The sequence below is a fragment of the Aulonocara sp. 'chitande type north' Nkhata Bay genome, linkage group LG4, assembly GCF_057382095.1.
Source record: "Aulonocara sp. 'chitande type north' Nkhata Bay isolate Kocher_YH1m ecotype deep benthic linkage group LG4, A_spYH_male_GT1.1, whole genome shotgun sequence".
NCBI lineage: Eukaryota > Metazoa > Chordata > Actinopteri > Cichliformes > Cichlidae > Aulonocara > Aulonocara sp. 'chitande type north' Nkhata Bay.
Window position 1 is genome coordinate 28,953,892 of NC_141347.1, and position 144,179 is coordinate 29,098,070.

Here is a 144,179-nt window from a genome sequence, read left to right on the forward strand (position 1 = left end):
ATAATTCAAATACACAGTTATACAGTTTACCTACACCCTTGCTGTTCTTATATATATATTCCCTATAAATATCATACGTGGTACAATCTAATTAAATATTTTTCATTACTCAGGTATTCGTGAAGCTGTCGGCATCAAAGACAAGAAGTGCTCACTGCCTGAATATTTGCTTGTCAAATCATCACGACATTGAGGTTAAATCAATCTGTCAAAGAACTTCAAATTTCAAGTCATTGTACTTACTGACATTGGAGAAATTGAGCCTGCGAGGAGTAGCAGGCCCCTGAATCATGCATGTACTACAATTCATGTACTACAGAGCAAACCGATCCACGGAAGACGCTGTAGCCACAGCACTCCATGCTGCATTAACTCACCTGGAAGAGCATGGTAGCTATGTGCGGATGCTCTTCGTGGATTACTGCTCAGCTTTTAACACCATCCTTCCACACAAACTGGTGGCCAAGCTACAAGACCTGGGGCTTCCATACAGCACCTGCATGTGGATCAATAGCTTCCTCTCGGGCCGTAGACAGAGAGTCAGAGTTGGCCATCACACATCCTCAGCCCTGAGTCTCAGCACTGGCTCACCCCAGGGCTGTGTGCTCAGTCCACTGCTCTACTCTCTCTACACACACGACTGCACTCCTCGCCACCACAGCAACATCTTTGTGAAATTTGCAGATGACACCACAGTGGTGGGGCTCATTTCCAAGGGAGACGAGTCTACGTACAGAGACGAGGTGGAGCAGCTGACGTCATGGTGTAAGGCCAATAACCTCCTCCTCAACACTTCAAAAACCAAAGAACTCATAATAGACTTCAGAAGGAGAAAGGCAGAGATCCAACCACTATTCATAAATGGGGACTGTGTAGAAAGGGTGGCAAGCTTCCGCTTCCTGGGAGTCAATATAGAGGAGAACCTTTCCTGGAGTGTGAACACCTCCGAGCTGCTGAAAAAGGCCCAACAGAGACTGTACTTCCTGAGAATTCTCAGGAGGAATAACATCACACAGAGACTGCTGGTGTCCTTCTACAGAGCCACCATTGAGAGTGTTCTAACTTACTGCATATGCATCTGGTACACTAGCTGCACAGGGGCTCAGAGGAAAGCACTCCAAGGGATCATTAACACCGCCCAAAAGATCACTGGCTGCCCTCTCCCCACACTGGAAGTTCTACACAACGCCCACTGTTTTAAAAAGGCCCAAAACATCATAAAAGACACCTCACATCCTGGCCACTCCCTGTTCGAACTGTTGCCCTCAGGCAGACGGTACAGGGCAATCAGAGCAAGGACTAATAGACTCAAACACAGCTGTTATCCAACTGCAATAACACATCTGAATACTACAAAAAAATGTCCATAACGCCACTCTTGTGTTAATCTATGCACGGTCTGAAGCATGTGTGTGGGAATGTATGTGAATGTTTTACTGTTATATCTTATTAGTATTTTAAGTATTCTATCTATTTTATTTATTGAATTTTATTGTTTTATTTATATTTTGATATTGCTAGGGATGATGCAATGATCGGGGACCATTCTTAATTTCGTTGTTCTCATGACAATGACAATAAAGTTTCTGATTCTGATTCTGATTCTCTAAGGTGTGATGTGTGAAATATAGGTATGGTCCTATTTCACTTTTTGCCTCTAAGCTAATGGATGGAGGAGTAGTTGGCTAAAGAAAAAAAAGAAATAAGACCAGAGTAGGCACACAGGCACTTTGCCATTTTTAATTATATATGGTTTGCATTCCTGTCAAAATAACCCCACTGTGCTTTCCTTGTAAGAGTATATACGCTGGTCACTATTTACGGATCTGGAGCTCCATTTCATTTAGTTGGAGGCTGGGCAGCCAATCCTAGACCTAAACCGAAGTAGCTGAGCTCTGAGAGCTGAAAGTACCCCCATCAGGTATTTTCAGCCTTTCTTCCATCTAAACCATAAATAAAACCTTGTTCATTTCAGAGTCACAGGGTGCAGGCTGCATGTCACAGCTGTCGGAATAGCCGTGTCTCTTTTGTAAGGCTTTTAGTGTAGGTGTAGTGTTTATCCCACCGGTCACGCTGAGGCAGCCACCATGGGGCCTCAGCCCTCCTCTCTGAGTGTTGGCTGAGTTTGCCCACGCTCTGCTCTCCACTGTGTGTTGTCTGCCTCACCAAGTACCCAAGTTGTCAACTATCTTCACAGGAAACATACAAGAGGAGGGGTGCCAAGAGGAGCCGTAATTCTCTCTAAATTACAGACCAAGCATGACCCTCACTCATTTATTTTTTTCTAGCTCTTCTGGAAATTAGGAGGTAGGATTGTCACCTGGCTGCTGGATGATGAGTGCAGACACAGGCAAAGCAGAAAGACAATAAACATCCTTAAGGGTAATAACTTGGTTTAAGTAAAATTTCACTATCCCTTGAGAGCTGCCAATAAAAAGATAAGATCTCAAATTGGTCTCCTTGTCTTAGTTGAGAGGTGATTGATATTCTGTCAGAACAGAAGACATCTCTAATAAGCTAAACCTAAACCTGTGGATCTGAATGAAGTGAAAATAAATCCTTTGCTCAGTGATTCCATTTTCAAATCTGCAATGTAGAGCACATTGTAGAGTACAGTCAGTTGTTTGAGATGAGCTATTTCAATTTGTCTGCACTAACTAAATTAAAAAGAAAATGCAAATGGGACTCCCACATTAGCTCAGGGCTTTGGTTCTGTGTCCTAACCTGGTCCCACTCAGTGCTCCACCTAGTGATTATGCAAATGATTCTTCAGCATTAGTTTGCTTTTTGCAGTTCTTTGGGATACATTCCTATCCCCTCTTCCTAGTCTGATTTGACCTAGCCTTGCAATTTAATTTGCCCCCACACGATTGTGGCAGCCACTACTTTAATATTCTGTGACACTTTGACATCATTGTAAAATAGTATCAATGGAAAAAACTAAAATTTTTAAAGCTAAAACTCCAGGCAAGTTTATTTATGGTGTTATGACATTAAAGAAGACAAATTCATTCAGACCGCTGGTCAGACATAACAGGACATGAGAAGGCATCAACTAGACCTTAACTCAGGGTCAGGGTCGAGTGGGGTGTGCGTGTGTGTCTGCTTGTGTGTGTGTTTGTGTGTGTGTGTGTTTGGGGGTTGTTATTCCCTGCTATCACAGGGCATGAGAGGTGGAATACATTCTATCACAGGGCTAACACAGAGAGACAACCATTCTCACCTGTGTGCAATTTAGAATCGCCTATTAACTTAGCATGCATGTCTTTGGACTATGAGAGGATACCTGGAGAGGCATGTTCTCAACTCCATCTTGAATCTGGAATTCAAGTGATTTCTTCAGTCTTAAAGGTCAATGTTAGGTATTTGACCATGATCAGCTAACTTACTTCAGACACTTTATTTGTAATGTTTGATCATTTTCTCTCTTTGTCTTTTCTTTCTGTATTTTTGGCCGTAAACCGTGGTGATAACAGAGAACAGACATATTAATGCCGTGCCACATTCATCCACTTCGTTTCGATGCCTATCAAAGATTCAGCACTCCATCTGTTTGCATGTTGCTTGGTGGACAGTAAAGGTTATGCAAGTAGAGCTTTTAAAAGGGAGCAAACATCTCTGAGTGCACCTTCCTATACCTCCCATATAACCTTATCATTGGTGAAGTAGCTGTAGATGTCATACCCACTGCTTAGCCAGTAAGATAGATCTCCCGCACTTCACTGACAGCAGATATTCCATTATATCAACCAGCAGTCACCGTCTCTTCCTCTGAATTATTACCAGCCCTGTCACTTGCCTCAGCACCAAATTGGCTTAGCCAGTAAATGAAGGATTTGAATAATACAGTTCACCTTTTTTTTCTCCACTCTCACTGCCTGGACTTCATTTACTGACAATATAATCTTTTCATTTTCAGCATTTTGTTTTTAGATAAACAAATCATTTCCTGTCCAGTCAAATGCAAAACAAGTCCAACTGCCTGATAGTGAAAGTGCCATTGATTTAATTTAATATAAATTATGCTTTTTAACTTTAACAAATGTTTCATCTCAAGCACAGTAGAGTTGAAAACAGTAACAAGAATGATATCACTGTATTTCCTCAAATGTTAAAATTTCAGGGGCAGTTGTATTTTTGAAAGATCCAGTAGTAGGTTTACATTGTTGCATATTATTAAATACTATTATTTCATATGAATATCATTGCTTTTTAAATACTTTAGATTTTACATATTAAAATTGAAAACTGTATATGCTGAAGTCAAAAATGTACTTGTTGGTGCATACACTCACTAGCCACTTGATTAGGTACACCTTAGAAATAGCTAGAAGGACCCTTTTCCCTTCAGAACTACCTTATTTGTACATTTTTTGTGCCATAGATATAATTATATGTAATCATGTAATGTCATTTATTTCCCACACCACCATGACCACTAGCCTGGGTGGATGCATACTTTCATATCGTTCAAATTCTGACCCTGCCACCTGTCACATCAGAAATTGAGACTCTTCACACCAGGCAACATTTTTTCCAGTTTTGGTAAACTGTAGCCTCTGTTTCCTCTTCGGAACTGCCAGAAGAGGCACTCCATATGCTCTTCTGCTGCTGTTGCCCATCTGCCTCAAAATTTGACGTGTTGTGTGTTTAAACATGCTTTTCTGCATACCTTGGTTGTAACAAGTGGTTATATAAATTACTGATGTGTTCTAGCAGCTCAAAGCAGTCTGGCCATTCTCCTCTGATGCCAACAAGGCATTTTCACCCAGAGACCTGCCTCTCACTTGGTATTTTCTGTTTTTTTGAATTATTCTTTGTAAACCCTAGAGATTTACAGGAAAGTCCGAGGAAATCAGCATTTTCAAGTACTCGCGTCAACAACGTCACAATCATGCAGCATTCAAATTCACTGAAATCACCTACCTCCTCCATTATGATGTTCAGTTTGAACTTAAGCATGTCGTCTCGACTGTGTTTACATGCCTGGATGACTTGAGGTGCTGCTGTTGTTTGGGCCGATTAGATATTCCAATTAACAAGTAGCATAACAGGCATACCCAATGATTTGATCAAAGAATGTGTATTGCAATATTCAGTTTAATTAACTGGACAGTGATAGAACAGAAGCAGAATAAGTGCCAGTAGTAAAATAATGTAATAAAATGTAGGATATATAGACTGTTATACAGAGCATAATTCATTGTTGTGCTTCCTTGTTTTGAAAAACCAGTCAACCTGAATATACAGTAATGTGCATTATCAGCCTAAAAACCTGTGAACCTGAAAATGCAGTCAAGTCATAAGTATTACAACAAAAAGAGCTCAATATTTTCAATAAACCTATTGCCAGTTTTGATTATATCTAAAGTCTGTTGCACGCAGTATGCATTTCTACTGAAACATATAAGAAAGGGAGACACTCAAACTCTGGCAGCCTTTATGTCAATAAATTCAATGCTGGTCTGACATGTTGCCATTTGGCTTTGAAATGAGAAACAGACTACCTAATACATACTTACAATCCATTGTAAATGATTAATGTGTGATGAACAAAGACAGATTCGTCCACTGGGAATCAAAGCTTATACAAGGTTGACATGAAAGCATTCATGCCCTCTAGGTAAATTCAACTGGGAAGGTTATGACATCCCATCAAGCCCACACTATTTGCTGCACTTGAGTCTTCATGTTGTCGCTGAAATAAACACAACAAAGAGAAAACATAAAGACTTCATATAAAAACCACTGACTGAGGCATTTCTGATGTACCCTAAGAATTTCTTTGCACGTAAGGCTTCAGAATTGAAGCAGAAACATTAGCATTTGGCAGCGTTCACTTTACCTCCTCAAAAGAAGAATAAGACTTTTGGCTTCATCCTGCTCTTCTTTATTCTGCCAGCTGCTGTTCCTGATATCTTTAAACCTTTATTTTTCAATTTAGCGTGGTGCGCAGTGGCAGCACAGGCTCAAAGGCTACAGCGTCTATATGGGGTCACATATCAAGCGCTCCTCAGGGTTGTGAAGATATTAGGGAGCATGATACAGTGTGTCTGTCATTCTCAGAGCTGCAGCTGCAGTGCTCTGACTTCCTGGGCCAGGCTGTCCATCTCCACATTTCACAGCTCCAACGTGACTGCTGCAATGAGACAAGGAATTGCAGCGTCTGTGCCAAGTCCTAACACAACCACTTGCTCCTTCTCAGAGAAGAGCATCTGCATCCTGGCTGCCACTTCCCGACTTGCTCGGGTCATCCCCCAGACTACGTCATTACAGAGGACATCAGGCTGCACTCTCCATAAATTAAATCTGGGACTGCATTTACACAGGGAGAGACAATCTGGGTTTAACCCTTGATGTACAGATGATGTTTTTCCGTAGCTTTTCTAAGCAGGAAAATGTTACGCTTTCAGCTCTTTCTGCAGTTATTTCTTGTGAATGCCATCCTGTATCATATTGTGTGGACACATATCCATATGGTTTGGATTGTGTTGTGAAGGTTTTTATATTCAATAATCTATCAATGATATGTATTGATTTACTATCACAGGAGCTGAGGCCTGACTTCTTCACTGAAGTATGGGGTACTTCAATAGATTTCTTAGCTCCTCCTTCTGCTGCCTTCTTATTATTAAAACTCTGAAATTCACAGACCTTCTACCAATCTCAGTGGGGTATTTTTCACTACTCTAAGGGAGCTCCTTAATGGTTTTCATTTGGATTAGTGTGCCTGACTATTGACACGGGCCACGCCTGTAATCCCATGAATTTCAGAGGACATAGAGACCGAAAACACAACAGGCAAAGGTGGATATTATTTGTTGTTACCAGGGGGAGTGTATTATACCTACCCAATAGCCTCACCCATAGCCGTATTCCCCGGATGCAAATTTTTAAAAGTATATTCACCAAGTATTATTAAATAGTCATGCTAATAACTTCCTTTGATTATTAAACTCCCACGCCTGCTGTTTGGAGCAGTGGACCTTTATGTGAGGAAGAAAATGGTCTCCCTTCAAGCAGTACCAAATTAAACATACCCCTAACCAGACTGTGAAATTGAGCAATTCAAAATCATTTCCAGCGCGTTGGTGCAGCCCATACTCAGAGGAAAAAAGTTTTCTCATAGGACTGCCCAAGCTCTAAAGCCCAGGTGACGTAACTGACACTTTCCCCCCCGACTGTCTTCATTAAGTCGAACCGATTCAGTTTTTACTTCACTTCAGTTTCCACTTCAGCCGCAGGAGTTGCCGTAAAACCCTCCAGGCATCCGTGTTGAACCGGCCACCATTTATAGCCTCGCGGTGACAGGCAATCTTATTATGAGATTTAAACTTTACCTCGGCTAGATTGGAGGATCAACACGCGCTCCTGTCGCAGTTATTCTCCGCCGTTTCCCAACTGATAACACACCTACTCTGCCTACCTACACGGCTCCTTTTATTGTGGTTAAACGCTGGTGTCAGCTCTCGGTGTAATAGAGAGAGAAAAAAGAGAGAGGGGGAAAAAAGCCAAGCCAGGCTCCGGGTCTCTTCAGCATACATAAAGGCGAGCAATGAGAGGAGCTCAGCCTTGAATTAAATCACTCTCCGCTAAATGGATCTTTGAGACTCACCCTTGGCGCAGGCAGCTGCTGCTTTGCGCGTCTTTAAACCGAAACAGAAATCTGGATTTTTCTTTTGTTATTTTCATTTTTGTACTATCTGCCAGAAACATCTCCCGTCTCTTTGAATATGTCTTGTGTTCGCGGTGAGATACAGTAAGCAGACAGCTTTGTATCGGGAAGAGGCTCTTGCTCTGCGATCGTTAAGCAGGTAAGCTGTTACACTGTTACACTGTTGCCCGATTTTGCACTTTAATTTCGCAGACTTTACAGAGCTCGCATTGCACTTGACACTTGTGTTTTCTATTAAGGAGCAGTGGTTTTAGTATTTGAGTTTTGTTCAGCTGTTGTGCACATGCCATGCAGATAACATAACTCATATTACTAAGTGAATACAGAGCTTTCGAAATGCACCGTTTAACTTGGAAAACAGCACGCTACCGCCGCAGCATTTTGCATTTGCTTCTTTAAGATCTTAGCACATTGACGGGCACTGAAACGGGACATGGGGGCACTTTTTGGTCTGGGCTGCGATTCGTGTTACGAATTACGGCAGCTGCATTAAGTTCCTTGTTTTCCTTCCTCTTCTTCTTCTCCTCTTTTGTAAGTTATTTTCTTCATTAACTAAAAAAAAAACGCAACCCACGCGCGCATTTGCTCTGCAAGCATTCAGTCTGCTACAGCTCCAGTCAAAGTGAAGTGGATACTTTGCAACTGTAAACCACCAGTAATACTGTCCGCTGGAGATGTCGCTTCAGCACCACGGACAGTTCCTCCACGACTCTACATAACCACTTTATTTTACACAAAGATACTGCTGTTACTTGACTTTGCACCCTGCTGTAGAGAGGGCTAGCTGTTGCTTTGTCAAATGAACACATTAAGCAAACACATACAGTGCGCATAGAAAACACACACACACACACACACACACACACACACACGCACGCACGCACGCACGCACGCACGCACGCACACACACACACATACACACATGTGCTCTCGACTGCACCTCTTCTGCTTCCTACATCTCCAGGCCAACACACCCTACACAAAAGTGACAAAATGACATCTAGTCTCAGTAATGTACACGTACAATTCACAAGCCACTATTAAGGGAGGTCATGACATGGTTAAGGCAACTTAAAAGCCCAATCTTAAATGATTAGTGCATTGCATGACCTGAACATACAGTACTATGTTGTTATTACACAGTCTGTTCCTTAGTGTAGCCCTGTTCAGTCTCACACAGATTAGCTGAGGATTTTGCTGCGTCTCTGCCATCTGTCTGGGAAATGCAATCTATATACTGCATTCTAGACGTGTTTATTTATTTGAATTGCCCAAGGCTTCATAGGGATTGATTTCTCTCTTTTTTAATTCAGCAAAGACCTAATTTTCAAATAAATTCAGCCAGCTCTGAAGTGGTTTGCACAAATAAGCATCTGTAGTCTGCGGAATAGTGGTTTGAAAATGCAGAAACAATGCCAGGTTTAATATAAACTACGCCTGCGGTCACACAACGACCAAAGAAATTAGAAGCTATAGATATGATTCTGTGGTTTTCCACTGTGCACGTAGGTGTAGGAATGCTGTATCATTCCTCTGCTGGTTAAATAAGGTGCTACAGTCCTAGTGGTATTTAGAGCCTGGGAAGCATTTAAGATATTAAGCTTAAACAATCTGTCCAATTCCACCAAAACTGCGGGCAATGTATTGATTGTCAATGCTCGCTCTCATTCCAATAATTTCATTAAGATGATCAGACCCAGCTTAACCCTTATCATCAGTGTGAACAAGTGTCTTACTTCTTGAAGATTTTTTTATGGCAGGAGTTAGGAGTGTTTCAAAACATCTTAGTTTTGCTGCTGTTGCTAAAGCTATCTCTCGCATTAGCCTTCATATCTCTCTTTTCCTGTCCCCGTCTCCCTTATCTTGATTATGCAGCTGTATGATTGAGTCAGCTATTTTGTATGCAAGTTGCCTTAGCTTGGTTCTTTTTGGAGGAGAGAGAAAGAGAGAGATCGTGCTGAGGATACTGAGAGAGAATTACAGCTTCTCATGGCGATGAGGAGTAGAAAAGACGAGGCTGCCCTGTTCGATAAATTGCTGTTTGAGAGAAAGACAGATATCCTAGGGGGACAGTGGTTTTGGAAATGTGACCAACCTTTCTAAATGGAAATGGCAGTGCGCATTAGTTTTCCACAGCTCTGTACTGTAGACAGCATGAACTAGGCATCCAAAAGTCTTGGTTACCAAGTTATCCTGATACAAAACAATTTCATTCATCTGAGAAAGACTGTGAAACCAGCAAGCACTGTACCCTGAATGCACACATAGGGATAGGAGACAAATCTATGGAAAACTCTGAACCCTTGACCTCTGCAGTAAAAGGATCCAGTGCCTTTATTATAACGTCGGGGGCATGCTGCTGGCATGGTAAGATGAAACATTTCTTTCATAGCCCTATTCACAAAGTTCAAGGGGTTACTGAGTGGTTTAATGAGTATAAATAATGAATCATGTATTATTGTCGACACATTCACGAATTTAGTTCCCATCTATACACCCACAGAAGATTTTGGATGGACACGTCAGACGGTGCTCCCATTAACATTATTAAAAGACCAAATGAGGGGATGCTTTTTGAAAGAATGGTGTTTGCTTCCACTAGTAGAGTTGTAGTGAGTCAGAGAGTCAGTGCCAAGGTGCACCGGAGCCCTTTTTGCTTTACATGGTGACACAACACCCTACTAAAACAGTGTATTCTTTCCTATAATTTGTTCCCTTCTGTAAATACAGTAGTAGTAGCGTCATAGACAATTGTACAATAAGAAGCGTTTTTAAAAAGTCATTTTTTTCTGCTATAATCTCAGAAAATTCTTAGCAATTTGAAACTTTTACAGTATATCATTGGCAGTTATGGCTTCTTGCATGTTCTGATACTTTCTATGGCAATTTAGGGGCTAAAAGGACATAAAATGTTCTTTTCCCCCTTCCTTTATTGCTGATCCTACTTATCAGAATCAGAATCAGAATCAGAATACTTTATTCATCCCGAGGGAAATTACTTTAATACTTATGGTATTAAACTGGCAATATGTCTGTCCCCTGTCTATATGTCTCAGCTTTAAAGCCAAATAGTGCAATTTCCAAAGAGAAAGAAAAACGTTTCATGTGCTGTGCATTTTTTTTTTCTTTTCACACTGACGTCATGTTCTGAAAAAGTTACCCAGGCTTTGCCAACTGTATGTTCAGGCAGCGATGCTCTGGTTGTATGGTTAACAATGTGTAAAGTGTAATCAAAGGGGCCAGGCAGGGTTTGTAGACAAAGCTGTGAAACATATGGTTCAACAGCATGGCACATTTCAGTTCCACGGCTCTCCACAACCGTTAGGCTCAAACTGAAACTTCCTGTGCTGTGAATAGTGTTTGCCATTTTTACAAGAGCTGTTGTACCACCTCAATCTGCAGTATCCCATGTGACACTCAGGTGGGCTTGTTTTCCTCTGTGGTGAAGAATGGCAGGATCATGAAATTAGTCACAGAGGGAAGACAAACGAAAGGAAGACAAAAACTGTGTTCAAAGTAATGAACAGGTAAAACCCCACATGCACAGTACAGTCATACTGGATCTAAAAAACAATTTCTGCTTTTTTACCTCTGATACTGTTATATTACAGAATTATTTTTCAGTGTTATTAGCCATTTATATGATAGATAGATAGATAGATAGATAGATAGATAGATAGATATTTTTTCCAGTGGCAAAACTTTTGAAAGGTTGTTGACGGTGAAGGACAAGACCATAAATGACACTGTCAGAGCTATGCCTTAGGACAACAGACATTGGGAAAGGTTGGCAATTGGTTGAGGATTTCTCAATGTCTAACGAAGGCTGTAACAAGCAGATAAGGTTGAAAATACAGAAAAAAACAACCCCTGAACAAGCAAACAAACAAACAAAAAAAAACTGCTGTACCTTCAAATGCAGCTGCCCTTGGGCACCTTTTATTTAGCCAATGCAAAATAAGGGTGCACCTTTGTGGAGACAGTATCTTCTAGAAGACAAAACCATTAGCAAACTTCACCTTGAATCAAAGCACCTCATGAGTCATTAACTGCACATTCACAGAGCCGTGGCCCAGTCTCATCTCCGGAAAGAATGTATTTGAGTTTACTCAGGGGACGCTACTGAAAGTGGCAGCAATGGCCCTTTGGATTCCAGGCATGTTTCAAGGGAAAAAAAATATGGCAGGTTTAACCATTATCTCTCCTATCTCTTCAACCTTTTATTTTCTTATATGCTGATTACAGTTTAGCAGGAAATGAGATGACTGCCATTTATGGGGATTTTTACATATTCCCTGAAAAACTGATCAGCCCACGGCGCTACGGATATGTAAATGAAAAGACAGCTGCATACAAGCAAGTAGGAATCAGTTACTGTACCACTGATAGATTGTGGGGATCAACCCAAAGATGTAGGGATTCACTTGAGGGTGTGAATGAGTTATAATTAATTTAGGCGTGCACTAAAATTAATCCATCAGAGAATGCCAGAAACATTTCTGTGTAGTTTCCTCAACCACCTGCTGGCTGCCTTATGATAGACAAAACCTTTAGTAAACAAGGATCCTGAAATGGCAGAGTGAGGCAAATTGAACATTGCTGTTCACTTTCTGTCTTCTATGCAAAAGAATTAGATCCTAGAATGCAAAACAACGCATATCTGCAGGCAACTCCACTGCTTGAATATCCTGCACATGAGAGCCCATTAAAAGCGGCATGTCTGTTTCATTTCTAAATTGCAGGATTTCGTATTTCAGAGGACTGATCACTGTCAATTAATGCTTTTTCTAACACCTTGTGACCTTTTACGTTGTAGATAAAGTGCAGGGAGACAGGTTGAGAAATGTTCCACTAAAGTAGAATTTGTAGACACATTGTACACAGACATAGAGGTATCTATATATATGATTGGCTGCTGTATCTCAGTGAGGTATGCTACATATTTCCTCTGTGCATTGTGTGCAACACAGCACAAACAAAGAGATTATACATGGCATAAAAATAACTTTATTAATGAAACAGTATGTTTTTCTTACTTTTAGACAAAAGGCACATGACAGCACAATAATATATACTTTATAGATTTGCTTAGCTATATTTATTTTAAAAAAGAGTGGTAAAGGTAGCTTTGTTTCTCCATTTCTTGATAATTCAATTTGTCCTAATGCCAGGAAAGATTGAAAACAAAATATGATCTTGTTACTTTGCAAAAAGGCTTTTGTTTTTTTAATATAGTCTGGCAAAGAGTTGATAAATAAATAGGTGAATCTGACAGCTAGACAGTTTAGTGCATATCAAAAACAAGACAAGGATGATATATTGCAGCTTAATGATGGAAAGGATGAATCATAGCGCTGTTATTTGTACAAACCAGCTGCAGATGCACTTGTTTAAACATGTGCTGCTCTTACCTGCTCAGTCAAAGCAAGCTAATATGAATAAAATACCAAAGTTCATCAGACTGGGTGTAAATGTACCACCAGGTGTGAATTAACAATGGTGACATAATGACATATTTTCCTTTATGGAAGCTGAACACCTTCAGTTGAAATGCTGTTGCAAAGTACAAGATGAATTAGAGTTTAAAAACATCTTAAGAATCATTAAAATGACCGATACTCCATTCACTGGCCATTATTTTAATGACAGACCAAAAAAGGTCCTTGTACGCTACTCCATTACATAGAAAGAGGCATATATGTACAAAGCACACAAACATAATCTCTGTCACTGGGAAGTCAGGACACCAGTCACATTAATTGCTTCCTTGGGGAAATATAAAAAGCAAGGAGCTGCTCTGTAAAATCTAAGACTTTCTAAGACCACCAAATAAGAAAATATATTTAAGGTTGTGTGCAGTCAGTCAATTGAAGCCATTTATACTGCAGACTTGATTTCCTGTGATCTGCTTCAAGCCATACAACTTCTGTTTAGATAATTAAGTTCGATTTCTGTGCAGTTGCAAATAGTGCTCAAAGACGCCTCTGATTAGATCAGTGATTGGTAATGCAGCATGATTAGGCAGTTTGCAGTTTCCTATCAATTATGAAATTTAAACCAACACGCCTTTAAAGACGACAGATGCTCAGTGAATAAAGCCACTCCCACATGCTAACATGAAAGCAAATGCTGTTTATCAAAAAGTGAGGGAATTCTTAAAAGTTTAATGGGTGCCAAAAGTCACATCATGATAATCAAAACATGGCCCTCCTCTCGATGAATGTTAAGCAACTCTGGTCTGAGCTTGTAAACAGCTTAAGTAGTACACTAATGATGCACTTGAGGTAATTAACCTGTTCAATGGCTTCTACGAGCATGAAACGCTAAATGTGTTGTCTCTTTTTTATTTACTTTTTTTTTATTGTGGACAGCATTTAAATGTGCGGGCCTGGCTTATAAGTATGTTTTTTTTATTTTTTTTATTTCAACACTTTTTATTAAAACATTTAAGTTACCAGTTTATTCCAGCGTATACTGGTATATAATGTTTATATTTTTCATTTTTTAAATTCTTTGATGATTGAATTACCATATTTTTTCCAACCCAAGCAATGCAGTTAATTCCTAAGAACATTTCTATGTAAATACATAACAGTAAGGACCTCCTCATGCAGAATATGATAGCAAGGAAATTAAGGTGGGAACAGTCATTTATAAGTGCTTCATTTTATCATAATAAAATAAAAACAAAACTCTTCTAAAATGAGCCTTTTAGTTGTAGGCAGGTCAAAGAGAAAACTGTGCCTCCTTTACAGTTTCTGCAAACTATTTCAAACCTTCAGAAAAGTAATGTAAAACGAGAACAGAGTTAAAAATAACACACGCAATTATGCTCCAACTGTCCTTCACATTTCAAAAACAAACTGTGAAGGACCTGCGCTGCTCATAATGTTGTATAGTGTCTCCACTCAAGTTGTTTTCCCTCTGTACCCCCAATTGGCCCTGGCCAGCTGAACAAACATTTCTGTAAGTGAACAATTATCTGAAGTGAAGCCTAGAAGACAAGGAGCAATCAGGTGATCAGACTCATCTACACTTTGATGTTGTGTGAAGGTCATTCCTTATTCTTTCTCCAGCACTACAGCCAAACACACTGGCTGTAGTAGAAATGTCTGATGGATGATTTGAGCAAGTCAATTGCTTCCCATTGAGCCAACCCAGTAAAAGCCATGCTGGGGACATATTGCAATTCTTGTGAGTGCTTGATGAGTGATGGGCAACCCCCACAAACATCCAGCTGGCCCAGATAACAAGGTTATCTTGGTCACGATCAAACAGTGTTATAGGAATTCAAGGACTGTGACTGAACTTCTGACCTGCTAAAATTATTTCTAGTTATTTGGATAACTATTCTTACCACTTCCCTTAAAAGGTCACCTGAAGGTGAAATGTTAATATAAACAAAACAGGAAGCACATCATTTGAGTCACCTATCGCAACCGGCATTCCTTAAAGGTTTACTGCAAACTAACAAGCACAATTCTCTGTCGTTTAAGAGCGTAGGGCAGATGGACCTCAAACTGATATTATATACACTTTAGAGAAAAATGTATCTTTTCCTTGTCAGCCTCTCTCTACAAGACAAATCTAAAAGACATTTGTTTTCTTCTTTCATTTTAGAACAAATAAGCTTTTATTGCACTTGCAGTAATAGAAATACTGAGTTAACTCAAGTAATATTATGGTCACTTCAGTGTAGTTTCCTCTGCTCAGCCAAGCAAGCAGTGAAACAGGCACTTGTACACACTGATGGAAGAAACAGAGCAACCACATGTAAGAGCAAAGATGAATAATAATTATGATTAGATAAATAAAATTAGGGAATCAGGTAATTAAATGAAGAACCCCTAGAATGGAGATTTAATTGGAGGGGGTCTAACTAACAGTGCAGTCGCTTTAAGGTATTGCATTTGCTTAATCGAAGCGAATCATCAGATAAACAACTATGAAATACACATATATATAAAAACATTAATGTTCTTTATGTTTTCTTAAAGTTACGATTTTCAACACCACTGCATTTACGTAACAATTGTGGTTACTTTATTTTGCATGGACAATTTACAGTGAATTTAAATACACCCGTATGTAGCTCTACCTTATTGAGCTACTAGATGCCATAAAAGCGTCATTAAAAATTAATGTATCAGTAGTTCTCATTTAGCTGGGTGCTGCTAATTTACTTAAGTAAAGGATCTGAACATTCACCTCTCGAGTGTTTTCCTGCAGATATACTATGAGAGATACACTGTGGCTTCCAAATTTAATTCTCATTCATAATGAAGAATAATTTCACAAAGTGATTGCAAGTGACAATTTCCACTTCCTGCCATAACAGGCTCTTGACTCAGTGTGCAGCTGTTGTAACAGAAGGCTTTTTATCTCAAAACAATCCCAGCATCTGTTTTTCTATTAAAATTCTGTATTCTTGCCTTTTCAAAGGTGGTAGAAAAAGAAAACTTGAACTTCTTTCTTTTTATTTTCAGGACATTTAACAGACACTTAACAAAGTACTATCTAAAAAAAAAAAAAACATTGTTTAAGAGAAGCTGAGGTATTCACAAACCATCAGTCCCTAACTTTAGTTCCAAGGGACCAGTTAGTTTTCAGTATCACAAAGGATCTACAAAGATTAACTGCACCAAATGATAAGATGGCTGCTTTAAAGACCAGCTGGGAAGAGCAGGTTTTAAATAAAAGGGCCACTGACTCATCAATAATTTCATCAACCATATGTCTAGCTTTTGCAATCTGTGAGTGACCTTGTTGGCTGTAATGTAGAGATCAAAGGTCAGTTCATGAGAAAAATAATTAAGAAAAATGTCTTTGATAGCTACTGATATGCAAAGTGTGCAATATCCCAGATTTCCTCAGATACAGCTACACCTATCTGTACTTAAACACCTTTAAGCACTTTTGTCTTGTGCATACCATTCATGCTGCAGGCTTGGAAATAGTTTTGCTCACCTGAGCATGCCCTGTCATGATTCAAGAGTGTGATATGTTCCAAACAAGCTGTGCAATGTCACGGATCGCTTGGCTCCCTATTAGATCATACAGTAATTCTTGACAGTCTTGAATAGAGTTAGTTCATTTTTAAACTGTAATCCTGTATAAATCTACAGATTGTCACAGAGAAAGTGAAGATAGGACACCGTTACCATAGAAACTGATTCCAAACTTGGAGCAAACATACTAGCATCTACTTATAAAAATGTGCCAGTATTCACACCATTAGCAGGCCACAGTGTACCATAACACTCATACTGGAGAGCATCGCCGCATACTTGACTTACTGTTCATTGACACTATCATAAGGCTTTAATGTAATGCAAATTATTCAAAGAGCCTGATTTCTACACAGTCATCTCAGTGAAGTCTTGAATAGGCCTTGGTGTAAGTGCTCTAAACAATGACTTCCATAAAGGACCTCAAAACATCTAACATTTTAAATTAATTAAGGCTCATACAGTAAAGAATTCCATTTAATCACTTATGTTGTTATCTTTATGGCTAATCAAACAATGCAGTTGCTATGCTTTACAGAGTAGGTTGATTGCAAAGCAACAAATAAAGGCAGAACAGTGGGCTAACTGAACCAAGCCACATCAACGGACCAAAAAAAAAAAAAAAGAAAAAGAATCTCTATATTCAGTGTGCCCAGAGCAATGAAGTCAGTGTTGTACTGTGCCAAGATTTTAGAGTGCTGTTACCAAATACTACAGATCATGATTCAGATAGGATGCAAGATCTTTCTTGGCAGCTTCCTTGCTGCTTACAGCAGCAAATCAGAAACATATCAATATTTACCTGGATAACTGCCATGCTCAGAACTTAATTCTCTGAACAACAGCCAGATGAACAACATCTTGTGAATATAAGTTATTTCTCTCAACAGCTATGAAATCACAGACAAATACCTTGGTAGCATGAACATTTTTGCAAACATACTTTTTTAATGATTATTATCTAGGTCGACAGCTGGCAAGAAAAGTGGTCCATCCCCAGCTGCAGAGCATCAATCTGACGCTCCACCTGTTGTCTTCTCACTCACGCCCTCCATTGCTCATTAAACAGTGCTGCCTTTCAGGCCGAATCAGCTCAGACTGGTGATCACCCACTGTGAGACTAGAACACAGAGAGAGAAAGGATCTGGGTGCCAGATTGTCAGACCTGTGAGGTGTTATTCCTCAAATAAATATGGAGATTATGTGTAAAGCCTGTGTGCCAATTATGCTTTCCAACTTCTTTAGCAAGATCATTTGGAATCTGTGTAAAGTTATGCACAATGATTAAAATGCACAGTTAGGGTCTATAGAGCATGACTGCAGGACATGGTGTTAAAATGAGCCTTTAGTCAACAGCAGGTGACATTAACAGACTGTGTTTCTGTACAGCTTCTGTTGGTGTCTCAACAAGCCAATTCACTGGGGCAGTGAGTGTTTTGTATGACTGTCCTTTGTAGTAGGCTTGCATAATGTGAGCAGGGCTTCACCATTAAGGTGCTTCTCCATATGCAAACTTTAAAAAGATCCGGATTGAGCCCAAGCTCTGGGTTTAGGTCAGTCTGTCGACGTGGATCACGTGAAGGAGCTGGGCAGTCAACTTAACTGACCCTGCAAAATCTTTTCCTGTGTGGTAGGACACTGAACAATCAAGGGATTTTACCACATATTTGGGCATTGCTTATTCAAAAGTGTGTCATGTTTTTCTACCATTGCAGCCCTGAGACATGGTTAGTGGCGTGCCTAGGGTTAGCTTTCCAAAAATGTATAACTGACATATTTACCAAAGTCACAAAAATTGTATTTAAGTTTAAGTTCTGTTCTCCATGTTCATATGTGGACTCAAAAACCCGATTAAATATGAATGAAGAACTGTTATCATATATGTGATTTTTAAAAATTAAATAGCACTAACAATTTCAACCAACTGGACTTTCAATCGGTATCTTTTGATTGTTCTCATTTTAAAAAGTGACTTTATTGAATGTTTAGACTAGCCATTAACAAACAATCTTTTAACTTGTGCTAAGTTGGCTGGAGATAAAAATAGACCAGATTCTGTTCTGAAAAATACAGCTAATGCAGATGTGCTTTAACACTGCATTCTTCCCTGTGGCCAGCAGGGGGAGACTGTAGTTGTAAAAAGAAATATAAATACTATGGAAAAATTACCTTTTGGTCACTTGACTTAAAACCTTAGTATACCTTCCTGATGAATTTGTAACCTCAATTGTTAGTTCAATGCCTTAACCAACAGAATATGATGTTACTTTTTTAAAAAGACCTAATTTGGTGTAAATTGCAATCAGTCAGGTTTTTCAGTCAGTTTAACGCTCAGTTGTGACATCTAGCTTCAAGAAAAAGAGGAATAAGAGTGCAATGGGCAAAATGCTGAAGTCAAGGCTTCGAGCAGGACTTCAACATGACTGATATGCCACCCATGACATACCAGTGGTGACTTCAAGATTGCTGTCTATTTCTTACAGTCTATAGTTAAGTGACACTTTAAATAAGAAATCCACTTATCAGCCCAGAGCTTAGACAACATGAGTAGTGGATTCAGATCCACAGTCAAGTCTTTGCACACATCTGCCAAATGCATTTATAGCTGGTAAAATTCAGCAATGCTGATCAAAAAACTCAAGCACGCACTGTTGAATACAAATTATTATCATCAGCCATCTTTTTGCTCGGTAATTTGCAGCAGATAAATAATAACAGTGGCGTTTGGTGGGTAGCAATTTCAGTAAAGTGATTTCTGCCTTTCCCTAAGATGTTTTCTATTTAAGAATGTTTTCAGCTGACAGACTGAACAAAAAGACCATTTGTGTGTTGTAGAAGCACAGCAGAGAGTGTCGAGACAGTTTAAAGCTTCAACACAACATTTCTACAATTTTGTTTTCAATTTAAAATTAAACTTCACTGCTGCATTGATATGGCGATAACATAGAATGAGCATAAAAAAATGGTGATTTAAATAATTCAAGTTTTTTTGTTGTATTAGACCGAGAGAAAACAGGTATGCTGGGGGGAGAAAGCACTGGGAAGAAACTCCCAAAAATACATCAAATTTGACAACTTTATTAAAACTTGTTAATACTACACATATTAATACATAGATAAGATATGTTCTTCCACACTTTGGGATTTTATTTTGGTAATACTTGCTGGATAAAACTATGACCTCCTTTTGTTCTTCTTTAAAAACTCCGTCAGTGTGCTTAGGATTGTTATTATGTTGGACTATTCCTCTACTGCAGAGCTTGTGGGGCCTCATCTTGTCATTCAGTAGTTTGGTATATCCACAAGCCTTCATGCCATCTACAGTATAAATATAATCTCCTCAGCGCCTTTTGTTCCTTTGCAGTTCATAATCATCCCACTCCCTCCTCTGTCTGCTTCACTGTCCTGGCTAGGTTCATGTCAGCAACTCCAGACTCTATTTAAGCAGAACAAATTGATCCAGATCTTATCTGAACAACGAGTATACCCAATATTCAACTGGCTTTATTATTTAATTATTTTTTGGATTTTGTCCACAAAGGCAAACTTTATACAATGTCAGTTCACCAATTGTCCATTCATTGAGCAAGAGGAGCATTGTCCATTGCTTTAATTTAGGAGGCAGTCATTGTCTCTGGGATTAGAGGTATGACTCATTCCATACCTCTTGATTACTGGTGAAACTTGCAGATCTTTCAATTCCTTCTCCACTTCTTTTTCCACGTGTAGCCTTAATATAGAAAGACACAGCCTATAAGCCCAAAAGTGAAAAACCTACCTTATGTGGACAAAACTTTCTGAAGAGAGCGTAAATATTAGATAGAAACATAGAAAAAAAGTGCTTGTCTGAATCTGTGTATGAATGGGTGAATGAGACATGTTGTGTAAAGCGCTTTACAAAATTTGAGCGTGATACTGTAATAGGATGCCGCTGAAATTTCTTCCCTTCCAAAAGGAATTGGAAGCAATATGATTAAGATTTGGCAATATTTAGGAAAGACACCAACTCAGTTCAGTACAATTCAGTTCCATTTATATAACATCACAGCAACAGTCCCCTCCAGGCACTTTATACTATGAGGTAAAGACCCTACAAATAATTAAACTCACCGTGTAAAGAGTGGGGGTCACTGAGCGCTGGATGCACTGTATATGAAAGGCAGCAATGGTCTACTGACTCAACAACGAGTTCCAAACCTCCTCCGGCATTAACAGCACAGAAACTGTGTGCTGGAGGCTTCATGGCAGAGCATGCCCTGTAGTTGTAATGTGTAGTGGCCCAGTACTTTTTGTCACTATAGTATACATAGTGTTCACAGGTCATTTCATAATTGTACATTACATTTGGTTCAGTGATCACAGGTTTTCTAATCTGCATGTTAGTGGTTGGGGTTAAGAGTGAGGGGTGAGGGAGTGTGCTGGAGGGCAGTTTTCATTTGAAAATGTTTTTATTACCAAGAGGAAATATTGTGCATGTCAACTTTACAAAGGTAATGCAATTCTGAATTATGTGAAATTTAAGCGATATTGTACCAGGGCGTGCACTTCTGTTGTATAATGATTCCCAGATAGCCAATTGAGCTTTAGCTGAATTTTAAAACATGACAATATAGTCCAAAAGTATACAATTCAATTATATCAAATATATATCTCCCTGCTCCATGAAGTCACCACTCTTCAATATCCCCAGAGTGCTGGATGAACTTCAAAAATCAGTCTGAGAACAAAATCTTTCTAGAGTATTCTGTGTGTTTTATTCGAGGACAGGGCTTCCCTTGAGGGTCAGAGTGCCTATTAGCCCTGGGGGTGTGCCTGAACAGACTTCAATCCTATCTGCTGTGGGCACAGTCCCTCTGTCAACTCGTCAGTGTTGTACCTCGAGTGTCTCCTCCAGGGAAGTTTTCAAAGAGGTACATCTGTTATGTCACAGTAATGTCAGTGATAACATGATGATCAGCTTGTAAGTGTTTCTTTTCTTTTTTTATCTTTGCAAATTATCAAAAGGATTTTGTCAGTTCATTTAGATCTACTACATCAAACAGGCCAACTATAATAACCAGTGTAACTGCAACAATGATCAGAGGTCTTAATTTAAATCAATAACAAAATCAACTTTTCAAAATTGTTCACGCATATTTGTAATAACACCATTCATTCTGTGATAAATATACTCCTGGAAGTGTGTGTGAGACAACCCCCAAATTAGCATGTAATGCAAAAATTAGGTTTATTATAATTACATTAATCAGAGCATAAAAGAGGCTGAAATTTTAATTAATTTTAGCCTCGTTTGATAGTCTGTTAAGATATGAGCCAGATTTTAAAAAAAAAAGTAATCCATTTTGACCAGCGTATAAACTCACATCAGAGGAAGCAGATATGTCCATGAGGAAAAAGTACACACTGTAGTGAGCTCTGTACCTTCTTATTAAGGTTCAGGCTGACGAACTATATCTTTTTCGGTCTAATCTGATTTACACAGCTAAATGCTTATGTCTACAGTAGTGTCACTGTACTTTTAATTAAAAATGCCACATCTTTTATTTTCTATAATTCTTGCTGTTGAAGGATTTTCTGTATTCCCTGTTCGCCATGACCTGATTACAAAGATACACGCTGCATCTGATTCTGACTGGAGACACTGAGCATAGCAACCTAGATAACAGGTGAAGCAATCACTTCACACTGGCTTGTAATTATCAGAAAAATGTAAATAATCACTTTAATTTACACAGTTATTGCCTAATTAAGATTCTAATACCTTCTTAAGATATTACATAAGCAACAGTGCAATAATGAGAGCTATATACAATGTGTGCACCCCATAGCGAATAGGCCTACGTTGCAGAACAAAGTTCAAAGCATACTCATCTCTTTCCACATTAATTACCGCTCTGCATGTGAAATTAGCTTGAGGGAGTCGTGATGCATAGATCTTTTATGTGGACAATGTTCAAAGCAGGGACGATGCAGCTTCTATACAAAGATCGTAGCATGTACTCATAGTTTAAAAATTAAATAAAATTTGCCTGCATGTACGTCAAAGCTTTTACAGTTTTTGTGGCTGAATGCATCGGTGACTGGAGGCCAAGAAACAGGAGCTGGGTTCTGCAGGCGATCTTGGCTGACGTCCCTGCAGCTCGGACTGCAGCCAGCGTTTCAACTCAGGCAGAACCACAAAAGGATGAAGGAACCCCTCATAAAAGAGCCCCATTTTGAACTTTCTGTTTTATTGATCGAGTGTGTTTTCTAAGTTTCCTGTGAAAATGAACTCCCTGACACTAAGTGACTTTGACCTTTTTGTCCCATCTTTCATTAGAAGCTTTTATTTGTTTGTTTTGGTGTTTCTTTTCTTTTCCTAAGGTGCACAAAAGTTTTATCAGAAGTCTATTATAAATTATAACGGATGACAGAGAGTCTAAAAACACAGCAAGCTTAGTTATCTATTGTTTTTATTATCTCTATCAGATATATCAGATATATATACATACATATCTCAGAAGAATTTTTAGTTCTCTTTTGTTGCTTTCTATTTTTCTATATAAAGCCTGCTGTCTGGTTCTGCTGTAACCTGAACTGCCCTGTCATGATTCATTTGCATTTATATGCATCTTACTGTATCCAGTAATTACTCTGTGTCAGGATGTAGATTTACATTTTGTAACTGCCACAGTACATATGAATGAGCTTGACTGCTTATATTAAGATAGACAGCCAGCAATGGATGATATACAGTATTCAGGATGCAGAAAAAACTGTAAAATATGTTCATAAGATAGATTTAACACCTGGATTTTTGCTTTTTCTGCTTTAAAATGAAAAGAGGGATTGCACTATCTGACTGTAAATTATATGCTTTGTTTTTGTGAATAAGTACACATTGTAGTCTGTCGTAATGTTTATTTTTTCATGAGACTTGGAATTTATGCTCATAGTAAAATACAGTATATGCAGCATATTTTATGCTTGGCTCGCACTGTCAGCTCGGTGTTTTGAGTGAATGTCACTGTGCTTGTGTGTGACCCACATTCAAAACAAGACATTGTAGTTTCAGGATTATTCGGTGCCTCAAAGGAAACATTAAAGACTTTGCGAGTACACATTCACAAATATCGTAAAGTCTGCACATTTTCTTTCATCTTCTTTTGCTACTTTAGTGGCCGGGCTTTTGATGACCGCCAGCCGTGTTGGTTTTAGCAATAGACAAGGATGAGAAAACAGGCTCTTGTGCAATTACATAACAAGTCCTCTCGCAAAACTGGAGAGATGCCAATGGCAGCTTTGAGGGACCAGTTAGACATGAGTTCTCTTCTCTTTTTAATGTGCTCTGGATACAAAGCCATGTGTTATCACACTTCCCCTGCTAGCCTACATACACCCTCCTCCGTTTTTTGGCCTCTGGATTTGGTCTTTATATCCTGCAGTATCTGAGATTTTTCAAAACAACAACATTAGTTTAAATGGGTAAGTGGGAGGATTGCTCACCTTTGTATGCTGTTTTTATTGACTCAGACAGTTGAAAAGCACAGAGTGAGAAACTTGGGAGAGGAAGCAAGTGTCACATTATGTATTAGGCAGTTTATGTTGGGAGACTCATTAATACTATGGCAGCATAATATTGTATTGCACTGCTAAATTGGGCAAGATGATAATGCAGAAAGCACCAGATCAGACCAGAACAACGTTTATCAAAGCCAATTAGAAAAGCACAGCAGCTTTCAGATATTCATGTGAATGAATCGGAAAACAATTATATTATCCATCCGTTTTCTTCTGCTTATTCAATTCAGGGTTGAGGGGGCTAATTGAGAATCTCAGTTAACTTAAAATGCATGTCTCTGAAGTGTGGAAGGAAGCTGTGGTATCCAGAGGAAACCCATGAAGCATCCAATCTCCACACACATGAACCCATGACCTTCTTGCTGTGAGGGGACAGTGAGGTGAAAGTGTTGACCACTCCACCTTGCTACCCACAAAAATGATATCAATGTTACCTTAGTAACCTTACATGGTTGGCTGTGATCTTTGTGGAATTTTGCATGTTCTTCTTGTGCCCACTTGCTTTTCCTTCTGCTTGTCTTCCACCGACAGTCCAAAGCAACGCATGTCAGGCTGACTAAAATGCATGTCCCTACCCTGACCGCCCACAACACTGAATTGGATAAGCAGTTAAGAAAATGGAAAGATGAATGAATCAGTCAAGATGCCTTAATTATGATAATTCATTTTCTTTCTTTTTTTTTTCTTGCATGACATACACTTGTGATGAATGAGGCTTTTCTGATACAAATTAAATAAGAATTAATCAGATTATGCAAACTCCAAAAAACCAATTTACTTACATGGGGGTAAATGCTGACTCATAGTAGTCTATATATTTAAAAAGAAAAACAACCAAGTATTAACAGAAAACACTTTAATTTGCCAATTTGTCAAAATGTAACATAAACCAATCAATCAATCAATCAATCAAAATAAATATATACACAATATTGCACAAAAGACTTGAGTTTGAAAGAAAATATGCTGCCCATCTTAATTGTTCAGCACCACCTGGACTCTCTTCAGTAATAGTCCTCCAGGCTTCTTGAAGATGCGTTGATGGTGTTTTTTAGTCCAGATCTTGTCTGATTAGGCATACCTCAGCTTTTCTTCCTGTTTCCCATTCTTAAGAATGGCTTCTTGCCAGTGACCCTGAGAAACTGTGTTATCTGCGGTAGTTTTAATAGATTCAACTAAAGAAGGAGAAACAAATTTTTCAGAGTAACAAAGGGCCTAAAGTTAGAATTTAAAATTGGCTCTTTCTTTGCTGGTTAAGTGTAGACATAACACTAGTTCATTCCTTGAGAAAAGATGCCTTTGGCAAGAAAAAGGGTAACTGGACTGAAAATGGACAATGACCAGAGAAAAACTTTTAAATGCTATTAGCCTGAGGAACTATTGTTCAAGATCACTTTAAAAATTACAAGATGGCCTGACTCCTGGGAAACAAAATACAAAGAAATGAGGGATAGCTCAAGACTTTATTTGCCAATTGGCCAATACTGATTCATCCATCACATTCATTCATCCATTCATCTTTGCTGTTGTACGCTCAGCCACCTCCTCCAGTTCTTCTGGGGAGAACACAAAGGTGTTGACAGTCCTTAAGGAGACATAATGTCTTCAGTATGTCCTGGATCTGCCTCGGGGCCTCCTCCTGGCAAGACACCTCACCTGGGAGGTGTCCGGGAGCTACCTAGGCAGATTCTCCAACAATCTCAACTGGTTCCTTCAGTGTGGGGGAGTAGGGGCTCTTCTTTGAGGGCTCCCCAATGACCCCTTTCAGAAAACACATTTCAGAAGAAGGTAATTTCTGCTGCTTAAAACTTGATCTCTGATTTTAAATTCCAAAAGACTTCATTGTGTATTCACCTCCCAAAATCTTAGCATTTCAGTACATTTTATTGTGAAAAAAATATATATATATTGCATAGTTTATGACATATCTGGACAGGAATTGTTGGTGACACTTCAGAGAAGAGAGGAACCGGACACCTGTGCTTGGCAAAAATCCAGAATCCAAAACTTTAATATCAATTTGGAGGTCTTAAAATTGGGGGCATTCAGCAAGGTAAACAAAATAAAGAAGGAACAGCAAAAATGCAAAGTCCAAAAACAGTTTGAAAAGCCAAAAGTATAGGTAGAACCTTACTTCATTAAACAGGATCACACAAGAGCAAAAGATCCAGGAAATGGCCACAAAGGTCATACAAAAAGAAAACAAACCTAGAAATGGCTGTAAAGCTCGACTGCAGCAACTAACAAGACAATCCAGCTCCTGAATGAGGAGCAGCAGGGGGTTATATAGAGAGAGGAGACTGACTGAGTGATTGAATTCAGGTAGCGCACAAAAATGGAGAAAAAATAAGCAAAGCCAGGAATTAAAATGAACCAGGATGCATTACAGTGGTTATTTTAAACATACAGTGGTTATTTTAAACATAAAGCAAACACATAAAGTAACACATAAGTGAATAACAAAACCACGACAAGGAACACCACTAAAAGTCTATATGAAAAAAGAACGACTATCATGATACCACAATAATATGCAGATCTACTAAAAGTTTCTTCTTTTTTTCATCAGTAATTTGATTTGAGACCAATCCTGTTGTCACTAATAGATGGACAAATAACTACCGTGAATTTGACGTTTTGCTTTTTGGTCACATTCATCATCATTAGGTGCCCTGCTAAATTAGGTTTTAACTCTTCTAAAATATCTGTTTATCTGGACATGTATTAGAACTGCCAAGCACTTTGATTGCTTATAGTGTTACAACCAAGGCCACACAAATGCCCTGCCAGTCGTGGAAGCTGTGAGCTCTCCCATGCACTGCTCTGAATTACCTGTCAGCATCGATTACAGAGAGTCTGTGTGGATGGGATCTTGGATTTTCTCTCCCTCAGAATTAAGATAAGCTCCTGCCTGCCTGTTTGAGATGCCCCTTGTTGACCCACCTGTTGAGTGTGATGTGAGATGTGTGTTCCGCCACCGTGGCCATATTATCCTCCAGCCCCACACACATGCACTCACACCAGGCTGGCAGCACTCCCTGTCCTCATCTGTTCATTTCTCCCTATCGCCTATGTTGCTTGTCTCTCCTCTAACCTTTGTTTTCAGTCCTTGTTTTTGTTCTCTCTTCTCTAACCTCTCTTGCTAAGCTATCTGTCTGCTTTTATTCAACCTCATCTCTCTCGCCACACCTCGTTGACAGCAAATTCCAAAGAGAATGCCTCATTTCTGCTGTTATCCAAGCAGAAAAGTGGCATTCTGTTCATTTGCTTTGGGAAATAGGAAATACATAAATTTAAATAGGCCATTTCCCAATAGTTAGAGTGCACAATACCATCTACTATGTATTAAGAATGCAAGAAATGCCTTGATGTTTAAAGTCATACTCTAGGTTTGCCTTTAATGCATAAAATTATCTTTTGCTGACATTAAGTGCAAGGTTAGAATAATAGACTGTACACAAAAGATGGCACTGTGAATGAGAACAGTGCCTTAAATCTGCACCAGATGGGGGCAACACCCTTGATTTTAAATAGAGATCAAAATAGAACTTAATAGGAAAATAACACTTCTAATATAAAACCTCAGTAAACATTTTGTGATGAGTTTATGGTCCCAGTCATTAGTCTTGGTCTTATTGAATACATCAAGATGTGAATTTTTTAAATTATGGTCACATATAGAGAAAAAAAAAGACGAAGAAGGGCATGTTTAAGTCTATATAATAAACATGCTCAAAATCAGAGAAGTTGAAATATGATAAAGTACAACACAGAGGCCTTTGAAAACAGTAGTAGGGCAAATGTGTGCATTTATTACAAAAGCATAACCTTCCTGGCATATGTTCACCACAGTTTCACCTGCAGTAGAACTTGGAATCAAAACCACAAATTGGAATAGCAACAGATGCATGCCCGAAATCAAATTTTGTTTGCCAATTTTTTGAAAATATTTGAGAAAGTCCCCATCACATTACTTCCTCTTTTGCTCCTTACAGAGAAGATAATTGCTTTGGCACTGTTAGGCCTTACCAGAGGTAAATAACAATGCTAACAGTGGTTGCAACAAGTCTGCACTAAACTTTGTTAAAACATTTTAAACAATAATAAATAAAATTTAAAAAATGAATAAAAAATGAAAATAATTTTTGTACTGCAAATGTGTTTTCAATTAATACATGCATAATATAGTTCTTATTCAGTAAGATTTCAGCTTAGAGCTGGCAAATATTTTTAGAGGACTTTGATCTGCTGATGTTTTGTTTCATTATCAGGAGAAAAAGAGAAAGATTTAATGTCTCTATGTTTAATATACAAAAGAAAGTGACGGGCAGATAAGGTAATACTAGCAGTGAAGAGAAGATTTCTATTCTTAGCACAAGGATTGATTATTTTACTGTTAAAGGATGTAAAGCTCCTTGGGGTCAAGTTCGGACAAACTATTTATGAGTCATCAAAGTGTATTTCCTATTCATTATCAATGACAGCGCTCTAGGCTGTGCATCAATATGACACAGCAGATAAGTATTGCTTCTCTGGCTTTGAGAGTGACTTTTTCATTATCATGGATTCTGATTATTGTTTCTGAAACCCTATGAAAATGATATGTGACTTTGCAGTGTTCTAAAACCATCACAAAAGGCTTCATCAGGGGAGAGAAGCCAGCCCTTAAACGAACGCCTTCCATAATTTGCTAGCTTCAAGCCTAATGTTAGGTTGATGAGAGTCTCTTGGAAGGGAGTCTGAAATCTAATATAATTTCAGAAGAGGGCTGATTATACTCTAAATGGTGTGCAGATTTTCAATATGTTGGATTAAGTAGATACCAGGAAAAAGTAATTTTAGGTTTCTTCAGATGGATTTCAATTTTACAAATACTAATAGGACTTTTCACTGCCAGGAGAAATAAGCAGTGACATTGTGTGGTTTCTAAAACTAAAAATACAATATCAGTAGGAACCTGCTAGGTTCCAGTGCTGTTGAATAAATCATATTTTATTATCATTACTGTATGCAACGTATAGTCATAATGAGAATATAAACATTTAAGCTATCTCAACAATGGTATGCGGACATCAAGTGATTCCAATTTTTTATTAAGTGTGCCAATACTCTTTACAATTTTTTTGAGCACTTAGGAGTCAACCTACCTCGGAGCCAATTTGCATGTCATGTTATTGTTGCAGAATTTCCCTTTGATTTCCAGACTTCAACAAAATCATGAAAACAGTATGTTTATGATGTTTATAATATGTGGATGAACTTAAACATGGAAAATAATTCAAACCTGACTCAGTTTTGGCCCAAACTTAAAAGAAAAAAAGACTTCACCCATCAAATATAATAGGAAAAAATCTCCCTGTTTGTTATTATTAGTATATGATTTAGACTTCCGAATGTCGTGATGTTATTGAAATCAAAACAGGCTATAAGTGATGTGTTGGTCTTTTTATTACAACATTTTGATCTTTTCTCAAATCATGTTTTTAAATGTGACTCATTTCCTGCTTTTATCAACTTTCCTCAAACACGGCAGGGTAATTGTGTGCACATCGTGCCATTTTGTTATTGTACTTACAGTAGCTAATCCCTTAGCTAATCCCATCGACTTCACTACAGCCTCAACCTCCACGGTTGAGCTTTCCTGGACAGCTGTCATCTCCTTTTATTTAACTGTCAAACTGTTCAGACAAATGAGAGTTTATCAGCAAAGTATGACCTGTTCAGTAACTTTTTTTATTAGATGCGGACGGCTGACTAACTGTTCTTTTATGAAGACGTGAAGACTTGTGAGGTGCGAAAATAACAACCTTGTAATTGGATTCATTGGGAGATGATCATTGTCCCCATTAGTACCATATGTGTACAGTGATGTAGGCTTAATCTTTCATTGCCTTTCATTGCCTCCTCCTCTCCCCTTGGAAATGAACAATTATCTTCTGTAAATTGATTTCTACCACACATCGAATTGCTCATCAAAGACATGCACATAAAAAAACCCACTCTGTCCAGCATCCCTTTTCTCTCACTTTGTGGTCATGCTGCACACCTGCAAGCACACTACACTTTATATTTTCCTTAGTGCAAAAACACATCTAGGTCATGAGAAAATTCAAAACATATGATTCGTTTTATGTTTGCTTGCCTCTAATCCCCTTAATAATATTTGTCATGCTCGGTGTGCGCTCGCCATTTTTGAACTTAAGTGGGCTCAAGTGCTACTGGTGGAGAAGAACTCAGTAGCTGTGGTTATCAGCTGATAGTCAACACCACCTTGGGCATATCCTATCCTGAGGTTGACATCATTGCTTTGTTGAGCTCACCGATCTAATGCGTCTAAGTTGTCCAGAATATGAGCCAACTGTACAGAGAGGATTTAATATCACAGATCCTATAAAAAATACATCACCTAAATGCTCAACTTGTTTGTTTGGGGGGGGGGGGTTGTGCATGTATCTGTAGTCTCTGATAGTCAGAGATAACAGTCAGAATAAGAAGTTATTAAGAATAAGAAGAGTTATTTCATAAAATTAATGCCATTCAAGGTCAGGTACAGCTGATTAACTAAGCACAAAAACAGAAGAACTGTTACCATTAAAAGACCATTGTGTTTCGTGTATAAAAATACTTCAATTTTTACAGTCTATGTGACTATATACTGGCCAGGCACTGTCTGCACCGAGGGCTTGGCCAACAGTCAATTAGCCAAACTGCAAGTTAATGTTTTTTCTTGTCTTAAGAAGTAAGATTTTTAAAAAATGATGCAAAGAAAAAACAATTTTCCCTTTTTTGTCTCTGAATAATAGAAATGCATTTCTTTGATGTTAGTTACAAAGCAAAACAAACACTTAAATTCTGTAGTAAATATCCCCGTGTCTTATTGGCTTGTGTAGAGGATTAGAGCAAAAAGCCAGAACAAAGCAGGGCTCAATCTCTGCATTGTTTTTTCATGATCTAGAACAGCTTGGGATTTCTTTACATGCAGAATGTTCACAAACATTGTCCAAACTTGGAAAGAAACCCAAGCATTATAATAAAGTACTACTACACTGGTTGCAGAGCCCCCATGGAGCGCAGTATAACACCTTTATATGCTGAGCTGGAGGCTGGAGGTATCGTGTAGGTGCATAAGCTTACCAGGTGTTGTTTAAGATGCAGTTTAGACCTCAGTCTCCTCTCTGCTGCTGCCTTCAGGCTGTCCAACTTCAAATCTACAACACAGCCACTCTGTCTCTCTCTTCATTTATCCTGCCTGCCTCCACAATATCCACCACAGAGAGAGGAGCACTGACTGAGCCTGTTGAGAGGAAAAGGTTCCCTCATTTTTGTACGACTTCCACCTCCTCACAGTGAGTGATTTCTGTGTTTGCAACTTCTGTTGAGCAGCCTATTTCTTTTTTTTTTCCTGGTTTATGTAGTGCACATTTTGAATTTTGCTCAGAAATGGCTAAATGTCTGAACTTGTTTAGGGAGGTAGAGCAAGTTGATAATGAATAAGCAACAGAGACTTACAACTAAGGATCACTGCAAATAAATAAATAACTAGATGAAATGCAATTAAAAAATAGTGTTTGTATTTTTGGTTTTAATCTTTAAAGCTGGGTTGGGGAACTCCAAGCCTCAAGGGCCATTGTACTGCAGGTTTTAGATATCACCCCGGGTCAACACACCTGAATCAAATGATTAGTTTAATACCAGGCCTCTGGAGAACTTCAAGACATGTTTAAATCTGCTGTGTTGAATTTAAACGGCTAAGGAAGGAAGGAAGGAAAAATGGGTTTAGTGGGATTTCACTAAACCAACTCATCTTTATGAGATATGTAATTTTATTTTTAAGCTTATTCTGTAAAATGCATTTGTATGAAAAATTCTCATGCAACAGATCTGAAACCCATTAAGCTTAAGAATCTTTCTTCAATAATACTTTTTGCTCTTGTTTAAAGTGACTTAAATGAGGCAAAGTTAAATACAGCAGCTTTCCCAGCAGTTTTCTAAAGAAACACAACCATGTGCCCTGTATTCAAACACACTATAGTATTCTTGTTGAATGGCAAGCTACCTAAAAACTGGTGTGGTGAGGAAAAACAAAAGAAGGATTTTTGTTGGGCTGCTGTGGCTCAGGAGGAAAAGCGGATCATCTACTAACCAGAAGGTCATTGGTTTGATCCCCAGCTCCTCCCATATGCATGTCAAAGTGTCTTTGGGAAAAGTCCTGAACCCTGAGTCACCCCCAGTGCATCCACTGGAGTCTGAGTGTGTGAATGGTAGGTAAAAACTGCTGTGGTACTGAAAACGATTTATGGGTTAATGAGGCTTGTATTTGAGTGCTCAGAGTAACATTATATAAGTACACTACCAGTCCATTTGCCATTTTCTTCTTATACGTAACTATGCTATAGTTTTACTGGTCCGGCCCACTTTAAAGCTAGTTGAGCCGTACAATATGCAGCACTGTTTTAGCTCTCTGAAGCAGAAACACGATGTCACTGACAGCTTCAGCCACTGCGAGCGATATTCCAAAAATGTATTTGCATAACAATTTCAGCTATCATGTTACTGAACCATTCAAAGTCTGTTCTCTTGTTCAGAAGAGTGTAATTTTCAGTACATAGCAAAAAATGTTATCATCTAATTTTAAAAGTGGATTCACTTTTCTTTGTACTACATGGCCAGATAATCTTTAGAACTAAATCTGTTTGGCTTAGTGACACTTGTAAGAGTCTTTCATAGTTATTATTCATGCTATGTGAGTCTTACACTGAGCAGCACTGCTGTTCTGAATCTCTGAGGGAACATATGCCCTTTCATTTGTTGATTTGTGATTTTACAAGGCTTTCAACTTGCATATGTTGAGCCACAACCTATATACTGAGAAAACACGCTTGTCCTCTGATGCTTGTTTGGGTCCACGGCAGCCTACAGAGTTGACAAGCACCTGAGAGATGTGCTGCACCTTCCTGAGCACTGAGGCATGACTCAATCACAACTCTAAGCACAGGACATCCCTACATGTCCTATCACCCCTCAGCTCCTTCTATGTAGAGTGATGTATTTGTGTCAGTTGATAAAGGAAAAGTCAAGTGACATACACCAATCATTTGCTTCCTCACATGTCGGCAGCTCAGTGGCTTAATGTAAAAAGAAAGATAGAAAGGACGAAAGTGTAGCTCAGTTTTCTTGGAAAAGAAGGCCTCTTCCTACAGATCAGCTGTTAAACTCACTGAACTGACAGTTGGTTCTTGTCTTCCTCAAAGAAGGTGTAGACTGCTTGGTGTGAAAATGTTCCATTTTTGAAACACTGTTTCTTGTACAATACTCCTCTGAGTATATCTCCTAACGGGTCTGGACAATGTTTTCTTATCTACTAGTTTATAGAGAAGGCTCAAGTGTTCTGACAATTTGTGAATGCACTACAGTCATTGAATACAATCCCAGATGGCACCATATCTGCCGTATAGGTGTGACCACACCTGTCAAATAAGCAAGTTTTTACAATTTGTGAAATACTGTGAAAGGTGGGGTTTTTGTCACACCTGCTCTGACACTTCCAGCAAGACTGCATGAAGTAATTGCAGGAAATGTTACAAATGATGGTAACAAATGGTAAAGAAGATTTTTGCACAGATGTATTGGTTAGATGATTATTAAATATGCTAAAGTGATGGACAGATAATTAATCAGCAACTTTTGAAAACAATGAAACATTTTCCAAGCAAAATGCTAAACATTTCCTGGCTTCAGTCATTAGAATTACAACTGACAGTTATCTAGCTCTGTCAACCAGTCAAGTTGCATGTCCATTTGTTTGTCTGTCCTTCAACATTTTAACATTTTTGATGTTTACTTAGATTAATGGAAAACTAAACCAAGGTTCAAGATTACTGTGACTTCAGGTAACACTTAGTGTACTATTTATGACAAAATGTCATGCAAACGTCCAAAACTCTTATACGTTCAGGTCAAAGTTTAAGTATAAACTGTTACGTCTTTGAAGTTTTCATTACACAAATGGTTGCAAAAGAAATCAAGTTTTTCATTATGCTTTTCACATTTTATACCCAGTAAATAATGGGCCTGATCTTGTGAAAATTAGCACATTAAATAATAATGAAAATAATCAATATCTGCTTTACATTGACGTTGTGAACCAATAGTCAGGATTTTAAATCAGTAAATCAGCCCAACAGACAGCTATAGAGAGTGCGGTTGTTTTTTTGGTTTTACTGATGGAATCGTATCCCTCTTTGTGGTGTCTATACAGTCCAAGGGTGCAGAAATTAATGAGAGCCAAGGGGGAATTATTAAGCACTTGTGATTAGCTTAGTTGGTAAATTTCAGGCTTTTCTGATTGCATGAATCGGACGTCATGAAATCAAAGCAACCACATGGGTTGCCATTAGAGATGCACGATATTGGTGTAAGCAGGAAACCTGCTGGTTTTGACAGCACCTGTGGATCCATTGTTCTAAAGCATCTATTAACCCTTTAAGACCTACCATAGAACCAAGTCCGCCAGAGCTTATATTATATTTTTACATGCTGTGGAGCCATTTTTGGGAGCATTTCAAGTTGCTATACATCAATACAACCATTATAGCCCAGATTTTAATAATATGTATTCATTAAGTGCATAGTAATTACATAAATTGCAAAAAAGTGCAATAAACTACAAAAAAATTTAAAATCGTTTTTGATTTTTTAACATATATTTGTAGTTAGAGAAATTTAAGAGTCTTATCCCTCAAAACTGTAAATACAAAAAAGTTGCACAAAATAGTTTCCCACCACAGGAAATTTATTTTGAGTGTCTTCATAGTTTTATTTTTGAAATACACCAATTTTTATACACTGCAGGAAAAATGAAAATAAATATTATACTGCAAATTTGCAAAAAAGCAGCATATGCATCAAAATAAACTATTTCCAGCAGTGCAATATGAGTCCTAAGAATCCCAGAAACGACACAGAAAGTCATAAAGTCAAAGATAACTTTTAAAAAGAGCAGTATAGGCCCTGAGGCCCTGATCGCAAAAAAGACTACATTTCCGCAAAAATGACGTCACTTCCGGTTTCCGGCAGGTAATGGCGGAAATGCAAAAGTTCGCGCTGACGTCTATTCCAACGTAGGAAGTGTTTTGAACAGCTGATCAGATCGGTAAAGCGTGTTTCTGGAATATTATGTTTTTGTTCCTGCAAGCGCTTTTTATGCAGTTTTTGCAAAGCTTTATGTGGAAGGAAACCGTGACCTAGGACAAGCTGATGGCATCAGATGTAAGTACAACTCCTCCGGTTTCATATGTAAAAAAAATTTTTGCGCTAGCTTACATGGTTGCAGTGCTACTGGGATTTAAAAATAGTTACGCATAACAGAGCGTTCCCGCTCCGATCGGCTCTAAAGGGTTAAGCGTAAGGCTACTGAAAGTGTGATTAAAAGTTGCCATGGTGATGAAAGTTACATATAGCAACTCTAGCTCTATAATCACGCTGGGCTGTTTAATGGGGCTCTCTGTCACCTATTTCTGAATCTTGGTTAAATTTGCATATGCTCATTCAGGCAGGATGATTTAATTCAGCCCCTATGGGAGCTGCTTCAAAACCATACTGCGCTTAGGTTTTGTGTTAAAGTGCTCCTAATTAGGTCTCTGTCCTGGCACTTACTCATCAACAAAATTATCTCTGAAGTTAGTCCAATGTTTAACTCTCATGTAACAGGTCAGCAGAGATAGTCTGCCAATTCTCTTGATGAAATATGTTGTGTCTCACTGGCAAGTAACACTAGATAACTTCCTTTCAAGTCTGATATGAGCAATCTAACAACAACCTTTGTTCATACAGCAGCTGATGAGTAACCGGATGCAACTTTTTACCTGTGAACTGAGAATCCAACTGTGTAGGACAACAGACAGGAAAGACAATGCCCGATATGCCACTTGTTGCACTGTATCTGGAATGACTGGACATATAAAACCAGTTGTTAATATCTAACTCTCCTAATGCACTTATTTCTAACACCTTAATGCATTTACACTGTGCAGTGCTCCTTCAGTGAATCAGCACACAAGCTTATGTAACAAAAACAATACAAGACTGTTTCCACTCAGGATAACTATCACATAAAAATAAATTTTCTGCTGCTTTGATCAACTTTACTGGTAGCAAAGAACTTTGACTGGCACTTAAAGAAACATTTTCTCAACCCACAAGTTCTTCTTTTAAAGTTTGTGTGCATTAGGTTATAACTCTTTCTCAGTGGGCATTATGCCAGTTCTGCCCTTTGTCAAAGATGCAGTTCATAACTCTTATGGACAACATTTTTTTGGTGCAATCAAGAGGTGTAGGATGTCCAGTGTGGTGGGCTCCAGATTTTTTGCAGTTAATGTGCTGGAGTGCTGACCTCCAGCTTGCACTAGGATGGTCTGAAGCCAAGTGCGAAGTGATCTGGGTGAGGACTCGCCATGGTTCATGACGGGATAAGGTGAATTTCCCCCACAAGTGGATGTCAAGACTGGGAGGAAGGATAGAGCAGGAAGAATGGAGCATGATAGGCACCATGTGCAGTGATGCACATATTGTACCAATCTGTTCTGGCGAAAAGCGATCTGAGCTGTCCATTTACTGGTTGATCTACTTTCCTGCCCACACCTACGGTCATGACCGGTAGGTGTAGTGACCGAAATAATACGATTGTGGATGCAAGCAGCTCAAAGCTTTTTCTAAAGAATGTCTGGGGTAAAAGATTGTTTCTCTTGGCTTGTTTGGGAACGCCTGAGTATCCCCTGAGAAGAGATAGAGAAGGTGATGGGGGAGAGGGAGTTCTGGGCAGTTTTGCTTTGATGCAACCCTGACCACGATAAGCAGTAAAAAGTAGATGGACGAAATAATGGTTGGAACTGTTTCTTGTTATGTTACCTTAACATGAGTTTTTGTTAGTTAGTTTGAGCTGTACAAAACAAAACCTGTATTAATATGGCGATTTCCATAATCCTGAAAATGTATATCACACGGATAATGAATCTGTAATAAAAGCTACAACAATCCTTTGTAACATAGCCTGTGTTTTTCAGTATTCCCAAAGTCTTCTGAATCAGATGGTTGTGGACATTTTTGCAAACATCTCTTCCCAGTAGAACGATGATGTAAGCACACAGGCTTTTAGCTTGCTGGTGTGCAGCCAGGTAGAATGACATATGGCAAAGAGGCATAGGCAATGTGCTGCAAATCACACTTAGGTGAACACAATCTCTGCCTTGACTTTCAGGTTTCATAAATAATGCAAAGGAAAACATTTGGATTTCCCAGGAGTGAAGACAAATACCTTTGAAACTCTACTTTTAAGTGCACATGTTTAAAAAAAGGAAAGGAATGAAGATATTCTTATCGACTGCAGCTACATGATAGTAGAAGACTAAGTCCAAGCATTTAATAGAGTAGGCTGAAAATACCACTTTGCTTGTTTAACTTTGACCTCAAAAGTACAGATCTATTTTAAAACTTGACATAAATCTTATCCATGCTGGTCTCAAGGTTCAGCAGAGACAGATCAGTGGCTGGTTCAGTGACATTTGTCCAGCTGAGCACAGTTCAAATAGATTAATGATGAAGCCTAAACTAATTGATCGTGATTTCAGTTTTTTTTTTACTACATAGTTAATGTAAATATTAAATTGTCTATTTTTAAAGACTTTATACTGATAAGTCCGGAGAAGTCAGCTGAGCTTCAGGTGATAAAATAATGTGATAAACAGTGTTAAAGGTGTGTAAATAATAGTCGGTGTTTGTATTGGAGATATTGTCAAATAAGAAGGATTTAGGTCCTAATCAGGACTATATAATTATCCTCTGGTGTTTTATTTTTTCAATCAAGGGTTAAGCTTTTTGATTATTATCAATGGGGCCTTAAATTTCAGGGTAATAAATAAAGTAATGAAATAATGTATCAGTACAGAATTTAGAAAAAAAATAAAAGAGAGATTCATAAACAAATTCTGGTAATAGTGTTTTTCCTCAGATGTTTCTTTTTTCAAGAGAGACTTCCCTGCTAAAGAGGATGGAACAGCTAAGGATGTGGATATGTGCTAAGGAGACACATTAAATAATAGATGTCTCAAATGCATTAAGTCTGACTTCATGGTGGACATCAGACTTCAGAGGGCAGTGACACTGAAAGAACCTGAGTAAGACATGTGTAAGGTTACAAACACAGAGTGCACGGTGACAATAGATAGGAGACAAGATCACTTTTCATTTAAATGAAAATACTGAGTTCTGATACACTGAAATCACACTTTTACTGTACTGTACACACTTTTAAGACTCTGAATTTTGTAATACATATGCCATTTTAATAATATGCAATATTTTTTTTAAATTAAGACTAATGTATATATTAAGGTGAGGCACCCACTAACACAGTAGCACTGAAAACAAGTCATAAATAAATGAGGGCAGATGTGAAAAACAGGGCAAAGAGGGAAAAGAGGAAAGACAGAGAGAGAAAAATAAAGCTTTTCTACCTCTCACAGCTTGTGGGCTTTTGTTCGATAGCTGGTGGCTGTGAAAAGATAAGGTTTACTAATGGGGTGTTCAGGAGAATGTTTCATTTATTATGATACTTTACTAATGCGACTGTGGAGTAATATCGAGCGGCGGCGCTATTCATGCAAGCCCTGAGAGGTTTACATTGTAGAGCCTGTTACCGGTGCTTCCAAAACTGTTAGCTCTGGCAGTCACAGCCCTGAGAGGCTCTTAGGAAGCTTTAGCATAGCACCTGGAAACATTACGTCCACGGGTGTGACATAGAAGCTTTGCTCTTTTTCTCTGCATATATTTTCAGGCTATATTACTGAAATGTCTACTTTACCTAACTTTGCTTACTAGCATAAGAATGTCACCACACCCACTATGTGTAATGTTTTTTAAGAGCCAATTTACACTTTCAGTGCTTTAAATATTGCTGTTTTTTGTTGTTGTTGTTGTTTTTAATTAAGACACTGGTATCTCTGAGTTTCACACTTTGGCACTGGTGCTCATGAGAGAGTGTCACTTCCAATTTTTCAAATGTGGATATTAATTCAGGACTGCTTTGCATTACGTTGGAATGCAAAATATCATTTTTCACTTGCAATATTAATGTTGTGAAGCTGCATTTTTTTCAGTTAGTGGTGGCATTTTTTTTTTTGATTAATGCCACTACAAAGTCTTTTGCCTCCTTATGTAGATTCTGTCCAGACCACTGTTTCTCCAGCACCTTCTGACAAAACTACAGTATTTGCTGCCCTTTGGTGAGAGCATATTGGTTTACACTTTAGCCAAAGATAAATCATTGGTCATGAAAAATTAGCAATATATCATGATGACACACACACACAGCCATAGAGCCACAAGAAACTACAAGGAGATCGCAAAACCAGTCACACACTGCTCCTCCTAGTACACATCAGGAATGTAACACTCAGAAATGCTGCTTCATTTCACTGGACTCTCATCAGGAATGTTTGGGTATTTTTTGATCATATTTGATTGACCACCAATCCATCTATGTTCTACTTCTAATCAATGCAGTGTTAAAGGTTTGCTGGAGCCTTTCTCAGCTGTCACTGGGCAAAAGGGAGGTCTATTGCAGGGCTAACACATGGCCAACTTTCAAATTGCCAATTAACCTAACCCATGCATGTCTTTGGACTATGGGCAGAAGGTGGTGAGTTCATGCAAGCTCCACAGAGAATGACATCAGTCAGCTAGAGGATTCAAACCAGAACCTTCTTGCTTTGAGGCAACAGTGCTAATCACTGCACTGGAGTGCTGCCAGATTGACTAGCTATCATAATAAATAGCTACACATTTTTCTTAGCACTATTACGTGATTCAAATATGAATCATATATCCTACTCTCAGCATATGGACCCCACTGACTGCAACAAGAAAGTGATTTTCTGGGCTTTTAAATGTGAAATGAAAACGTGAAATTTAAGATGTGTTAATTTAAAACTCAAGGCCAAGATGGTAAAGATACTGTACTGTATAGACATGTAATACGTAATACACATTAAGTATTAAATATGTAGTAGTTGGTATGTTGAAAGACTTCTAGATTCACTTTTGGTTTGAGATGGTATTTGTTATTTTCAGTTGCAATCTCTGAAATAAAAGCTTTCCAACTGTTGTTTTCTGGGATATTTCTATTTCAACATTTAATGCACTGAGCAAGCCACCATGCTCTCTACCTAGTTTTGATCTGAAGCCAAAAAGCAAATGAGAAAGAGCAGCATTGTTGCTGCAGTGCTTAGCATCGTGATATATTACTTCATCAGTGAACATTTCTCCTGGCTCTCTCCTGATACTTACGCATTGTAGTCGACTTTATTATTTTGTCAAGTTACCATCTCTGATGTTGGTGTGGCAGAGTTTCTGTAGGAGCCATTAAGCAACACAGATAGTTTATTATGAAGAAACCTTTAAATGCAATGAGATAGAAAATTATCCTTGTAAATGGGGTGGGTAATTTTATTTAATTTATTTTAAGAATTTGATAATATTAGATATTATGAGGTGGGGATGGGAAGCTATACTTTTTGCTCCTCTGACAGTTTAAAGCTTATATACCACAGGCAATGGAAAGATCAGTCATTTTTACTTCCATAATATAAGGGAGATTAAAAATGAGGTATATCCTAGAGAGTATCGAAGACAATACAATCAAAACACGTGAAACTGATATATAAAAGCCTACCACACAGCAGATAATCAACAAGAAGGAATGCATGCAGACACTGGACAACACCAACCCAGAGGTGTTCTGGAAGCAGAGAAAAAAAATTGAAGCTGAAGAACAGAGCCAGCACAAACAGATGTTGGAAAATGTACCAAAATCCAATAAAAACACAAAAAACTGCTAGAAAAGGTCAACTTAACCAAATCATTGCTAATTTGTAAGAGGCCTGCATGCAAGATAACAAATTAAGATCAAAAAGACATTTAAAAGGAAGGCAAATGCATTAGCTAAAAAACCACAGTGCAACACAAATGCAGACAAAAGTCAAGAGCCTGACCAATTTGATCAAACTCTGGCCTCGGAGGTCACAAGAATATAATACGTGGTTCAACAAGAAGGCTCAAAACAAGCAATCTACAAGGGAAACAATAGAATAGAAAGCATCACAAATAAGCTCAAAGACTATAAATTGCATCTTTCAGCTTTGATTCAGTTCCGACACACTGCATCTGTAATAGGAAACAGCAAAGGAAGCAAATCGAACCTGGAAATGCAACTTAATGTACTTAACATGCAGTTCTCTATTGATAACTAGAATCTCATTTTTTAGACTGACAGATGAACCGGCAAGTCTGACTGCTACTGAAAGCCAGTCTGAGATGCTATTGTTCTAAGTCAATTTGTGTCCAAGGTCAAAGTATGCTACAAAAAATCCCACTTCTGTTCCCCTTTCTTACTACCAATCAAGCCCTATTAGATCGTGAACCCTTTTGGGAGGGGAAACAAGATCAAGAAGAAATGAGAGAAGAATTGGAAAAGGGAGGGAAAATGGGTCTGCTTTTGTACTTCAGCATTAATAATGAGACATTAGCCTTAGCATACATAGAGCCCCAAGATAACCCAAGTAACTAAACCTTTGATTGCAAATTATAGATGTCACAGTTTTATTCACTGTTTTAATACACTGAAATATATTAAATATCAGAGAATTGATAGTATACTATGATACCTAAAAATGAATTAGTTGTAGGGATGTCCTATAGTACGTTGTTAATGTATTCTTTCATTCTTTGTTACCTTTTCTATTTTTTAAAACACAAAAAACAATACATATTTTTTATAAAGAAAATGACCAAACATGTTTTGGTCTTCTAACTCATCAACACACACAGTGGAACATTAGGCCAGTGCAAAATTCATTTGCCCTGTGATGCTAATAGTGTCCAGAATTAGAACAAGAATTAGTGAAACTGTAAAAAACAAAGACGAAAGATTAAATAGAAACTCCTTTTGTCATGCAGAGATACAAACTTACTGAGAATCTTCATAGTGAGATTGAACCTTAAGCTTTAGGTGCACATGCCAGTGCCTATAATTTAGTTAGTTTAATCTTCATATCACAGTAGAACTTGTCTTCATTTTTGAGAGTAAATACTGTGTCACTTTGTTATATAGAACACATATTCTATAGTGACTTTTGAGTCAAATTTAAGATGTTTTTTCAAACTATTTGAATGTAAGTCCTTTTTACTTGAAGATTTTCAAACCAAGCTATTTACTTTATATTAGTGCTGTCCGTTAAAATTACATTAATGCCATAACCGTATTAATGCGGCAAATCTTTGTTAGCGAGTTAGAGCGGATCACCCCATGCGTGGGGATGCACGGCGCTAAGGCGTTAACTAACTAACCATGCTAATGCGTTGACGCTGTGCAGCCCCACGCACAGGCGATCCGTGTTAATGCGGTTATGCCGTTAACATCATTTTAACGAGATGATGCTGACAGCTCTTTATATACGTTATTCATTCAACAATTTCTTAATTTTTGACACTTGCTGTGTACGCAAGATATATAATGTCAATATCCCCTTATAGATGCTAATAAATAGTTTATAGCTATATTATTAATTAATTTGTAAATGCTTTATAAACCATTATTAATGGTTTATTATGCATTAGTTAAGGGTGAGAAAGAGGAAAAAAACTGACCGGTTTCTTGCCAAATAGTGAGCCAAATGTGTTCACCTATATATTTCATCTAGAGTTGCTATATTAAACATTTCAGACTAAGTTACTATCCTGTAAGCACAATCAGCATTTGTAAACATATTTTTTATCATATAAAATTGTACTTCAGAAATGCATTATAAATATCCACAACTATCAATCGGAGCTTTGTTGTAAAGTGTAAAGCATAAAACCATTTATTAATGAATAATAAATATTTATAAATGCCAAATGGGAGCCTTATTGTAAAGTGTAAAGCATAACACCATTTATTAATGACTACTAAACATAAATGACAAAAGAGAGTTTTGTTGTAAAGTTTAAAACATGTCAACATTTATTAAGGACTAATAAACATTTATAAATGCCAAATGGGAGCCTTATTGTAAAGTGTAAAGCATAACACCATTTATTAATCACTAGTAAACATTTATAAATGACAAAAGTGAGTCTTAAATGTATAATGTCACCATTTATAACACTTAGACCTAAATTACAATCAGTGCTTGAAATAACATTTAACTACTGTCAAAAATGGCAATGTATTGTAAGAGTAACACATGTAAAATTAAATGTGTTTTTTAAAACACCAAACAGTCACCCACTCCAAAAAAAGTTCATGCCAGACTGGTTCAAACTGGAAATATTTTTTGTATGTCCTTAAATAAGCGTCCCAGTGGTCCATCAGGGTGTCGCGAACCAAGCCAAGATGACCACTCAAGAACCATCAGGTGTTCCTCCAGCAACTTCTCAGTGCGATTTCCTCTTAGTCTACGGACATGTCCTTTGATGGTCATCCAAGCCCTTTCGATATGCTGTGTATGACTGCCAGATTGAGGATCTACAAACCACCTGCTGTGATTTACAGTGTAATGTCTGTACCTTATGTTTGTCAAAACATTCTTGTAGGCTCTCCACTCATCACTGATAATGGCACTACCCAACTTAACATGCTGTCTGATCAGAGGAACAAGGTGGCGCCTTGATCGTTTTTCAACAAGTTTTAACACGAGCCTTCGCCTTTTGTCTTTAATTCCCATCATTCCAAATACCCATTTCTTCCTTTTCCATGCATTTCCAAAGCGTCCACGTGCATACTGAAAACAAAAAGAATAAAATTAAACAGAATTAAAATGAAAAAGAATAAAATTAAATATCTACAAAGAAACATTCAAAAAGATGGTTGCTTCTACTAATTTTTTTTACTTATGGTAAAGGTTTCCATGTTTAGAGGACACAGTCAGATCTGCATTGATTCTAACAAACCTGTCTGAGAGTTTACCAACCTTTCGCTGATGACGGAGTAAGCTTTCATCTATAACCACAAATTCTCTGTCACCACCAAGACGGTGTCCATTGTTTATTCTGTGTCTTTTAATTGCACGTATACAAACATGTCGAATGTGTCTTGCCATGCTACTTAGTGTTCTGGAGCTGCCAGCCACTTCATCATCGATCATATCTACTTGTCTGAGCCTGAGCCCTTGTGAAAATCTGTGATAGAAATTGAGGCAATTATTACTTACTGAGGCCCTAATTTTATTTCACAAGTCTCGTATTGGTGTTCAATTATGAAAGGTGCATTGCTATTAATGTCTACATCTACATATACCTGTAAATGAACTTCATCCAACTGAAAAGAGATGTTTTTGATTTCTCAAAGAGGGAGCTAGTTCTAATTGTTCTGGAAACCTTCCTATGACTTGCTCTTTTGCAGCACCTGAGAACATATCAATGAGTTAAGTAAAGAAATGGACCCTTAAACAAGAGCATTAATTGAAAAGATAATCACAAAATTAAGTATGAAGAAAATAATAATGAAAAGAGGTTAATGCTCCCTCTTGCATTGATAACCGAAATATTTTGTTATATTTACTACATGCACTACATTATCATGCATTATACATACCACATATATTGGTCTTTCTTCACCACGGAAATCATTTTCATCTTATGGTGACAAACAGGACATCTAAGCTTCTTTTTTAGCAGGTGTTTCTTCTGCAGCCATTTAATGAGCCTTAGTGCCTTATATTTAGTTTGTTTTCCTTCTATTCTGGCGCGCAATCTCATTCCCAAAGACATTGTGGTGGAAAAAAAATGAGTAATTTATTTTATTATCACCTCGAAACACCGTAAAATACTCTATGGGAGTCTAGTGCAAATCGGTTCAGAGTTAAAGAACTTCACATGCTATATAAAAAACAAGCCCTATAATCAAAAATAGTCCCACGCAAAAAAGAGGATTGTCTCACCTGTTATAATGTATCTCCGACTTTGTTATGTAGATCTAACCCGCTGGATTCATGCTAAAAAAATATGTTCTGCTGCCAAAGGGAGGGAAAACAAATTTAATTTAAACGCAGAGGAGCTTATACAACCATCCAATCACAGTTAACTTTATTAAGGAAAGCCCCTCCTCTCAGAGCGCGACAGGCAGTGGAGCGCTCTGGAAGGTCAAGCCAAAGGGGCACGAACAGACACACTGAAGGCGCTCGTTCAAGTTGCTGCGCCATGGATGGAGCAGAAGATAAAAATTTGTGTGCGTCTGCGACTTACACAGTTAGCACACGTTCGAAGAGATACAAAAAGCAGAGACTGGATGATCTAGATTGCACTAAGCCAACGACGTCAGCAGTTAGACATGAAGGTGAGTATAATGCTAGCTAGCTAGCTACCGAGCCATTTGGCTGCTAGCTACAGTGGCTAACTAACATCACATAACATGTGAATAGCTCTATTACTATTGGTTATTCCAAACGATTGATATCACTTAGTTGTATATTTTTAGTTTTGTTTATGTGCATCATTAAATTTATATTAAACACCCTGGTAAGGCAGTACACATAAGAATTATTTGCCTTGTTTTAGAAATGTCTGAACCACCACATGTGTATATAACATAATTTTTACAAAGTGGCTTTTTATAAATTCAAGTTGTAACCGTTTTTAATCAATATTTTATTTGAGTTTCCCAAGTTTAGATTATAAATAATTTTAGTATTGTAATTTAATAATTGTTTGTTCTTTAGATTCTTCTTCTAATCCTGCCCCTAGTGCAACTGCCCTTCTTAACAAGGAGCGAGAGAAACTGACTTTTCTTAAGGAGGAACTGGAGCGCGACACCCTGATGGACCACTGGGACGCTTATTTAAGGACATACAAAAAATATTTCCAGTTTGAACCAGTCTGGCATGAACTTTTTTTGGAGTGGGTGACTGTTTGGTGTTTTAAAAAACACATTTAATTTTACATGTGTTACTCTTACAATACATTGCCATTTTTGACAGTAGTTAAATGTTATTTCAAGCACTGATTGTAATTTAGGTCTAAGTGTTATAAATGGTGACATTATACATTTAAGACTCACTTTTGGCAATTATAAATGTTTATTAGTGATTAATAAATGTTGACATGTTTTAAACTTTACGACAAAGCTATCTTTTGTCATTTATAAATGTTTATTAGTGATTAATAAATGGTGTTATGCTTTACACTTTACAATAAGGCTCCCATTTGGCATTTATAAATGTTTATTAGTCCTTAATAAATGTTGACATGTTTTAAACTTTACAACAAAACTCTCTTTTGTCATTTATGTTTAGTAGTCATTAATAAATGGTGTTATGCTTTACACTTTACAATAAGGCTCCCATTTGGCATTTATAAATATTTATTATTCATTAATAAATGGTTTTATGCTTTACACTTTACAACAAAGCTCCGATTGATAGTTGTGGATATTTATAATGCATTTCTGAAGTACAATTTTATATGATAAAAAATATGTTTACAAATGCTGATTGTGCTTACAGGATAGTAACTTAGTCTGAAATGTTTAATATAGCAACTCTAGATGAAATATATAGGTGAACACATTTGGCTCACTATTTGGCAAGAAACCGGTCAGTTTTTTTCCTCTTTCTCACCCTTAACTAATGCATAATAAACCATTAATAATGGTTTATAAAGCATTTACAAATTAATTAATAATATAGCTATAAACTATTTATTAGCATCTATAAGGGGAGCCTTATTGTAAAGTGGTACCAAAAATAAATATGAGATAAATATGGAAATATAAATGTCCATCCATCCATCCATCCATCTTCTTCCGCTTATCTGGAGCCGGGTCGCGGGGTCAGCAGCCTAAGCAGAGAAGCCCAGACCTCCCTCTCCCCAGCCACCTCCTCTAGCTTATCCGGGGGAACACCAAGGCGTTCCCAGGCCAGCCGAGAGATATAATCTCTCCAGCGTGTCCTGGGTCTGCCCTGGCGCCTCCTCCCGGTGGGATATGCCCGGAACACCTCACCCAGGAAGCGCCCAGGAGGCATCCTGGGGAAATATAAATGTTTAATGCCAAAATTATAATATTCAAAGAAAAAGGATGTAATGTTTCTACATGACCAGCACCAAATCCATAAATCTTCTGTGTAATTTTATGAATACAATGAACTGCAGGTCATACAAAATCAAGCACCTAATCATGGAGTCTGCCACTGCAAACATTTGGCTCACTCTAAAGAGGTCACTAAAATCCAGTGTGGTACTGTCATCAATATTTAAATATTTAAAACAAAACTGACGCGAACATCAGCTCGCCTGACGTAAACTCCCCATGATGGTATTTGAACAAGTCAGGTTATGAAATTTCTCCTGTCCTATATATTTTACAGTCAGTTGTAATGTAGTATTATTACAAAATAGAAGCATTCAGTGGCAGACTAAGTAAGGGGCAGGGTTGCCAAGTACTAAGGCACATGTGTAAAAGTCACCAATGCACTGCTGACTCAGTAACTGGAGAGTTCCGAACTTCTTCTGACATTAACATCAGCACATAAACTGTGTGCCAGGAGCTTTATGGCGTGGGTTTGCATGGCTGAACAGTTTCTCTGTGCAAATTTTAGCTGACCCAGTGGTTTTTGCTAATATAGTGTATGCAGTAATATCTTACTGACTGTGCTTTTACTGACTGTGAAGCACTACGGTCAACTTTGTTCTTTTTAATGTGTGGTATATAAATAAATTTTGATTTGATTTGATCTTAAAGTTATGCACAGTAAAAGCCCCGGTAAGCCGCCATTTAGTATTCTTCTTAGCACACGCTAACCAAGCTACATTTAAAAAGAATTTCAGCTAAATGAAGGACAAGCAATGACAAACCTAATGACGAATTTATGGAGAAAAAAGGAGACAAAATATTGGCTGGTTTGTTCAGTAATGTGCTGTATGCTATCTTTATGTTAGATCGTAAACTTTTTTGAAAGGGAAACGAGATCAAGAAGAGATGAGAGAGTATCTATATGAGACACTGTTGATTTTAAAGCAATTTCCATTAAGATATGAGGTAATGCTCTATCAAAAGCATAAATCAATGATTTTTTAAAATTCACATTCTCCGATGCAATGCAGAAAACTGGTCAAATTCATCCCATATCATGATTGTTCATAATCAATTACGTTGAAACCAAGCACACCATTGTTTTTCTTGTGACATTACCAATAAGTTTGGTGTGTCACATGGCCCTTTTACTATTGAAAAAACAAAAGTTGTATCCAAGATGGCCGACTTCTAAATGACCACCATGGTCACCACCCATCTTGAAGAGTTTGCCCCCTCACGTATACTAATGTGCCACAAACAGGACTTTAATATCACCAACCATTCCCATGTTATTACGGTGTATCCATATAAATGGCCCACCCTGCACTATAATTATTTTAAAACATGCATTGACCTGAACAACATCGACCACACGAGTTGCATAAAAATGAAAAATGATTGCTGCGAAATTTTAGCTTCATAAATAATATGTTTTATCATATCTTATATATGTTTTTGAAAATCAGTTCATTGATCCACTTTAGGCTTTTTTGTCACACACTGAAATCTGAGGCAATTTTTAACATGAGTATGTCAAAAACTATTAAAGATACATAAAAGATTATCTGAATTTTGCTGAGTATTCCTTTGATAAAATATGAAAACTTCCACACTCCTTGAGTTGTGTAATTCAATAACATATCATTCAGAAATCTTCAGTGCAATTTAAAAGATTTTTTTACTCTGCGCTCAAATATGCGACTTTGCATAGATGTTAGACTTTTTTCTTTTATTTAGTAAGCTCATCATCAGACATTTTTTAATGCATCTGATGTATCTGTTGCAGATCTGGATTCATTTTGATGGTAAGAAAGAGAAGTGAATTTATTTATTTTTTCTTTTTGCCACAGACTTTGAAAAAATGGTTTGACAGTGGGTAGACAGACTATTTTCAAATATATATATATATATATATATATATATATATACATTGAAAAGTAAAATATATGATGCTAAGATTTTCACTGGAATTATTATAAATATTAAAATTTCCTGTCATAACATTTTAATGGGATGGAATGGCCCACAGTCCTTCTACAAGTGTTGATTAAGGAAACAGGAATTTGGAGGCACTGTTCTCATTTGTGCTGCCAACCTAAAATGCAGTAATATCATTAAGTTGATAAATTTCCCATAAAGATAACTTTTACATTAATGTCTCGTCATATATGAGGTTGTAGCAGTGATGGTTAAAATCTTAAATAAAATAGTTTTGCTCCTTTGCGGTACCCTGTAAATTGAACCATGAAATGTAACACCAGTTTCTGCGCAAGGCTTTTAAAGACAACAATACCTGTACATGCATGTTTCTCAAGTTACTTTCTACTCATTGTATTATAGATGATGTTCCTTCGTTATCCCTTTTTAATTATTCAGATCATTTACAGGTGCAAATTACAGCAACTCATCTCTCATGTTGCAGTAAAAGTGAAGTGGCCAAAACGTCAGTTTGATGTAATTTTCATAATCCAAATTAATTTTTCTACATTTTTTTTTTTAGATATTTTTGTTGGGATTTTTGAAATAGAAAGCAAACCTTTTCAGGCAAGTCCGCTGAGTCATGACAATTCATCCTCACAGCCACTGACATTAGTGTCTTAGCGGCTACAGAGTAAAGGTAGCGCTTTGCACTGTGATTTATTGAGTGGCCCCACTGCAGAGGGAAGTGGAGGGAGAATAAAGTGCTCTCACCTGAAAAGTGAGGCTCACTTTGGTCAGAGAGATTTTTTTTTTTTTCCAGAGGCTTCACTGCTCACATTACTGTAAAAAGAGCCACCAAGGTCTGAATGATTCCATATTCATGAGTGGATTAATGAACAGTTGCAGGAATCGTGTCTGCGGCAGTAAATTAATTCTCAACATTTATCAGTGTTGAATATATGAATGGACAAAAACAAGTGTGCAGGAGGCTAAAGCGCTGACTATTTGCACTAAATAATGAACAGAGAGGGAATGTTTGCATCTTTCTCCTGCATGTTCAGATGAGTGCCTGGGATTTGACCCTGTAAACTGCTTGAACATACTCTTCTTCTTGGGTTTACAGATTTGTGCTATTGTAAGTTTCTGTGTTAACATATGTACAGTGCAGTCCATGAATCCAACACTTTCTGTGCATGTTGAGTTTTAGAAGTTCATGTCCCAGATTTAACATATTTTATCACTCCCATATAGTGAAACCTTCAATATGAGTAGGTTATAGCATAAAAATAAACATGAGTAAAAGGATTTTATGGCAGTTGGTCATCTTGACAACTTCTACAAACAACTTGAGGGCCTTTTTTTCTGGCTTTTACATCTTCAGTCCTCTAAGTCTCCTCTGATCCCATCAATTAAACTGCAGGCCTCTCTTTATAGAGGGCTTATGGCTTTCGTCCTTTGCACAGACAAGGTTGCACAGAGCCTCCACATAACTTGACTGAGTCGTTCACAGTAAATTGACATGAGTGTAAATTTTATTATATTGAATGTAATGTACAGTTACTATCAAAGAATATTAGCAATACATCAGTTTCATTAGGATTAAAAGTCAAATACAATTTAAATGCTGGGATTAAACTAACTAGATTAAGCAGAATTTTTCATTTTAGCACAATGTTAAGCATGTCTACATCATAAAGTCAAGATATGTGCGTCCTTTACTGTGTATCAAACAACAACATTGCCAGGACATACATAGGAAATATATCTATTAATAGTATTAATATTATTAATATTAATTTGATGTAAATGCCTCAGTCCAAAGATCAGTCTTAGACAGGCCGCCATGCTCACCATACTATCCAAAATGTAATACAATTAAATTAAAAAAAAAAAAAAAGAAGGTTGGGTTGTGCCTTAACTTACCTTGTCAGGTACTAGTAAGTGAGTGGCAACGCTCCTGACTTGATCTTCCTGGAAAACCCTTCTAGTCAGTAAAAAGAATTTCACCATCAACTCAAGGAAAGTCTCTATGTGGTCATCCCCACCCTACAAATCCTAAACCAACTCACACTCACATCTCATCTCATTTTCTGATGTAACTAATAAGGATGGGGATTGATAACAAATCCAATTCCATAATTCCATTATCATTATCACTTATTGATTCGATTCTCATTGGGATCTTATTTGCTCTCCTTTGAGAGTCACCACCATTGCCACCAGTATACCGAAGAGATTAGATTGGTGGAAATTGCATGCTGCGTGTTCAAATGTTTGTGCATGTGAGGGGTATGTCCCTTCTTTGTTGTGATCAGTGTCATGGTCGTTAGTCAGAAACCTGCAATGTATTATACAGATTACACAGAACACTTTTTGAAGCAATGCATTGCATAACATTACTTTTTTGAATCTCTATAAAATGACCTGAAATGCATCGTCTTATAATTGCCATTTAACAAAATAAACCTCAGGCTACAGTTCCACGCACCAACACAAATCCCTATCCCAGTGAGGAAACACATATGATCTTTCTCTAAATCTTTAGGTATGAACATAAAGCTGAAAGCACAAAGCAAAGATGAAAACCAGCACAAAAGAAACTGGCACAATGGTTTTACTTTAGAAACATGTGCAGATAGAAATGGAGGCTGCAGCCTGACTGCTCATCACTGTCTTTGTTAGCCACTGCCACTGTCTGGCTGCTGGACTGGGGTTTGTATTCACTCAGCTTACTTCACTCTCGGCTCTTTGCTAGCTTAGCGTTAGCATTTAGTATGTGCAGGTGCTTACAAAGAGCTGAAGTTGTTTTGCTAGCATAATGCAGCTGTTTCTGTCCTGGATGCAGTTTTTATTTTACCATCAAGCTTTTGTCCTTTTGTGCTATAAAAATATTATTAATTTCTGAATCCACCCTGTAGACTGCACCACTGTTTTCCGCCTCTGGCACGGGAACTAAAATCAACTGACTTTAGTGCGAGTGCAAGAACTGATAAGTGGTATCGATAGGCAAGCAGACTAATGATTCCAAGAAGTTGAAATACTTCGAACCGGTTCTCTACATGAATTGGGAAGAATGAAGAGAATAAATTTTGTTAGATTCACATACTAGTTCGAGTCTCCCAAACACAGCAAAAAAATCTATTTTATGTGGACAAACAGAGTCCTTAAGCAAGGAAATTGCAAAAGTGGCTGCATTATAGATCAGAAAAGCCTTGGTATGCATTTACATTGTAAAAACCCTTGTTTTTTAAAAAGTGACTCATCTATAATCGTGGGAGGTTGTGGCCAAACTACGCAAACATCTTTTTAAATCAGACCTATGTGTTAATTTTCCACTGATGATATCAATTACACTGATTAACGCTTAGAGAAAATTGTGGGAAGCTTCACGGACATCCTTTGTAAACCAGTAAATCTCAGTTTAAAATCAGGTTTAATGATGGCCCTGATAACAGGACTCAAATTAATGCTTAAGCTGCCCATTTGTTCTGGTGTTGAACTTGACTGAATTCTTGCTGTAGTTCAGGAGATGTCCTTCAGCTTTGCCTAGTAGAAGTGAAGGACAATGTGTCACTGCAACATCAATGCTCCATTGCATCATATCTTTCCCGATGTCCTCGGTGTTTACTCATGGGCATTTTAGAGAGGATTCACATGAAAAAACTTTTCTGCTGTCTTTGTCACGGATGGCCAGTTCTGTGGTTATGAAAGGATGCAAAGATTCTCTTGTTGGTATTTTTCTTTTACTGTTGTCTTTTAGAAATATTTACTTTTAATACTGCTGAACAGGAACACCATACAGTATATGTTTTACGTGACTCCAACTGAACAATGCAGGATGACTCTTTTCTTTTCCTTAAAAGAGCTTCTGTGCATTAGTCCGTTCTCAGCGTGCACATCTCTCTAACTGTTCTTCTCAAACAATCTAAGAATACCAAATGCCCTCTTTAGCTGGTCCTGCCCTGAAGAAAATCTGCTAAAAGCAATAAAAGCAACAGTGTAAGACCACATAGAGCCCCTGCTATACTTGTCATCCTTATCATTCTACCCCACTTATTCCAGATAATAACAAATTATTCGCCATGCCACTCAAGAAATCCTGCTTTTGCCAAGAATAAAAGTCATTATGGTGCTTCACAAGATGTCCTTGATGAACAATCCTCGAGAGCAAAAACAGACATGGGAGTACATTAATGTCTTCATCACATGCATGTGTAAAGGCCACTCTTCATCACACCACTCTGCCACTCTGTTATTCATTCATCACTACGCAGGGTTGCCCTGGAAGCATGGACGAAGAAACTACGAGACAAAGATCAGACATTAAATGAATGACTTCTCCAGAAAAACAAAACAGCCCCAGAGTTTGTGCCACTTAATAGCTTTTCTGCTTTTGTACCCTAGGGTCCAGTCTACGCACAGAGCACAGAGATGGCTTTAACAAAAGATTATGAATGTACCTCTGAAACCAAGTGTCAACAGTAGGGTGTCTTTAAATATGGCAAAGGTTAAGTGCACAGCTTGTTTAGGTTAAAGCAACACAGGAGGTAGTGCACATATTTTAAAACAGTTTTATACAATATACAGTAATACAGACAAGAGGTACTCTGTTATAAAATACTGAAAGTGAGGTTAAACTATTTAAAATCTTAAATTCCACTAAGCATTTTGCTATTAGGCCTACTCTACTGAAAGTTGTCTTGACTGAGATGTCTAAACTACATGCAAGCAAGCTAGGATGGAGGATTGGAAATTTATACTTCCTCTCTAAATATAGAGAGGAAAGTTTAGGGTCTCTGCCTGCCCACTCTTGCTTATTTCTAACTTTTGACACTCTGAAAGGCTGGGGCTAACTGATTTAACTGATATTAGTTAATGTATGGTTGAATAAATACTAAATACTAAACTGATATTAGAATTTACAAAGAGCTAATCAGGGACAAAATTATTAGGTGAACTAGTGAAGCAAAATAAAGAGAGGGCATTGTAACGTTCTGAGAGGAGAATATCCAGGGATGTTTTACTCGGCAAAATGTTACCACCTCCTCTTTTATAAAGAATATGCCTAAACTTAATAAATAAACACAAATTGCAAAGTTATTACCAAGATAAAACAATGTATTTAGTCTAATTTGCCTGTCTAAGAAATATTCCTCAATTAAATCTAAGGTTTTATGTATGAGGATTTCAAATAGCAGTGTTTCTATACCCTTTCTGCCTCTGTGTAAGTAAGCAGCAGCCAGGCACAACTATTATAAGATCATTCCTCATCATCAATGATGTTAGAGAAGCAACTGTTGCTGTCCATTATTCTGGGAAGGGTTATAAGGCTATTTCCAAACAATAAGGTGAGAAAGAGTATCCATGACAGAAGAATTTTTTTAAAAAAATGAAGAGGTTTGCCTCTTGAAAGCCTCTTCTTTCTAAAGAGAAGATGGCAGCACAGCTTAGTTTTCCAAAGTTGCATCCAAAGAACCCACAAGCCACAGGCCTGGACACCTTGCAGTCAGTGACCCGTCCAGGAACACTTTTTCTCTAGAGTCAGTGATCATACTGATAATACTAAATGGTTTTGTTTCACAGGCATACATTTGTTTCCAAATTATCACCCCCAGTTTCTAGCCAGTTATTACAATACATAAATTTACCGTCATTAAATTTAATTAAAGGTCTTATTACTCAGCTATAACCATTGTTGTTACACGATAACATTAGAATCTTATTTGGCCATTACTTTGGTGATTAAGTGGTAATCATTTCCTTCTTCCATATTATTATCTTCTTATTGCCTCCTGGTTACCTCACTAATACCACACTATTAGAAAGCTGTAATAGTTTAGCAAACAACTACAACCTGACAGAAAGTTTAGGTTTCATCTGTTGTAATTTTAAAACATACAAATTCACGTAAAAACCTAAAAACAATAAACTATAAATAAATGTGTTTGAACTGTAAAATTCTATAACCAAAATTTAGTGTCAAGCATTCATGTTGTACTTTACAGATTTTCTCAGTTGTCCAATTGACTATTTTTAAATCACAGTTACACAGTTTCCAAAATAAAAAGAAAGTCAATTTTTTGTTTGCTCTTGAAAACTTTTTAGAATTTTTAGACAGCTGTCTACAGTTTGAACAAATATTAGTTTACTGTATATGGCTTTGTGAGCAAATCGGGTCATGTTTCTTTTAGCTGCACAGTTTCACTATCCATTATACACCAGAAGATTTTAATTGTGTATGATTATTCTAAAAGGGGCGGCCTGCTCAGATTAATATTTAAGCCTTCAGCTGCCTGGAAAAGTTGCAAAAGAGGACAGATGTGGTCTAAATGCTGGTTCTTTCCCTGTTGCATTGCAAGGAGCAGCGTTAGACGTGACGGCGGTGACATCTGTGGCTAAAGGAATACGAGAAACAGAACAACTGCCTTCAATATACAATTCCACTTTGTAGGCTTATGTTTAATTCCTCTTGTTTAGTTCTGTGAAGTGCTGCATTATTTTTCTTTTTGTTGTTACTTTAGTCTGTGTACTGTATTATTTAAAGGCTGGCTGGATTATTTTTGTTCTCTCTCCATACATGCAAATGTACATGCTCTTTGTCTTTACAAACTAATAATGCCTTAAGCCTTTTGACTGGTACTTATATAGCGCTTTTCTACTCTACTTGAGCACTCATTCATAGCTAAGTGCTTTCTTTCTAACATTCAAACACATTCACACGCCGATGTATGCATCTTGCACAAGGATAGGTGGCATGCAGACTGGAGCAGCCAGGGATCAAACCACCATGTACTAATTCGCAGATGAACGGCTCTACCGCCTGAGCTCAGCCAACCCAACACTGGAAATCAGCATTTGAATAATGTTACTTTTGACACATAAAAGAGGACAATTCTCCCTAGAAAAGTTATTGTCAAGTGCACTGTCCAATATTAGCAAAAACATGTGGGACAATAATTTTTCAATTAAAAATGAGAAATGCCTTCTAGACTCGATCATTGGACAAAGAAAATGTAAATATTTCAAATATTAAATATGCATAAACCCACCCTGGTTTACATATTGCCAAAGGACCTTTTGATTTTTGTCGCAATAATGTATTCACTGACACAAAAACAGACAGATTAATTAAAAGTTTTAGGATTTGAAGGGAAATGCATCTTCGGAGCTGACAACTTCAAAAATATTGCGAGAAATGCACCAAAGCATTTAAGAAAAACTGTAAGCAGCAAAGCCATGTTCCATTTTCTGTAAACCCATTACAACATCATTATAGTGGCTCTAGACAGCATGCCATGCTACTTTAATATTGAATGAGTGAGGGAACAGCACACCAACATCTTGCTTTCATGAAGCTATCAGGAAACCCATTCTGTCTCCAAATGTGTTTTTTACTGTAGATAGGGGTTGAGGGCACAGTAAGTATGCCTGTCTATTTTTAGAAATGCAATTTCAAAGTTTTCTGTCTTCATACACATGCACATGGGCCAGTTTTTAAATGAAAGGATGAATTTCCATGTGTGTGTGTGTGTGTGCGTGCTTTACGTGTGTGTGTGTTTTTGCTTTGCTTAGGGCTTGTTTGTAGTTTTAACAGGTAGCAAATACTTTCCTCTGTAGAGGAAACGAGCTGTGAAACTTTCCACTTCCTTACCTTTAGGCTTAAATGGGACTTAGTAACTGAGATATAAAATCTAGAAATCACCTCCCAAGTATTACCAGACAATATGTAAATTTAATGACTTCACCCTCTAGTTCAGTTATTTCATGGTAGGTTGGAAAGCTTGGCTATAGTGTAATCACCTGAATTTAGATTTGCACACAGCCTCAGGTGATGGTTTCCTGCACTCATTTTTTTTAGTTCCCACTTGCCCAACACCAACGCAGTCAGGAAGCTTAACTAAATGGACTCACAGTGCAGTGTTCATGAAACACCTCTTATCACACAGTCTCTTTCTACATCAGAGTGGAAGTTTTAAAGAGCAGCGATACTTTTAGCTAGTCTGCTTCTCACTGCAGGGCTGTTGCTTGTGACTGCGTTGGGCTACAAAGATGGGTTGTGCCTCCTCCACCCTACTTCGGATGATTTTAAGAGCAACTAAATTATCTCAGTGCTTGCTGAATGACAGCTCTGGAAGTACATAACAGAAAAATGTATTTACCAGCATAACCTTGTCATCTTATCAAAATAAAAAAATGTCTTGATGTAATAAAAGGAAATGTGACTCATAGTAATTCCTGTGTACAGTTTTTGAAAAGCAAGACTCCTGTAACATCTTAACACCTCTCACAAGCTCAGAGTGAGATCTGGCCTTTAGCCAGTAGTAGTAAATGTGTTATATTACAAGACAAAATAACCTTATCAGAACTGTCAGTCTATGCAGCTTGACTTTATAATCATGAACAATTAAGAACTTGAATTTTTTATAACATGGTCCATATTTTTAAGTTGAACTTCACAAAACTATTTCATTTTCATTCGTTTTAATGTATTTTCAAGTTGCATGCCATACATAGCTGTCTACAGCTTAAGGTACTAAGGTCAATACTTTTCTAAGGACATGTTCTCTAAATTGCAGATGGTTGTAGCTGCCACCTGATGCCCACAGGGTTCATCCAGGAATGGAACATTTGAGACGACTCTCTTGAGGCAGAGCAAGAGCTGAAATCATGTCTTTATGGAAACACTCTGGACTGGCCAGAGTAACAGCTACATGCAGTTAATTCGAACCAGTTTAATTTTCAGAGTTGCTCCACTGAAGGTGGACTCAAAAGTTAAAGTAACATTTATAACTTTTTAATGCAGTCTTTCTATTAGAATTGTGAAAATGTGTATGAGAATATAAATGTTAAAATTAGCCCCATGCCACACTGGGCTAGTGACTGGTCAGCGAACATCTGGCAATTGGGTCACGGGTGAAAAATGGGTTAAGGTGAAACTGGTGAGCCTTTTGAGATGTCGGCTGAAGCAGAGAGGAGCAACTTTTTTACTTTGAAGGTCAATGGACTCCTTTTCTGCCACTTTTTCAAGTCTTACCACTGGCAGGAAGCGGGTGTTTGCAGACAAGTTGCTGTCTTCCATGCCAAATATGGGCAACCATGGCAATCTGCTACTGACCAAATCACAAAGAGGTACCATCTTTCCAATACAACACATTTTCCCCCAGTGACCAGAGGTTGCCAGTGGGTTATCAGGGAGTCACGATCTGCTCTTTAGGCTTCTGTGACTGAGCTGAATCAGACATCAAACACCCTACCACTTCTCCTATACAAAGCAAACCCCTAACCTAAACCAACCGAGCGTTTCCAGACAAAAGAACCTGGAGGATTTCCTTTTGTGTGAATTTATTCTCCCACCAAGGTCTTTGTCACTGAGGTCACTGACAAACATGGAGCTGCTCATCAGGAAGCGTTTGTACACTTTGTAATCAGACTGTAAAACTAAATGTTAAAGAATGCCTAGCAGCTTCCAGCCATTGTGGCCTCCTATGATTTAACAGTGAGATGAGCTGAGGTGGTGCTGATGGTGGATTACAATAACAGGGCTTACTGTTGCTGACATTAAGGGCCATGATACATTATGTCTGATGTTGCCATTGTGAATTAATATATAAATCATAGAACTGAGTTCTTGATGTTCAAGGAGAATAGAGACATCACCCAGTTGGAGAATCTATAACCGTTTTCTGGGTCATTCCTTGTTCTTTTATGTATTACAAAATCAGAATATTATTTATTATCTCTCTACTGTCTCTTTTTTAGTGCTAATGTGGAGACCTTTCTCTGCAAACCACTTAAGGCATTCATTTTGCTGCTACTGCACAGAAACAACAAGATTATTTGTATTTTTACAAAAGAAGAAGAGGGAAGCAGTTGGAACTTGACTTGTCATTTTTTCTTTATATGTCAGACTGCAAACAGTAGGAGAATCTCTCCAAGCATTAAAAAGTATTTTTATTTTACAGCTTTCACTTAAGAGAGTAATAGTACAAATAAAATGAAATTACATGAAACATCATTTATACACAATATCATACAGCACTCTTTTATTGTGACAAGTCTTTCTTTGTCTTAAAAGCATAAATCATTTCATGATTTTATTTTCATTGAAACTGTATGAGTCATCTCGGAAAAAGTTTACATGGAACAGAAACAAATGGCAATGATTTAAATTCTGAACAGTTGCGTCACGCTGTGGTCGATACAAGCTATTTTTGTACTCATATCCATGTGTGCTCCTCTGCACGTCAGCAGCTGAGAAAAATCAGTCAGATTGGTGCCAATGCTCAACCTTCCAACGCTCTGGGTCAGCATCCTGGAGATGTGCCAGAAAATCCAGCTTCTCGCGACCATATGGGGTCTGCTTCTCTTCACCACCTCCGCACCTCCCCTCCTTCATCCCTACCTCCAGGGCTGCCACCTGACAAATCTTCAAATATATCTTCTTGCATAAAAAGCAAGAAAAAAGTAAAACAATAAGACTTTCTGTTAACAACAAGGAGGAATATTACTTTGCATCCCAACATTTAAGTCTAGATGGGAAAATTATTTAAAATTAATACATATATGATGAAAACTTGACATTTATGCCATAATTTACTTTATTAAGTAACCTGTTATTAGTGCAATGGTTCAATCTTTGATATTAACAAGAATAACAATGGAGGTTGGAGCTTTAAATGAAAATATCTAGATTTTTAATTATTTTGCATTTTTTTTAAATACAAGACTTTGTCTTTAACAAAGAATTGTAGGTGGTCTTGTTGCAAAACTTTTTTAAACAATTCACTGCAGAAACAAAACAAAAACTAGTTATTTGCATATCTTGTTCCTTGCCAGCTTCATGGCAGGTGGCAACACGACAAACTATCTTTATTCTTCATGAATGTTTTGCGCATTTGATAATTATTGTCTTCCATATAATGAGCACCTCTTTGAACTGAATTCCCTCGCGGAGTGACATTCGGTGCATATCTAATTTGTGGTGATGAAGCCAGTGTGCGTATGTGAATGTATTTGAGAGCGAATTCTTGAGCTACCTGACTGTTAGAGCCCAGTGTAGGGAAAATGTTCCCTATTGGTTGAAAGATGGCAGCAGGGGCAGCTGCAGGACTGACCCTGCCAAGGACGGAGAGCTTCCCATGCCTGTTCAATGCCATAAAATGGGTCATTGAACAGCTAAATGGAGTCATTATGATGAGTAATTAAAAGAATACGGCTAAAGACTCCCAAATTCCCCTTTTCTCTTGGTTCCGCTGCTTTTTGTGTTGTCATGGGTCTTTGCTGAAAGGCAGCTGTCTTGGGCCACTTTAACTATCACCCCTTTCACTGGAATGCAAATAGCAGCCTCCACCACTAATTGGATCACATTATCTATTGTCCTCTCATAGACTGAAAATCTAGCCATTTTGCCGTTTTCCATAACTGATTGTTGGAGATTTGATTTTTCCAGTGCTTTTCATTTGACCCAACATGTTATACACTCTGAATCACAAGAGATGAGAACAAAGAATTGTTTGCTTAGAGTAAAAAGAGTAACATGAATACTGAGTGTAAATGTCATTTAGAGCTTGCTTATGTAGATATTAATATTTATGTAAGTGTGAAAATTGCAGCCTTGCATTGCGAACAGAGAAATATACCAGCACGGATGAGGCATGGACAAAGGATGAAGAAATTGTGTTTTCCTTCTGTTTTGATTATTGCAGCGAATACAAAGCGTGGCTTTCTTTTGAGTGTAAAGCTTTTCCTTCTCTTTATTTTAACTTCCAATAAAAATGCATGAATTTGTGCACAAGTTGCTTTCCCCTGGGCAATGTGTGTAGAATATTCTATTTTGCTTTATAGGCAGTCATTAAGACGATGGGGGATGGGGTGGAGGGTGATGTTTGATTAATTAGTGAGCCTAAGTTTGGCAAGACCGGAAACTGAAACAGAGGATTTCATTAGCTTGTGCTTGTTAGATAAGGTTAATGAGGTAGTTCTAATTCTTGAAAAGAAAATACATATATTCATGCAGCTGAATTCATTTTGGAGACTATAAGCCAAATGAAGGTGAACAAGCAGGGGGGGTGTTATTGTTGTTTGTTTGTTTTGGGTTTTTTTATTCATGATTCATTGAGAATGGTATCCATGGATTCTATTAAGATGTTGACTTAAGGTTAAATGGTTGACATACTGACATAAAAAAATCAATTTTATGAACCTCTTTGTTGAAATTGAAATATTTACATGATTCTCTTTCAATTATTGTTCCTCAGTTGACATCTGCAGACATCTGTATTGCTGGAGGACACCAGGGATGCTTTCCCTCGCTGAGGATTTCAACCTAGACTACAGTGGTAAGTGCAGGTGTTTGGTACAGTCTCACATAGCTTGAGTCAACTCGAGTGCTGCATGAGCAATCACCTCCTAAGAGGATAACAGGCAATCCATCGCTAATCCACCGGTCAATATGCATGACAAGAACAGTACAGTAACAAAGACAAACTACTCAGAGGACATGTCATTCTGAGAGTGGACAACTCTTTTACCATTTCACCATCTCAATTTTTTTAAATTAATTATCTTTTTTCAAAAATATGGACCCGAAATGTCCATACTTGATTACTCTCGCTCTTTCTGCCTTTCTGGCTATATCTATATATCTATATGTATATCTATCTATCTATATGTCTGTGAAGGTTCTCAGTCATCCAGGTCATCGTAGTCAAAGGAGCTTGCAAAGAAAAGCGTCTGGACTTCTTTAAGTTGCTTGAAGACGTTTCACCTCTCATCCGAGAAGCTTCTTCAGTTCTAAGGTCAAATGGTGGGGAGTCCCAGATTTAGGTTTAAATCTGGGACTCCCCACCATTAAAGCTGGAAGTCTGTAAACCATGGTAGAGGCTCTGTCAGGGTTTGGTGCTGGATTTTAGTCAGTGTTGTTGGGGATCTTGTCAAAATTCACTGAATTATGACCAGAGAAGTACCATCATATTTTGACCCACCATGAAATACCATCTGCATCAGCATGACAATGATCCCAAGAACACTGCCAATGCAGTTAACCCTTTAAAGCCGGTCGGAGCGGACACGCTCCATTTTGCGTAACTATTTTTAAATCCTGGTAGCACTGCAACCACGTAAGCTAGCACAATAATTTTTTTTGCATATGAAACCGGAGGAGTTGTACTTACATCTTATGCCATCAGCTTGTCCTAGGTCACAGTTTCCTTCCACATATAGCTTTTCAAAAACTGCATAAAAACCACAGAAACCCGCTTTGCCGATCCGATCAGCTGTTTGTAACACTTCCTATGTCCATCAGCGTGAACTATCGCATGTCCGGCATGACCTGCCCGAAAGCGGAAGTGACGTCATTTTGCGGAAATGTGGTTTTTTACCATCGTGGCCTCATGAGCCTATACTTGTGTTTTTAAAAGTTTATTTGACTTTATGACTTTCTGTGTCGTTTCTGGGATGCTGAGGACTCATATTGCACTGCTGGAAATATTTTATTTTGATGCATATGCTGTTATTTTGCAAATTTGCACTATAATATATTTTTTCATTTTTCCTGCAGTACATGAAAATTGGTGTATCTCAAAAATAAAACTATGAAGACACTTAAAATAAATTTCCTTTGGTGGGAAACTAGTTTGTGCAACTTTTTTGTATTTACAGTTTTGAGGGATAAGCCTCTTAAATTTCTCTAACTAGAAATATATGTTAAAAAAACAAAAACGATTTTAAATTTTTTTGTATTATATTGCACTTTTTTGCAATTTATGTAATTACTATGCACTTAATGCAGACATATTATTAAAATTTGGGCTATAGTGGTTGTATTGATGTATAGCAACTTAAAATGCTCCAAAAAATGGCTCCACAGCATGTAAAAATATAATATAAGCTCTGGCGGACTTGGTTCTATGGTAGGTCTTAAAGGGTTAAACACAAAATAGAAAAACACATAACAGACAACTTTCAAAGAAGAGCTTTGAAATGACCTTCAAGCAGCCTGTAGAATGATTATTGAAGAATACTTGAAGAAGTTACAAGGAAACTTATTTAAGAAAGTTTAGGCTGTGCTGAATAATAAAGGTCGTCATAGCGATATCATAGGGAATGTTGACTTTCAGGCTTGTTAGAGGTACACAAATTGTGTTTTGCTGTATAGTTTCAAGTATATCTGCAGATGTGAAGGGTGGCTCAAAACCTTTGCATAGTAGTATATCCTATATTAACACTGCATTAAAATAAATACATTAAAATGGACAGGGCCTTGAAGAAGTATGGTCAGTGGCCTTATACCTCAACGTCCACTTTCTACGTCCCATTGCTTCATATTCATGGGACAAAGCCATATTTGAACTCATTTAAATAAAATACCTTATCACAATGTTGCTGTTTTTTAATAATATATTCAGTGAATCTAGACAGACCAGCAGATACAAACACCTGCCAAAATACTAGAAACAGCCTTTGTTATAGTACACACCCAGACAAACACACACACACACCAGCCTGGTTGTTGCAGTGGATAATAATTTATCATCGCAAAAATGGGAATGAAAATATCTACAGTCTGATAACAGTGATACTGTATCACACTATTGATTAGAGTTGTTTTACCTCATACTGTATAATCTTATGGTTTTCCCCTACTGGGACCTTTTTTCTTTTTTTTACTTTGTTTATCACGATCCTACTGGAGAAGCATTTTTGCAACCTCACTTATGTTATACTGAATAGAAAGTCTTACTGAAGATGGTGATTTTCATGATCACAGTATACGTTTCTGACATTTTTCTGACCGTTTTAAAGGTATAATTTTGCCTTCCATGATAATTCCCATTTATTTATTTATGCTTTCTTGCTCTGATAAAACTGAAAAATAATGAAAAATTAGAACTCATTAAGTGGCCCTTCACAAAAGAGATGCAGAATCATCAGTGACTCACTTCCTTGCAATATATATTTACATAACCTGCAGAACCTTTCAACTTAGCTGACTCACTAGTTACTCAGCTTGTCTGTCATGTAACAGAGAGTAGGAGGGAAGTGCCCTATGGGCCATGTTCACACAGTGACAATTTTCCTCTGACATTGCAATGAGGGTGGGCAGATGAGGTGCTGTAATAATGCTTTACTGCTGTGGTCCAGTTGTATAAACGTAAAGGCTCTGACAGACTGTTACATCCAACTCAAAAGCATACTGTATTTGGTGCAAAAATTGTGTGAAAATACACAAAAATTGCATAGACGGAAATACGAACTCTACTGAGTCAATATGTAAACATGTTCACTTACATATTGGCAGCTAAATTTGTACTAACATGTGTAAGAAGTTGCAATAATGTTGGTGTTCCAGCGATTTTGTAACATGCCTGTAAAAAGATTTTAAAAAAAAATAAAGTACATTAGATATTTAATTCAGTCCTTCAGACTATTTAAAAGGATGAATTTGACATTTTTTCACATTCCACAATCCAAATTTCCATATATTTTTGTGTCACTGAACACAGCCTTTCATCAGCCTAGTCTGGTACGCAATGATTAATGTCTATGTACAATATTTTCTATATTTAAAAGCCAAAAAAAGTCTACATTACGAGGCTGGATGGGTTGCTGGTGTAGCATAGCATTTTTCTAAAAGTCTTACATTACTGGACTACTGTCCCAGTTTTCCATTTATTTCCATTCTTTTAAAATATGTAATTAATTATAAATATTGTAGTCAAATAACAAAAACTTGGTTTGGTTTAATCATAAAAACTACTGGCTTAGAAAAAGATCAGGATTTGGGTTAACAATGCAACAATGTCTTTAAAGCTTTGATTTCTCAGTCACACTCGCCTGGTTTCAAAGGACAAAATATGAAATTCTAATACAATTTATGCTTCTTATTGAACTACGTTACTTAAAAATTCATGCTCATGTATCATGAAAAGATACATTGCTTTTCATGACTAATTTACATTTTGAGCTGTACATTCGGGACATAATTGGTCCATTACTGTTAGCATGTTAGAAAACAATTAGTGCTGATGTTTTTTTAGTGACTTGAAAGAAGGTTGTGTTTAACGATCTGTTATGAAAATGTGTATTAATATCACATCAGTTTCCTTTTAGTATATCGTACTGACTATAGCCTCGACCCCTACCCCGAACAAGAGTAGAGGCAGGGGTCTAAGAGCTAAACAAATTGAAATGAGTAGTTGAAAAAAACCCCGAAATGAGTAAAATGTGTCTAAAATAAAATTATATGTGTTGGTAATTTCACAATTAAAAATACATGCACAATACACGTGAATGACTGGCCTTCTTGGTGTATTCACAGGTGAGAAAAGGACATTTTCTGAACAACAGGACCTTAATGTAATTATGACCTCTTAATAGCATTTAAATAACAATAACAATAATAATAATAATAATAATAATAATAATAATAATAGTAAACAAATATTATTTATAGATTGCTTTGATAGAAGTTTGAATGCAGAATGCTCAAATGACATATTTAAGGAAAACATAAGTCACACTAGCAAAAAAAAAATACACACACATACATATATGTATACAAAAATATTGATACTGATTGATAAATAACTGCTGTGGTACAAGTGATCCAGGCACTATGAAGAAAATATGTCGCGGCCTTTTACGTTCCAAACACCAAAAAAGTCCAAGAAAAGGCTGTGGGTGGCAACGGGAGGTTTGTTTTAGAACGCACTTCTGACTCCATTGTTATGCCGTCATATGCCGTTTATTTCGTGGAAAATTATAAACAGAAATCAGTCAAATAACTTCTTAAAACTTAAAATTAAACGAAAGTTAACTTAATTTGCTTTAACAACTTCAAAAGTGGTCAAAAAATCATTTTCTAACCCTCCCGTCTTCCCATCTGACATTTGGCAAACAAAAAACAAAAAACCTCTTTACCACACCCATCCAGGGTGCTCTTAATCTCTTGATTAATGGGAGGGTCCATAAGCTAATAAACCAATCACTTTCCAAAAGCTTCTCCAATAAAATTAATTACAAATTTACATAACAAAACTAGGTCAGTATATTCTTACACCTTTAAAGAAAAAACAAAAATGAATACAAATTTTAGTTATTTGTAATCATTTCAAAGTATACCTAATAACTCTCCACAAATCAAACCCTAATAAACAAGACTATGCAATCTTTAAATGAAGTAGATTAAATAATAATAATAATAATAATAATAATAATAATAATAATAATAATAATAATAATAATGACTCTGTAGAAAATTAATGAGTCATCAATAATAAAGCTTCCATCATTGTTAGAGATGTTTTCCTTGGTTTTTTGTGTCATCAATTAGATGTGCCGCTGACAAGCCATTCATTGTATGAGGTAACACCTAAATGGATAGTGACTCTCATCTTTTATCTACCAAAGAAATCATCTTTAGTACTTTTTATGTAAAACACTCCTTAAAACAGTTTTTTTGTTTGTTTGTCTTCAAAGTGGGAGTGGATTTATGTCATTTTAATCAAAACCAGAATTTCAAAGGCAACGGGTCTTTAAGTGTCCTTTATCCTTTATATACATTCTTGTCAATCATATAAGGATAAACAGTTTTAATAGGCACCAAACATCAAATCCCAACATCAAGCATGCAGTGATCAATTGACTGACTTGATTAAATCCTTGCTGCCTTTCAAGTGCAGCTAAAGAGATTCATTTATTTTTTTTACTTCTTTACCCATTGCTAGGGTATAAATTTTAAACCATATTATGCAAAGAGCATAGTAAGCTGATCTGCTCTTGTTATTTACTGCTATCCTAAAACAAATTTGGCAGCCATTGAAAAAAGGAGTGCAGCTATGCTTTAACCACTGTCAATAAAAGATGTGGGTCTGCTGAGTTTCAAGTGACAGATCTGTGAGTTCAGAGCTGGAGAGGGACCACAAAACTCCCAGTTTAATTATTTTATTCTTGAAAAGAATGTCTAGAGCAATATTGTTTTAGGGCACCCATATTTCCTCGATTCTGTAGAGACGTATGTGGTTTTACTTCACTGATTTGTGCTGGGTTTGCAGTGAGCACGAAAGGAAGAAACATCTAAATCGCACTGAGGGATAATCTTTCTTTTAAATTGATTGTTAAACCCCTTTGCCTTTTCCTTAGGATTTAGTTTTACAGCTGCACCAACCTCTTTTAATGGTAATTTCTCAGAAATTCAACAGAAATTTAGTTCTATTGTGAAAATCTAAATCAAAATTGATACAGGATTCTGAATATCGAGTCTTCGATCACTGTCCTACCTAGACAGCTAGCCCTATCAAGTTGTATAGTGCCAGCTCCTCCATTAACCTGCATTCCTAATTGATAGTGCTAGAGAAGAGTTATTTGAATGGATTACCGTAAAGAGCATCATGGATTAGCTAGTGAGAGACATGGATCTTGTGGGAGTCTTAAATTAGTCACATAAAGTGATTATAAAACATCCATATGGTCGGCAGTGATTGGGCTCCCTCCTTATCAAAGCAGTTTAACCCTTCTTGTAATTTCCTCAAAGCATTGATATCAGTTTGGCCTGTTAAACCTTACGTTGGCTGTGATGTGCATGGGCAGAGTACACTATGTTGTGATCAATGCCTAGAGGAAAGAAGTGCAACTGACCGTAAACATGGCTTTGGTTTGTCATTGATTACTTAGTTGCCAGGACATCAAGCTGGTAACACATACTGCAGCGAGTATATGTGAGACCAAAGTCTCTTTAAATCATTATGGTCTTTGAGGAAAGACTGATGCAACGTGCTGTATTCTCTGAATATGACTGAACCAACCATATTTGAAAGATAAAAAGGCTTTTTTTAGGCCTTTGATAACATTACTGGTGGGAATGACAGTGCTATAGCATAATAAAAGAAAATCCCAAACTGCTGCATCTTCTGTGGTGCTGTTGCAATTCTCTATTGGTGCATTTCCCATAAATTAACTCATCCACTTGCCTTTCCCAGGCTGTCATCAGCCTTAATGCACTGCAGTTTTAGTAATCACTTCACTCACTTGATGATACCTCAGTACATTAATTTGTTGATGAGATATATCTATTAGAAATATTGCTTTAGAATTTGCACCACTGAAATCAAAAATATACATGAGCCAATATCCTGTACACCTTCTACTACTTTTGTATATAGACTTGTGTTAAAAAAAATTAAAAACAAAAGTAAAATTTCAAAAGGGGTCGTTTCACTTCAAAATGCTTTGCAGCAAATGGGTCAGTTGCACCCGAAAATAATCAAATCCACTAAAAGTGCCTACACCTTCAGAAGAGCAATGTTAAGAGATGTTTTAAGCATCTTCAGCATGCATAGATAATTTGAAAAATGTAGAATGTGAGACTATGATCAGGAAAAATCCTGTAAAGAATTAGCGGTGGTCTCAAAGGAACCAATATTGGCTGCTAAGCTACTTCTGAGGAGGGGGAACAAGGCCAAGTACACAGACAAGAATTTCACAGTGTGTGCCTGGAAAATAGTCCTATTTATGAGTCCAAGTTTGAGATTTATGGCAGCAACCAAGGGGTGACAAGCAAGAAAGATAATGATAATTCAATGTATCAAACCAACCGGCAACCACGATGGTGAGAATATTTAAAGTCTGGGGGTGTTTTTCTCTCTGGAGCAGCACTACAGTGCTTTACTTTCAGGTTAGCATCTGAGTGAAGCATGCATACTGCAGCGTAACTGCATGTTGTCAGATTTTACATAAAACGTGCAGATGTACAATCTCATTGAAGCAAAATGGAAACAAAGGAAATATTTATTCAAACCGCAGGTTTCTCATTCACACTGTCCAAAGACAAGATTATATTAAATTCACCATAAAAGAGCAAAAACAAACTGGAACAAATGCATGATTCCAAAATGTTGACAGTCCCGACAAACATACTTACAAGTCAACCATAAAGCCAATCAACACAGTGCTTGTTCTTATATTGTCATTTCCATTATTTTAATTAAACCCTCTATTTTGTTAATAAAGATGTGCACAGGAAATCAGTCTGTGACTCGGCAATGAGAAAAGCAATCATGGAGAAAATGAATAGAATTTAAAACATGGAAGCCCAGTTTTGACAGACAGCTGTCAGCCATTCATTACAGACTCCCTAATGATTTTTTTTCCACACCGCTGATGAAATGCTGCAGCACCTTTCTCTGCATGACAGGGGACTTTTCCCATAATGACACCTCAGTTCTTCCATCTTATTACATGCCACTCATTTAGTGAGTCAACTGAAAACAAAACCCCCTGCCTGTACGGGAAATTTCAGTGATAAAACATACTGTAAGCAAGCCACAAAGAAGCTGTTTTTTGTTAATGAGTACACTGCTTTTGAAAACCAGATTTAAGAGATGTAACTGAGTGGAGAAAGCGGGAATATGATGCTTGTTACATTGGTATTTAATTAATGTTTTAAGAAATTTGCAACTGTGCTTTATACTCGGCAAGTACTTTTGCTGAACAGGCCAGAGAGGATCTAGCTTTATAAAATTCCTAGAGCATCACTTCTTTTCACATTTTTTAAAAGAGATGGAAATAAATTTGTTTTGTTTCAGCATCCTGTTCGCTCCTTTGTGTTTTACAATTTATTTGAGTCAGTGATTCATTTAATTTTCATTTGGTTTTTATTTACACTTTGACTTGGTGCTTAGGTGTTGATGCCAAAAACTACTTGGTTAGGTTTACAAAAAGGAAAGTGGTTTGGATTAAAATATGCCCCTTTGAAAAGTAATGCTGCATATTGAAAGGAGAACTGACAGACTGTTCTCACAATCAGGTGGATTCTGTAGCATCGCCAAAGTAACCCATAAGTATGATACACCATTGGCTTTGGCAAAACTGCATTTAGCAATGCCCTGGGAAAGAGAACAGGTCACAGGTGGCTCTGGAGCTTCATCTTGCTCTTTTGCCCACATCTAGTGGCTCCCTGTGGTTTTTACAAGCAACTAGATATATCTTTATTAATATGAAAAGGAACAGTTGTTGCACTTTTAATATTTTATTGGTATTTATCATCACTGTAAGTGGTTCTTAAAAATTTCCAACCGTAGAAAAGTGCAGACTATACACTCAATACATTTGGCTGCTGTCCCCATTAAGTCTGGCTCCTTAGAAGGACTGTTAGCTTTCTAGCCTGACCAGTGTTTTTAGATAGCTCCGTGGATCTGGTGACTTGCTTGTAGTTGTTTTTCACCGTGACAGTGACTGACACAGTGAAACTCAAACTTCAGTTTCTATGACAGATTAATCTGATTTCGATTTTGATATCAACACTGATGGGAGGTTGTTCTCCAGACATGACCCGGTGACCAAAAAGCAGCTCATCAGTGGAAGAATGCTCACTCTCCCAGCTCTTAAAGTGATGCATCAGGTGACCATGAGCACACTTCTTTCTCCTGAGGCATCGCATTGTCAGATTTCTTCCATCCAGTAAAGCGTAATTTCTGACTGACCTTTAACCAAACAAAAAATAAATACATAGCAATGAAGCACTAGTCCTTATGTACTAATAAAGGTTGCAAAGTGTGATCTAGACCTTCAGCTTTGCTTTAATGTTACAAGGCTCCTGCCGTACTTGGATCTTGAAAAAAAAGCATATTTATCTGACAGTTTGACAGTTTAAAGTCTATGATCATGACTAAAAGCAATCACTTCAACAGAGCACCATAAAAGCAGAGTGCCTGCATTGGTGAAATGATTAATCACATCACAAAACCATCTGTCTATGTCCACTGTGTAATGTGACTTGTCATGTGACCTTTCGACTCTGCTGAATGATAATTGCCTTTGTCTCTTTCCCTTAGTAGGTTATGACACAGATGACATTTGGTGACTGCACACCTCTGTATAAGTACTTTAAAAGAAGTATGCAAAATACAACACAGATGAGGAGAGTCTGCAAGAGAGGCATTTATTTTAATTTGGAACATTTGTATTATCTATAGTGGTGACTGAGGCTGGTGTTAAAAGCCTGACTGCAATGGCTCTCTAACTAGAGCGAGATCTACCTTAATGCCTATCACACAGGGGGCTCACTCACATTACATCACAACACGCAGTGTTTTTAACCTCTATTTTTTACCTATAACTTAAGATATTTTAACCTCATGAAGAAATAGTTCAAAATATAGCAAAGCAAGTACTCCTCATTATGCATGTGCAAGTTAATTCAAATGGACATCAACAGTAAAAATGCAAATTGTGCGACACTATCATTAGAGCATTTATTTGTTTATCATCCAAAATGTATGTTTGCTCTCTGTGGATTTATCCATTGCATCCTGCATACTAACAGGGATAAAAGTCCTCCCAGCAGTGTAGCTATCATCTCTTGTTGCAATCTCCTTCCAGTCTGCACCCATGTTTTCTGTGGTGGACCAAAATGCCTTTCACTCCTTTGATAGCAGAGCACAAGCTCAGCATTACATCCTCTGCCCCTGAGAGCCTGAGAGAGTTTGTCCTGTCAGAAACAATAACTTTCCTTTCAAGGCAGGGATCGTTTTATTTCTTAGAGTAGCGATCACACAAGGTGGTTGTTTCCATTTGCCACCCTGGTGTTCCTTTTCATTTTTGCACTCATCGCAGATGTTTCAGTGCCTACAAAAGTTACATTTTTCTTGCATCCTTGCTACCACAATTGATTTTGTTTCTTACCACCTTGTCCATCCGTAATGGACTTTTGTGTTCTGCAGAAAGAAATGATCATGAGAGACTATGTAGTCGTGATTTCAATCATATCAAGTAATAATCACTTTATCTTTCTGGCCACTAACTAACTACACAGTTCATTTGCATAACAGATTACAACATGTTCTCAATAAATCTGTTCTTTCTGATGCTCCTACTGGCTGTCACTCAGCACCAGATGCTTAAGTGCAACAGCCATGAAGGGAATATTACATTTGGGCACAGGCCTCAAAGCATCAGCTGAGTGATTGAAAAGTCAAATTTGCTGAAGAAGGTAAATTTGTTATAGTTTCCTGATACCAAAACTAACTTCCCACTATGTAGATTATTGTAGTCAAACTCGTCTTGCATTGTCTTTATGGAGCTAATCTGAAAGTGATAATGTCCTCTTCCTAAATGTGTCAGGTAGCCCACTGGGTCACACAGATATAAACATTCAGCACAGGGAATGACTGCTCTGGTTCACAACTTGTCAATCAGAGCACCAAGGCAGGTTGAGCTGTCACTCAGAAACACGGCGCCGCAGTCCAGTATAATTGAATTAGCTACTGTCTCTTCCTGAAGGTTAATTGGTGGGGAAACCTCTGCTGAGCATGGCAAGGCAATTGACAAAGATAAGAACTGCCGTCTTATCTGTCAGATTTTGTCAGCATATGTGAACTTTATCATTTCTGTAAACGTTAAAACTATAAAGAAGTTAACAAAAAGCAGGTAAATTGAATCCTCATAGATTGTAAATTCTGCATAACTTTATGTCATGCTCAGAACTGCACAGGAGCTCCTACTTTAGTTCAATATGTCATGAGTCAGCAGCTAGAGACATTGCTGACAGATGCTTTGGCTTGGAGGGCAGAATAACGTGGCAAGTTGATGGTCAGTTGATGGCCTGGAAAATTGCATTTAAACCTTTAGGTGTTATTCCAAGTTGTATCTTACTCTCAAACACAGAATTAAATTAAACTCTACTTCTCTCCTGTCCGTTTGATAAATGCTCTCTATAGCCGAGTTGCTTTTCCTCTGTTCAGCATGCGTTCTGTAGAGCTGACCTGTTATGGTTATATTATAGGATGGAATTTTTTATTCTGCGGCACAGAGATCACAGCACTTCAAGATGCTGAGGATAGTTGGACAGGATACAGTTTCTGCTTTTGTGTTTTCTGCCAACTGTTGTCCTAGGCTGCTTTAATTCTCCTGCAGGGTTTCACTGATGCATCTGTTTCCATCAACGCAGTGTGATTCCACGCCATTCTCCGTGGCTTATCATCTTTATAAGAGGTGTCACCCAAAGTGGAGCTTTTAGTTTGTAATGAGATTTTTTGCTCTCGTCTCAGCTTGAATCGTACTAGGTCATGAGCCTGCTGAAGGACTCTTGATACACTGAAGAACAATAGAGTGAGATATTGGGAATTTACAAGAGATGGCAGGGCAGTAAGTCATTTAAAGTTTTACAAAGTATGACACCTGTGTGGAATACCAAGTAGGAAGAGAGCTGAATGTAACTTTTGAATAGACCAAGAGGCAGTTAAAATTCAGGATGCCTGTGCATGTGTGTATAAGCCCAACCTTTGCACTTGAGGCTTTAATTAACCAAAAAGGATATGTTATTTGACATTTACCACTAATGTATCATCAGCATTAATTGAAATCAACCAATACTTCTGCAATACTAATTATTCCAATGCTAATTTGGAGCTAATTAGCAGGGGCCAGTACTAATTGGCAGCTATAAGATTTTATGTCTGATTTAATTTCAGGAAAACATAAACAATTCTAGGATGCTAAGACAGGAGACATGAATTGTGTTCATTCAGCTTTTTCTGGCTTGTCTTTCTCTTTCTTCTTCTTGGTTTTTATTTAAATCTCTTTTTTTTTTTCATTTTTACATTATTTTTTTCCACTCTCACTATGTGACAGTAAGCTTTTTTCTTTTTATTATTATAAGGTTATGACCTTACGATATAAAGTGCCTTGAGGAAACTGTTGTTGTGATTTTGTGCACATAAATAAAACAGAATGTAATTGAACTGAATTTTAAATACCTATTAGAATAAGTCTTAGTTTTTATTGTTGTCATTCTAGCTTAATCAATGGAAGTAATACAATTTTTACTATATTTCAGTTTAAGTTTCAACACATGCATGAGGAGAAAATCTAAAATGTCCACACACTACATTTAGAAATAATAGTGCAGAACACAATGCAGGATACCGATGATTCTACCCATGGCAACCTTGCTATACCTCAAACAATCTAAACTGAGCACATGCATATATAAATATGTTTTCTGTAAACAAATATCTGCATATAAATATTCAGAATATGTAGGCAAAGACAACATTTTAATTAAAAGCAGCTTTCTGGTTTCCATTTTTAATCTTATTGCAGTTCAAGTAGTATTTAACAGTGATGTTTGAGCGAAAGAGTAAATGCAGTCTGGAAACCACTGGTGTGACAAAAATTTAGCTTTATATTCATCACTTAAATAATGACTGGCAAAGAGTCAAAGTTCCTACCAAGATAACAGAATAGTTTTACTGCTGCCTAGCCAGTAGGTTTCCAGATTGATGGGTACATGGATACATCAGTCTCCCCTTCTAGAACTGCCATTCTGATTGGCTAAAGTGAAGGTGCATTTGTGATTGTGATCATCAAACTTGTCCCTATTAAATATAAAACATGTATAGTATTGTTAGAGCTATTCAGATGAGTCTGAAACAACACTCCAACGCTGATAATATCCACATGTAATCCCAATACATCTAATGTAAACTATGTGATTAAAAAAACCCCAATTAACCAGGGAGGTCAAACAGAAAACACATCTACTCTTCTTAAATTACTTATTTTCATACTGTATAACTCTTACCAGTACATACTAGTAGTGCTACAGATAAATATTGTTTGGCCTTTTTGTGCAAGTAAAAGAAAAATGTAATTGCCAGGCAATGATGTCATAATATATATACAGTGGTCCCTCGCTATAACGTGGTTCACCTTTCGCGGTCTCGCTGTTTCGCAATTTTTTGGGGTGCAATTTTGCATGCTTTTTTTTTTTTTCTTAAAGCGCATTGTGTCAATGCACTCATAAATCATCGATCACTAGCAGTGTGATTCTGAAGTGCCGTACTGTATGTTTGTAAGTTTTCTCCCCAACAAACACAACAATGTCGACGAAACGTTTTGCAGCCTCAAAGGCAACCGCGGGTGCTTTTGATTCTATAATACTGGACTTGTTTTTCTACAAAGGTTTGAACTCTGAGAGTGTTTAAACAAGAGAGAAAAGTGTGAAAGTGTTTGTGCCTCTCTGAGAAAAGTGTATAAAGAGTGTAGTGAGGGGTTTTACATCCTTAAAACAGGGGTGTCAAACTCCAGGGCTCGAGGGCCGGTGTCCTGCAGGTTTTAGATATCAGCCTGGGTCAACACACCTGAATCACATGATTAGTTCATTACCAGTCCTCTGGAGAACTTCAAGACATGTTGAGGAGACAATTTAGCCATTTAAATCAGCTGTGCTGGATCAAGGACACATCTAAAACCTGCAGGACACCAGCTTTCGAGGCCTGGAGTTCGACACTTGTGCCTTAAAACATCTATAATAATTGTAAAAATTAAAGTTGGCTACTTCGTGGATTTCACATATCACGGGTTATTTTTAGAACGTAAACCCCCGCGATAAATGAGGGACCACTGTAGATATATATTATCTATCTATTGATAGATTCCTGCATTTAATATAAGTGACTGAGATGAGGTTACAGAGGTCATTGCAATGCAACCATTGCAATGGGTACACTGGAGCCTTTAGATGTACCTTGGTAGTTTGGTTGCTAAACCCCTGATGATCTTTTATTATCTTGGTCCAGCTACAGTGCTGTATCAGTTCAGTTTGCTTATCAAACATGGAATTTTTTCACATTATCTTTTTTTTTTTTACCACCAAAGGAGGTCATATGGAACTTTTAACAGTATTCAACAAAGGCAGAAATATCAGCTCTTTTTTCCAGGCAATAATCTCAAAGTAATCAATGTATGAGTTAAATATCCTCTCATATAACCTAAAATATATAAGCTCTCACTGCGTCTAAGCAATTCAAAAGCCCAGTAAAATGTAATGGTTCCCTTCCCCAAGAGAAGTAGTTCCATTTTAATTCAATTGATTTTGCACTTGTGGTTTCCCGTTGCCACATTTTTCAGTCCCACCAAGATGGTCCCTGCATTTTGAATAACATCAAATAAAAGGCAATCATTGGTATGGATGAGGAGGGCCCTCCGAGACTGGGGCACCTTCACCATGACAAAGACCAAATAGGAAATAAAAGGCGAAACAAGAACAAGTGGGGCCCACAAACTCTAAAACCAGATAATTTGATAGCATACTTTTGTAGAAACCTGGACAATGAAAAGAAAAATGTTTGTTTAGCATGCAGAGGGAAATTGTTTGGACAGACACAGCGGCAAACAGAAGGGGACTGACAGACAGAGATAGCCAGAGTGGGTGGTGAGGTGTTTGTGGGTTTGCATACAATAAAATGTTTGTGGGGAGAGTGGTGAACTATTTTCAAGAATTGTTTTGTCCATGTGACTTTCATACGCTTTTGTCAAAGTTTGCCTGGATAACTTTACAGACACATTCCTTTTCTTAGATTTAGTTGTTTTATAGGCCACCAAAAATCACAGGCTAGGTCCCCATCTGTCTATATGTACAGCAGCTTTTGTATTGTCATATTTTGTAACCTTTTTCATGAAAAAGGAGCCAACATTTACAGAGTAGAAGTGAGGATGCAGCGAGCAACTGGAACAGAAATTTACAAAGCTGTGTTTGAATCATTCTTCAAAACCAGGGTTTCAATAGGTTATCCACAGAAGAGGAAAAGAAAAAGAAAAGCTTTCATTACCCAGTGCATAAAGCCTAAATGGAAAAGAGACTGTGGAATGGCTGCCTGTGTCTGATAGGGGAATATACTCAGCTCTGATGCCTTGGGTGTTCTGGCCTGCTGCACTCAGGGCTAGCACTGGACCATACAGATTGCTGCCATTATGGAAAGTGGGTCTGTGGTGGCAAATAGACCTAAGCACTCACAAAGCAACGTACACTGCTGTAGAGATCTGAATATACAGTATGGAGTGATTTGCATGAAACTAAAGCTCAAAAAATTAATTTTAATGTAGCTTACTTTGTTTATCCCTTAACAACTTGACACCTCAGGCTTTGATTTTATTGCCATATGTTTTGGATACATTGGGATACAAATAAGTAAAATATTATGCAATATTTAAATGCAAAATCCATGTTTTATTAACTAAAAGTTGCAGTATTAACTATCAGTATAAGGCCATGGTTGTGTTTACCCTTACAAGGGGAACAAGCATGGCTCTAATTTGTGCACTGGTTTCAGTGGTGAGGCAGTGACTCATTTGGAGGCTCGTCTAGTTGAGTCATGGCGGATAAACAAAACACAAGTAATGCATTCTAAAGGAAATTTAAAGCTAAACTTCAATTTAGAGTCTAAAATAATCTAACACCAATGCCATGCTGTGAGCCAGTTTAGGTCAAGCTTGGTCTAATTCTCAGGGTATCAAATATCACAATTTTTGACAAAGCCATTGGCATCTCTGAGATATATACAACATGCCCTTCGGCGCTGGTTTCTTGACACCCTGGGCAGAGAAAGCAAAGACCCAAAAAGTCCCCATGAGGTGGCAGGTATGATAACGTTGGCATAAAATCACACAGATGTCAACTAGGTGACAGAAGCTTATGCCCTGTGTGGGAGGGCTTGTTTTTTGTGCCTTGTTTTTCTTTCTTTCTTTCTTTCTTTTTAATATACACTTTCTTTTTTACCCACTCTTTGGTTAGGTTGATGGATGAAAAAACTTGGCCATTTTTAGGAAAAGGCCACAAAGTAGGAGAAAATTACCAATGGCTGCACTGTTAACCAAGCATGCTAGAAAATCCTACCAAATAATACCCAGTGCATTCACCTAGCAGTCCTGACCAAGAGTCTGTATGTCACAAGTTGGTTCCTAGATCAGATGAGCTCCATGTCTGCCATAGTGGATCAAGAAATAAAAATACAGCCTTTCCTTAGAAAATCACCAGATATTCTGCAGAGCTGTATTTTTCATATTCATTTCATGGAACATTTGATTTGGAACCTCTTTCCTCCCAGGGGTTTTCAGTGTTCTTTTCTTCAATGCTCCTCTGCCACTGCTCTTTTGTCATCATGAAGGTGGTTTTGTAATGGCAGCCTTTGGCATTCTGTTCCAGTGTCCTCCACCACAGCATTTATTTCTGCTCTTTATCTGCACTTGAATAGCTGAGTAGTGCTTTTACTTGATTATCTTAGCGTCATTGCAGATAATTGCTTAGTACTGTGTGAACCAAGGAGAACTGTAATTGAAAACTGTTTCTCTGCACCTAAATTGCCCTTCATTTGTGTTGCAAAACGATGTCTTTTGTTGCATTTTTGAATAAAATTTGAGCCATTTGCTTTTAAGTGATTATAAGGACAGATTTGCGGACATAACTTGAAAGATCAATAAATAGAACTCAATTGTGAAACAGCATAAAATCCTCAAACTACCTGACACTAAACAAAATATTATGAGAGGTAATTCAAAGCCCTGTTTCCATATATACAGTAAACATCTTGCTGTGCTCTGCATCTACACATTTGGTCGAGCAATAATGTCGTGGAAATGCTGAACTGACAATGAAAACATACTAGCTTTGTACCTGGCGATTTTATCAACTATAAAAGGAAAAACAGGCTAATGTGTATATTTAAAATTACATATAATCTCATCCTCTAGGCCACAGATATCAAAGCCATGTTATTGTCTGGGCAACATGCTGCCCACTTTGATCGTAAGTCGGCCACTGTAAAGTTTAACCACACTTTTATTTCCTTGGATATATTAATATAACATAAAATAAAATAAAAATAAAAATAAACACAGTTCCAACATTATGTTCCAGTTTTTTAATAAATTTGCTAAATTACATTTATAAAATCTTTGGTATTTTGGTATTTCTGGTAGCTCATTGGGCAAATGGGTTGTAATTATAACGCAGGAACTTTTTGTTAATTCACAGAAAACTGTTTTTTGGGACCTGTTTTGAAGAAAAAAAAATCTATATTAGATAGTGAAAAAAACAACATTTGCTTCTTTCATTTAATTGTTTATGAATTACTTAATTACTTTGGTGTAGTATGAATGGTCATGGAGGAGGCCTGTAGAAAATGTATGCCCCCATTCACATTTTCCAAACTTGTCCAGTGGCCGGATTGGAATCCATGCCAAGCTGATTCTAGTCCCCAGCCCTTATGTTTGACACCTCCGTGCTAAACCAACTTAAATCAGTTTTAAATATACAAAGCCCTGGGTAACAGTACTAATGTCCAATGTCAGTTTATCAGTATGCTGTGTATTTTCAATTTTTGAAATAATTCAGAGCTGGAACAGATGAAAACATGCAGAAAAATCATTCTGTAATATATGAGCTTCAATTGTGGAATTTCAACCATGGGCACTGTACAGTACTACACTCACCAGAACAAGAAGGTTTTGGCCAGGTCTGATTACATCTGTGTGTTCTCCTGGTAGTCCAGCTTCCACCCACAGACATCCATGTTAGGTTAATAGGTGATTCTAACTTGGCTATAGCTGTGGATGTGAGAGTGTGTGCTTGTCTTGTCTTCCTGTGATGGACAGGCAACCTGTCCAGAGTGTGCCTTTCCACTCACTCAAAGTCAGCTGGGATAGGCCGCAGCCCCTGTACAATTCTAAGTTTGATAAGCGTAAAGAAAATGGATGGATGAATGACGTTTCTTAACCTTAACCAGACCCAAGACAACACATCTTTCTCTATCACCATGTTACATAACCCTACCACACAGTCCTCAGGAAAAATGAATCTCCATCACCCACTCCAACTTACTTACATACTTGCATACAGTAAAATCACGGCTTTTCCTTCCCTTGAAAGACTAAACAAAAAAATATACTAAACATAATTTGGCAACACTTACATTCACACAAATTAATTCACAAAGCAAATTAGCAGCAAGTAAAAGTCATTACAGGCAGACAGTTATTCAATTGAGACATGAGGATGTACGCTAACTGAATGGTAAGCCATCATTTACACTCCTGCCATTATTATGACCTAAAGTATTTGCCTCACAACACATGGTTATTGATGCTCATCCTATTAAAAGACAAAAAGGCAACAGATTAGGGATTACTATTTAGTGTAGACAGGAGCACCATCGGGGAGGGCAGGAGGAGCACAGGCCACCCGGCCAGACATTTCCAAAACTGGAAATTATGTTTTTTGGTGTGCCACCCAAGACTTTTAGTCGCCCTCATCTTTTTTAAAGAAAAAATTCTGGAGGCACCCCTGAGTGTAGAGTGTATGATAAGCAAAACTACAAATAGTGTGACTGTAATGTGATAAACCTACACAAAGGTCAAATTACAGCATGAATGGTCTTTAAATCCACAGTGGCATGTGTGGTTTCAAGTTGAAGTATATTCTTTCTGCCATAAACTGTCACATCTACTTGAGTGTGGTGTGTAGAGCCATGTCCTCTAACACACAAAAGCACATTCTCACTCCAGGTGACCCCTAATTCCCCACAATAAGCAAACTTGAGAAGATTTTTGTAGTTTATATTTTGGTTGTAGTATCTGCATAATTAAAGTCCAGTTAGTTTTCTCACAATATAATTCGTGTTAACTACGCTATACAATAAAATGATATTGAAGTTCGGCGTAAATAATTAGAAAGGCTAGTAACTACATAATTAACTGTGTTCAAATTAATATAGAAATTGCCCATTATAGGTTCGACTGATTAAAATGCATAAACAGTTGGCTTTAACAAGTAGACAGATGAAATCCTTTCTCTCACATTAGAACAGTTAATAAATTTGGTTTCCACAAAAACATCATTTAGACAGCAATTAGGTACAAATATGGCCACACTGCAAGTTAAAATTGATCCAGGAAATTGTTTTAATGACATGCTATTATAGGTGATTGAGGTTTTCCCCACCACTGTATACCTGCGCGGCAGACATTTTTTTTATTTCTTTGTTAGCAGTAGGAAATCGACCCTTGAGCAATTAAACACTGTAATGGAGTCTGTAATACTGAGTCGTGATGTAACAGAATATGACTGTGCTCTGGAATGGAACTGAATGTATTACTACAATTTGTTGCAAAGCTATGAAATTTTCAAAGAGAAAATAATACACTCAGTATTTAATTATTTTTATTATTTTATCATTGAAAAGTTGTGTATATAAGCTATAAAACCCTCTTGATATGTTTACCATATGTCGGGGTTTTGGAGGAACAGCACTACTATGTTATCTAACAACTAGATATTTGTGTACAATGACAAAATAGGATCAAGTGCTTTTTTTAAACTTTACTTTTTAACTTTATTAAAAAAATATGACTCAAAATGTTCAGTAAAATCTCAGAAATCTAAGAGCAGAATAAAGTTATCTTAACCCAAATTCTGGAATAAGATATGTTACCATAAAGTCTTCAACAGTGAAATAGTATCAACTGTACAAAGAGTAAAAACAGCGATCAAAAGAGATATTACAAAGAAAAATGATGAGTCTGTATAAAAACAAAAAACTTGCAGAATTAAAAGTGAGAGTTGCTGCTCACTTTCCCGTTCCCTCACGCAAAAGATTTTAATTGAATTTTAACACTATGGTAATCACACCTGCTACATGATTTCCCTCTTTCCTCCAAAATAATCCAGCGCTCAGAAAGGTTTTAATTTATTCATGAAGGTTTTCAGAGAGAAAAACTAAATACATGATGCAAATTGTCATTTTGCATGGTGCTGTATAATTGATTTAATGCAGCTTCTTAACATTGGCCTCCCTCAGTTGCATCTGACAGGCCTCAGGTTAATGGTGTGAAAACAGGGACACTGCTTCCCCCAACCTGTCAAATGGTAATTGGTCAACAGTCTTCTTTAATAGCAGGCTGCCATAGGCAACAGCAAACACTTCTTAAATGGTGTACAAAATAATTGGTGAGGAATAAACAAGGAGGGCTTGAGTAAGTGTACTTAATGTCAACTGTGTGTCCCTTTCTGTATTTTACAGGTTATTCATCCATGCACACCAGAGAGGCTAAGGATGCAGGAAACTGGCAGAAACAACAAGATGAGACCATTTAATGATGGTACCCACTAAGGAAAAAAGCACAAGCCAAGTTGAGGTGCTGGATGCTCTTTTAAGTGTTGCCACAAGTTCACTGCAGGCAAGCCTCAATCTGAAAGCAGATTTTTCTAATTGATACATGGCGATAACATCCAGCATCACACATCTATCAATGAAGAGGAGGCAAATAAAAGGATTGTCTCTGGCCCTGAGATTAGCTGAACAGCTGTACTGAAACGGCAGCGGTATCACACCCCTTTGATTCTTTTGGCCCTGCACATGACTCTCAAAGAAGCACCAATGGCCTGCAGCTTAGGCATGGTGATGAGTGCCTTGTTTTGGTCTGTAGCCATTGTATATTTGACTCATATTGGCAGAGTCAGTGGAGACTGCTGGTTAATTGAGGGTGAAAAGGGCTTTGTATGGCTCGCAATTTGTAGTCAAAACCAGCCACCTTATGAGGCCATCCCACAGCATATCAACAGCACCATTGTGGACCTTCGTCTGAATGAAAACAAAATCAAAAGTATCCACTATTCTGCCCTTAGCCGCTTTGCCAACTTGACCTACCTGAACCTGACCAAGAATGAAATCTCCTACATAGAAGACGGGGCCTTTTCTGCTCAGTTTAACTTGCAAGTCCTTCAAATGGGCTTCAACAAGTTGCGGAACTTGACAGAGGGGATCCTCAGGGGTTTAGGAAAGCTGCAGTACCTCTACCTCCAGGCAAACCTGATTGAGACTGTGACACCTAATGCCTTTTGGGAATGCCCCAACTTAGAGAATATTGACCTCTCCATGAACCGAATCCAGCAGTTAGATGGGTCTACGTTTGCCAGTTTAACTAAACTCACCACCTGTGAGTTGTACACAAACCCCTTCAACTGCTCATGTGAATTACTTGGTTTTGTCAAATGGCTCTCAGTTTTCCCAAACAGAACAAATGAACGAATGGTTTGCGACTCCCCACCCGGGGTCTCCGGTTATAGCTTACTGAGCCAGATTCCTAACAATCCAAACTATCGAAATGCACTGTACATGCTTACCAAAGTGTGCACTGATGAATATGTAACACCATTTATAACTGTGCCCATTGAGTCAACAACACTACCACCAGACTCAACGCTTTGTGGAGTGGAAGACTGTCCATCAGGCACAGAACCAGAAGACACTACCATCAGTACACCTGAAAATGATGTTCAGGGAACTCCTCTGATGGAAGTGAAGCAAGTAACACACACAGGTGCTATCATCACAGTTCAGATTCCTCATCCCTATAAGAAGATGTACATCTTGGTTCTTTATAACAACAGTTTTTTCACAGACATTCAAAACCTAAAAGATATAAAAGAGGACATTGAATTAAAAAACCTTAAACCCCACACCAACTACACATATTGTGTTGCTTCAATACGCAATTCTCTTAGACACAACCACACATGTCTGACAGTCTCTACTGCCCATCGAAATGGAAAGGACGTAAATGTGAAAGAACCGACTCCTACTCACTACATTATGACAATTTTGGGCTGCCTATTCAGCATGGTTATATTTCTTGGAGTTGTGTACTATTGCTTGCGAAGAAAGCGCCAACAAGATGAAAAGCACAAAAAATCAGGAAGTTTAAAGAAAAACATAATGGAACTTAAATATGGACAAGAGCTTGAGGGTGGGACTATATCTCGAATGTCGCAGAAGCAGTTGTTGGCAGGAGAGAGCATGGCACGTATGCCATACTTACCATCTGCAAGTGAAATGGAGCAGTACAAATTTCAAGAGATAAGTGATACTCCTAAGATGATGAAAGGAAATTACATGGAGGTGCGAAGTGTGGATCACCATGACCGCCGGGAGTGTGATATGGGAATGGCTGGGAATAGTCAAGGATCAGTGGCAGAAATTTCCACAATTGCAAAAGAGGTGGATAAAGTCAATCAGATAATAAACAACTGCATAGATGCGTTAAAGTCAGAATCCACCTCTTTTCAAGGAGTGAAATCTGGAGCAGTATCCACTGCAGAGCCCCAGCTTGTACTAATATCAGAACACCCACAGAATAAATCTGGCCTTCTGTCTCCAGTGTATAAGGATAGCTACCACCACTCTCTGCAGAGACATCGGTCTTCTGATGTCTCTCCAAAGAGGCCCAGTACAGCCACGGGAGGGCCCATGAGAAGCCCCAGGCCTTATCGTTCTGAATCCAAGTATATAGAGAAAACTTCTCCAACAGGAGAGACCATCCTCACTGTAACACCTGCTGCTGCCATCCTGAGGGCCGAGGCAGAAAAGAACCGTCAGTACAGTGCCCACCGACACTCCTATCCCGATGCTCAGATAGAGGAGCTCGAAGGACCTGACAGCCACAAGTCCTCCATGTTGGAGCCTCTTACTCACTCCCGCTCCAGAGACTTAACATATTCACAGATGTCCTCTCAGTACCACAATCTAAGCTATTCCTCCAGTCCTGAATACTACTGCAAACCTTCACATAGCATCTGGGAGCGTTTCAAACTCCACCGGAAACGGCATAAAGATGAGGAGTACATGGCTGCAGGGCATGCACTGCGTAAGAAAGTCCAGTTTGCAAAGGATGAGGACCTCCATGATATTTTAGACTACTGGAAAGGCGTATCATCCCAACAAAAATCGTAACCTATCTAGTTTTTGTTTTTTTTAGTGGACTACACATTGCAGAAATGACACAACCACCTCATCTGACAACTGAATCAGTGGATACTTCCATAATAGAATTAACTTCTCACTCACACGTACCACATTCTCTTTCGACTGTGAAGAAAATGGGGTTAAGATTCTTTCAATTTGTCTTATTATGTAAAGCATTCATGGGAAAAATTATATTGCAAATAAATAATATATATGTTAAAATGGATAATAGGTTTTTTGGGTATCGCATGGCCAAGTCCTGTGACAGTGGATTTGCTGTTGTGTAATATGAAACTATTATAAGAAGATATGTCTACTGAAACCTCAGTATTTTTTGAAGAACTGTTCAGACCCTCAATTTGAACTTTTTTTTCTTCCCTCCTTGCATATATTTAATTCAAAACTATGTACAGATTTGACTTTCTATATTTGCAGTGTTTTCTGTGTAAATGGAAAAGTGTTAGTGGATGAATCAGGTTTAACAAATGGAGCGCTGATCATTCAGATGATCTTGTCTATAAAAAACCGCAAGCCCCACTTTAAACCCATGAGATCATTTATCATTTTATCATTATCAATGCCTGATTTCTGTTTTTGTTTTTTTGTTTTGTTTTGTTTTGTTTCTATGAAGGCTTTTACATCTTTTACATGATTCAAATGGATTAAGTACCCTGACTCACTTAGTATCTTGAAAGACTTCAAAAGTGCAGTATATGTCATACTTTAGTGATGTTCTCTTAGTTTCACGAACCACCATTTGTAACTTTAGTACCAAAGTAAAAAAAAAAAAAAGGCTGAAATGTTTACAATATTTCTTCACGGCCTGGGGATCATAACATGCAGTGGGTCCATGAAAATTTTGCTTTTTCTGTCTTATCAGTTACTTCTTCAAAAGAGAAACATTGGGAAATCACAATATCTACACACAGGATGTGGTGTCCAAGCCTACTATTAATCACTAAAATTTCAAAGGGAAGACGGCTATACTTTGTCACCTGTCATTTAGGTACATGGACAGATGTTGTGCCCTGCAGGAGAGCCCGATGGATGAATGTAACAGATATGTATTTTGATCTGTCTATGGCAGCTTTTTATGTATATTTTCAAGGAAATATTTATTTAATGTTATAAACTACGGTGTTTTTGTTTTTCCTTTGCTTCAATATTTCTTCCAGTGTATTATATTGCATAATGTCTGATCCAATAAATGGAGGAAAGTAGTTGGTTTTTCAGATGGGCCGTGTTGCTTGCTGAGAGGTTTCATTTTATTTTTTATCTGCTAGGCTATTAAATCTTTTTGTATATTATGAAAGCTTCATACCAGGCAAATATCAACAGCTAGAGTGAAATTTGAGAATGTGAAACTGAATCCTCTGACTTACTGGCTGTGAATTTGTATATTTTGAGGGTTTTTTTAAATACATATAATACTTAACACTTTTTTCTTTCTAAGTTGTTTATATAAATCATTCCAAACAGGCTCATGTTGATTTATCACATATTTATCAATAATTAGTTGCTTCTCTCTTGCTCATTTTGAAGAAGGGCAATGATGTAATGTATCTTCAATGTAGGATTTGGGTTTATTAAAGAATTTGTGGTAACATTTTACATCATTTACTCTATAGTCATGATTTCAAAGTGTTCTCATCGCTGTCAATTTAAGGAAACAAGGAAAACTGCTTATCCAAGTAGAGGTAGTTTTATTTTCAATTATCTCTTTGCATGTGTTCACTCGTCCAATGGATTTTTTTTCTTGCAAAATGCAAATTAATGTACATTTTCCATCCGTCCAAGTTTTATATGAAAATTAAAAGTCAGTTAATCGGAATAAAAACAGTTGATGGACAGTCTAGTACTGAAGATGCAGAAGAAGAAAATGTAGTGAGATCAAGTACCTGAAAGAGTCATTGGTCAAACTTCAAATGAAAAAAAGCAATGTGGAAGTAATTTCCATTTATGTAAATATAACATCTTGATTTGCTTTTTGCATTATTTTGAGAGACATAAAGTCTCCTCATTGCTTCACACAGATCAGATCTGTTCACTTGATACATATGTGACACTAAGCCTGTCTCCACCGCACTTGGTGCACTTTTTGTTTTCACTGATTTACAAATCCATCCTCCTTAGCCAAGCGCAAAAGCCTTTACACTTAACAGATCAAATTACAACCAGTTGGTTATCTTTTTCTGGGTACGAATCCAACCCTATTGCAACAATCCGAGTTAGATAAAAGAGGCTGTAGTCCTCAGATGGCTGATGACGCATCACCTAAAATATGGTCAGAATTTTCCTCTGTGGGAGCAGGAAACACATTTCTTGTCAGGTGTCTCCTTGCTGCTGTTTCTAAAAAAACACCACATGCATTTCTTAGTAGCGTACAAATGCAAGCACTTCAAATGCAAATGAATATTAAACAGTAGATGATCAATGAATTAAAACATGAAAGAATGGCAGACATATGCTGTTATGTATGAATTTTGTATTAAGGCGAGAATTGAGAGTCTACAATCTGACAATAGAGCTAACCCGAGGAAAGACAATTGTCTGGTGAAAAATGTTTTCATCAGCTCTTTCTTTTCATCCAACACTGAGTGTGTAAGTGTAACTGCAGGCATTTATTACCCTATTTATATTTTTTCTGTCATAATTCTGTGTCCATTCCATCTAAGTGTGTCATGAAGCTGTTTTTATTCATTAATGTGAAATGAAGCATTCATGAGCCTGATGTGAATGTCTTATATAAGCACCTTGTAAAGTGTTAACTGGGTTGTCTGACTTAATACTTCAACCGCCTTAAGATTTTGGGATACTGTATGTGTACAAGAGTAAACTTCCTTTTGTTTTATTTCCAATGTTGATACTGTCGTTAAGTCTCCATTTGTTATTTTTTATAAAAAGCATTTCAGTATCTCATGAGAGCTGTCAGGTTTCTTGTTCATTTAGCTATTTAGCAACCTGTTTTTATACTGCATATTGTAGCACTTCTGTGTCTAATAAGAGTTTTAAGTGTTGAGAAAACCTTTAGAAAGATCAACAGTTGTTGTCCAAGTGCATCAAAACAAACAAGAGCACAAAATGTGTTTTTTTTATTTTATTTCTTAATACTATGTTATCTGCTTTCAGACAAAGTACTGTGAAATAAAGTTAAGGGTGCACATGCAGTGTACACTCAGCATCTTTATTATATGCTGTCATATCAGAATTGCTCCATGTAAGTATTGTACTATAAATTAATGCAACTGGCTTATATAAGTAACCTAAGGGGTAACTGTTTGAAATTGGGTATAACTTCCCATTTAACTTGTGCTATAAGAAATGGTTACCCAAGATTTTATGCCATGATGACTAACTCTGTATACGTAAACTGCCTGATGCAGGTTATACTCATGATAATAGATCAGCTTGACCTACTGAACAATCGAGTCAAACGGCATTACCATCTCTTGGATATCCCGTGGACCTCAGTGTGCAGGTTGCCTCCCTGAATTTGGCTGCAGTAAATGCATACCTTTTTGCCTGGAATATATATTTGAATTCCCCATCCCCCTAGTGCAGGGGTCGGCAACAAGCGGCTCTTTAGTCCTTATAGTGCAGCTCCGTGTGGTTTGGGAAAATAAATTAGAAGTATTTAGCTGAAGTGTATTTTATTTACGTTAGTTCTTTTTTAACTTGTAGTTCTAAATAGGAAGATTATTGTGATATTGAAATATAAAAATAAAATTATATTCTGTTATTTTTTCATCACTCAAAATAAGCGTCACACTCGCGGAAGCCGATATACCCGCAGAAACGCCATGCATTTATCGAGACTTTCAACCCCAGGTAGGCCAGTTATGGATCTTCGGATCCACATTATGTCAGCAGCTATTCTCCACCGTGAACTATGTTAAAAACAAACACCGCTCACCCCTCACAGATGACAGCTTACAGTCCTGCGTGAAGATGAAAGTGACTTCGTACAGCCCTGATTTGCAGACGCTGTGCTCAGAGGTTCAGAAGCAGAAGTCCCATTGTAAACATACCACGGCAGACCAGACGAGTTTTGCATGAACATGCTTTTCAGCATCTCTTTATTGACCACTTTTCACACAATAATAATAATAATAATAATAATAATAATAATGACTATGAATAATAAGAATACCTTTTACTTTAGGCAGATTTCAGAGCATTCAAGGGTACCTTACACATTCAAAAAAATTATTATTCACCCTCAAATAAACATGAAGACATCATTTTTGAATAAAATGCAACTGAACTATATGGAAACAAAGGTTTATTTATTCAAATAATCATACAACATAATTAATCAATGAAAATGTGCTTGAGTGTATACCAATGAGGTAAATTTATATGGAAAATTTACATGTTATTAAATTGGTCAGCATTTGGGCATGTTTTCTTCTGTTTGAGTAGACAAAAGAAGAGGATTTATATGACAGGTGAAAGACAATCAATCTTACTACTTATCATATTACTTACTTATCACAGCATCATGTAAAAACAAAAAACTTCATTAAACATTCCTTTTCTGGACAATATTTCATGGTTCAGGCAGGTTTGGAAAAATACTTCATTAGCCAAAAAATATCTGTCCAGCATAAAGCAACAAACCCTCTTTTTACCTGTTTACCACTTTCCCTGCCAGAATAATGTTCGAACTATTGTTTTTTTAATCATTATTTTTTATTATATTTTTGTTCCATAAATATATGCAAATTTAAATAAAAAAGAAATAGATATATTTAACACTACCAAATGATGTGGAAACACTAATTGCTACAATATTTAATTATTAATATGATTAATTCAACAATAAATTTTTTGTTACTTAACAGTATGACCTTCTTCAAGCCAGTATATTTTTCCTGTGGATATTACAGTGTAAATTTTTAAGCATATAAACAGATTTTTTTTTGTCACTCTATTCATACTCATGTTGTGGCACATTGTGGCATCACATATGTTATAATGGGCATTTGGTGCACTAGAATGCATTAAAATCCTGTAAACTTGCAGTTCCTGATGGCGAAACATCACATTTGCTAAAAATCACATAATCTCCTTTCATCTTGGTTATGCTTGTCTAACTAATTTTGTCTGTATATTTCTTTATCCAGCAGATATGTTTCTATGCTCACCTAGTCACACATTGTAATGTGATTAAGGTAATGAGGACACTAAGTACTGAGTGATGGATTCTATTTTCTAAACCCATGTTGCTGGTTATGTTTACAGAATGTCATCTTTCCAGGCCATTTTAAACCCATCACACAGGGACAAAAGGAGAACCAAAAAACCTTTTGTTTCAATAGACCAAAACATAATGTAGCTACTGTTGCAAAAACTCAGCCAGTGCCGTGACGGCACAGTTTTCACTGTGAGAGACTGCAAAAGGCTTTCAAAACTTTACTTTCTCTTTCACAAAAAACAAAGCCTCACAAGTCAGAATCGTCATATTTAATTTTTTTAATTTTGCTCATCCTATTTGTGCTTCCTGGAAAGCCAGTATAAGAATTACAGGGTTGGAAATTAGTTATGCTAATTTCCAACCCTGTGTTTGTTTTGTTACGCTCAAGCAAATTAGGTTTGCATGATTTACAATTAAAAATAATGATTATATATCATATGCTGATCAAAGAGAAGCCTTTCAGTTCATCCTTTGTCTAAAGAAGTCACTTTGGTGCCATCACTTATTAGGTCTAGAGACCAGTGCCTAACATTCTGGTGACTGCTGGAAGCTGTAGGGAAACATATTCACTGACTGGTTTGCAAGTGATTGTCACATTCCTGGGTCTATTGACCCAGCGTTTTGAGTTTTAGTTTGGATGTTTTAAGTTCTTTAGGGTAGCTAAGTTCATTTGTTTATTAGTTTCTCTTTGTGTTTTCTACCCCTGTATTTGAGTTTCCCTCTCCCTGTTTCATGCTGCGTTTCTTATGGTGTCAAGTTTATGTTGTCTTGTCTACATCTCATGTTTCCTGTTTTATTTTGAAGGTCTGTGTCCTATGTCAGTGCAGTCAGCTCATAAACATGCCCATGAATCTTTAAGACAGTGTTTGTTTCAATATTCTCCTTAGAAAAACCACGTGGATTCAGACTATAATCACCCACCTCATGCTGCTATGAGCTGTGGTGACAACCTGACAGTGAATGAACAGAAATACACAGACTAAATACACACAAGAGTGATTAGGGGAAGTGGAAACACATGGGGAAACAGCTGACACTAGTCTGACATAACGAGACAAAGGAACCAAAGCTGACTACACTGACATCCAACTTAAAACATTCAAACTAAAACTCAAAACGCTGGGTCAATAGACCCAGGAATGTGACAGTGATTGCTGGATGAAATTGGTGAATGAAGAATGTTCACCCTTCAAGTAAAAGTTTTGACCTACCAGAAATATTTCAACACATATCAAAAGGCACAGCTTTTACTTTTAAAGGGAACACACTCTGTTTCCTGTTTGTTCATATTTTAACTATTGCTTTGCAAGTAGTTTGTGAATGTTTGCAGGCATCTTCCATACAAACCACCTCTTTGTGAACAATTTCACCTTCTGACAGCAAGCAACTACCTGCAACTACCTTCCGTAAAGACCGATGGTTACTGGAAGTCACCGGCCTGTCTCTGAGCCTTTATGACTTGGTCCTTAGGCTAATTTTATTCTGAGAGGCTGATTTTTTTCATGTGCTGATGTTATTATTCGAAACGTATAATGTTAGACATTCATTGGGAAAATTGCAAAACTGTTTTCTGATCATTCATGTTGTCTCATTTACCTTGCTTAGGTTTCCTATATTCCACAACATATTGAAATTGTCTTTATGTAATATCCACTAATTCCCCAAATATATAGCAACACTTAGATGTTTGCAGCCGAAAGAAGAAAATCAACAAGCTACCTACCCTCGTATACTGTACACTACCTAGGAAGTGCTCATTACTACTTTCCTATAAAATGCACTGAACTTTAACAACAAAGCACTGACCATATAGATGCACTTTGCTTGACTCACCTCAGCCATCAATAGCTTGTTTACAGTGCTGCTTTTTCTGCCTTTCTATTGCAGTTTGCTTGTATGGCTTGCCTGGAGGGAAATGAAGGGGAGAGACTCCAGAAGGCTTCTTTGATTTGTTGTTGTTACTCACATCATTGAACAACAGAGGTTGGCAACAAGGCAGAAATTACACACAGACTCATAATTTCCCAGTTAATCTTTGTCTGCAGAAGCAATGACTTCTAGAAGCGGAAAGTTTTTTGAGCTGCACCAAAGTTGTTTGTTCATACTGAGTCACTGATTAAAATTCAAATAGTATTAATAATGATAAAGTATCCTCGACAAAAATGCAGGAAATCTGACTCAGTGCAAAACATTTTTCCATCTCAACTAAGTCTTAAGGGTTTGCACGACTGTTTTCCTTGAAGAAAACATCATCTCTATCATTTCTGATGATACAAAACAATGATGACTTTAGTAAATTTCTGAAATCTCTGTGCTAAAAGCCAGCATTACCATATCATGATACATTTTAATGTTTTAGCATGTGGGTGGGCCAAAATTTTGTCATTAACAGTGGAACACAAGTAATTGCCAGAACATGGCAGTCTGGGACAAAAGTGGAAGACTTATTTTCATGTAACAACTGCAGAATTGACAGGCCAACAATGGCATCTTGATCGACACACTAAATGCAGAGTCAACAGTCTATCAAAATTAAACGGTGCAGTGTGCTCGCTGATATTTGGGTGAGTATTGTATTTCAAAGACTCAGCTCCTCTAGCTGTACCTACTGAGTCTACAAGGCTTGTATTTTAGATTAATGCCAGATGATTCATAAAAGTCTAAATTGCTGCTTCTTTAATAAATAACCCGCTAAGTGTTTATAACGTATGGGCTAATTATTTGATGAGTGGGTTTGGACACAGCGCAAACTGAAAGAGGAGCCATAGATATAATTCTTTGAAAAGTCGCAGTGCTCCAATGACAGAACTGAGAAATTATTCAAGGGTTTATGTTCATGTTAATCACTGATTTTTATCTAAAAACAAACAACAACAAAATAATCATTTACACTTGAACATGAGCCACAAAGAAGTTTAGTGATGAGCAGTGTTGGGGAGTAACGGAATACATGTACCGCCGTTACGTATTTAAAATACAAAATATGAGTAACTGTATTCCGTTACAGTTACCGTTTAAAAAGGTGGTATTCAGAATACAGTTACTTTGTTGAAATAAATGGATTACACTGCGGTACTTTCCTGTTTCATATTGTCGCGGGTCAGGACTGTTTGGGTTTTGTTTGACAGCTACGATCTGTTGTTCCAGGCGGCAGCATTACGGTTGCCATGGTTACAGGGCGACGCTCTCTCTCTCTCTGCGACTGTGTGCTTCCTGGGTGAGAGAGCGCCTTTTCGTTGTTGTTGTTGTTGTTGTGCTAAGCTAACAGGCAGAATGCTACAAGCATAGCTCTAAAGAATGTAGCATCATGGGCAGTGTAGTCCGTGCTGCAGGGAGAATGGACTGCCATACACGTTATGTGTCTGTGAGCGAGGAGGGAGAAAAAGGGGAGTGGAAAGGTAGGAGTTGTCATCGAGGAAAAACGGGAGCTGGAAGCATGTAAATATAATAATAACCACTTCAGCTAAGAAGAGTGCCTGACGAGCCCAGTTGTAAGTAAGCTATTAAGACTCGACTGTACGCTGTGTTCGTGTTTTCCTCCGAAAACAATAAGTTCCGTTGGAGCAGCCTTTCAACGCCTCTCTCTGTCTCTCGCAAGAAAAGTTGACCCACACAACAAAGTAAAGCTATTTTTCGGCTACGAGCCGACAGGGACCCCGCCGTATTAGTCAGAGGTCCCTTTACTACAGTTCGGAGTCGCGGACCTTCAGTAATAGTAATAAATCACAGCAATAGTACATTCACGTTGTTGTAAAAAGCATGATAATATAGTAAGTAATCCAAAGTATTCAGAATACGTTACTGTCATTGAGTAACGTAACGGAATACGTTACAGAATACATTTTGGGGCATGTATTCTGTATTGGAATACATTTTAAAAGTAACCTTCCCAACACTGGTGATGAGACATGGCATATATCTGGACATAGAAGAATGCATTAATCTTGAACTATTTAAAGAGGGGAAGCAAAGTTCTTGAATTCTTGTCAAAATAATTGAATAACTGGATGTGGTTAATCAATTTAAAAGAATTTGCATTTACAGCAATCTCTACAAATGACATATACACAAAGGTCAGATAGTTAGAATAGTTAGCAGAGTGAGTTTGTTTAGAGCTGCTTTGAAAACTGATGAATTCCACAGCAACATCCAGGTTTTGATGACCTGAAATGAAACAACCAGGCTCTCACGCAAATAAACCTTTCATATAATTTTTTTTACTGTGTATTGTAAAAAAAAGTATATTTATTCAGGTTACACTGTACTTTTTTCTTGTTCTTTTTTTTTCCTTTACACTGTTTGACATTCCTTGTCACGGTATGCTTGTAAAGCATCAAAAAATGTCAGCAAAAAGTGAAGTCTGTTACAGATGTCACTGCTGAAGAACAACATGTTCCACTTTTCCACTGGACAAAGAAACTATGAGACCTGTGACTGAATCAAAGCAAATCTTAAACATGACACTAAATTCAAATTCAAATTTTATTTGTCACGTACACAGTCATACACAGTACGATATGTAGTGAAATGCTTGGACAACTGCTCGTGACCTAGAAATAACGTCCAGCGCGCGACCTTCCTCTGAACCGGAACTTCCTGTTTCAGCCTTTGTTTGTATTTTGGCATGAGGAAGATGGCGGCGTGATCAGATTTGCCAAACGGGGGGCGGGATTGTGCCTTGTAGCCGTCCTTGACCGTAGTGTAGCAGTGGTCCAGTGTCCTTTCACCCCTGGTGGGGCAGGTGATGTGTTGATAAAAGTTCGGCGCTGCGCGTTTGAGGTTGGCGCTATTAAAGTCCCCCGTCACAATAAGCGCAGCGTCCCGGTGTTGTGTCTGGTGCTGTGTGAGTGCCTCATGCAGCTCGCATAAGGCGGTGACCGTGTCCGCTTGTGGTGGAATATAAACGGCACTTACAATGACCGATGTAAATTCCCGAGGTAGATAAAAAGGACGACACATGATGGACAGTAGTTCCAGATTTGGTGTGCAGGAGCGTGTGAGAGGAACAACGTTCGCACTGTTGCACCAGTTGTTGTTCACCATTAAACACACGCCGCCTCCCCTTGACTTCCCCGAGTCCCGTGTCCTGTCCATGCGGTGAACCGAGAAGAACTCGGCCGGCTGGATGGCGTGGTCCGGCACCGCTGGGTTCAGCCATGTCTCGGTGAAGCAGAGGAGATTGCAGTCCCGAATGTCTCTCTGGAACTTTATCCTGGCCCTGAGGTCGTCAAGCTTGTTCTCCAGTGACTGGACGTTGGCGAGCAGGATGCTAGGCAGAGGTGTGCGGTGTGCACGAGCTCTCAGCCTGTTCCTGACGCCGGCTCGCTTCCCTCTAGGCCGCCGCCGCTTCCCTTTGTTCTCCCTCGAGATCTCACTCGGCCAGCTCGGATCCGGAGTTAAAAACTTCGAATTGTGAGTACATTGTATACCAATAGAAACAAGAGTGTCACTGTCATACCTAATGTACCCAATGGTGATGATTTTGCCGATTTAGAAACGCTGAAAACTAACTTAAAAAACAAAGACAAAGAAAAAGTGGTCGGAGCAGTCGTGATGGCAGCCGACCTCACCGGCGCCATCTTAAACATCTTACCCTATGCTTAGGTAGTGGGAGGCGGTGGGTCAGGCCTAGTTTGTACTGTTTCAGCTTTCATCAGTAATAATGTGTCTGCACAGAAAAAAGTAGCCAGAGCTGAAAATAACACATTTTCTGGAAGAAATCCTGAAAACTGAATCCTTGTTTCTTACCTCTCCTGCTATGTATGTCACGTATTTTATCAAGTTAGTGTAAGCATGCCCCTTGACTCTACACCAGTCTATTGCAATTTGTCATTTGCTGTATGTGCAGCAGGCAGGACTAAAGGTATTCTAAACAAAGCAGTTGGAGCTGCTCTGTTGGACAAAATCTATGTGATAACACCAATTTTAAATTACCCAAGAGTAAGTTATGCATTTCAAAAATTATTTTAAAAAACCAAAAACATTCAAGGACTGCTGACTGCTTTCATTACTGGTTAATGGATAATTATTTTCACTTTTAATCAATTAAGTCATCAAAATATTAATTATTATTATTGTTATAATATTTTTAAATTTATATATGCCATTTTTATCCTCCCATTGATAATTTCACACTTAATTTAACTTTTTTAAGCTTCTCAACTGTGAAACAGCCGACTAAATTGGTGCCTTAGCAACAAAGCACAGGACTTTATTCAGGTTGTTCACCGTTAGCATTGTACTACAGCTAAAGGATTATGCCTACTGTTCTGGCTTATTGCCCAAGAAAGAACATTATGAATGAATCTATCATGTTTTTACCAAAGGGTGTTGAAGACTGTGATCTACGAGCACCTTCATTTTGATGGGCTAAAACTCTTCACTCTTGTTAAGGAGATTTATGCTGATAGATGACAAATAGACACAAGACCTGCTCATTAATACACGGCACAGCAGCTCCAGACGAACGCTTCGGTGTGCACCGAGCGAATTACGTGAATGATCTTTCAAATAAGCATCATGCAGAGGCAGGTCACAGGGACCACCGGTCAACACTACTGGCAGAGAACAGGAACAGGAGAGTCTGAACGGTTGATTATGATATGAAAGTGAGAGGAAATCAAAGAGTTTTCACACACTAGGAAACATGAGACGTGTACCCACACAGGTCACGTGACTTCTGTTCCCCAAACTTTTGCTTCCAGAAATAATGAGCCATCCTTTCTCTTCCCCTCATCTTCAGTCCTCCTCTTCTTTTTTGCTGTCAAACAAAGAGTCCTCTGATCATAGCGGAGTACACATGAGAGGAGCCAAAAAAAAAAAAATCAATGGTTCCATTCTTGTAGAAGATAAAAAGCTTTTAGGTTGTAATTATCTCCCCCTTGTCTCTTTATGAATTTGCTTACTACTCAAATAAAAGTTGAGGACTTCCTTGAACACAGATACAATAGGCTGGATCATTACGCATTCTTTGACCACATCTAAAATATCATGCTAATTATGTAAATGGACTGTATTTATATAGCGCTTTACTAGTCCCTAAGGACCCCAAAGCGCTTTACATATCCAGTCATCCAACCATTCACACACACATGGCAAGCTACATTGCAGCCACAGCCACCCAGGGGCGCACTGACAGAGGCGAGGCTGCCGGACACTGGCGCCACCGGGCCCTCTGACCACCACCAGTAGGCAATGGGTGAAGTGTCTTGCCCAAGGACACAACGACCGAGACTGTCCAAGCCGGGGCTCGAACCGGCAACCTTCCGATTACAAGGCAACCTCCCAACTCTTGAGCCACGATCGCCCCATGTGGCTATGTGACTGTATTAAAGGCAGGAAATCTATTTAAACTATCTTGACTCTTGTTTTTAATCAACAGTCTTTATCCTTTGATTCTTTATTTGTTTGTTTTTTGATTAGTGTTTTAATTTCATCATTAAAAGTTAACAAAAGGTCATTGCAATCAAATGTATTACAATTTACTTTATAGTATTGGGTACCCAACACTGTTGGGCACAACAGGCAGTTCATGGATTTAAAAATTCATAAAAAACTATGACATTGGTTACTGCCAGTCATCTCAAAAAATGTCAAAAAAATATTTGTTGAAAATGTGGTGTATTCTGTACATTTTGATTACTCTTAGAATAACAGACTCATTTACTTCTCCTCGGTTATCTTCAGCTACAATGCTGCCTTTTTCTGCTGCTCACTATGTGCATGTGTGTCAGAGATGGGTGAGAACCTTTATGAGAGTTTCATCTTGCTCATTTGGCTCACTCACGGTAAAAAAAATCACTTTTAATCTTACAGTATCAGCGAAAACCCTGATATCAATCTGATGGCCACATGGTGAGTGTGACTGTATAGCATGTTAATAAAAGTTTGGGGGTTTGGAGGGGAGGTTCTTAATTAGCCCATTTCAGGTTGCTACTGTATGTGTTTACTGTGCCTGTTCATTGTGTGATGAAAATGTAATTCAGAGCCATTGCCATGGGAAACACTGTACTTTAGCAGCACTTGTATGCTTGTATAAAGAGCAGCAATTATAATTTATTTCAACTGACAGGCACATTTCACCCTGTAGTCTTTATCGGGGTCACAAGGTACAAACCAGAATGCACTGGTTAAATATTAATGGTAAATGGAGTGTCTTATATAGTGCTTTTCTACTCTTTCGGAGTACTGAGTGCTTTGTATTTAACATTCACATATTTTGGGGATAGTATCATACCCAAAGATATTTGACATGCAGACTGGAAGAGCCAGGGATCGAACCACCAACCTTCCAATCAGCAGATGAACTGCCCTACCTCCTGATCAAAAAAACTCCAAGACACTCTTCAGATATGAAATTTAATCACCTTTATGTTCACGGCATGCATATATTTAATGCATTTCCAATGCATTTCAGCATATAGGCGTTAACCAATAGAAATAAGAGTACATGAACACACTGAATATATTTTAGTGCCGTTTTACCAAGAAGGGCCTTCCATAGAGTACAAATAAGGATTTTAGAGCAATCTTATTTTGAGAAGTGGAATCAACAAATGACTAGCTCTGTACTACATCTGAGTTATCACTGCAATGATCTTCTAGGATTCTCTAGGTTTAGGGTCCAGTCACGTTTCCTGGGAGTCTGGCTGAAGATGGCTATGTGCAAGTTTATCCTGCAGAGTGGGAAGTCTCCTAAAAGTAATTAATAGTGATTCAAGGAAGATCTGGCTCATTGCATCATCACTCTCAATAATACTCTACTCCCTTTTAATTATCTGTTTAAATATTTACTATATACCTATTAAATAATTAACTCTATAAGTGTTTGTGTCGTGACAAAGGCTGCTCTATCTTTTGTTTGTTTGGGAAGATTTTGTTGTCGTTGCCTGTTTGGCCTTAGCGTAGGCTGTCTTTCATTTCAATTCAATTCAATTTGATTTATATAGCATCAAATAACAACAGCAGTTGCCTCAAAGTACTTTATATTGTAAGGTAGAAAGTCTACGACAATACAGTGAAAACCTCAACCATCAAACGACCCCCTATGAGCAAGCATTTGGCAACAGTAAGAAGGAAAAACTCCATTTTAAAGGAAGAAACCTGTGGCAGAACCAGCCTCTGGGAGGGGCATCCATCTGCCACAATTTGGTTTTGGTTTATATCCGTAATCCTGAAAATATGAATCCATTTCCTCAGATTTTGCTTCAGACTTTCTTTCCTGGTTACACATTCTCCTCACACATTGGAATTGATTGAACTGTTTCTGTCTGTTGGTTTTCATATGTGTTGTTGCTATGCAAAAATAGCTAAATATTGAGATTAATGTAATAAAAACACATTTAAACAGCCTATAGCTCTCCCTATGATCCAAACCAGGAAAATATCATCAGTGTAGAGCTCCCACCAAACTGTATTTTTCTCCTAAGTAAAAACAAAGTCTTCTTCCTATATACCCAGGTACAGGCCTGCATAAGAAAGACTATAACGTTTTTTATGCTACAAGTGTTGCTGGAGCTTTAACCTCTTTAGACTTTTTGTTTCTCTCTGCACACTTTGAAAGGTGAAGTTGTGCCACAGACTTCTGTTGTATTTTTGCCATCCAAACTCCTCAAAGAAAATTTCTGACCTAACCAGAGTGAGCCCTGGATGTTATTGCACCAATATGCTATGTAAACGAAACATTTTCAGGGTTTTGTTTGTTTCTCTGTTTGTATATAATATTAAGTTGCAGCCCCTGTATGGCTTTGTGTTATTATAAGTAATGTGTGTGGTTGTGTTTAATAAAGTGTTTGTAATAACCATAACAACCATACCTGTGAAGGTACGCTCTGAAGATTTTGTTGTTTGTAACACTACCTGTTTTGTCTTTTGTCATTCACAAGGATGCACATGCAATTCATTTGTATTCCTGCCAATGATTAGCACTACTGCCTCATAACAAGAAGATTCTGGGTTTTAATGGAGCCTGGGGCTTGGTATGTGGAGCTTGGATGTTATCCCTGTGTCCTTGTGGGTTTCTCCTGGAACCCACGTCCAGTAATTTGCTTCTAAATTGGCCATAGGTATGGATGGTTACCCTGTGACAGATTGGTAACTTGTCCAGGTGAACCAGCCTCTTTCCCTATGAAAACAGTGATAGGGTCCAGGACCCCCATGACAATAAATTGGATAAGTTTAAGAAAATAGATGGAACGGTTTCACAACAATTTTCAAGTGGTGGTAAAATGTCAAAAAAAAAGGTGAAAAACCAAAAAAAATAAAAGTAAAAGGGAGTGGTCCAGATAACAAATGACATGGCTGTACACAATACAGTGTTCAACATATTGTGCAGATGTCTACACACATTTCAGTGTTTATCTGCAATTTTTAAATATAAAATAAAATGCATTACCCAATAAGAATAGCTACGTTTTTCTGGAAACGAAATAAAATAAAATAAAATGCCTTTAGATTTTTGTGAACACTGCATGTTCTTGAACAGCGATGTCACAAAATGTGAGATTTCTTTCTCCCATACTTGTTGGTGCTTTTCCAGCTGGGAATTCACCACAGCAATGTCCTCAGTGTGATGTCTTTTAATCTCAAAGCACTGCAATCACTGGGTTTTTTTCTTCTCCAGAGGACATGTTTCTGATTGCTGAGGCACTTATTATTTCCTGGATGAGGCTCTGATGCATACTACAGTACTCTGAGCTGTTCAGTAATCATAAAGTCACTGGAAGGTGTCCCTGATTGCCCTGATAGTGACATGATTTTTGAAAACATAAAGAAAAGTAAATAAAAAATAATTGGCTCACATTATTAACTGGAATCTAACAGTATTTAAAAAATCTAGATAAATAAATAGCTTTAATACACAGCTTGCAGTGTCCCCATATTAGCTAACTTTATTCTTTATACGATCTAAGTTGATCTGAATTATGTTATTTTAGTCTTTATATTATGTTTAACAGCATGTACATCAAACTGCTAAGAATTTCTGATAAGACCATGTTAAGATTTCTCTAAATAGATTTTCTCCTTTTAGGAAGAAACATTTCTTTATCATTCTTTATGTACTAAGTATTTACTCACACCGAGAAGGAAGGAAGTGCCATGATTCTCATAGGCAGGAGCTCTCAGTCTGCTCACTGTCACACTTTTTCGCAAATGCTGAACTCTTGTGTTCTTTTCTCTCTTCTTTGACATAAGAATCCAAACATTAAGCTGTAATAGAATAGCTTAGAACCATTTGGGGGGGATTAGCATGAATGGAACATCTGCACGGAGACAGCATGAAGGACACTGACTTTTAAATATGATGGATCAGACAAAAGGGGGTCTGGCGCTAAGGAATAATAATAATGATAATAATAATAATAATAATAATAATAATAATAATAAACTGCAGTAAGCTTTCAGAAATCCTCTTCCTCATAGCTTGGTTGTAATGAGTTCCTATCAGCTCAAAGCAGTCAGTCTATTATCTTCTGACCTCTGGCATCAAGGGAACTTCTGCTCACTGGATGGTTTCTCATCAGACCATTCTCTGTAAGTCTAGAAATGGTTGTGTGGGAAAACAGATAGTAGATTATCAGCTTTTGAAAAGACCAATGTTTATAATCCATTCTGATCTTCAGTTTGAACTTCGGCAGTTTGAACAGTTTTGATCAGCTCTACATGCCTAAATTCATTGAGTTGTTGCCATGTGATTGATTGATTAGATAGTTGTGTTAATAAGCAGCTGAATAGGTGTGCCTAATAGAGTGGCAGATGAGTGTGCATCATAAGTTTTGTAGATGTAATTAGATGCTATTGCCATGAAATTACAATACAGTGCTTGTGTAAGAGGTTATTTTAGCCTGTAATTAAGTAGTTGCGACACAGCATGATGACACTGTAATATCGGACATAGATAATAATCTTCAGAAGCTTAGTTGTGTGGCAAGGTTGCTTTGTCAGCTCCTGATCATAGGAATGTGCAGACTGCCATAGATTATGTATTATGGTTTTTTCAAAGTTGTGTGCAAATTATTATTTTATATCTCTCTGCAGTGTTTTTGGAGGTGTTTGTATCTGTTTTATTCTTCATAGGAATCCCTTTGTGATCAGGGCCAGCCAATCAGATTGTATGAGGGCCCATTGGCCCTGCTTGTGCTTCCATTCAATCCTTTGGGTACTTTGAACAAACTTCACACGAATAACAAATGCTGACTTCATACTGTGACTAAATACTGTGTATGAAAGACCACTATGAAAAAATCACTTGGCCTTCAAGCCATTGCTCTTTGTAGATTTTTTTGACATAAGAATGTGCTTTGTCACTGCAACAAAATCTAGTTTTGAAGGATAAAGTGTACAAAAAAAAAGAAAAGCTAGTGATAATTTGGACTCAACCTCCTCTGCATTCTACTTAGCAGCAACACTCATGCTGAATAGAGAATGAGGTGCATCAGACCAGGGAATGGTGTGTTAGTATGTACTGTGACTAAAATAAGGCTTTGTTCTGTGTTTTTCATCTCTGGCATGCATTCTGAATTCTAAGATTAAAGCTTCTGTAGGTGGTTGTGAATAAGGCCCAGTTTCTAACTGGTAATAAAGCATAAAAATATATATATTTTAAAATAATAGAAACAAAAGCAAGTATTGAGCACTTATGGATTGTTTTTTTAAATGTGCTGCACAATGAATGATGGAATTTGCCAGGTTGTACAGTAAGGGAATTTATTTTATTTCATCTGTCTTGAGGTTCTTTTGAATGCTTTGTCAGTGATCTGTTTTCCTCCCACAGCCCAAAGACTTGCAGGTCAGGTAAAAGAAATTATAAATTGCCTGTAGCTGTGAATGTGAGTGTGAAGGTGCTGGTACCTCTTACCGATTGCTTACTGGGATATAGTCAGGCCCCATCTGAACCTGAGCAGGATGAGAGTTGGATGGGAGATGTGGACCATCCAAAAAACACCCGTACATGCGTAAGCTGCAAAGATGCAACTTCACACTGATAAATTCAAAAGGCATTTTATAGCCAACTGTAGTTTCACAAATAGAGTCCTAAGAATCTCTATTAGATCTCAGTAGAAGCTTTTGCGACACTGAAAATAAGTAGTAATGACCTTGGATTTCGTAAGTGAAAACATCAAAGCAGTAGCAAAGTGGTATTTTAAATTAAGCTCAGTTACATAGTTCAAAGACAAATAAAGTATCTGTTCAAGAAGGCATACACAGAAAAATATACATGTTAATAGCCCTACCTTCTCTCAGCAACATTCTGCAGCTTTGAGTTTATATGTGTGGGCATGTTTATAGACAGGAAGGAACACTCACTGTAATATGCCATAAATTTAAGGACAACCTTGAAACTTGATAGGAGCTCTTACAATGGATTTATTGTTAAAATATGCCAGTTCTATTTGTGATGGTATTTCTTCAAGGACCAGCTGTTTTGTTTGGGAAAATGTTAACAATGTTAACGCTGTAATAATAAAGTCGCATTGACTGTATTGTACTGTTCTTATTGGTAGCTGCAGGCTAAGACTACCTGATGCTAACAACTCACTCAAATCTCTGTAAAGCTATGCAGTACAATACTGAATCACTGCTTCAGTGCCTTTTTCAATAAAGACATTTTAACATGTCGAGGTGAAAAATGTACTTGTGTAAATAATAAAATTAATGAAGGCTGAACTCTATTGAACTGCTCAAGTTTAAGGGTTGAAGTATTTTTCATGGTGGCTGGTTGTCACTCTCAACTTTACTCATTCACTATTCACTAAACGAACATTCAGTTTAGTCTCTGGAGCACAGCGTGTAGAGACTTTGGACTCCTAATCATCATCTTTAAAATGTTAGGGGCAAACATGGCAACTATAATCAGGTACTGAAATGACACCAATTTGATACCAGTGCATTTACAAGTTATAATTGCCCAAAAACTAAGCATAAGGAAAATGTATGTTCTCGTCACCTAATAATATTATTAGATATTCAGCTTCATAGCTTTTCCTGTTCAGGTTTTATGGTATTGTGCATGCTGTCTCACTGCCATACTGGGCAATCAAATTACATCATTAATTATGTAGTATTATATGTGCAGAATATAATTAACTGTACTCCACTATGATTGATTGATTGAATCTTTATTTTGAACATGTTGAAAAAGTATAAAAAAAAAAATAGAATTAAAAGAGACAAATGAACAAAGCAAACAAAAGGAAAACGAGCAACCACAACTCCAAATAACGTCCATGTTCAAAAAGGAGCAGGAAGAAGCATAAGCTTATTTAATCCCACCCCTTTTCCACTATCTAGTATCAATAGACTACAGAAATACCTCCTTGTAATTACATTATATGTTATGTGTAATTTTTTTTTTTTTTTTTTTTTTTTTTTTAATATATACACATATATGTTTCTATCTATCCATACCTACGTATATACACACATACGCACATATACACATTTTCAATAACCCCATTAACACCTGAAGGATACACAACCTACAATTTTATATATATTTAATATATATATATATATATATATATATATATATATATATATATATATATACATACATATACACATATATATATATACATACATACACACATACATACACACACATACACACATATATATATATATATATATATATACATACACATACACATATATATATATATATATACATACACATACACATATATACATATACATACATACATACATACACATACACATACATATATACCCATACCAACAAACCCGTGCATGCGCACACACATGAAAATATTAGACAAGAACACCCTATCAAATCTCTACCTTTTCCCTGTACCCTGTAAAAACCATATCCTTAAACCGCTTTTTAAACTGCGCCATGCTTGGACATTGCTTCATATCTTTACTTAGTCTGTTCCACAGCTTCACTCCACACACAGAGATGCAAAAACTTTTTAATGTTGTACGGATACGAGGATGTTTTAAATTTAATTCCCCCCTCAAATTGTATCCCCGTTCCCTTTTAGAAAACATTTTTAGAATATTGTCAGGAAGCAGGTTATTTATTGCTTTATATATAATTTGTGCTGTGAGAAAATGAACCAGATCTGTGAATTTTAGAATTTTTGATTTTAAGAATAGTGGATTTGTATGATCTCTGTAACCAGTTTTATGGATTATCCTTATGGCCCTTTTTTGTAATATAAAGATTGATGATAGCGAACATTTGTAAGTATTGCCCCAAACCTCTGCACAGTAATTCAAATACGGTGCAATCAGGGAACAATAGAGAATGTGGAGTGATTTGTGGTCCAGAATGTGTTTTACTTTACTCAAGATTGAGACACTTCTTGAAATTTTGTTATGTATATGATTTATATGAGACTTCCAGTTTAATTTATCATCTATAATCACACCAAGAAACTTATGTTCAAGTACTCTTTCAATTTCCACACCATCTACATGAATCTGCACTTGTGCATTTCTAAGGGAATTCCCAAATAAGATAATTTTAGTTTTACTTAGGTTTAGCGATAGTTTGTTCCTGTTAAACCATTTTTTAATTTTGCACATTTCTGAAGTAATTGTATCCAGCAGCTCCTTTAGATTCCCCCCAGAACAAAAAATATTTGTGTCATCTGCAAATAATACTAATTTTAATATATCAGATGCCTTACAAATATCATTTATATAAATAATAAATAATTTTGGACCCAGTACAGAGCCTTGTGGAACACCACAAGCAATGTCCAAGCATGATGAGGAATGGACACCCAGCTTCACAAATTGTTTCCGGTCACTTAAATAATTTTTCACCCATTGCAGTACAACCCCCCTAATCCCATACCGTTCCAGTTTATTAATTAATATGTCATGATTGATTGTGTCGAATGCTTTCTTGAGATCCAGAAATACTTCAGCTGCATACTGTTTCTGATCTATAGCATTCGTAATCTCCTCAATTGATTCGATTAATGCCAGAGATGTTGATCTTTTTGATCTGAATCCATATTGACTGTCAGAGAGTAATTTATATTTATCTAAGAATTTGTCTAATCGTTTATTAAACAGGTTTTCTAGGATTTTGGAGAATTGTGGTAGTAAAGAAACAGGCCTGTAATTTGTGAAGTGGCGTCTATCCCTGGTTTTATACAGCGGCACAACTTTAGCTATTTTCATTTTGTTTGGCACTTTTCCCGTCTGAAATGATAAGTTGCAAATATATGTTAGAGGTCCTACAATTCCTTCAATGACCTTCTTGACGATTTTCATGTCAATATCATTACAATCAGTGGATGTTTTATATTTACACATGTGTACAATGTCAATTATTTCTTTTTCCTCCACTGATGTGAGGAACATTGAGTTAGGGTTCCTATCAATCAGGTTTTCACTACATTCTACTGATGGCAGTGACTCAGGAATTTGTTCTGCCAGTTTTGGTCCAATATTTACAAAATAATGATTAAAGCTGTTGACCTTATCAGCAGTGTTTTCCATAATATTGCCATTATCGATAAAGTATTGTGGATAACTTTGTTGTCCAGAATTATTTTTAATGATACCGTTTAAAACATCCCATATTCCTTTCATATTATGTTTATTGTTGTTCAATATTTTACTATAATACTCCTTTCTACATACACGTATAATATTGGTCAACTTATTTTTGTATTTTTTATATTTATTTTCAGCTTCTTTTGTTCTTTGTTTTAGGTATTCCCTATAGAGTGTATTTTTCTTTTTACATGCATTTTGTAAACCCTTAGTGAGCCATGGTCTATCTGAATATTTGTGCTTTGTTGTATTTTATTGTTGGACAGTTTTTATCGTACAACTCCATGAATATTCTTAAAAATATGCCATATGCAATATCAATATCAGCTTCTTTGTACACCTTGTCCCAGTCCTGATTTAATAGATCGTTCTTAAATGCAGTCATAGTTTCTTCTGTCCTTACACGTCTGTATCTCAGTTGTTCTTCATGCTGATTTTTCTTATAATTAGTGTCATAAACTGCAAAAACTGGTAGGTGATCACTGATGTCATTAATTAATATTCCGCTCACAATGTTGTTTTCCATATTGTTAGTGAAAATATTGTCAAGTAAGGTGGCACAATGTGGTGTAATTCTGCTAGGCCTGGTTATTTTAGGATGTAAACTCAAACTGTACATAGTGTTTAGGAATTCGTCGGTCATTTTATGCTTTTTTGGATTCAACAGGTCAATATTAAAATCACCACAGATAAACATAACTTTTTGATTTGTTTTAGAGAATATTTCCTCTATGAAGTCATTAAATACTTGAATACTAGAGCCAGGTGTTCTATATATACAGCTAATTATTACATTTTTTTCTTTTTCCTTATAAATTTCAATTGTTATACATTCTAGTAAATTATCAATTACAGTTGTCATACTTTCTACCACCTTGTAGTTTAGGTTTTTATCCACATACACAGCTACTCCCCCTCCACTCTTGTTCCTTCTATTTACAAAATTCACTTCATATCCCTCCAGTCCAAAGTCCATTCCTTTCTCCGCATTGATCCATGTTTCAGAAATGGCAATAATTCCAAATGGATTTGTCAACTCATTTAGATATTCCTTTATATTGTTGAAGTTGGCATACAGACTTCTGCTATTAAAATGGATTATTGATAATTTATTTTCCGTGTTGATGGTGTGCTTAAACTGTTCATCAGTGAAGTAGCAGCAGTTACAGCTGATGTTGTAGAAGAAATTATTTTCCGGGTCTATATCCTTTTCTAAGTCTAGAACATTATGGTCTGTGTATCGAAATGTTCTCAGTTCCAGATTATCATAAAGAGAATTCCAATGAGTCATGTTGATATTGTTGCCGGATGCAGATGAAGTTCTTTTGGACTGTGCCATGTGTTGTGTTGTGTGTCACGTCACATGTGTATTCATACCTCCAGAGTAAGTTGACCTCAGTATTTGTCCAGCTCTTCCATATTTCTGATGACCAACACTTTGGCTTGTTCCGGTGTTCCATTGAGTTTAATGAATACTTTGCAGTTGGTGGTCCATGTATTTTGAATTTTTCCCTGTTTCTTCAAGTAACGTGCTTTCCTGGCAATGTCCGCATTTCTTTTTATCAGATGTTCGTTCATGAAGACATCGGATCCTTTCAGTTTCCTTCCTTGTTTTAACAGTGCTGTTTTCTGTTTTCTGTTTGCAAATCTCACAATAATGGCTGGTTTGTTACTGTCATTTTTTCGGGGTAGAGGGTGGCAAGCCTCAATGTTGTTATAATCCACTTCCACACCTTTGGACCGTAGAAAGGTAACCACTTGATGCTCCGTGGAGTTGACATCTTCCTCTCCTGGCCCTCCTACATTGTCAGTGGCGACCGCCCGGGCGTATGACCGGGGTTTGATGCGAAGCCCCGTGATGATAACATCGTTCATCCGGGTGTACTGCTCCAAATCCGCCACTCTGTTCTCCAGGTACGCCAGCCGCCGATCCTTCTCGGCGTTCTGGATGCGGAGAGCCTTAACTTCCTCGACCAGGTCCAGGATGGCTTTCTGCTGCAGTTTGACAGTAGAAATCTCCTCTGTCATAAACTCCAGCGACTTCTTAATATCGTCTCCTTCCTCGGCTGACAGAACTTTTTTCGGGCCCATGCTGAGAGACGCTCTCGTAGCTTTGCCGTGACGACCGGCTAGCTACTTCCCAAATCAAACTGGGCTAAAGGTTTAAAAAAAAACTTGAGTGACTGGTTCCTGCTTTAATTTTTCACTCTCTTTTTAGGACTACTGCAAGTAGGCTGTCTCAATGAGAGGGTGAAGTGTCCATTTGTACTGGAATATATTCACTTCATTACTGTGAAGTACTGCACACAAGCTACTCAAGTACTGACTGGTTTTGATTTACTCTGAAATGAGTTGGCTCAGAAGTAGTTGGAAATCTGTCCAGCAGGTCGGTGGGACATGTGCAGAAAGGATGATCAAGTGTGGAAAAAAACCCCTCTGTTAATCCTGTTTATTTCTTTCTGTGCTGAAAAAAAAGCTGGATTTTCCCATCAAATGTATTCATTCTGACCTCTCTTCTATTGATACCACCCCAAATCTTCACTGCGATATCTAGCATTTCTTTGCATTGTTAATAATGACAAGATTAGATTTCATGGACACAATAATGCAGTTGTGTAAGTGGAATGATTAATAGTAATCAGAAAATTAATTCCTAACAATTTTTAAAATTGATTAATCATGCATGGCATTCATTGATAAAAATAAATGGCAAACTAAATTGCCTGTTGGTTCCAGCTTATTGGCAGGCTTGAGACAACTTTACAGGCTCCTTTAAAAAAAAATCTCTTCATCTGCTATAACTTCCTCAGTTGTGTTATCAATACAGGAAATATTTTTGTTTAATTCAGTAATTGAAATTAGGAGTTAGGTAAAGTCTAATTTTACTCATCTCAACTATTTCAAGCCACAAAACGGAATCTCCTGATTGTGTTTGTGGTGTATATTTTAGTGTATGGGTCCTGCCTGCTTTCAACTATCAAATTAAGGCAAGAAAAGCCCAAAACATAATCAAAGGAAAAAGGAACATTAGCTGGATTTCTAAGATTATTCCTGTTTTGGCTTTAATATCCTTTATCAGGGCTAACAGTGCTGCCTCTGGGGTCTATTAGCAGATCCTTAAATTGAAAACTTATATCAAAGTAAAGCCAGTGTTGTTTTAGTGATTATTAATCTTGTGTATGCCAAGTGACAATTGTCTTTATCCCAGCCTTAATAGCTACTCTATTTCAAAATAAACTTAGTTAAAGGTAATGCCCTTTTACAACAACAATCAATAAAGCAATCTGAAACTCTGTAATTGTACCCAATGGTCAGACACAGTGTCCCTCAGCCAGTGCCTCCTGTGCTCCTATTAGTGTTCTCTGGTCAGTTCTGGGCACAGACTCAGTCTATGTGCATATTTAAACTCAAAATCCTTCACAGCTTCTGCACTCAAGACAGCACATCATCAGTTTCAGGTCGACAACTTTTTCGATGACCTGCTTTGACTATAAAGAGGCGCTTAAATATAAATTTAAATGGAATTTCCAGTGGTGAGTCTGTCCTTTTATGACCATTTGTGCAAGCTGAATATTTTCATAAATATTTTTTACATTGCAAACTACTGAAAATGCAAAATATTAAGTGTGCATTATAATGTTATGCATAAATTAAAGCCATATTCACATGCATATCACTGCAGCTGCAAATTAGCAGTGTGTCCAATCTGCTGGTTGTTCCCATTATGCCTCTAATCCTACAATTTTTACAGATGTATTAAAAGCAGTGCACAGATCTGGAAGATCGATGAACTTAACTTCTGATTAAAATTGCTGCAGGTGTGTTGAAGTGAAAGATATGAAAGAAGATGTACACTTAATCTGTTATTTTAAACAGAAAATTACAAACTACATTACAAATGAGGGTGTCTCTTGGATTCTTTGCCCATACTGTGATTCACAAAGAGATATGCTTATTGAAATTTTTAATTAGGAGCAGTGCATACATTGCCAGTAATCATCAGAGTCAAAGCCACTGTTTTCCCCAGTGAGGACCTCTTAAAAGATGAAACATTGTACAGGATACTTGTTCTGACATGTGTGCTTTGTTGTGCTATATGTAACATGCTTTAGTCTTTTTCGCAACCCTCCTAATATTTTATTTTACTAACATGTCCTTACAAAATCACAATAATACAATATTCAGCTTTAAATTACCCCAATGTGTCCTGCTTTAAAATTCATAAAAAAGAAAATTATACTGAAATCAAACACCGTCACACAAAAGGAAAAATTTCTCATCACCTACTCTGTTCATTCTGACAGATATCAAGACTCTACATGGCACAAAAGGCAGTTAAAACACAAAAGTACTTCACCCTTCACTCCAGTGGTGATCAAGAGGGAAGATTGGAGTCTGTAGAAAATGAGAGGAACCCCTAAACTCCACTCAGCATTGTAAATTTTTCTCCAGTTGAACACAGATCAAAATACACATATTTTATTCCACAACTGTTTATAGTAATTCTTAGAAATGGTTATTATGGTGGACAGTGGCTAGTTTTTACGCTGACAAGTACAATTATATGAAGTTTAAAACCATTAAGCAGAGTTCCAGAACAAATGCTGCCCTGCATTTAAACAAAATTCATTGCAGAGAGCATCGTGACTTAAACAAGTGATATATCTAAGCACAGCCCTGGCCGGTACACTGGTAGTGGTAATTAACAATAGCACAGAGAGTTGGGACCTCTGCAGTTATTGATCAATTGTATTAAAGTTAGGTCTTCAAAAACGGGACCAATTTACTGTTAATTCACTGTTTCAGGTCGCTACATCAGTCACTAAGGAGCTTCGATTCTGACATCCTTGTCGCGTCTGTCAGCTCTCTGAACAGAATAGTTTCATATTTTGGCTCCTGGCAGCAGTCTTTATATAAAAAAAAGTGTAGGTGGACTGAAGAGCACAATGTGGTGATTATATGCTGCTCTTACAATGTTCCAGCTTATTTATGGATGGGAGGACAGACAGAAAGACAGACAGACTGCAAGAAAATCAAGGGATCCAATCTTTCATCATCTAATCCACTGATTTTTTTTTCGTTAGCAGGTAAAACGCAGAGCAAAATAGAAATAGAGCAGTCAAGCTCTTTTTGTGCTCACACGGGAATACTGCAAGTAACTACGACTAAATCCAAATTATATAAACATTTAAATGCACTGAGTAGGCACTGGGAGATATTAGGTAAGTACATCTAAGATCAAAGCCTCTGGTGCAGAGAATAGAACCAAAATATCTGTAGAGGAAAGAAAGCCATTTCTCTTCTTTGAGATGAGCAATAGGCTCAATAACTCTGGCATTATTCTTCTAAGTCTCACTGCTTAGGCCATGCTGTTAGTTTTCTCCCCTCTTCTTTGCTTTTGCTTAGTGCCTGCTCGATATGGTTTCAGCTTTTGTGGCTTTTGTTTGTTTTGTGTTTGGGTGTGACACCTCCTTCAGATTGCATCAGCCAATACACCTGGTCCTCAATGCCTCTGCCAAATTGCATGTTCTTCCTCATTCCTCATCTCATCAGCAAACAGCATTTAGATCCCAGTTTTTCAGTCATTGTTCACAAGATTGCTCACTGTACTTGGCTAGCAGATTCTCTCGGGCTTCCTAGGTCTGCATCTGTGCTTCAGGTTCCTACTCTTCCTCTCCGCCTCCAACTCTGCTTCAACCAAGCTTGCCTCATCAGCCACGCCAGCTCTTCTCACTCGTCACAGAGCTGCATGCAGCATTCTTCTCATCCTCTTAGTCACCCAACCACCACTAGCACTGCAGCTTCATGTTATTATGCTTTAAACCTTGTTAAAGTACTTTTCTTAGCCTAAATCTGCTTTTGGGTCTCAAATTCTCATTGGTCATAACAACAGGATCACACAATTTTAGATCTAATAAATGTAATCACTTTTGCACCGTGGGTGCAATAAATTCTTGATTCAGAATGACTTGAGGGATGTTTAATTTCAGATAAGAGGATATAGCTTTTACAAAGTGGGTCTTATCATTATTCTATATTAATGTGCTGCTGTGATGTGAGCATGCTGTCAAGTCATCAAGCTCCACGGGATGACTAAGTAAGACTAAATTCACAGAATTTATTCAGGTGACTATACTTTGCATAGGTATATTCAACACAGGTAATTTGTCACGCGTCAAATTGGGTAGCAAATTTCACTGCTCCCAACAATTACACTCTTATTAATTGAAGGTAAGTGCTCATTTCAAGCCCTGGTAAGCACCAATATACAGACTGCTTCAAAATAAGCTCCAACAATCCACGTTTATTTTCACAGTTGTTTAATCTTGTGTTACTTGTGGTCATGGTGCAGCAGTGGCAGCGGTTGACATTTTTTAACGCTTCTGCGGGGGTAGTAAGATGAATGCTCAACTGCAAACTTTCCCAGTGTCTTGTTAGCTTGTTTGATAAGATCTCTTTCAACAAATTCTGGCCTCTGCACTTTCTGACTTAAAAGCAAAATAACCAGTTTCATAGATTTGATCTGACTTGACACATGAAGGAAAGATCCAGCAAATTAGATGACTCAAGTATATAAACCAAGGACATACGGTGTATTAGAGCTGTTTTTATAAATGTCCTAACATCATCCACACCAGAATCCAAATGATAAATCGTTATCACTGTGATGAATAAAAGAAATGATGGCCGAATAAATATACGAACCAATAAAATACACAAAAACATAGAACACAGATTTTAAATCTGAATATTGTATAAATCAATCAAACTAATGATTAGAAGTATGTACACAATACATATTTTGCTTTTATATTATGACATAACAAACAGCTTTTATTTTCTGGGCACTATGTGGCTGGAGTATGTATATATCCCAATAAAAGTCAATAAGTATTTCATTGCAAATGAGAATGAGATTAAAATGAAATGCTCTCATTTAACTTCCCTTGGCTCTGATCTACACATATAGCTGGAAATCGCACAGCAAGTTTCCTAACAAGATGGACAATGCACTAATGTGATTATAATGCAAGGACATTAAACAAAGAGAAGCACATCAGTGAAACAATGCAATTCCTCTTTGGTAAAAATGTTTCTTGCGAGAGATACTGACGCTCAGTGTTCTTTCATAGATGTGTTATCTAAGACTCAAAATAGAAAACAAAAGCTAAAAGAAGTATTGTTTAAAGCAGAGAGATTTTTTCCCCCCTCTCTGTGAAACACACAGATTATTTTAAAGATTTGGAGGTCTTATTTGTGTAAAATGAACTCATTGAGGCAGGGGACAGTTCGCGCTCTTACAGACTCTTTGAATTCTTCTTCACTTTCTCTTTGCTGATGCTTCCCACATCTCCCTTGTGCTCGTGTAGCATGATTTAAACAACCAGGATAATAAAAGACTCGAAATTAGATTGTGGCATAAATCACAGCAGTGGCAAATGGGCTGTGACCAAGACTTGAAACAAAAACAAATATCTGTGTTAAGGTACAGCAGATTTTTCCTGTGCAAAATAAACAGCTCAAACATGTGTGGTAAAATTATAACCCTGTGTAACTAAATCTGATGTAATATTTTCACTTTTCATTATAAAGGCAGGTTCTGAAAATCTAACCTAAGAGAGAGGAAAAGACTGAAGTGAGGGAAATTTACAAGGCTGCCTGTCTTTAACTGTGCTGACGACCTAAGGTCATCACATTGGAGCGACTAGACATAACAAAGTAGACAAGGACTCACTCATCTGTCTGAAAGTATGGAAATGGGCTTATTTTTCTTATATGTGCTGTGATTCATTAAATGTATAGATGGAAGTTTTCCCCATAATTTGTTTGATCAAGCTGACTTACTGTAAGGTCACATTTTCCAGACAAGTGACCTCGCGAATCTGAATGTCTGTACTCAACAAGAGTAGATCATTTTTAAAAAATCCTCCATGTTTATGTTTATCACGGTCTAATATGTGGCCCAAGAGCCAAAACCGGCTGGCCGCAGGGACCAATACGTCCCACTAAATTGCTTTGCCAAGTGGGAAATTTGCAGAGGCGTCATTAAAATTTTATCAATAAAATGAAGTGCTATTCCAGCTGTGAGGAAAGCCTCATTACTATACAAGAAAAATTATAAGAATGTAATTGTTTGGGTGATAAAATTTTGAAATAATGTTGCTTCTATCAAAAACCTGACATCTGTGCTTTGTAGATCCTTTGTGATATAGAAAATTGTAACGTACAACTAACAGCAGCTGATTGGAAACATTTTGCTTAATTGTACTTATTTCTCTTGAGTGCCTTATTTCAGGCTTTTAATCATCTGTTTTGTAATCACTGAATGTGAACATTTTCAATTTGTACATTTGTACAATAAAGGGGGCTCTTATACATATTATTAAGCACTATTAGCACATTTACATATAAGAGGTGGTCTTGGCAGCATCTAACCAATCTAAATGGGACGTTTTGCAGGCTATATGACTTTTCTTCCAAAGAAAATCATCCCTATTAGTGCCACCTACAACAACTCACACACACACACACACACACACAATATATATATATATATATATATATATATATATATATATATATATATATATATATATATATATATATACACCAGTAAATTGCAACAATGTTGTAAAAGGGACAAGTGATGAATGTTGTGGCAAATCATTAATCTGGCGATTTAGTGCACAGAGTGGTAAGATAAACAATTTAATTCCAGTTAATTATTTTATCTCTCTGTGGTGCTGTTTATTTCTAAGGTGACTGCTTCACATTGTGCATCATTTTATTTCAGTGTTCACAGCGTCCCTAACTGCAGTAGCAAAACTACCCCACCAAACCTGAAATGGGGTAGCCAGCTTACTTCATTGTTGCACTCCTTCGGGTGAACAAAGTGCCTTCTGAGCCAAATATTTAAAATTTCCATTCTTCAATTCAGATGACTTGCATCAATTTATCCACACACAGGTTTTTGTGTTTTCATGCATAGCTGAGTCACTTGGCTTCAGTGAGCTGTACGGGTGTACCAGGGTCCTACTGGTTTCTGCCAGTCCAGTGCTGATGTTGCTGCTGGTCATTTTCGAAAGGAAGTCAGCTTGATCTGTCTTTAGTCTGCTGTGCTTGGTTTTCTTTGCCAGTTCCTCAGTTTGCAGTCCTCAACCATGTCCTTTCCTTTGTGCTTCTGTAGAAGAGCCAATATCTGGCAACACCTGTCTGCTGCGAATTTTCTGCCTGACAGAACTGGCTGATGCACGATGACCAGCATGTGTCTTGTTGCTGTGTTCACTGTTGCCATGGGATAAAAAATTTTGATGAAACAAGTTTCTTTAACATCACATTAAACTTTAGTGTGTGTTTTTTTCCACAATATAAAAAAGAATAAACATGTTTTAGTTTTCTGGTTAATTATGCTCTGGATTTTTCATCTGGAAAGTGGACTGTCTTACATAAAGGTATGATACTGGCATATTTCTTAGTTTGCAGTAGTTCATTGGAAATATCATACATAATATATTATATATTATAGCCTAGTATATTCAAATACTTATATACTTATGCAGACGGCGTAAAAATAAATGTCAAGGGTGAGTCTTTTTGTGTGATCTGAATTGTATAAAGCTTTTGCACAGCACTGAATATATTTTTGAACACATAAAACAACTCTTCTTCACTTTCTTTGCACTTAAATACAATATAATAATACATTACAATATAATTTTGTAGGGTGTGATATTTCAGAAAATGGGGATTATCGGTGAAGTGTACTTAAATGACTAAATCCGTTTCCTTTAGTGCTATTTATTATGTAACTTCATTATGGTCAGAATATGTTTAGTGTTTTATCACAGACTGTCTTATGTCAATGTCTTTAAAATCCTGTCGAAGAAATGATGATTTTCATCATAAATAACTGCCTCCTACAGACTTCATTACCATGACTTTTTCTGCGTTACCTGTCTTGTTAAACTATGTTTTCTTTTCTTATTTACACATCTTGATCTTTACGCATCTTGATTAAAAATTAAAACAATAACTGAAATATTAAATATAGCTATGCAATTCATCAGTGACGGCATGATTAAATAAATGTAAATAAAAAGCGTAGGAGTGTGCACAGGTGACAATAACCTGAGTAACACAGGTTTCAACCCTCGACAATAACTGGCAGACAGCAGTAATTTCTCTCACTGAAATGACAGCTTTAGTGGCACTACTTACTCATGCTGTCAGCTCTAGGCTGTAAACCTGACTGACTAGATGGAACGTATGACAATCAAAACCTTCCAACAAAAAGGTGTAAAAGCCACACAATGTTAGTTCTCAGTCTAATTTTCATTAAAATTGTGAATATATTATTCTGTAGCCTACATAAAACGGTTTAATTGTTATACTGCACTCCTAAAATTATTCGATTGTTTAAAATTGCATCAAATATGCAATGTAATAAAATGTTACATTGTTGCTCACAGTGTCCCAGTAAAAGTAAACAGTATGATATTAATATAGAGCCAGGATGTTATTGTCAAGTGCTAGTGCTATGTTACAATTTGAACCCCCACAGCCAAACTCCCTGGAATTAAAAAAATAAATTCAAAAAATAAAAATTAGCACAAGTTTCCTCAGCTACCAAAGTGCCCTTGAGCAAAGTATTACCACCACTATTGGCTCCAGTAGAGCTGCTAATTGGTCTAAAATTGACTCGGAACATAATGGTTCATTTGGGCAGCTCCCAGGTGTTCATGTTACTGTGTGAATATTAAGCTTGCTGATTAAATAAAGAGCACACAGGCTCAGACTTCTCACTTTTTTAATTTACAAAACAGATATTTAAAGATTCATCCAAACACATCCGATGAGCTGATATTTGCCTTGTTGACGGTCGTCGATTTGTCGGCAAATAAGATGACATTTCCTCATGGAAGTGGCTGTTGCTTAAGTGTTGTGTCCAATTCCAGGTTGGCTGTACTTATATCACAGATTCTGTTTTATATATTTCTATGAATACATTTGTGCTCAATGAAAAATAGAGTCATTATTTTATTGGGGAAAAATGTTTAGATACAAAACATGGATCAAACATTGATTTCTGCCATGTGAAATCAGAACAACAGACCAAGGGCCACAGGCTAACACTACAGAAAAGACATTTTTCATTTCTTGGGACCTTTAAGCCATTAGAGTTACACAGGTATCATTTCATGTCTGCCAATACAATTATGTTTACTATCTGAACATTCACATTGCATTTAAGTACAATGCCTCTCAGGAAATTACCACTCTAGGTTGTTTCAACATCATACAGCTGCCCCACTATTTTGTGCATTGACCTTTTCAGTCCTCATGAAACCCATTTATATTATAGTCCCTCAAGCACAATGGCATTAATTCATGCTGAAACTCTATTCTAAGCTAAGGATTTGAACTCGATTGCACTTACTGCAACCCTCTCACCTTTGTTGGTTTTGACTTTCAACGACAGATCAGCCAAGCACCTGAAGCCTAAAGCCTATTTAGTTCATCGTCTTCCTGCAGCAGCTGACTGGGTTAAGGTGGCCATTGTAGCCACTCTCCTGAAACACCTGCACTTTCTGCAGAATGGAACGTGTCACTGTGACAAAATGCCAAATGTCAGCATCCATGTGACATTCATATAACATCAAAAGTGTCAGTTTCTATGTACTCAGTATCACTGATCTAATAAGCCTTGTGAACTTTAGGTGTAGTCTTCTTATAATTATTTGAAGAACAAACAGCACAGGCTGGCAAGACTGCATTCATTACCATGTTGAAGAAGATTAATGGGTTCAGCCATGATGCACCCCAACTCAGAAAACAAAGCAACACAAGAGCACAGCGTGAATATACACAACTTTGACAAAGCTCTTCATAATGATCTTAAGTCCCTTATGAACAGATTGGGGTGTCACAAAGTAATTTCTATCATAGGGCATCTGTAATGTTAATGGCCAATTCACATGAGATAAGATCTCTAATCAGTCTCTGAAATTATAGGGATGGGAGTCTCTGCACCATTTACAGAGGTGCCTGGTCTATTTATGCACCGCACTGACATCAAAGGACTTCTCATGTAGAGTCAAAGCACAATGATGCAAATCAGAAACATCATAAAAGGCCGCGCTTGACAATCAATTTTCATTTTTAATTTTGTTTTAAATTTAACATTGCATTTTAAAGATAAAGGAGGAGCAATAACAATGTTTAACTTGAGTGAGATGTTGTCTTACACAAAAGACGTGGAGGATAGTGTTTATTAATCAGATTGGTACTTGTTAATCAGGCATCTTTACATTGAAAGATACCTTAAGTCGCAGTATTGGTTAATGTATAGGAAATGGAAAAAGTTGGATCAGCACAAGTGCACGGATGCTGAGAGTGCATGTGACTCAGAGCGTGGAGCGGGTGAACCATATCAGATACTTTAATCAGAAGGTCAGTGATGTGACCTGCGGCTCCTTTTGTCTGCATGTAGTTGTCCTTGGGCAAATACTGAATTCCAAATGTCCTCTGATACATCACCGGCATGTAAGTGTGTAAATAAAAAAGAACTCAAATAAAACTGCTCTCAACTTTGAACCGACAGCCCACTATTTAACAAACATTAATTAAGTATTGTAAATGAACAAGAACCTCAGTCTAATCTCAATAATAGCACATTAAATGGTAAAGAGCAGGTGGAGTGAGATGATGCAGGAAACAGTTTGACATGAGCTCATCAATAGAGTAATAGTGAGCGGTGTCAGGTTATAATGATGCAAATCAGCCAAATCCAGCATGACTTCAGCGATCTGCCTGTGCTGTTATTCTTCTTATTAGAGGCACATTATGTCCAGATGGGCCAATTATAATGATTGGCAAAGGTGTCTTTGAGTACCTTTCAAAGGAAATTACAGAAACGGTCAAAGACTTACCAAGTATTTTGACTCCCATGGGAGTATTTAAGTCAGATCCCATTTTTATTTTGACAATATTATTCAAATATTGAATATCCTTATTAAGTATCAATAGTAATTTTGACTGTTTAACACATTTAACACCATTTCATAAAATTGATTTCAAAAGTTATAGTGTGATTGTAAACAACCAGTACTTAAGGACCAGCTCTGGATTGTCTATCTGTCCAGACTATTAAACTCTCTGCTCTCAAGTCCTTGTTTTGTCATTTCCAATATTCTCCAAATGGCCAAAGAGCAATTCCCTTTTCATTTCATCTTATCTGTTCTTGTCGAGCTGAGCCATTCCATCTTAGATCCCACACTGGAGAACTCACTGCATCAACTCACCTGCCTGCCCACTAATTAGTGGTCTCCCTCCGATTACCCTCTCTGGAGTTGCAAAGTAAGCTACATTACTTACTTTCCAAATCATTATTTGAAACATCTCTCTAGAATCTCTATTTAAACCTGGGCAAGATACACCTGGACTAACCTACCTCTCTTTTTTCTCATTGACACCTCTCCCAGTAACACACTCAGTCTCCTCGAACTTTCTTCGTTGACATTCTCCGCAGTGCAAATCCACCTTGATTCAATATACCAGTGAAACTGCATGTCCTGGGTTTTGCTTCAGAGTCTGCTTTCCATTATCGTCATTTTGGCATTTGATGTGTTGTTATGTGAACAGCGTCCCAGAGAGCAGCCATTTGGCTTTTCTACCTTTAAGAACAAAGTAAATTATTCTGGATTGTCCTTTTGCACACGTAGGCCAACCTTGGCTTTTGCAGGATTTAGGTTTGTCTCCTAGGGTCCTTTTTTGTTGCTGTGAGGAAGGACTGCAGAAATGTAAAGAAACACCTTAAAATCCTGTGTAACAAATTAACTAAGCAGAATCATATTGTTTCAAAAATGCACAAATTCATTTTCTTTCTTTTAAATCTAAAGGTCCATCAAGACATGGGTTCAGGATGATTCTGATTTTAAAATAAATAAATAAATAAAACACAGTATTCAGTTTTTCTCTCTCATCCACACTCTGGTCAGGTAGATACTTTCAAAATGAGGGCACTGCAGTGTGTGTTTTATATTCGTAGAGCAGCGGCTCTATTAGTGACTCTGTCAGCAGCCATATTTTAACATCTGTTCCCACCCCTCTGCTCCCAATAACAAACATCATAAAGTGTCAATTGAATTATGAGCCCTGGTTTCTGCCTACTCATTTTGATAATAGATTTTGAGATAAATCACTCTGCTTTGTTTGGTGAGTAATGCTGGACTGTCAGGACAAAGCTCTCCTACTCTGCAACCTCTAGATCATATAGAGAAGTAACAAGACACTGAAAGGGTGTTTCTCACAACATCATTTTACACGGGAGACCACAGACTGAATTTCTCCACATCTTCCAAATCCATGGGTGTTAACTACACAGAGAGGAGAGAGAGTGGCCATAGCTTGGCTGAGTACTGCAAAGCATCATTACAAATCAGACACGGATCCTTCCTGTCGTGGTAAATGGACCCTGTTTAAATTGCTGGAAGCCCACAGCACTGCAGCTCTGCAGTTTTGCATTGTTCCACTGCCAATTAATAACTTCACCGTGAAAGGTTTGCGGGTAGTGCTCATTGATTCTATGCTATTAAAACTCCCAGTGCTACCCATGAAGTCTCTCGGTCCGCTCTTGCAGACTGAAAACTCCCTCCCAGCAGTCTGCTCTTCTAATTTGGGCTGTTTGTTATCGATATTGATTGGTTCTTGATACACACTTCAGCTGGCTTGTCTGTGAAACTCCACACTGTAAGTCATTGCTCACCAACATGTCAATTATTGTAAAAGGGGAGAGCACCACTTAATGAAAGCAGATGAGCTGACAAGCTGGACATGTTGCTTCTGTAGCAGATATGAAGGCCTACACAGGGAGTGGAAGAAGCTGACTTACAATGAAAACTGATCCCAGCAAAATATAATTTGACTTTAACATAGATGTTCACAATATCAGCTGAAATAGTGTGAAAACATTGGTTCTGAGATATTTCCAATATTTCCATTCTACTTTCCAATTGTATACTGCCAACAAATTTGTATTATCAACTCTTTGAAGGGAAAGACATGTGCAACCAATAATGATCCAAACGATTGCACAGCAAAATATTATGGCAATGAACTTTTAGCATAGAGTTCATTTTATTGCTTTTTTAAACTATGTGATTGTGACGTGGGCTAAATTTGATCCCAAAATATCTGTATGTGATGCAACGAACGACTAAATCCGACTTCCAGCTGCATCCAAAAACAGCCAATCCAGCAAGGGTTGTAACAAGGTAAATCACTGAACACCATGGACATGTCTTCACACAATCACAGGCCTAACACAGACTCCATTTTCATCTAGAAGCTCTCAACAAAGGCATAATTAAATTCCTTACATATCTTCCTTCACTTCCTGACACTGCAATAAAGGTGACAATGGAAAACATACCTCTTGTCAGACATCGACATTACATACATATCCTTCAAACTGTAGATAGTCTGTCCCTAAACAAACAGTGAACCTAAAGGGGAATTTTTGAATGATTCAATTCTATTATATGGCCTCGGTACCTCAGTTCTGCTTTCTGCAACACAGGTGTGTGAAGCTGTTAGCCACATGGATGCAGCCAACAACATCATCCAGCATTGCCAGCTTAAGGCTAAATTCAGATTTAGGTGCAATAAGCAATAAATCAGAAAACAGGGTAGACAGCTGTTGGATATGGAAGTGCTTTAGTTGGCATCTGCTGGAGTATAACGGTGAGAAAGCTAAAGAGAATTATATAACCATTCAACAAAAACAACGGCAGTTTGACTTTTCACTGTATACAGCAGTTCAATTACATTTCAATCATCTGTCAGACTTCAGCATAGGTTCACAAAACATTTCATAAAAGCATGACTCAGAAATTAAACACAACCCCTGGCATCAAGACCTTGAAGTATGTGTAATCACGATCCCTGAAAGCAGTTATTAGTACAATTTAGACTGATGAGCTATTAACACATGTCAATGGAGATGATTACTGAGATGCACATTTCCTCACCACCTGCTGCATTTGATTATCACAGACAGAAAGGCGGAAACGCCATCCCGAACTTCAAATCAAAATCTCAATTTGAAAACTTTTCAAACAGGTACAGTATGTATGACAGTCTGATAAAGCCAATACACTCCACACGCTGTCTAAACAGTTTTCATTACTTGAGGAGAAGTTTGCGATTTTCTCTGACGAAGGAGCGGGAATAAAGGGTTTGAATTGGTTGCCATTGATGGAGACTGTTGTAAAATTTAATGAGGCCATTTTCTACACATCCTATCTCACTGCAGCAGCTGACTGATGAAGCGTCATGCATGAACAAGGTTGATTAACGGAGAGGAGTTGCATTCATAGTAAGCGTATGATCACTAATGCGGGGAGACGTGAATTATTTGTTCAATTTCAGATTAAAAGTGCCCTCTATTATCAGAGATGATCGTGAACCGAAAGACAACGTGGTGGGGGACAGAAGAAGTGGCGATAGGGTCACTTCAGGAATAGTGCAGGATAATAGAAAGAGAACAGCGTGCTGCAAATTACTCCTTAAAAGCACTCTTGTCTTCCCTGTGATGTACATGTGAGTAGAAGAGAGGACATCAGAGTGATGTTGAGAACTGAGAGGGGACTGGGGTGTTGGCACATAATATAAGAAATGGGTGTGAGAGTGCTCCATTTTAAGGCATGATAGATAATGGCATTGCAATCAACTTCCCATCACTATAGCTCTGCCTCTTACCTGTTCCATTACATTGCACTCATATGCTCCGTGAAGAATGCCCTTTTGGTTTTTATGGGTGTCATATGCTGTTTATGCATTCTGAAAACATCTCCACAAAGCAGTTAACACACAAAAGAAAAGACATGATCTGGGGTAAAAAAAAAAAAAAAAAAAGGTTATAAGTGGATTTTTATATCTTGTTTTTTTTTTATAATATAATATAATATAATATAATATAAGTTGCCAAAGAAAAATTATTACATAATTTAACATAAATAAGTATCTTTGATGTGAAAATACACACACTGAATATGCACAAAAAAAACAACTTATATAACAATCCAAAGTTACAATAAACTTTTATTTTTTGTGGCAGAACCTTTTGCAACATTCTGCAATAATGAGATAATTCTGAGTACTGTCTTATAACAAGCTGTCTTTATGTCAAGTCAGGCTCCATTCATTTGGCAGGGAGTGTGTTTTTGATTGGTCTTTTTGCACACTGCTCTAAGCATCATAAGTCTGCCAAACCAATGACCAGCTGACCATTACGAGGATGATGCCATGTTGCTGGACAAGAGTGCCTTAAATGCTGGAAAATCCACAATATTTTCCTTCTGAAATCAGTGAAGGGCTCTAGCGTGACTCCACACTGTGAAACTTGTTAAAGTAGAGTCGAGTTATGCACCAAATTGCATGGTATTGCTCACACTATTTATATTTAACAAGGTTCAAGAGTCAAAAGGGTCAAAATTAAAACATTTTTTTCATATTTTTCTGTAACAATTTTTACAATTCAATAACAATTATTGAATACTTTTTTATCAGTATGTTGAAATGTGCTTTCCTGTTTAACCCAGAGTTCTCAGTGTTGCAATAAATTAATAGAGACACAGTCAAGAAATTAATATTAGTATCTTGCAGTCACATTTACATGATGGCATAGCACTGGCTTGTCAGGTTTAATGAAGAGCAGCCTTTTCTTTGATACTGGAGGTATTTTGACAGCAGCTCTGGAAATAAAGATGTACGTAAGGTTACTGTTGATAAGAAATTAGATTTGCAGCATATATGAATCAGATCATTTATAATGATAACCTCAGACAATATGAGCTCAAATCTGACAACGACCAGTATGCAAATAGCAGTCCCAAAAGAAGTTATAAGTGATGAAGGAACCTTACACTTTGTAGTTAATTGAGTTGACTCAGCATAGATGATAAAGTGTCTAACTAGTTTTCTGGGCCTAACTTTCAACTTGGGAAGCTGGAATATCTCCCAAGCGCTGCTCTCCGTCGAAAAACGTTGGTGTTTAATTACTGTCGCCACACATGGCTCAGGTGGTACACTGGGCTGTTCTGTAATTGCAGGGTTGGATGCTGGATAACATACATGTTATTGCTTTGTGTGTGTGTGTGTGTGTGTGTGTGTGAGAGAGAGAGAGAGAGAGAGAGAGCTAGCAGAAGAGGTGCAACAAGTTCCTATTGAATTAAACAAGTCTTTACTTTGACCAGATCTTAAAAAGCTTCCACTAAAAAGCCTCTTATGTGGGGCATATGTAAATACGCAGTGTGCACAATCGTAAAAAACCACAAGCAACTGACCAGTGATAACTGTGAAAGATACCACACATCAGAATGTAATGTAAGAGATGCTCAGACGTCTTTGAATTATTGTAAAAATGTATCAGTATACTGTAATAATGTCTTTTTGCTATTGCTAATAACACACAGTATTTCTTTTATGTAAGTGCTGGGTCTCCAAAGAAAAATCTAATGTTTGAAAACACATACATGCAGTTGAGGCCTAATCATAATTGCTGCAAGACCTGTGGTAATCATGATGGTATTAGGATTTCATTCTAATTTGTGTTGTACAGTTATTTCATTTTTAACCTTAATTTATATTTATTCCTTCCTAGTTAAATTTACCCTTTTTAATTTTTCATATTTATTTCCTATCTTATTCATAGCCTTTTCCTTTTTTTGTTTTCTTTAGGTCACGAGCAGTTGTCCAAGCATTTCACTACATATCGTACTGTGTATGACTGTGTACGTGACAAATAAATTTGAATTTGAATTTGAGGATTGTTCCCCATTTATGTGTTGTACAGCACGATCAGGGGATCTCCCACATAGTCAAATCTGTAAACGTGTCTTCAAATTGAACAATAGATTTAAAAAAAAAAACAACTAATCGTTTTACTCCAGATAACTTTGCATCATTTAAGTCATCAGCATGATAAGAAACAGGATGCAAACAACTCTGTGGGGGGGGTGAACGTGATGATGGTGGTGCTGGACTTGTCTGAGAAAGAGACTGCTGGGCCATTGATCTAACACAACACATCACTCCAGCTCCATTTACACAACCAATCACATCCCCTGCTGATTGATGTGTGGATAATTGAGCTGTCACCAGGGTTTCCATGTTTCTCCTCTAGTTTGCTCCTGACTTTAGGAATTGTATTGTATTTTACTTTAAGTCCATTTACAACAAAGGACATCCTGACGTGTATGTATGTCAATATTCTGCCAGATGCCTGTCAGGGAGACAGAGAGATGCTAACTCGTGCATCAAGCATGATAGACTACTAGCCTGTCCAGGCTAATTAACCTCAGGGGCCAGGACTCCGGCAACCCATCAGGGTCAGTCTGTTTGGCAGCTGCTTCATCAGTAAGTCAATTCTGACTATCTTATCACCACACTGTACTAAACATTGTCCTTTGTCTCAGACACTTAAAAAACAAACCAGATACATTTTGTTAACTGGTAAAGTTGGGGCCAAATACTAATAATAAAAATAATCTTTTGACTGGTCAGTAAGTTTCCAGTTTGGTCAGTCAGTCTGTCAGTTCATTCCATATAACAGGTCTAATAAAGCACAAAGACTTTTTTCATGTATTACAATTTATTAATGAATATCACATTTCCCTAATTCAATATGATTGTAAGAACTAAGTACGAATCAAGAAAAAATATACTACGTGCTAAATATTACAAAGTCACAAGTAAATTAGCATAATAAATGTATGTACACCTTATTAAAGTTGTGCAAACATTTACTTTTGGAAGCAAATGGAAATTGAGAATGGGAAGGCTTTTCTATTTCTTTTTATATGGGCTTGCCCTACTACTAACACACTTCTCTCTGTATCTACTCTGTTCAGTGAATGAATGTGGAGAGACAGTAGTAGCAAACATGAAAGAGCACATGCTGAGTGTTGTTCTTGTGGTTTGTCATGCAGAGGCTGTGCACACTAAAAGAGAGAAAAAAGAGGACGGCCTATCTAAGTGATCGTTTGAGTCAAAATAGCAGCATCACTGTTTCTGTTTTTTTATGCACTGGATAATTCTGTAAATTATCTTATAACTAAAAAATAAATAAATACATAACAACTTTAAAGATCTTAAATTAAACTGAAAGGCAGGTGTCCTTCAGCACCCTGCTCTTTTCCTTTAGAGCACTGGCTTTTATATTCACTGATCATTTTTTATCATTCAGAGGTTTTAGTGGTTTTGCTGATGTTGTGTTTTATGTTTGGACCTAGCCATCTGGTAAACCTGTCTCTTCTCTTTTTGTCCTTAGATGGAGCCCTACATGAGATTGGACTTTTATTCTTTCACAATGACAACCATTTTTACTGTGTGTGTGTACTTTGCTCTATCTCTATTCTGTAGTTCAACTTTGGGTTTGCATGTGTGTTTTATCAGTACTGAATAGACTTTACGCCAGCTTTGTGGGGCTTTTACAGCCTATTTTTAGGCCTCGAACCCCTTAACACAAACCTGTCAAATGAAAATTCTGCTTCAGTATTTTGACTGAATGGCATCAGCCCATTCAGTACCAAATGACACATTGTTCTCAAAGCAGAAAGCCTGTGTGTAAGCTTTTTTTAAGATAGCAATACCACAGCAACAGCTTCTTACTTTAGAGCAAGAATGCATACGCAGCAAAATGGTACTTTCTTACCTCTTTTGTTGTCTGTACTTATTGAATCAATATGTGCTGCACACCATTTTTACTGCTAGAACAATTCTTTTAAGCTATTACTCTTACTCTCTCTAAGCTACTACTTTTTTTTTGAAGGAAAGAAATAAAAATGCATTTAATGCTCTAGGATTGACACTCTCCTTATTCCTTTTGCTGAGTTATAGCATTTTGAATAGTTCCCTATTCAAAATGTAATTATTGTAATGTTTTATCAAAACCCGTATTTGCTGTTCCTTTAGTGCATTTTTTAGATTAAATAAACAGGGACATCACAAACTTGTATAAATATTGTGATTATTATGTAAATATGTATACTTGCTAAGATGGCATGTCAAACACTTCAAACAAAATGCAACAAAGAAAGTACAACAAATAAAACAGAAAATCGAATGAATTTCTTATTTTTGCTTTGTTCTGATGACAGCTAGGCCAGATGGCAGTTTAGAAGTGTTTAGGAGAATTTTTCCCATCTAGTCCTGTCACAGTGATAATGAAAGTGGGTTTTTCTCTGTACTCTGAGCAGTGACACTTTGCAGAGCACATTAGCACATGAGAACCTCCTATGGTTCCTTTCTGCCTGTGAATGGCCGAGCAGCAGGTTAACGATGCCCACGAGGCTGCTGCCAGAGTATTAATAATTAAAGCGGCTCGGCATCTCTTTTTTTGCATTGTTCCCTCTCATGATGGCCGCAAGCTACTTGATTATCCTTTTCAGCGCCTTCTTTGCAACATTATCATCTGATGCCCACTGATACCACGGCCATCAACTAAAAACTGGCTTTCCAGCAAAATGCATCATTGCTCTCAGGCAATGACAGCTTCATCAGAAAATCCAGACATGTACTGTGATAGCTAGTGATAATGCTTCAACACAGCAGGCTACATACACCGCCTTCTCCCTCCCACTCTGAACTGCTGACTAGTGGACCTGCCTTTTACAGCCTTTCTTAAATATTAATGTCATTATTTTCATTTACATATTATAAAAAATTCATACAAACCGTAGATGAAGTGGGTTACACTGATACATTGATTACTAACGTTGTACGTTGCATGATTCTTACAGAAACATTTAAAAAGAGCTGTATAGGTATGCGGTACATTAAGTCTGTTCATCAATCCGACTGCAAAGTTTGACCTAAAAAATGTTTGACACAGTTGGATTCAGGAAGAACCGTGGAAAACTGGAGCAGCTCTTTATCCTCTCAAAGATATTCAAGTGTGCTTAAGAGTTACACCGCCAAGTCTACATCTTTTTCCGACTAGGACAAGTTGTTTGACCACGTCCCTCAGTGTAGTAAAAGATGCTTCAGGAGTATGAGGTATCTGTCCCGTTGCTACAAGGTATGTCGATCTCTGGATAACCATTGTGAGATCTTGTTTCCCATTGGATGTTGACTCCACCAGTGCTGCTTTTCATCATCAACTCTGTTTGTAATTTTTATGGACATCGTTTTCCACTTTGATGGCATCAGAATCTCATGTCTGCTTTCTTCCGATGATGTGGTTCTGTTGCCTTCATCGAGTGGTGGCCTCCAGCTCACACTGGAATGGTTCACAGGTAAGTGTGACATGGAATTTGCACCTCCAAGCCTGAGGCCATGGTTTATAGTCAGAACAGGGTGGCGTGCCCACTCCCGGTCAGGGAGTTGTTACCCCAAGTGGAGGAGTTTCAGTATCTTGAGGTCTTGTTCAAGAATGAAGGGAGAGGGTAACAGGAGGTAACAGACAGACTGGGGCTGCATCTGAAAGGATGGGAATGCTGCACCAATCTTTCATGATGAAGAGAGAGCTGAGCTTGAAAGAAAAGCTATCAATTTACTAGTTGATCTACATCCCTACAAGAATGAGGTCGCGGCTACAAACAGCAGAAATGAGCCATCTCTGAGAGGTGACTAGCTCTTAGAGATCGGGTGAGGAGTTTATGGGCTCAGAGTAGAACCGCTACCCCTCCGCACCGAAAGTAGGTGGTTCAGGGATCTGCAAGAATGCCTCCTGTGTGAGGTGTTCCAGGCATGTGCTGCTGGGAGAAGGTCCCAGGGAAGACCCAGGACCCAGAGATTATTTTTCTCAGCTATCCCCTTGGATAGGCTGAAGCAGATGGCTAGGGAGAGAAAGGCCTGGGCTTCCCTGGTTAGGCTGCTGCCCCCCACAACCTGGCCCCCTAGATGTCACTTATTTGTTTTTCTGATGAAAAAGATGAAATTAAGAGGGAGTCGAACAAAAGTGGGAACGAATCAGTTCAAATGCAAATATGAAGGGGCCTGAATGCATTATTGAAATGCTGCATGTGAAGATTGAAACTTGGCAATAAAGCACATAGACACTCTCAGAAGAGCACATCAAATAACAAACTGATCGTCTTATTTTGATCTTTATCTGTATCTCACAGAAGTATCCTGGAAGCATCAATAAAGCAAATTGCCATTTGAATCTTGTCACTGTCATGGTTTGGATTTTATTTCATATGTCTCACTAACGCTGTATGTCTCCTGCACTTCTTTGTCAGTGGTTTGTTTATATGTGTTTTCTGTCTCGCTTTTAATTATTTCATACTTTAAAAATATCTTACCTTACTTCTCTCCAGTGTTGTCTTCTATTTTTAACTCATTTCCCACCTTTGAGATTGTCTTGCCTGCCGTAATTGATTCCACCTGTTTCTTGTCATACAAGCGGCCCTGTGTGTATTTATACAGTTTTGTCTTTCTCTCAGTCTTTGTCACTCTGTCTGTTTACCCACCTGTTCACCTGCCTGTTTTCCTCCCTTCTCTCCTTGTATTTGTCACCATATTTTATTTTCATGTTCCCCATGTCTGCTTAGGCGTTTGGATTTATTTGTGTGTGCTCACCAAACTTCTTACCAAACTTCTGTAAATCGTTACCAGTCTCTCACTGATGCTTGCTTTATGTTTTTCAACCAGTTTGCCTCGCATGTGCTTCGTTTGCCATTAGAGCACATAAATACAATATAATAATTAAGTTAACCAGAAGATAGATTGAGCTGAAATTTTAAAAAACACAGAACATTAAAAGGTTTCAATAACCAGCATTTAAAAACACTGTGCAGCACTGTACATTTACACAGCAAATCAAAAAGCATAAAAATAAACTTATGAATATAAATACTTAGATGCTGTTAATGATACCTTACAATAATTTCAAAAGTATTAAAAAGAGGCAGTATGCTTACAAAGTTCTATATTTTGAGGACAAATGGCTTCATCAATTATATGACATAAAATATCCATGCTGTCTTTTAGCACTGCTGTCACACTTACGGGAAGAATGATATGGATGCACATTCCTATCCTTGCCAGATGTCCCTGAAGAGGAGGAAGTAAACCCCTTCATTATGTGTTGACTTGACTTTGATTCATTAGGCATGTGGAGATGCTTAAAAAGTCGCCCTTTGCTCTTCCTGTGCCCCTTTAAATTGAAAGCCTGAAATCCACTGCTGCCATTGCTGTGGACAAGAAAAATAGTAGCACACTGAAAGAGACACAGATAAGAATGATTTTGACATTTGTTTCGGCGGTTGTCCCAATTTAGCACGGATCAGTGTCTGGTGCACATCAATTTCACATGAGTTAGATCTAAAAGCAAACACAGCCAGAGGAGCCATGGCTCCCTGGTTCTTGCATCTCTTGGAATGAGGCTTCTGGACATTCAGTACCAGAGAATGAGCAAACAACATATGCTTAGCAGCTAACCTGTGTCTCTTAATTGTATAATCTCTGTTGCATCAACAGGCAACATATGCTCTATGGGTCTTCTAACAGCAGGTATATGTTGAAATTTTTTGCTCTAAAAGCACCAGTAATAATGAAATCCTCTGTGGTACATTCAAACAAACAACAGGCCAACAGTAAGAGTCCTCTGAGGGCCATATGTGTGGCTTAGCTTTTATTTCCTCATATGCAGTCTAAAGTTAAACGGATCTGCTTGAGACAATTATTGGAATGAATCAAAGGAAACGATCTCTTTATATATTTATAAGCTTTCAAGTACACTGTTACTCTTATTGACATTTCTTTTATTGGTTGTGTTAATCTTTATTGAAGAATGTCTCAAAATCGCATTAAAACCGTTGAAAGAACAGCCTGCTTTGTAATTTCAAGTTGCTCCCAAGTTGAGCATTACAAGAGCAGAGTCTTAAAGTTACAGCTTAGAGATGTTTACTGCAACAGGCAAAACAGGAGCTCTCTGAAGTGGAAGAGATAACACTGATATGTGCTTGACAGTTTGTTGGAGTTCTACAAATTAAAGGGAGGCCATGGTCCTCAAGTGAAATAACAAATGCTATAGCAGATGGACAGATAGATTCTAGTCTTTGGGCAAAGTGAACCAAAAAGCAACAGTAGATACATCATCAGAGAGCAGGAGTGTGGTGCATTCATATTCAGTTTACTAGATAGATAGACAGACAGATATTTCATAGTAAACTAATCTGAAACAACAGCTACAAAATAGACCTCTGCTTTCAGTGCATGTCATCTTATTTGATAATAGGACAATAACAATCAACAATCAGTCAGTTTCTGTCATCATAATTTATAAACGCTTTTATGAACACAGTTACTTAGGATATAAAACATGCTCAATGCCTGTTTCTGTATGAATTGTGGTATGTAGCTAAACCTTGAGACATCTTGAGAGCTCCATAGAGCTAAAGATAAAGACTATTCATAATTCTAATTAGCTGTTTATCTAGTGATAGAAATGAGCTTTAAAAAAGGGAAAAGGAAAAACAAAGAAATGTTAGTTCCAGGTCTATTAAATGTTGAAACAATAATGAGCTGACTCATGATTATTCCTCAGAAATTAAAAGCACTACCTGCATTATATTATTTGATAAACCCTCATGGGGAAATTCATCCTCTTCACTTGACCTACACTGACTAAGCAGTGAGCAGCAGCTCCTTTTAACTGAAGAAGAGATTACACCCACGGAAGGGAAACACCAGAAATTCTTGGAAATGTAAGGAGAGCAAAATGTGTCCATGTAAATTAACACCTCTCGTCTGAAGTACTTAGTGAAAGCAGTCAACAATAAAACTTTAATGCGACGTTCCAGTTGTGCTGTGGAAATTGTGGAAGGCGGGCTAAATGCACGCACATAACATTAAGTTGGGAGGGTGTCGCTGAGCAGGGACAAAGCAGGTCCTGCTAGTTTCAACGGTCCTGGCTTAATGAACAGTAACATAAATAATCTCTGCAGCCAAGTCACAGGTGCACACTCCAGGCTGCTGTTAACTCAGTCAATCTGACAAACATTGATCAAAGGCAAACTGGCTCAGGGATCCCATACAACACTGCTTCTGTGTAGGTTATCGGTCACAGGTTTAACTGTAAGAGAGAAACTAGTGAACACTAAAAATGCACTGCAATTTTAAACCAGACATACCATTTCATGCTCTGCAGTGACACAAATAATAGAGGTAGCATATTTTGCAATCCGGTGTTCTGAGCGCCAATTACATAATTATTATGTGAGCTTAAGGCAGGAGAATCCCGATCTGCTAAATTTCATCATATTTAAGTACAGACATTATTAACGGACATCCCAAGAATCTAAGTTTGGAGTAAATGCAGCCATTTAAATTTTTAATTAAGCCCTTATCTCATGGTGTGGCAGAGAATTTTTACGTACTTTTACATTTACGATCCCCATCACCCACTGACAATTCTGTCTTGTAAAGAACTAGATTCATGTTCTACCACGTCTTACTGTGAACTGAAAGAATCGCATGATTAAACAGGTCTGTCTGTTATTGCTCAAACTTGTTGTGCAATTAAAGTGCAATTAAAGGAAATCATTACATTTAATGAAATACTGAAGTGGTGGTCCACTCCTTTCCTCATTACAGTGGCCCTGCAAGGTCAAGTGTATGTGATTCTGCTCTGTTCTCTATATGAGTTAGGTCTTTCTCATTACACTTCTTACCCACAGGGAAGGTTTGGCTCACCAACTTATTGAGAGTACTTAATGACAGCTGTCTCTGTATACATATGGCATTAAAATAGCTTTTAAGCAAATCCTGTTTCAATCATTTGAGTAACAGTCCATGATAAATTGATATCTCACACTGCCACTCATCGCTCAGACATGCTTTTTTATTTTACATATTTCATGATCCAACAAATAGAACGTAAATATTTTCAGTTTTCACTCATGTGTAGCTGATTGTGGCTAATGTATTTACTCTTGCTTCCTAAGGTGCAGGCTCATTTCACACCAAAAGCGATGCGTTTTTGTGAAAAATTCACTCTCGAAAAATACACTGTGGAAAAAAAACACATCAAGCGACGTTGTACATCGGGATATTAGAGCCACATAAAAAAATATTTAAATTGGTGTTAATTTAGAGATAAAACTGAAAAAATATTTTGAGAATAAAATTGAAAAGTACAGATTACAGTTCTTGTTTGAAGTCATACAACTAACACAGCTGCTAAAGACCACCCTGTACAAAATGCCTGTGCGTACAAGTTATTGAAATGACTTAATCAGCTGGTTTTTTTTCCGAGTGAGCATCTGGTGTTTTCCACTGCCTGCCTGTGTTTACCTGTATCCGCTTTCTGGGTGGAGTCATTGTTCTGAAACTTACCCTGCTTACCTGACATCCATCCATCCATCTATTCTCTTCTGCTAATGGCAATCAGTGAGGCTGTTTAAAAGACCAGCCCTGCCATCATTGCTCCACCAGTCTGTCAGCTACCTCATGGTGGTAACTTGGCCTCAATGCTTCTTGTGATTTTGCTCATGCTTTGTACTTACCATGATTTCCCCCTGTCTACAGGTCTCCTCATCAAGTCATCACCTTGCTCACCTGCAGTTAATTATCTGGACACCGGTCATATCGGCAAGATTCACCACACCTCTCTGCATCTAATCTAATCTAATCCTTGGAATCTAAACTACTCGTCGTGTTCACCTACTTGTCCTCCTGCCCGCCTCCTCTGGATCGTCAGAAACATAAAGTTGGAACCTCACTCACTCAATCACCTTCCGGATGCTCACTCAACTGCCTTCCCTTAAAGCTTCACAACCTCCACCTGCAAGTAAGCGCTAAGATCAGTATTCTTGTCACCTTCTGGTACTCATTCCTCACTCCCAAGTCTAACTACACTCTCTACCTCTGTTGTAGTGCCTCATGTCAGAGACCCAACGTGTCGTACCCACGCCTTGTAATTGTTGTCCTTGTGTTTGCAATAAATCTTAGTGTTGTTTCTGCTTGGTCTCTGCGCTTGGTCCTCTCCCATGTACTGGCCTCCAGTCCCCTCTGACACTTTTTGTGTTTTGCGAGCATGTAACCTCTTTATTGCATGAGGATTTAACCATTGGTACCCTTGCACCTGTCCATTGTCAGCTATTTTTCACAAATCTGGCCAACTCTTCCAATATTGATGCAGCTTTCTGCACCATCTCTTGAATGTCATTATACTTAACACCATACTATGTTTATGGGCAAAAAGTAACTAAAGCCAATTTTGAAGTACACTCTTAAAACAGATGTGTTAATACTAACACGATTATTAAAGTGATGCCAATTCCTAACACAATGTGTCTACATCAAAGTGAGGAAACAATAAATTCCCATTTTTTCCCGAATATCTACAATAGAATTATGTTTTTACAATGCCCGTACAACTTTATCATTATAAGACTGAGCAATGAGCTACCAGAACTTTTTCTTTAATTTTATAGATTTATTTCTATAATCTAAGCCCAAAGATTTGTGCTTACAGATTTAATTCATTAACTACAGTAGTAATACTTTATCATGTAGAAAAACTGAGTACTGTTAAAATTGCACTTCTTTTCAAGAAGTCAGGGGATATCAGAGGGATTAAATATGCAGTTAAATTTCTTTATACTCGGGATTTTTACCAGTCCAGCCCACTTAAATTGAAGTGGGCAGTATGTGGCCACGGTCTATAATGAGTTTGACATCTCTGGTTTACAACAAATATAAACCACTGGTTAAGCTCAAGAACAGGAGGGTCAGATTAGACTTTGCCAGCAAGTATCTAAAACAGCCTGCACAGTTCTGAAGGGGGAAAAAACATTTGGACAAGTCACACAAATCGTAACTTGCACCAAAATGATGAGATGAGAAAAATATAGAGAAGTAAGAATTCTGGCGTGTGCAGGATTATACTCTTTGCTCAGATTCGAGCCCAACCTTACAAATCTGACTGAACTGTCCTTCAAAATGCAGTAAGCTGAAGACAGAAAGGAAGTATTCTTCCATGACTAAGTCAGGCAGCTAATTGCAATCCAACAGAGGATGCTGTTCAGTCAGGATAGACACACAACCAAGCAATAACTTAAGGTCCTTGTAGTAAAGGCCTAGCAGAGCATCTCAAGGGAAAGAAACACAGCACTTGGTAATGTCTGTGGGTTCTAGACTCCAGGCAGTCAAAACTGCAAAAGATTTTCATCAAAGTATCGAAACCAATCCTTACATCAGATATTATGTTGGTTTTTACAATTACATTTAAGCCTCTGAAAATGATGGCATATTAATGAAAAAGACTTCAATTCCTAATCAGTTAACACACCACTTTGGTTAAACCCCTTGAATTAAAGCTGAAAGTATGAACTTCACTCACATCTTGATTTGATTTAAAGTCCAATGTGGTGATGCACAGAGGTAAGATTACAAACCTGTTTCCTTGTCCAAGTACTATTTGTAGATGTTAGTCCTTGTCAGGCAACTTGTGTAGTCAGTGTGAAAATGGTCAGTGACCAACAAAAAAACTATACATACTATTACAGCACTGCCATTTCTATCTTCCAACAAATTATTTTACTAAACTGGAAAAAGTCAACTAAATGACTTGAATGGACAGCTGAACTTTCTATTAATAGAAGAGGGTGCTCTAATTCTTGTAGACAATGATAGGCCTGTCGTTTCAATGGCTGCCTAAACGCCGTGAAATCTTGCAAGAAGCTCAAACAAATTCTGAATTATTGAACATTTCTTATAGTCTATAACAGGGTCAGTCACACTGGTGAACCTGAATGTCTGTCCCTCTCTGGCTGGCTAAGTGACTAAGTGATGAAGTCACACCATTGGCTGGTGAAGTGTTTCGCAAACTGACCACTCTTCACTCAAACAGTGAAGTAGCCATCAATAGTGACATTTGATGCACTGAAAAGATCCTTCACAGATTTACCACCATGCTGAGCACTAAGCAGGGTTCAAAAGTCTGGTCAGCATAGAACTGAATGGTTTTAAACTCTGAGTCCGAGTCAGAAACCAAATAATATTTCAGTTCAAGCGGATTCTCTGCTTCCAAGAGTTTAATCAAGAACATCAGTGCCATTTCCAAATTCTTTGTTAACAAATGATCTTTTCATCCATCAGTTTCTTAGATTTAGATTTGCAATAAATTTAAAAGCTGGATGCTTCTTGTTCGAAGTTGCTTCATCTGAAGCCCAAGCTCACTAATTAGGAGTACGCCAATATCAGGTTGCCCTGGGCACCAGCCTTGGATAAGCATTTGTGAAGGTCATCCCACTCAATCAGTTTGGCTTGTTATTAAGTCAGTCTAAAATTCATGACTCACAACACTTTCATAGGCTGTGAACATCTTAACCTGTGACTCTATTTCTTTTAATTCATAAATAATGAACAGATTAGAAGGGAAGGTATGTTTGGGTCATTTGAAAACACACACAGGTTTATACCCTAAGAGAGCAAAGCAAAACATACCCTTAAACATCCTACACATCTTTTGTGATGTCCTGTCCTCCTTTCACTTTGATTAAATCTCTATTACCCAGATGGTGTTTTGCAAATTTCCCACACATTTCTGCACACTTAAAGTATATTAATTCCACATCTTTCTTTTTAAATCAGACATTCTCTTCTATCAAAGCAGCAGCTTTGAATTACAACTAGAGGCTGACCTCCTGTGCAGATTTTTTAAGACAAGATGTGACCTGAATGTGGCATCTAAACTTAGCCATTGGCATACAGTCAGTTACATAGTGAAATGCACTGATATCTTTCAAAAGCAGGCACAATTATATGGTGTGTCAAGCTTTGTAGAATTAAATTCATTTTAAAGTTTAACATATGTCTTTGTGCTCTACTGGTTTAATCACTGTGTCATAGGAGCGTACACATTCTTGTACATGAACACAGCAAGAGCCTTATACTTTTTGCAAATATAGGTATAAATCAGTGCAGGAACACAAACAAAAAGCCTGGAATAACTTAATGGAATCAAACAGCAAGCCTAAGACTTAAGACAGATTGTGCTGTAAATGATTGATTATTGAATAAATACGACAAGCATATGAGGCAGCCTATAGTGTCTGATTTTCATCCTTCTTGAAGCGTAGGTAGGACTCCTGAATTTGATTCTTCTCTTATGCTCTGGTGCCACACTGCCAGAAGCAAGGAAATCCAAGTAAGAATGAACAGCAATGTGACAGGCTTGAAATTTAAGTGCTGGATGAAGGTAATTTTAAAAAAAGAAGAAGAAGAAAAAGAAAAAAGGCTATACTGAGCTGAACATCAGTATAAGCATGAAAACCCTTCACAAACAGTTGTCAGGGTAACAATTTAACCATGTTCTGATTTTTCGCCAGGAAACGTACACATTTTTTTTTTATTGAAAGTTTTGTAATTATGACAGACATCCACATGAAAAAAAACAAAAACAGTAAAAAAACCAAACAAACAACTCATGGTCATCGCTTCACTCTCATGGTATGTTTAGACCAAACACAAATCCCTCTTTTCCCATGATTACATATAGAGATACAAAATTTGAGCCTCAGTCATCTTTATGGACCGCCAGCCCTGTATCATTCAGCTTTGATATGGAAACAGAAAAAAATAGGAAGGGGAAAGTTTGTAAAATCAAAATTCATTCTATATCTCACAAATGTTCATTTCTGTACAGATTGTACCTTCTTATTTTCCTTTGGCTTTGCTAAAATATAACGTCTTATTGCAGATTATATTCTGCCACTGAGAACCTCATAAGCTCTTTTATAAAAAGGTACTTTAATTTAGCAATACACACAAAAAAACAAACAAAAACAAAAAAAACCCCAAAAAAACCCCAACGTACACATTTTGATGTCATTCGTGACATAAAGATCCTGAATGAAGATCTGTACCTTAAAGTGTTAGTGATTGAAAAGCACTGTCTTCAAGTTTACTCAACAAACAATACAATGTTAAATGTAAATAGACATGACAAATGAATGCTTCCAGTGTGGAGATAATTTAATGCACAAATAACACTTGAATGAATGAGGGTCCAAGCACCACCTATATGACAGAATCCTGCCAAAATGATTGAACTACTGAGTCAGTGATTGAATTATCAGCAAAATAAATGTACTGTATAAAAGTAAGTGAATAAAAAATGCACTAGTGCCATGCTTGGCACAAGTGTTTATATAAGACCACATATAGATTATCTTGTTTCATGAGGTGAATACATGAATGCATAAACCCACTTTAAAAAGATGCACCTTCGTTGTTAGCAGGTTATTCACATCCTAGTCAGATCTGCTTGTTTGCAACCAGTTTCATTTCAGGTGCTCTTGCAAGAGTGAGTTGGTCATCACTGAAAAAAACTTGCTGCGTTTGCATTCATAAATCTGCAGATTGTTGGCAGAAAACTTTCCACTCAGTGCTTTTCTGAATTGCGACCGCAAGCAAGAAGTCTAGCTCATAGTGTTATAAAGTTGTCAGAGTAGCTGACACGGCCACCAGAGACATGAGAAACTATCACTCGTGATACATGACCTACAGCTTTGAAAGCCACCAGTCGATATCTTTGTTTTCCAGTAATAAATAAAGAGGGAAAGAATGTCATCATGGCTGTGCATTTATTCAAGTTGAACAAAAAATTATCACTACTTGTATACCAGGACATATATAAATACTGTGTTGGTCTGACAAGACCAGTATTTTTTCTCATCTCTTTGTTTTTTGTTTTCTTTTTTGTTCTGGGGGGTTTTCTGTTTTTTTCTAATAATGCATTCTTACTATGACCAAAGAAGGCCATGTGTCTTTAAACTTTGAACATAATATAAGACCTGAAAGCTTTTAGCAGTGAGTTTTTGGGTTACAATGACACTGTGAGACCAGTGGCCCACTTCTTTTTGTTTTTCGGGTGTCAAATATGTGGCCCGGGGGCCAGAATTGTGGTTTTTTGTTTGTTTGTTTGTTTGTTTGTTTTTATTTTATTTTTTACAATCCAAAATTAAATTATCTGTTTTTCAAAATTTAGCCACAGTGAACACATTTTATGTGAATTAACAGAAGCTTTCCATTTCATAATTACAGCACAGTCTGGCCAATAAGCTGCCAGCACTTTTTTCTGTAATTTTACACATTTCTCACAATTTAAGTCTCAAAGAGTTGTGCTGACAAATTTCTTCATTTGCCGCAGCAGCATTTCTTTATCATGTACAAAAATTGAGATTCACTGTGAATTTCCAGGTCTCCCTTGAAAAAGAGGTTTTTAATCTCAATGGGATCTTCCTGGTTAAATAAAGGTTAAATAAAAAAAATAATAATTAAAAAAAATCTTGTCTTTAAATTTAAATAGCGAGAGGTTAAATGGGTAGTTAACTTTCTTTAGACAGAAAGGGGAGCTTCACCCGTCTGGCCCACTAGAGATCAAAGTGGGGTGTATGTTGACCACGATGGCTTTTGTGATCTTATGTATGCAGTCATGGGTTGATTATAAGGACATTAGTTACCCTCTGACTCTTCTTCTAGCTTTGCTATGATACTGACATTTTTGCTTGTTTGTCTTTGTTTTGTTTTCTAAGATAAAGTGCGTTTAGGGGGTGTATGTTTGATCCACAGCAACACAAACACTTCTAAATAGTATGCCGTGTATTGTATCTCTTTAATTATATAAATGTGCTTCAGGAATGACATTCTTCCCTTTGCTAGGTGTTTTATCTGAAGTTGTTCAGTACAACTATACCTGTTCTACAAAATGAAACACAGCTTGGAAACTATTCCCTTATTGAACATCACTGATCACTGAGAATACAAATATCTGCCTTTACCCTCAGGTGCTCCATGTCATGAACAATGAAAGTCTTTTGGAAAAAGGAGAGAAATCTGAGAAGTACAACACACGAATGCACTTGAGACAATCTGGCCACATACCAGACTGCTTTTGATTTATAGTTTGTTTTTTCCCCATCCCTTTTTCTAGAATTTTCCTGCATTACTTAAATGGGAATACTTAATTGTAGCTTCTTTTTAAGCTACATTTTTCTCATCTGTGCATGCTGACTACATAATCACACTAAGACAACAATAGAGGGAAGAATGTGGTTTAATACATCAAAACATGTTACAGAAGCAAAGTGATAAAATAAGCAATTATCGCTGTCATGTTTCTCATTGAGCTTTCCTGTCGCTGCTCAGCGTGCACGCCCAATATTGATATCTCTATCTACCTTGATCCTAATTATGCTCAGAATAATAGCTTGCTGACATGTGAAAAGCATGGCCTTATGGGAGCAGGATACTAAGCATAGTCTTCAGAAGCTTTCATTATGATGTTCTAGGGGCCTATAATTTACCACTAAAATCTGTTTTGCTGTTCAAGGAGATAGGAGTTCACAGTCATTTACAAACCATAGGCTTTTTTTACATGTACCACTGGCAGTGATTTGCTTTTGCAATATTTTTTATTTGCTTTGCACCTTAGCAACAAATCCCAAATGGGAAAACGTTTGGTAAAACTGAAAGGAGCGTCAATTTAGTCTCGTAATAAGCGCTATCAAGGTGATTTTAAGCAACATACTCATACATACACATGCTTATCTCAAGCTGAGTGTAGACAAATCAATCTAAATACTACCTAAATCACCACTAAAAATACTGCTACTTGACATTTAGAGTACGTTACTTTTATGCCAAGTCTGCTTTAGCACAAGGAGAATGTGTATTTGGTTTCTCCCCCAGATTTCCGGCTTCACTTTTGACTAACAGACCAATAAATAGTCTGGTACATCTGCGCAAACTCCAGATAAGTGAGGCTTTCAGCTAATTTTAGCAATATTTTGTGACTTTTTTAGGTCTGGTGTCTCAATGGTTGCACAGTTGCACTTTATCTGAACTAAAAGATATCACTATGGGATTTCCACAGTTAACAGCTTACATTAAAACAAGATTACATTACAAGATTCCTGAAATACTGTTTATAAATATGAAAAAGATGCAGTAAGTTTGAATTAAATTGCATACATTTTCAACTCAGAAATTTGTTGGACACTGGTAGAAAACATTCACTCACAAGGCAGAAGGGACAGAAAAGGAACACATACATGTAAGGAAAGGTCTTAATATATGGGTTATCCCAACTGGATCTTCATCAAGTCAGGGAATATGCACTGGAAAGAAGGTCAGATGCCAACTAGGGAGAAACAGGATGACAAACGGAACAACAAAGTCATCCCTTATGTAACAGGTTTGCGGACAAATTTTCTCGAAACGCAACATCCAAGTGTACTTTTGACCCTGCTACACCCTCAGACAAAAAACTAGTTCATCCCAAGGACAAAACTTCCAAACACAAGCTAAGCAGCAAAGTTCATGCTGAGCAATACAGCGAGGAGTGCTCTATCCTCTACACCTGAGGAACCAAACAGCCACTCCATAAATGCATGGCACAACACAAAAGAGCCACCTTGATAGAACAAAATTCAGCAATACATCTGCACCTAAAGGATAAAGTTTGAACTTTCAAGGATGACAGTGTTCACATTTTGGAACGAGCATTAAAAGAGCTCTTCTAAGTCAACTGTGAATGACCATCATTGAACAGAGGTGGTGGCATGCAACAACAACATGAGATCCCTTCCCAGGCTTCTCAACTCCCACTCACATCTTCCATGAGGTGACCTCAATAGGTCACATGATAGGGTATAGCAAGGTCTCATTCATTTGAAACCTCTGGTGGTAAGAACACGTGCTTTTTTTTCACTACTTGGCTCATTTCATGGGTCACATGATTAATAACGGGTCAGCAACCACTTCCTAAAGGATAACCCCCACTAGGGTTTAAATACATGGAACTGTCCACCTGCCCAGTCAACTTCTTTTCAAGCTCTAAAGACTTTCATGACTGGATGATTGAGGCCACTGTTAGATTTGTATTGTTGATTGTCATTTATGCTTAGAAATATTTAACCATATATTCTTAGAGGTGTATAATCAATTGTGTAGTGATAGGTTGTGTGATCTTTAACAGGCTGCAAAGGCTTGGTGTGTATTCCACACTAGAATGCACACCCACATCCTGGGAGCACGAGAGAGGGAGGTCGTACCTTCTCTTATTGTTTTATGGTAGGATTAACGTAGTTGCATCTGTTCTAGTCTAAGTGCTTTTTGTTTAGATGAGCTGCAGGACTTCCTCACCGTGTTATCTAGGGTGAGGGGGAGGCTACCCTCTTCCTGACCAAGGATGTATGACCCTTTGATCAGCAGTACCACACACACACACACACACACACACACAGTATTCTTTGTTCACATGTATACCTATGCAAGATGCTATATGTTAATGACCCTATGCATATTCATGTAACCACAATAAAAGGAGTGCTATGGGGAGCCTGGCTGAGAGTCTGATGGAGGTCAGGTGGTGGGACGACACTTGGCTCTAGGCAGGTCTCCCTCATGCATGAGTAAACCAGAGAACTTTGGTGCCTTGTGTCTTGCTTTGCTGTGTAATTATATTGTCTTCAACGTTTCAGCGAATAGGTTCAAGCTACAAACCTATCAGCCACGTACACAGGTATTTTTAAAAATGGAGATTTTCAGTTTTCGTTTTTTTTTTTTTAAATCCTGTCCACACGTAAACGCCAAAAACGAAGGAAAAGGCTGCTAGGAACATGCTAAAGCAACAGGTGGCGATATATTCCTAACTGTAGAAATGTTGGCCAATCAGAAGTCTAGAAGCCTGGGTGGGAAAGACTAAACAAAGATGGCCAATAGAAGCATAACTGAGTCCTATGTGTGGAGGAACAGTAACTGTGTGTGCATATGTAAGCATTTAAACACTGCAGAGAGTAAAATTAACAGTAACAATATTTTGTTTAAGTCCGCAATGTAGAAATTGTGACGTCAAAAAAGGCGCACACCTTTGACGCTGAGTTTTCTCCTTTTCCTGGTCCGCGTAAATGCAAGAACTGAGTTTTTGAAAATCTCCACCCTAGCATCTCCGCTTTCAGTGACCGAAAACGTCGTTTGCGTGCGGACGAAAGGTGCAAATGCATAGGAAAATCTTTGTTTTCGAAAATACCCGTGTACGTGTGGATGTAGCCTGAGAACCTACCTACAAAGATACTCGGACTTCCTTGCACCTCTACTTCTGAAGTTAAAGATATGTGCTTGTGTAGCAAGTACATAAGCTAAAATAATTTAAGTTGGTTATGAATAGTTGGGCTAATTCAGAAGATATCAGATTCGGCTCTAGGAGGTGAGTGAAGTACAATAAACGTACAACCACAGATATTGTGATTACAATTGTTATTTATAGTGAAAATAAAGTGCAATTACCAAACACCAATATTTACAAAATCTGCAGACAAGGAAAAATAAAACAATTCAAGCTTGTAAAATATCCGCTGCACGGCAGTGCAGGAACCTCGTCCGACCTCTGGCAACAATGTCCATAAAGTTTATTTCATGAGTGATATAAGTCCAACGCGTATGACAGTCTAGACAGGTTGAAATTTGAAGTAGGATGATCAGCACTAAGATTCCAAAGCTGAAATCTCAGAAGTGAGATTTAGGGGACTAAACCAAGAGGGGAGAGTGTAGGCCGCAGCAGCCTCCTACCAGACCGCAGGAAGTTGTAGCTGGGGTT

At 37.6% G+C, this 144,179-nt stretch overlaps 2 protein-coding genes across 2 annotated transcripts; one reads left to right on the plus strand and one right to left on the minus strand.

Moving 5' to 3' along the window:
- Positions 1 to 7,281: 7,281 nt before the first annotated feature.
- elfn1a (extracellular leucine-rich repeat and fibronectin type III domain containing 1a) lies at positions 7,282 to 88,004 on the plus strand. The gene is made up of 3 exons (XM_086289700.1): positions 7,282 to 7,814; positions 61,522 to 61,602; positions 82,117 to 88,004. The coding sequence occupies exon 3, from the start codon at positions 82,453 to 82,455 to the stop codon at positions 84,823 to 84,825; it is 2,373 nt and encodes a 790-aa protein (XP_086145826.1). The 5' UTR covers positions 7,282 to 7,814; positions 61,522 to 61,602; positions 82,117 to 82,452; the 3' UTR covers positions 84,826 to 88,004.
- A 19,818-nt stretch (positions 88,005 to 107,822) lies between these two features.
- On the minus strand, positions 107,823 to 108,683 carry LOC147332898 (uncharacterized). The gene has a single exon (XM_086289698.1). The coding sequence runs from the start codon at positions 108,656 to 108,658 to the stop codon at positions 107,963 to 107,965; it is 696 nt and encodes a 231-aa protein (XP_086145824.1). The 5' UTR covers positions 108,659 to 108,683; the 3' UTR covers positions 107,823 to 107,962.
- Positions 108,684 to 144,179: the final 35,496 nt, after the last annotated feature.

What these genes read in the sequence shown, in the direction of transcription:
- LOC147332898 (XM_086289698.1), bottom strand. Translation starts at nt 108,658, where the DNA reads ATGGGCCCGAAAAAAGTTCTGTCAGCCGAGGAAGGAGACGATATTAAG.
- elfn1a (XM_086289700.1), top strand. Translation starts at nt 82,453, where the DNA reads ATGACTCTCAAAGAAGCACCAATGGCCTGCAGCTTAGGCATGGTGATG.